Source organism: Tinamus guttatus, unplaced genomic scaffold, assembly GCF_059628265.1.
Source record: "Tinamus guttatus ecotype Peru unplaced genomic scaffold, ASM5962826v1 Tinamus_guttatus_pri_ptg000287l, whole genome shotgun sequence".
Classification (NCBI taxonomy): Eukaryota; Metazoa; Chordata; class Aves; order Tinamiformes; family Tinamidae; genus Tinamus; species Tinamus guttatus.
The window spans coordinates 13,380,606-13,523,513 of record NW_028288821.1 but is presented as its reverse complement, the minus strand read 5'-3'; the positions used below and the strand labels follow the sequence as shown (position 1 = coordinate 13,523,513).

At 48.6% G+C, this 142,908-nt stretch overlaps 2 protein-coding genes and 1 long non-coding RNA gene across 3 annotated transcripts; all 3 read right to left on the bottom strand.

The window, feature by feature from the left end:
• Nucleotides 1-19,790: 19,790 nt before the first annotated feature.
• On the bottom strand, nucleotides 19,791-20,360 carry LOC148594203 (uncharacterized). The gene is made up of 2 exons (XR_015913554.1): nucleotides 20,307-20,360; nucleotides 19,791-20,042 (listed from the first exon to the last, which is right to left on the bottom strand). It is a non-coding gene; the product is annotated as an uncharacterized LOC148594203 (long non-coding RNA).
• A 2,941-nt stretch (nucleotides 20,361-23,301) lies between these two features.
• Nucleotides 23,302-48,427, bottom strand: LOC104569795 (gamma-aminobutyric acid type A receptor subunit epsilon). The gene is made up of 8 exons (XM_010216795.2): nucleotides 48,364-48,427; nucleotides 48,066-48,133; nucleotides 30,059-30,279; nucleotides 29,374-29,456; nucleotides 28,099-28,236; nucleotides 27,151-27,303; nucleotides 24,880-25,082; nucleotides 23,302-23,783 (listed from the first exon to the last, which is right to left on the bottom strand). Exons 2-8 carry the CDS (start codon nucleotides 48,066-48,068, stop codon nucleotides 23,490-23,492), a joined length of 1,095 nt encoding a protein of 364 aa, XP_010215097.2. The 5' UTR covers nucleotides 48,069-48,133; nucleotides 48,364-48,427; the 3' UTR covers nucleotides 23,302-23,489.
• Nucleotides 48,428-82,872: 34,445 nt separating this feature from the next.
• Nucleotides 82,873-140,569, bottom strand: GABRA3 (gamma-aminobutyric acid type A receptor subunit alpha3). Its single transcript, XM_010216786.2, has 9 exons — nucleotides 140,460-140,569; nucleotides 137,132-137,253; nucleotides 111,871-111,938; nucleotides 108,057-108,277; nucleotides 100,035-100,117; nucleotides 95,846-95,989; nucleotides 94,039-94,191; nucleotides 91,269-91,480; nucleotides 82,873-83,447 (listed from the first exon to the last, which is right to left on the bottom strand). Exons 1-9 carry the CDS (start codon nucleotides 140,534-140,536, stop codon nucleotides 83,118-83,120), a joined length of 1,410 nt encoding a protein of 469 aa, XP_010215088.1. The 5' UTR covers nucleotides 140,537-140,569; the 3' UTR covers nucleotides 82,873-83,117.
• Between the last annotated feature and the right edge of the window lie 2,339 nt (nucleotides 140,570-142,908).

Sequence of the window (142,908 nt, the reverse complement as noted above, 5' to 3'; positions counted from 1 at the left end):
CAAGTCATTATTAGAAGAGAGATTCCTGGTGAAAAACAGCTCATGAGGCACAAAGCCCAGAGGAAGCCAAGCTCCTCCTGCTCTTGAGTGTTGCAGTTTCCTTCTGCCTAGCAGGCAGGCATCCTGCTCAGGAGAAGCAGGGTGCTGCAGCAGATGCATTTTACCTAGGTGATTTTACTGCCCTCCCTGTAGCCAGGGGTGTGTGGAGCACCTGGCCAGACCACAGATCTCAGCCCACTCTGCAACAAGAGCCCATTCTGCTCTTCTGCCCTTCACTCCTGCCCTGCTTCTCAGCTCCCTCCTTCTGGTTTTAATTCATCTTCTCTACACTAAGTTCTTGCCCCCTCCCTGCTTCCAAACTTAGGGGAGAGACACATTTGCACCCCTTGCTATTCTGCTCCAGCTCCCCAGCTCCTGTCCCCTGACTTTGTGTGTAAGGGAGTGTTTCCTTCTACCACTTCCCTTGGAAAGCTGCAAGGCCAGATACAGTCTGAGCTCCGTACTGCTCTCTTCTGTGCACTGCTGAAGTTATTTCTCTGTTTGTTAGAATTTATCTGCTGTGCAAATCTGCTCCCCTCCCCGAGCTCCTCTGGTGTATCTGTGCCATCAGTCATGACAATGGCTCATCACAGCGCTGCTAATTGCACTGAGTGGCTCATTGTCCCCTGTGCTGGAGCATATGGTTTCCCGCCTTAACGCTGCCCCATGCAAAGGTTTCTGCACCAGGAGCAGCTGTGGAAAGGCTTAGCGGATCTCCCCAGAGGAAGGCAGTATCTGCAAGGCAGTGCACTAGGCAGCTGCGTGAACAGCAGCAGCGGGAGAGCAGGGGTATCACTTTGGAGCTTCCCTGGGATTCCAGAGCATGTCTCATCCTCAGCCCGGTCTGACGGCCACAGTGCTGAAATACAGCTGCCTCTGGGGTGAATGGTTCCAGCAAAATGGCACGAATACATAGCTGAAGGTGGTAAGGGGAGGAGGAAATATTAGCCCCCTAGTACTGGGCTTTCCTTCATGTTTGTATGAAATGAAAGTGCTCCTTTGCTGAGTTCCTTTGGTCCTAGGCAAGATGAATACCCTCAGCTCGCTGGTGCTGCGCAAAGGTAGCACAAGGCTGAGCTAACTGCTCCATCTGAGCCTCATCCCACAAACTCACTGGCAAGCAGGTAGGGAAACAAGGGGGTTATTTGCATTTCAGTCCATGCTCAACAGAAACAAACAGCCTGGGTTTGGGGCAAAGGGGCTGCACAGGACAATCTGCCGTGGCCTTCCTTGGCACAAAACATCCCCCTGCCCCACAATAGTTCTTGGCTGAGGCTTTTTGGTGGTGAAATTGTTGGATCACTACACTGGGATTAGCAGGATCTGAACAGGTGGGATTAATTTGACTCCAGCTGGAAAATCCCCCCTCAGATATTTAATTTCTTTAAATGAGTGAATTCTCTGCCCCTGACTGCACACCGAGCTTGGCTGCCCAGGATGGTGCGGAGTCAGTTATGGCTCATGTCCCAGCACCCTGTCAGGACCACAATGTGTGTCAGGGCCACCCTGGGAAGGGGTGATTAGGGGTATGCTGTGGGTGAAAGACGCCCCTTTGATGGGATGGTGGCCCTCCAGATCTTCACTTTGCTTTCCTTGTTTCTGGCCCGTTGTCTGTGTCCAGAGAGCTTCTGGGGAGTCCTCGTGCTGTCAGTTTGCCAACACAAGCAGAGGCCTTGCTGCATAAGCACAAAATCCTCCTGTAGGAAGGCTGTCACTTGGTGTTGTGTTCATGGTCCATCATTTGATGCTGCCTCCTCCGCATGCAGATGAAAGGCGGGATGGAGATGAGCCTGTGGCTGCCCGCTCCAGCCCTGGCTGCTCTCAGAGCCCTCCTCCGGGGCAGCTGCGCTCCCCAGAGCCTCAGCTTCGAGGGTGGGTGCTGAGCAATGGCAGGGCCCGGCTCCGGCAGCGTGCACCTCCCTGGCCAGTGCCTAGAAGGGTTAGCAGCATCCGTAGGGCATGTTTTGATGCCACTGGAGATCAGGGATGCTACAGAATGAGCCTCTTCTGATTAGCCGTGATGATGGCTTAAGGACTGTGCCTGGCATTTTCAGTGAAAGGTGCACAGGGGGTTGTGTTGTCATTTCTCTTTCAGCTCCATTTTCCCTTGCTGAGAGCCTGCATCCCCTCTCAGATCACAGGGATCCGGCTCTCTGGCCTGCTATGAGTGGGGGTGGAGTGGGTCTGTGTTCTGGGATCAGTAAATACTCAACCGATGACTCCACGGTGCCACTCCAGCACAGCGGGCACGCTAATTCCAACACTAGTGAGCTAGTCTAACATTGTGCTGCTGCTCAGTGTCTGCAGGGAGCAGGCCCAGGTCTGGGTGTGAGATGGAGGGCCGCTTACATGGTGGTGAAGCTGCAGGTGCTGTGGCTCATGGCTAGGTTAGGGTATATACCTGGGATATACAGCGAACTATTTTGCTGCTGGACCCAGGCAAATCACTTAATTCTCCAATTTCTGCATTTGTACAAGTAGTTTTATGAGTAGCTTTATATAGGAAGCATACAGGGATATGCAAGGGGAGCCCAGAGCAGCTGACTGCCAGTGTGGCTGCACTGTCCTGCTCTTTACAGAGTGAGGAAAGTGAGGTGGGCTGATGCTGATGGGGAAGGGGCCAGCAAATGCCAGAGGGGAGGAAAAGCTCCTACCTCCTCTCCTGGGAGGAAATCCCCAAGGAAAATGGGTGGTCTGGAAAAAGAGCAAGCTGACTGTGGTCCTGACACTGAGTGGTGAGTTCTGGTCTCTGAGCAAGCAGAGGGGAGGGACGTGCTTACAGCCCAGTCCTTGCTGGGTCAACTGCTGCCATTCTTTGTCCTTGTGCCTGGAACAGTTGTTCTTGTGGGAGAAGGGCTCTAGTCTGCATGAGCTCGCAAGTACTGTGTAGGAATCAGTAGATGAAATTCCCGGGAGGAGCAAGGGTGAGAACAAGCTCTCTTGAGCTTTCACCCAGCCTGTCTTAAGGCACAGGGCCAAAGTAGATGGTCTTTCTGTGGTCTTTTCTGCTCTCTTTTCTCCAATTCTTTGCTCTTCTGCTGCTCAGCTACTCCAGGTTCCAGCTGCCAGTCACAGCAAAGAGCCCCAACCCCCCTGGATTTCCCATTGCCACCTGGAGGTGGCTGGGCAGGTCACGGCTGCTGCGTGAAGCTTGCAGTACTTTAACAATACTGCATCTATAACATGACTATATTCAGACTCTTAGGAACTCTAATTAAAGAAGAACAAACCTGATAACATTAAATGATAGACTTGGAGTCCACAAATCCCTTGGGTAGCTCTGAAGGCATCTGCTTTTATGGTCAGTTCGAAGAAGTGTTGCTATGCTGCAACTTCAAAGCAGCAACAGAGAGGTGGCCATGAGATGTCTGGAGAGGAACCCAGCCTTTAAACAGCTGCCAAGGTAGCAAAGTGCTGTGAACTGAGCTCTGCTGCCTCTATATGCAGATCACCATTGAACTAGACACAGACCTGGTTCTTTGCAGGGGTGTAATTTGGAGCGCTAATCATACTAGCTGAGCGCTGGGCCCACTGCATCCCTCTCCCAAGGCTGAGAAAAAATACCTGAACAAAAGGAGGCATGCAGGTGATCTGCAGTCTTCCTGTCCTGAGGGTGGTGGTGGATTTGTTTTGTTTTGTTTTGGTTTCATTCTGTTTTTTTTTTTTTTGCTAGTGCATGCTGAAGGGATTTGGATGGCTGACTCCCTCCCCGGCCTGCTGGCCTTGGCAAAAGGCTTTAACTTCTCAGCACTGAATAAGAGAGCTGTGCAAGCTGGAGTGTTTCAGCCAGCTTGGCTGCGGAGCTGATTTATTGCTCAATAGAGCCATTGAGGAGCTGGAAATTGGATGCGATTTGTACTCAGGGCCAGTACTTTCTTGCTGGGATGAATTCTGTTCAGGGAGCCACCTGCGACTGCAGCCTTCCCGCCACTGCTGTGCAGAGCAGCAATAGCAGCGCCTTTCCAGTGGCTCCCTCTCCATAGTGGGCTCAGGCAGTGGTGGAATCCCTGCTGCTGCTCTCCCTGTTTCTTCTCCCTGCCTGCACAGGATTAGCCAGTCCAGATATAATGTCTTCAACCTCATTGAACTGCTGAGAGATCCTGCACTGGCTGCTCTGGGGCAAAGAATGCTCTTTTCAAATTCACAAATCTGAGGGGGAAAAAAAAAAAAAAGGAAACTAGAGAGAATAATTGTGCAATTCCTGGCATCCTCAATGGTTGCTCTTTAGCAATTATGGGGACCCAGCAACACCCTTATCACAGCACATTCTCAGAGATTAACCATCTGCTCAGCTGGCAATTAGAGCTGGTTAAATGGAAAGCTAACACTTTGATTTGACTTTGTAGTGGCTGTTTTCACTTCCCCAAGTCAAGCTCCAAGCTCTGAAGGGAGGAGTGTGAATATGTGTGGAGAAGATTAAGCGAGTCCTTCCTACGCTAGGAGAGAGAGGCCTCTGAATGGTGTAAGGGTGATGGCTGCGAGAGAATTCAAGCAATATGTTTCTTCTTTGTGACCCCTCTTCTCAGTCAACATGGAAAGCACAATGTGCTCCCCATGTTCCCTCCGGCTTTAGTTTTCCCTCCATATTTGCTGGCAACCTTGGAAAACTATTTAGCTTGCTGATGCCATCTGTGAAAATTCCAGTGCTCAGTGTCCAGTGCTCAGTGTCCATGTGAAGGCCTCATCTGCAGAGAAAAAGCACTGAGCTGAGAGGTGTATTCAGCTTTCTGGCCTTACCACAGACCTCCTGGGTCATTAGGGTGGATTGATGTGACTTCTCTGGTGCTGAGGCTTACAACAGTTCCTGCCTTTTGTTCTGTGATGCATGAGAGGATCTGAATAATAAAAAATTCTTTAGCCTGAATAGCTTGTCTATGGCTGGGCTATCTCTTTAGGGTTTAGCGTAGCTTTGATGACAAAGCCTCAGCTCTTGCCTTGTTGTGATGACTGTGTTAAGACAGTACTAATACTCTTGCCCTCGGTCCTTTGGTGGGGTTTAGTGTCTATTCAAGACATTATTCAAATGACAGCATTAAAAAACACCTAGAGTACAATGGGCAAGCCAAGGCCCTTCAGTTTTTTCAGCCCTGCTTGCAAGCAGCCAGGGGTGCAGAGGCTCTGCACAGCTCAGCTCTGGGTTTGCACTGCTAGCCTGGTGCCTTGAATGCTGGCCAGCCTCCCCATCACGCAGATCCGGTGTCCTGCTCACAGGGAAAGCCGTGTTCCTGCTTTTCCTTGGCTCTGAACCATGCTGACATGAAGGGCTTTGGCAGCTGCCAACCATGGCCAGGTGCTGGCCACCACTCCTGCTCACGAGCAAGGCGTCACGAGTTGCTGGATCAGATGGGAGCTGGCACTATGCAGTGCTGCTCCTGTGGGCTCAGCAGGAACCGCACGCTTTGGAATTAGCTTCATTTTTTCTTGCCGATTAATCTTCACATTTTCTAGGCCAACTGTCCTCCTTTATTATCCTCACACTACCTATTCATCTCATCTGCCCCTTCTTCCCGCTTTCCTCTCTCCAGTTGCCTCTCCATTGCTGAGCTCCTGCCCTCCAGCAAAAGCAAGGCACAGCAGTGGAGCGTGACAGACCCCACTGAAGAGACATCAGGCCAGACAGCCAGGGCCAAGTCAGCAAAGCCTCCATGCGAGGCACCCTGCCTGCAAGAGGGAGGAAATTCCTGAGGTGCCTGGCCACACTGACTGCTTCAGCCTCCCTCCCGCACTGCTCCTGCCCCCAAGGACACTGACGTGCTCATAGGTCACTGGTAAGAAGACAGTTGCCATGAACTCCATGACTGCTCAGGACAGCTTCTTTCCTGCTCCTTCCCCTTGCCTGAACTGCCCAGGCTCCCTGCTCCCAGCTGACTGAAGGAATGAGGAGTGGATCTTAGGCAGGATCTGCTGTGTTGCAGATCATCTTTCCTGGAAGTCTTTGCTTATGGCCATGGGCCTCTGGATGTGGCCTCTTTGTTGACATTACAGCCTCCTTTGCACACGAATAATAATGGTTTGCATTTTTATCTTTGGTTTTGGTAGAAAGGACTATTGTCAGAGACTGGTTGGGGAGCTGGAATTGTGTATCGACCCATGCAAGTGAAATAATCTTGGAATGTCCATAGATGCAAAGCAGCAACCAGGGACCTATCACACGGCCAGTCAAAACCTATAGAAACAGCTATTGTAAATATAGCCTGGGCAGCACGCTGCTTTAGCCTGCCCCTTGCTTCTATTTCTACCAAATTCCATCTGCCTTGCACAACCATGAGGAAGAAGGAATCTTTAATTCAAAGGAGGCCCATGGAGGCAGATGTACGAAACCCTGTCCCCAAACCTGTTGCATATATTTTTGCTCCCTCTTATCCCAAATGTTAGGTATAGCCCACAACAGAGCTCTTTAAGGCAAAGATGCTGATCAGAAGGAGGCTGGTTCTTTAAAAAAGTAATTTCATTGAGACAGGAAAGGAAACCAGCTCTTCATGCCTATAGCTGCAGGACACAGATGTGTTGAAAATCTGTCCCTTTCCAAATACATATTGTACCTGTTAGAGCAGTGTTTGGGGAAGCTTGGAGCTTGTGTGTATATTGACTGCCAAGAAAAACCTCAGTACCTGCAGTATCCCAGGAGAGGACCAGAGGGCTGACTCAGCTGAGACCTTGTATTGCTGCTGGTTTACAAGATCCAACCCTCTGGGGCAAGGGCTGTGCAAGCCAGTAACCACAACTGTGCCTCTGGATGCGCAGCACATCATCAACTCCTCTGGCGAGGAGAACAAGAATGAAACTGAGATTGAAATGAACTTTTCCAGTCACATTCTCTCCTTTTTCATCTGTGGCACTGTCAAACTTTGTCAAGAATCTCCTGACAAAGTATTGGGGCGAAGGGAAGAGGCACAAGTAGTCACATTCCTTTTAGCTCCTGGAAGCAACAGGAAGGCAGCAAAACCTTAGATAATAAAACCTTAGTTCCCACCCAGGCTGCCTGAATTTACCACCGTCTGCCCAGGGATGTTCTGTGAAGGAGCTACGCTCTTTATCTTCTTCATAAGATAAAGACACAAACTCAACATAACCAGAATACAGGTGAGGCTAGGGATATAGCCTAGGGTGCTTCTTTGCAGTGATAGTGGTCAAGCTTAGTTTTGTGGAAGTTGATTACCAAAAAGTTCTTAGCTAAAACTGTGCAACTAAACTGCACTAGGGAAATCATGTGGTGATCTCCTGGTATCTGCTCTTACCTGGAGGACAGCACAACTTGAAGTACAAAAGATCAGAGGAAGAAAGTCAAAAAATTGTCTGATTCTATATAAAAGACTGGAGCTGGATCTTTCTACTGATGGACAAGGTGGTCTCCATCCTCAGTGCTTAGTGCCATTACCAGTACATGGTCCATGCACACCAATGCAATTACCTTTTTGTAGACCACTTAAACATGATGGACTGGGTCACCTGAGTATTAGCTTTTAAGGCAGCCAAGGTTTGGCAAAGTGGAGGGCAGATCCTATTTCAGCAGAGTACTGTGGAGGCTCATCTGGTCTCCTCAGTCCTCTTGCCCTGGGTTCAGGGTGGTATAGTAAGCAGCAACAAAATTAGAAAGTGCATGGGAAGGAAAGCCCTAGTTTTGGATTAAAGATGTTTGAAAGTCCCTTGTATTGGCAAGCCTTTTCTTTTGGAGAGATTAGGAGCGCAGTTTCTCTCGGCCACGCTGTTAATATGGTCTCCATGGAAACAGGATAATGCTTGTAGTGACGCACACCTCTATATTGCTGCTCAGCAGCTGGGTTGGTGGGGGGGCGGGTCTGGCCTTACTTTATCACCCAAACTTGGTTAGCTTGTCCCTCTTTGGTCCCTGATAGTGGGTGGTACTGGCACCAGTGTTGTGTTGCAGGGGTGTTTTGCTAGAGAGCTTTGCAGATATGTGTCTTCATATTTCATGCAGTCCCAAAACAGATGCAGATTTTAATGTGATCCCAATTTTACTGGTGCTTCTGAATGGGAATGACTCTGTCTCCCTTGAAAATGTGGGAGAGCTGTATGTCTATCACCCTCCTGCATTTCCCTGGAGATCGAGGTACCTCCTCATCCTAGGCCATATTCAGGAGACCTCTTGCGTCTGCTGCAGTGACCACTCAGGTCTGGTTATTGCAGCCTATGGACAAGGTGATGGGCAGAATCAGGAAACTTACCTCATTCACAGACAAATCTAGCTTGGCAATATCCAGCCAACAGTAGCCAGAGCTAGCGTGGCTTTGTTTGTGCCTTGACACTGTGGCACTGTGGCAGAGAAAATGCTTCTCTGAGTGATGAATCCCAAATCCTGGCCACCCCCTAAATGCAAAGCATACGTGCTAATGTGGCCATGAAGGTTAAGGGTGAAATGGTGGGCAGCTTGTAAATATTCCTTGCGTCTCTCTCTGAAGCCTGAATTCCTTTTCGTCCTAAACCATTCGTCAAAAGAGTGTGGGTGAGTATGAGTAGGCAGAGAAGGAGGGATGGGAGGTCTGCATAAATTTGGATAATGAGCATAAGCTATTGAACATAGAGCAAAATTGCTGTTGAAGCAAGGGAAAAAAACTTTCCAACCAGAAGTATTAGTCTTGGTACCAAGTCTCACATCACAGGGTTCAGACTCTGCTACCCCTTTCTGTGTTAGTGGAATTAAACTGGGACTTGCTTAATGAGCTAAGCAAAGGCTCTTCAGCATCTCACATCTCCTTGTCCTACCCCTTTGCGCTTTCTTCTTTTCTCTGCTGCTTGTTCATTTCTTTTTCTGTGATGCCCAGTCGTGTTTCCTAGTGGATCACATCCAGGCAGCTGGAATTGTTGCTGCCTCTGGTCCTTTCAGATGAGTCATGATTTTGAGCATCAAAAATTGAAAAAAGTCAAATGAGACATAGACTATTTTTCTTCCTACCTTTCTCAGTCTCCCTCTTCCATAACATTCCACACTGTTAGCTAATTCACTGAAGGTAGCTTTCAAGGCAGTGCCGGGCTATAGTAACAGGCACCAGCTAAGTCTTGTAGGGCAAGAGAACTAGAACCTGTATGTTTGTTGGGGACAGTACTCAGATGGTGCTGGAGGCACTGCTGGTTGTTGGCGTGTCTTGCATCCTCTGCCTGCCTCTGATACACCAGTCTGGTGCAGCTGATGGCAAGTCATGTAGTCATTTTGTGCATCCTTATAGCCAGGATAACAACACCTTGTGGCAGCGAGTAGATGGTCACCGGCATTGGTTACCTGTTCAGCTGTCAGTGCCCTGGGGTGGCCTGTGAATAAGTGAGGGGCTGTGATTCAGCAACCACCAGAGCAACAGCTGACACTGTGTCTGTTTTATGGTCACTTCAAAGACTAAGCTCTCGTTTTGTTTTGTTTTTGTTTCATTAAATTTGCAAGGACCCCCTCCATGAGTGGGGCAGAGGAGGGTGGTTTCCTGTGACTCTGGGAAGGGTGGTTGCCTGCTTTCATGTTTCTTTCTTCTTCAGTTTGTTAGTGGATTTTTCTGCTGGACAAGTCATTGCTGGACAGAGAGAGGGGTCTAAAAGAAATTGTTTAGATTGGGCTTATGGAGATGCATCCAAGTATCTGAATCTGTTTTGAGGGTAGTAGCACTTTGCATCTGCAAAGACAGCAATGATGGGACTAATATGAGACGAGCAACTCGAGCAAAAAGCACAACTGTGTACACTTGGAGGCTATGGGCAGCCAAATGGCAACTTTGTTTTGGTTCAGGTTACCCAGGTCGACCTTGCTCACCTGATTCACACTGCGCTTTGGGACATTATTCCCTGTTGTGGTCTTGTAAGGTTGCATGGTCCTGCTTCTGCTGAGATGTACTAAAGATTGTTTTCTGTGTTCTCCTGGCCGGGGGGGGCAGTGGGAGGGGGAAGAGCTTCTGGTATGTAGGAACTTCTGCCAGCTACAGCACTGAAGCAGCTCTGCTCTTGGTGGCATTTTACAAGATGAAATAATCCTTGACTTTGTCTCTATTCGGTAAGGAGGAGATATGTCCCTTCCTTGTATCAGGGTGTAAATGTCTGCAGAATGTGATGGGGTAAACCTTGTCGAGCAGAGTTGTCCATCTTCCCGATGATGAGATTATGAAGGTGTCTGATGGGCCTGTGGGGAGTAGAAGAGTGAAGCATGAAAGGAGGTTGGCCGAGACAGATGTGATCAGTACCTGTGAGAGCGGGAATGAGACCTATGATGCTGTGGGAGGTGCCAGTCACTCAATAAGGCCGCAACCACAGCAGCAGCAAGCTCCAACACCTGCTCAAAACATCAAATTCAGTCCCCTGATATGTCAAAGTGAGTTTGCACCTTGGTGAATGAGGACATGCTCCCTTCCCTGGAAGAGAATGTGGGGAAGCAGCCATGGAGGCATCACACAGACTTCTCTGCCTGTGTGGAGGGAAACGCTCTCATCCAGGCCCCTCTGTGGCTCTCAGCATTGCTGTCAAAGCCATATTCCTGGGGGGCAGTCCTTACCATTCAGGTCTTCTGCTTTATCTTTAAAAAGATAAAAGAATAAAGAAGAAGAGAGACAGACAGTATGGTATATTTTTGTGCATGCTCTCTCCCTCTCCTTGTTCATTCTTTTGAGCCATTTTTAACCCAAGTTAATTCAGCTGGAAATATTAATAACCCTATAAGGATGCCACCTCCTTGTAATGAAGTGTAAAGGTCATTTCTGCTCAAATCACACAATTCTTTCATTTTGTTCTCGGCAAGGAACAGCTCCTCTCTTTAATTATTCAGTTTGCTTTTATTCCGTAGTCGCTGCTCTCTTGTCTCTAATGTGTGACACTTCTCCATTATGCAAACCCCGGGGAGGCTGGGCAACATAGCCTGCTAGGTGACTCCAAGTGCTGGGCTCCTGAGTCAGGATCTGGCCAGGCAGCAATCAGGACTTGCCCAGGGCAGGAAGGAGAGGCTAGATGCAGAGAGGGAGAGCCAATCCTGAGCTTTCAGAAGGGGTTCCCTGATGCTGTGGGGTCCACCAGCTTTTCTTCAGTGTGTGGGCATTGTAAAAACTATTAATTCTTGGATGAGTTAAATCCTTGGTCATGAGGTACCACTTGATGTAATGGGAAGGAGGGAAACTACATTTCTGCCCTCTGGCATGAACCTCACACGTCAGAGAGAGCAGGAGGAGAAATCACACCAGTGTGCTCTAAGCATGAGTACTTTTGGGTTGGGCCATGGGTAACTCCAGCACAAAAATGGGTGATGGATTTGAGGAGAGCGGTGCTCTGGAGATGATTTGGGAATCACCTCCAGTTCTTCTTGGACAGATGCTCAAAAGAGGCCAGTGAGATCAGGCCATAACTCCCTGTTGCACCAAGAGAAGCTTTGGCTCAGCAGGTCCTCGTGGTCTTTCCCTGCTGATGCTGGCTGGCACGGACTACCAGGAAAGCTCCTGGCATCAGAGCAACCTGCTCCTTTCTTCCTCCCCATGCTGAAATATCTCCCACAGCCCTCGACCCCAGTTCACACATCTGGTAGGTGGTTGGACCTCGTCCGACACGGTCCCATCTGCTCTATCACCAGCCTTAGCTTTCCCAAAGGTGCATTAGGGAGACTAAGTCCACATGTAATGAGGGGAAGGGACTGACTGGGAATCTGTGAGGTCCTGTAAGATCCTCAGGGACTAGACAGAGCAATTGCAGTAGCTGAGATGATTATTTAGGACTAATTATCACCATAGCATCCTAAATAATTAATAATTATAATTAATCTGATGGACTCAAGAGAGGCAGAAGCAGTGGCCATAACCCTTCCCTCCCCTGAGCACTGCTCCTTCCAGAACTTCCCTGCTGTATTTTATCTCCCTGAATGTTTAAATGACTTGAGTGATGGTGGGGTTTCCCCTGTTTCCCTGTGGGACTCTTAGTTCTCTGCTCTAATTAGAACACCACAGCTACTATTAATGCCCACAAACAAGCACAGGCCTGCGGTTGCTTGGATGAGCTAAGGTTTATATAATCATGTGAAGATTTGAGAATAGAAAAGCTTTCCACTGTGCACTGCATTAATCATTTAAAAAGAGCCTGACTGATGGGTTTTGCATGCATGTATGGTTGTTTTCTTTTCCTCCCACTCCCCATGGAGTCCAGCTGTTGTTGGCTGAGTGTGGTGCACTCAGCAGCAGCCAAACCATTGCTAAAGCCAAAGTGATTTCTGCAAACCTGTGTTCACGTTAACCTGGTGAGTGCTGGCCAGTGTGACAAGTCATGGACTGTGCTGATCATAAAGGAGCACATCAGGGCCTCTGATGAGAACATGCAAGGGTTTTGCTTGCTCATTTGAGGTGTATTTGAAGCCCTTAGAAGTCTGCCATGGAAATGACAGAACTGATATGGACATTTCCAATTTATAGCACACAGCCTAGGTATAGAGTGATGAAGCAACACTGTCACATCCACATGGGAAATCTAATGAGGAACATAGCACTGACCAGCTCTTTGGCTGAGGTTGGAGTTGTCCTCTTCCAAACTATGCTCATGGCAGGGGGTTGTTCTCTCATTGCCCCTGTTGGACATGGTGTGAGAGCCACAGCATCCTGGATTACTCAAGCTGCCAGTTAAAACTTTGAAGTTATATTGTTTGCCATGAGGATTCAACAGCACCAACCTTGGCACAACTAGTGGCAGAGATAAGTGTAGTCCATAGCATTCTCGCTTCCTTTTTTTCTAAGATTGCTTCAGCAAACTGCTAGCAGCATGGCAATATGTAGGGGTACAGACAGTAGCAGGTCACAGTTTGCTTGCTGTGAAATCCTAATGAAGCAGCTTGGTACTAGCTGACAGGCTTAGATGACCTGGAAGTACCTCTATAAAACCTGATGTTAAATGCACGCCATTTGTAATCATTCTGTAAACCTAATCACAGCTAGAGCCTGAAACTATGGTGAACAGTCCCTTTCACTTCCTGCCTCAGTCAAACTGATGACCCTCACATCCAAAGCTCAACAAAGACATAAAATCCACAGGTCAAAAGCTGTAACTGTCCAGAGGTAGGAGAAGGAAAAATAGCTGTGAGTTTTTAGTTGAAAATCCAGAACCATTTGACTGTGGTTTGGTGGGAGTGATTCCCAGGAAGAGTTTGAAGGGTACAATGTGAGATCTGCTGACTCTGCTCCTGCCATTCCCAATCTAAGTGCATAAGCAGAGCTCATGCTTACACTTAACATGATTTTAGGACGGCACAACTTTGAGAAGAGTTAAGGGTAAATTATCAGGAAGAATGTGCTGACAGTGAGGGGAATGAGTCTGAAAGTGGGGCAGGGGGAGGCTGGTGTGGCAGAAATGTCAGTTTCCAGAGTCATAATGAAGTCAAATCCAGCCTCTGGTTGAAGATGTGGACTGTTTTAATACTGCAGACACTGTGAGAAGAAAGAGACACTAAGAAAACAAGGGTTAGGACTGCAGGTAGGAATGCTCTGGGTAATGCACGTACTAAACCTGTTTGTTTGAAAGCATCTCTACTGAAACTCATGTGGCAGGTATTCCTACAGTCACCATATGTTATGGTGCCTTCTGGCCCTAGCCAGAAGCATTACAATTAAGGAAACAAATGGCAGTGCTTACTTCTGGTCTTGTTTAATACCCCAGATGTCTAGTACAGTAGTATCTTGCTCTTTGGTGGATGGTTCAGGCTACAGAGTGACAGCCCTCACCTTTGTGGCAAGGCTAAACTCTGGCGTGCAGAGGCTAGTTTAGCTGGAGGGAACAGATGGTACCGCTAGACAAATACAAACTGCTCCCCTTCCCTCCGTACTCTCCCTTCCCTGCTCCTTTCTGCTGCAAATGGATGCCTTAAAAAGGATTGATGGGGCTAGCAACTGCGTCATCTAGAACGACGCTTTGGGGGATTAATGACCAGTTGTGGGGCGAAAAATTTAATGATCCAAGGAAATCAGCAGTCTCAAGACGGTTTATTAATCAGCTGGGGCTAAGGCTATTATAGCTCGGCTGCTCAGCTTGGTTGGGGTGGAGGAGATGAGAGCTGGCAGTGATCTGTCCCTGCACAGAGACAAACCAAACTGAGCAAGGAGATCCCTGGAACCCGGTACAGAAACTCACTGATGTGAGGGACAAAGATCTAGCAGAGAAATGCAAAGAGAAAGGGAGCAATGTACTTGTTTCATTTTTTCCTGCAATCCACTACAGCTTCAGAACAAGCCCAGGGGCCAAGCAGTGGCAACTGGCTCGGCCCCTGGGCTAACCCCCTGCTATGGACATTTGGGGACTGTTATTAGGAAAGGAAATTTCTTCCCAGGACCTTGTTCAGAGATCCTGTTTCTGCCCTGGCACATGAGAGCTGAAGCTGAAGTCCTTAATATTTTTATCACAGCACGTTGAAGTGCAGAAGCTATTCTTATTCATACGAATGTCTAATCCTACTATCATTCCTCCTGAGCTACTGCATTTGCTTTGATTACATTTCCAAGCTGTAGCTAAAATAAATTCTGCAATACGAAAATCTCCCTTTCCAATGCAGCAGGCGCTGGAATGAGGAGAGGAGACATTAAGCAGGTCCTGTTAGGGACAATGTCCCACCTTGAGCTCAAGGAAGGCTTGGCTGTGACCTGACTGCCTAACTTAGTTGATATGGACTGGCTGCCTGCTGCTCATATGGAAGAGGGGTAACCATGGTGTCTAGACTGTCTGTGCCCCAACAGATGTGTCCCCTAAGAAAGATATTCTGGACGTACATCGCTTTCCTACCTCTTACCTGCTTTTTTTTTGCACCAAAGTGCACATCAGAGTTCCTCAGAGCTGGCTTTAGTGGCTGGCCCAACAGTGTAATTTCTCATGAGCAGAGCAGAAGACGTTTGGGTATTCTTTCATTTGACTTCATGTATATGTAGTCACCTTGGCCTTTTTTAATTTTTCACTAATTGGAACTGCTCTTGCCTTCTTTTTGTTGTACTCACTTTTGTTTTTCTTTTTTTTTTTTCATATGTGGCGTGATGGTGAGTGTTTTGGGGCAGGGATAGTTGTTTTATTTCATGTACATGGCATAATAGGGCCATCAAACTCTGTTGAGCATGTACGAAGTGCATTAGTGGAGAGAAACTGAAGATGCATCTGCTGTTTCCTTCCATTACCTATGTAAAATGAAAATAAAGTCTAGCCTTGTTTAAAAATTCTCTTCTTTCCTCTAGAGTAAAGCAGTTTATGCCTGCAGCAGAACTAGGTGCCTTCTGGTTCCAGACTGCATGGAACAATCCTGGGGCTATCAAAAATGTTGGAAAGGGAGAGGAAAAGCAGAGCAGATGATGACTCACGAGAAGTTTCCCTGTCTGTTATGATTTTGCTTTACTGTGTTGTGCTCTCTGGATGGCTTAGGGAGAGATGCTTTTTCCTCAGCTGTAATTTGCTACTATATGAATATATTGAGAAGCAGAATATTGAAAAATCTTGAGAAGTTAATGAGAAATGTCTCAATACACTCAGGATATTTCTACTCTGAGTTTTTTTAGGATTTGGTGGTCCAGTGGTATTACTCAGTAGGGGCACATAAGGGGCTTTTAAATCATTCCACAAGAGTGATGACATTCCTTCTGCTTTTTAGTTTAATAGTGGCCAAGGCACCAACTTCTAAGCTCACTTGCAGACCTTGTCACCTGATATTGTGCATCTTTCTTTTATTAAAGCGTGAAATTTCTAGCTGAATAAATTCTTCCTACAGCTTTTCAATCTTATGCTTTGCTTTGACTTTCTCCCCTGACCTGTTGATCTCTGTTGGACACTACCTGGAGTTGAGTTGGCTGACACTCTGACACTCTATAAAAGAAAGGTTGATTGGTGAAGAATACTTACGCAAGACGGGCAATGTTAGACCTTCAATAAGGCAAGGAGCACAGCTTGTACCTGTCATCGTTGAGATGTTCACTGAACATCTGTGCAGGGTTTCTTTTTTTTTTTTTTTTTTTTTTTTTTTTTGTGACGTGGCAAGTTACTGCTATCATATATCCTCTTTCAGGCCATGGGATTTCAGTGCTTAAAATGGGAGAAGGGTGAGGGTTCAGATTCTGCCTTAGAAATGACTTCTTCCAGTTTTTAATATGGCATAAGAGCTTTCACTTTATACTAGGCAAAGTTGAAAGCATGGTTGCCATCAGCCCTGAGCTGTATGGTCTTGAAACAGAGATTCCAGTCTGGATGCCTGAAGTGTTGCTATGGGTATTTCTTTGACCAGACTTAATATATTTCTCTAGGAAGAGCAACATGTATGCAAGGGAACTAGCACTCCACTCCCAGTTGTGAAGGTTCATCTCAAACTCAGCTCTGACTCAGACAGTATTTTCCCCTGAAGGGATAAAAACCAAGAAACCAAGAAAAGCAGACTAATGTGAAGGAAAGGACTGTGCTTCACCTCACATTTGGAAAGAGGCGGTGTCTGAAAAGATTGCCTTGGGAGGTTTGTCAGGGTCAGTAACACCAGAGGTACAAATCAGCCCAATAACAGTCTTGAGATGGTTTTCATCAGCCTCTCCCCGCAGCCTATTGTTCCTATGTGTGGACAAAAGCTATTGTTAAGATGGCTTTCTGTGTTACTGTCACACACCAGGGACAAGGTATCCTCCATGAGCCTCTTATGCTGGATACTGATGAAAGACAGGAAGCTTATAGCATTAGAATAAAAGTCATATTCCAACAATCACAAAACACAAGCTACTATCTATCTATCTTGTTTGTCCCTGTGTTTTGTGACTGGTCTTGAGACCACTCTCTGACATCTACAGTCTCCATCTCTCATCGATGGCAGTAACTTGCTCTTGGAGCCCTACAGACTGCCTACAGAATAGGCATCATCTACAAATATCACTCAGGTGAACCCATTGTATGCCCAAAGGACTTCACATCCCTTGCAACTTGTATGGGTAAGATGGTCCCGTGCCTTCTTCTACACCCCAGGCATCTGGTTGGTACACCTTTGATCTGCCCAACATCCAACACCAGCAAAGGGTGAGCTGATCACAGGAGAGATGCTGCAGGGTTGTGCAGCTGGCAGGATAAGAGCCTTCCCTCAGGTGCTTCTGACATCCAACTCCAAAACCATCTGCCTTTTAAGTGTGGTGTCCTGCACTTTGGGTAGTCAGGAAGCCTGCATTGTCTTAGATAAATGGCTCAGCTTGCAGCAGTGTGGCTCGATGTTCCTGGAGATGCTAATCCTAATTAACAGCTTTTTCTGAGTTCATTTTAAAGCACTCTAGCAGCCCAAGTGGACTTTAAAGTGAATGGAAATGACCCCATGGAGAGCTCTCTGGAGATGTTGCTATGCCGACCTGCTTAGAGCAACTATTAAGGTTTCAGCTGCTCTCTTCCATTCTCCAGTGTTGTTGTTATCATACTGGCTGAGATGGTGCTGGAAGTATAGCTGGAATGGATGACGCCTGCCTTTACTTATTTTGCTTCTTGGAAAGATGTGGGAAGAGGGTGAAGAAACAGGGAGACAGAGGTAAAATCATGCTGGGCAAAAATTCAAAGAATCAGCAATAGCAACAGGAATAAAGGAATAACTGTATAGACACTAGTTTCCTCTGGCAAAATAAAATAAAATAAAATATAATATAAAATAAAATAAAATAAAATAAAATAAAATAAAATAAAATAAAATAAAATAAAATAAAATAAAATAAAATAAAATGTCTATTTTCTCTTGTACAATCCTTAGAAAACAGATTTTCTTTTCCCAAGCACATCTCCTTGCTGAAGGTCTGCAGGCAATAGATCATTACCCTGGTTTCTTCACCCAGCCTAATGGGAATGGTGTAATTGCAGCTATGCCGTGCCCCGGACGCTTCCCAGCACATCCAGCTGCCTGCCTCCTGACCCGAACGGGCTGACAGAGGTCGTGCTGTGCTGTCAGGTAACTGATGCTGTTTCTCCATGAGCAGGTTCTGCTGCTGGGGTGAAAAGCTTGGGTCAACTTTCTCCAATAACACAGAGCCAGAGCAACGGAGACAAGGAAGGTGATGATGATGTAGCAGTCACACACACAAGGCCTGGGATGGCAGCACCCAATTTGAATGATGCTATGACTGTGATGGCAAAAGCCTCTATGTCACTCATGCCTTGTGGAGAAAAGAGCTTAAAATGGCTAGCCAAGTCTGTTCTCTTTAAATTCAATCTTCCCAAAGCCCATAAATCCAAGGCATTAAGAGAGAGACAAATCACAATGAATATATTTTAGGAATGTAGAAAGTAACATCTTAATATAGTTTTCTTTTCCTTCTTCCCGATTTCCCCCCCGCCTTCCCCCTCCCCACTTACACACTCTTTCCAGTCACTTTTGCAGGTTTTTCACATTTTGGGAACTGTCAAAGCTTGAAGTGATATAATTTGTGCCAGAGAGAGAAGAACAGCTTCTCCCTTGTGAGGGCTGAGGACTCAGCTCCTGGGAGTTAAGTCGGCAGAGTTTCTCCCTCTCTTGTTGGTCCTGCTGGAGCAGAAGCAGCTGGATCTAGACCTGCTGGGGACTGATGAGATGAACCTCACTGTGGTTTGGACAGAGAAAATGCCAGTTTCAGAAGGAGGAAGAACACCTTCTTCAGGATTTGTTTTATAAATGGTCTCTGAAGACTCTCAGGTAGAGAGATTCAATAGTGGAAAAAGGCCCTGGAGGCCATATATGAAGGCTGAATCCATCTGGGCCCAGGTGCAACCTCTGGGGCTGCAGCACCATGCTAGTCCCAAGGTCTGGCTGCAGAGAGCACCTGGCTACAACCTCCCTGGGACTGGGCCTGCAAAGCAGTCCTCCTAGATGAGTCTTTTGTGCTTGACTTATTCTTTGGGTCCTGGCCCAAGGCCCAGCCTTGCTTGCAGCCCCTCCAGCACCAGGACAGGTCTCTTGGCAGGCCCTTGTGCCCAGCACGGGGACTGTACAGCCAGCTCTTCCAGAGGGGCCAAGTGGCTGAGGCCGCGTGCCAGGCTGTATGAGGGCTGAGGGGGCCCGACACACTGCGCTCATGCTCTCAGTAACCAGCCCTGTGGCCGCTGTGAGCCAGCTTGCTCGTCACTCTGCAAGTAAACATAGCTACATGGCCTCATAGCACTTGTGGCAGAGGGGAACAATCCCGTTAAAAACCCCAGGATTTGGTAGTTGGAGCAGAGGTGGCTGTCCAGGCCTCACGGTGTCCATGGCGATGGGAGCTGCAGGGCAGCAATGGCGCCTTGGGCAAGGCCGAGGGGCTCACAAGCAGCGTGTGGACAGGAAGGGCAGGGGCTGCTGGGAAAGCTGGGATTTTCCTTTTGGACAGCCTGAGTATCCCCAACCTCACTGTCATTCTGAGGGAGAGCAAAAAGGCCCAAATTAACATTCTTCCCCATTCCCCCTGCCTTGCCAGTTTGCAACTGCAGCATCTTCATTGCAAGGGAAAGGAGCATCATCATTGTGGGGGCCAGGTGCAGGGCTTGCGTGGTTTTGAAACACTGATTGGAAGTGGCAGAGGCCGTGTTTGGGGGGCTTTTGACTGGAGATACCTTTTGTCTTTCTTTCTTACAGAATAAAAAAAATTAAAAAAAATCATGAAAAATCTCCCCGACTCCAAAAATATGAAACCAACATTTCTTTCGCTTGTGAAATTAATATGCTGAGAACATTACATCTTCTGATCATAACTGTTTCTCCGGGGAAATAAAAATACCGCCTAGCTTCAGTAATCACAATGTGAAGGGAGTAGGGGACAGTTTTTTGCCTGTGCACATGAAGGGGACACACAGAGTTCTTGGAGCCATACAGTCCATATTGTTGTTTATTATCTATAGTAAGTAGCATCTGGAAGTTTCAGCTAAGGATCAAGCCTTAGTGTATTGGCCCTGTACAAACACCTAGTAAGAATGTCCCTACCCTGACACAAGCTTACAGTCTAAAAATGGTCCCTTAGATGGTATCACTCAGAGGGGAAGGTTAGGAATAGGATGGGACAGTGAAATGAGAAATGAACCTTGTGACTTCCTTTCATTGTCTAAACAAGAGCCATACAACATCAACGCTGATACCATCGTGTCCATCCCGTCATTAGCCAGATGTTTTAGGGCTGTGGTCCCTGGAGCGAGCTAGTCAGACAGTGGTAAGAAGGCAGCAGCTGTCCCAGTATGAAAGCACCTGCAGTGCTGCAACCCATGCTGGGGCCACAGAAACCACGTCATGCAGGGACAGGCACGTGGTTTGACACTGTCCTGGGCAGGAGAGTGGGGCTGGGCTACACTGCCTTGCTCAGCAGAACAGCGCATGGCTGCCAAACGTGCAGGGAAACCTCTTTTCAGAAAAACTGACCTTTGCAAAGTAATTTCAAAACAAACTGTGGATTTTTTTTGTGAAGTTTTTTGCTTTTCTTTTCTGAGATATTGTAGAGACTTAAAAACATGACTGAATTCGTGCATGCCATTATTTATTGAGCTATTTATGATGGGCATAGATTTCCCTAAGCCTCTAAAGACCCCTCCCTCCCCACTTCCCCAGCTTTAGTAATCAGTTCCCTTGTGCTACAACCCACGCTAGACTATTTTCTTCTGTCAAGTCACTCTCAAATTTTCCATCATTGGTTAAATTACTCAGGTGTATGTTAGTTTTATCTTCTTTTTTTGGTGAAATAATCTTTCAAGTCTATTTTGCCTGAGTCCCTATCATCCTTTTAGGTCTCCTGTATACCTTGTTGCTCTCCTAGCTCGCTCTTTAAAAGGCCCAGATTCAAAATACTGCTGCTACAGTGCTCAGTGCTTTACTTTGATGCCTACGATAATCAGTTGTGTCCATCAGAGCTTCCTGATGCTCTGAGGTCTCAGTGAATTGGAGCGGTTTGGACCCTTTTTGCACACAAACTTTTCTTTTTTTTTTTCCCTTTTTTTTTTTTTTTCCACTTACTAACCTTTTCTCAGAAGCTCCCCTCTGGATTTTGCTGCCTGTGTTCATCACAGCCTACACACCTTTTATGACCATGCTTGGCATGGGCCCTGGTTTGCCATCAGGGTGCCCCCACCTATGCATAAAGTGGCAGTTGCTTTCTGACATGGGAAGACACACTTCACTCAGTCTGTCACGTGAGCCAGCTTTAATCTAGTCTTTCCTTTTGGCTCCCTGCAGAGATCACAGATCCCTGTCTAATCCAGCTCCCTATCAACATATAGTTGAGTCATAGGAGCCTTTTCTATTGCTACATGTGATAGCGTTTTGCCATCAGAAGCAGAGCATCAGCCTGCTTGGCTGGGCGTCAGCACTGCCACCCAGCAGCTCCCCTTGTCTAGAAGTTGTTTTGATTCTTTTCTTAGACTTCTCCCTCTGTGTGTCTCACTCTAAAACATTAATTTCCTCTAATTAGAGCCTCCTTAACAATTCTTTTTTCCCCCCTCTCCTCTATTAATTTCCTCTAATTAGAACCTCCTTAATAATTCTTTCACTAAATCAATTTCCTCAGTTAGAACCACCCGCCATAATTTCTTTCCATCCTTTCAAAACCTGTCGGAGTAGCTAAGCAAATTATGCTTCTGAGTAATCTTTATCTCTTACTTGGTATTTTAAAAGAAGAACTGTAACAGGTTAGACAGGCACAATTTCCCCTGGCAGAGCTACACTGGTCTGACCCCATTAGGGTGTACTTAGCTAAGTGTTATACTATTGTGTACTTAATTAGGCGCTCTAGCTCTTCCTCTGGAACCAAGGTAGGGTTGTATTTATGAATGAATTAAACATGACACTTCATTACTCAGATCAGATTTACATGTCAAAATCCATCTTTAAAACAGATCAAATTGCTGTCTAAGAATATATAAAATGGCCTGGTCCTGTTAGTTCTCCTGTGAGGCAGCCATTCCTAACAACTTCTCTGCAGCCATGCCAGCTTTCTTCTTGTGACAAGCCTTTAAAGTAACAACTGCTTCTAAAACATGCTGTTTGCAAAAGTCTTCTTTGTTTTTAATTTAGGCAGTAAGTAAATATTCATGGTACACTGCTTTTCATGACCACTCATGCTGTGGGCCGAATCAGCAGTTAGTGAAAATGGGGAAGCAGCTGATTTACATCTTATGAACCATGGGTCTTAGTTTCCACTTCTACATTATACGATTTCTTCCTAGTTCAGATTGTAATTCACTTTTCTCTAATCCTTTTCTTTAGGCATAGATGGTTCTTGCCATAGCTGACAGAGAGCTGGCAGGAGAGCACAAAAAAGAGGAACCATTTCTGCCCAAACTTTCTGAGAGCACTGAGGAGGGCAGATGGGGAACGCCATGCATCGCTTGTTCCCCTTCCTGATTCTGGGAAGAAAAGGGGCATAGGTTGGTGGCAATTTGGAATGGGTGTGCAGTTCTCGCAAAGTCTGTTTTTTAATATAAATATTAGAAAGAAGAAAGTAAGGAAACCATCTGAGCTGCAGGAACTCTTCTCCACCACTAGTAGGTGCAGGGATAGCTGCTAGTGTTCCTTTTCCTAGTACCCATTTCTCAGGTTAGCACCTACTACACTGTTCACAGATCTGAGGATTTAAACACTTGTCCTTGTGAAGACAAGGACTGTCTCAGCTGAGACAGGCTGAAGACAGCTACCTTACAACAGGCATATGAGACACCTTCTAGTCTTCATTACATTACAGCTTTCTCCCCCTTTTGGCTATGTAAGCTGCATACTCTGGTCAAAGTCCTAAACCACGTGTCAGGATGCATTCATGGGCTCTTAGAGGGTAAGAGCCGGCCATTTAGACTCATGAAATGCTTTTCATCATCTAATGAAGATCAGCCAAGTCTCAATGAGTGGATGCCTCGGGGGCCATGTCATTCAACAAGCAGAGCAACCCATGTGGAATGCTCCCCAGATATCCTACAGTATACGCCATCTGTGCCACAACTCGCCTTCTAGGCAGGAACAAAGCATTTAGGCCAATCCCAGATACCAGCAGAAAGAAAGCTGTACTGCCATCCTCTCTGGCCTCTCTTTCTTTCTGACCTGTTCATGTCTCTAGCACTCCCACGAAGTCTATATTGATGAGGTGGTGTCGAAGTTGTAAAACCTACATTATTTCCTCTGCAGGCTTAAAACTATGCAGAAAACTCGATTTGCCATCACTTCCCATAGAATTTTGGACTGGGGTTGGATGGGAAAATGAAGCACATTCAGGTTTTTGTTTTTGACAAAATGCCTAACTTTTTGATAGGAATAGGACTTCTCTGGGCCATCTTATAAGAAGTCAAATGCTGGTGGAGTTGGAGAAAGGGTTGTTTGGGATGGGACGATTCTCTAAAAAAACAGGTTTGGGAGAAAAAAAAATGCTGTCTAGTTCTTCTCAGAAGAGATGAGATGAGAGCAGGAAAAAGGAATCAGCAAACTGGACTGTTCAGACTGATGATTAACTATAACAGGAAGAGACGTTGTTTGCTATGCTCCTTGAAGAGCCCATTTTGCCCATTTTGCTGGCTTCCAGTCCATTCCAGTTGAGCACAAAGAACAGCTAGAGATACAGATAGGCAATCCAGTAGACAATGTTGAAGAGCAGGAAGGCGGTGGGAAAGAACACACGAGAGTAGGAGTCCAGGCGGGAGATATGAATGCGGACCCTTCCCTCCCGCCACATCCCTGTCTGACAGTCCTCAATGCAGCAGAAGAATCTCTCACATTCCTTCCCTTCCAGGCATGGGGAGCCAGGGTCTTCATCCTCATCCTCCTCTATCTCTGGGGGCCAGTGCATGATGTTGTTGATGTTGATGGTGGTGAAGGATGGCACCACCTGGACACCAGCAGATGGCTGTAACAAGGAGGTAGAAATGGATTATAAGGAAAGAAAAGGCAAGAAAGAGTGTTCTAGACACAAAAACCCATGATATTAGCAATTAGACAGTTCGTAGCATAGGCACAACTGCCCATGGAAAGGGTTGACTGATCACTCCCTGTCTCTGCACCTGGTTTTAAATCACAACCATGGCATATTGCAGGGATTAACCACTCCCTACAGGACTTCAAGTTACCTCCCTAGCATCTTATGCCACAGCTTTAGACAGGAAGATCTAAATGCTCTGTTTTCCTATCTCTAACACTAATACTCAATGCATCAAACTGGGACTCTTCGGTTTCAGCTCTGCCAGCCTCTTTCCTCATTCCCCTGAGCTCAGCTATCTCTGGAGACACAGCACGTAGCCCAGACATGTCCTCTGGTTGCTGTCACCTGCAAAAGGAAAGCCGGGGGAAGGCTGTGACTCATAAGCTCTTGCTCCAGGAGATGGAGCATATCATCAGTTTTATGGAAGAACTCCCTCCACCCTTTCTGGGAAATGAGGCTGCCCAGGAAGAGATCTGGCTTTTTTGTTTTCAATTTGGACCTAATTCAGAGCCCTGTTTCAGCAGGAGTACCTGCCATGAGCTTGAATAGGTCTAAATGGCATAAAGGCCACTTTGGGTTTAATATCCCCACACTTCATTAAAGACACTACATTTCTTGATCTCTGCCATCTAAGATGCCTTCGGAGTCCATGTAGATCAAATTAGTCCAGGTTGGAGAGCCTAGATGTGGACTGCCTCATCTTAAAGCAGACGTTTGCATTTGGTCATGAGTCACCCTAAACTGTACTGATAAGCTCTGCAGTGACTGTGAAAAGAGACTGGGTACCTGGCACTGTACGGGATGACCTTATTGTAGGGGAGCTTCAGTCAATTTTTTTGGTTGTGTCTCACCTTTCGAGTCCTCAGACCCAACACAAAACATGGTTTGAAGGCCTCATGTACACAGGATTAGCGTGTTAAACAACTAAACAACTTCAGCAGTTTCCAGTGTAGGAGCAGGAGGAGTAATCCTAAATGGCTTGGGATTCTAAGAGCATCCACCTCCACTTGCCCCTTACACCTACCAGCCTGGTTTTCCTGCTGTTGTGCTCCAGTGGTTTCTTGTTTCCCACCAGGTAGTTGAGTGTGGCATACTCCATGAGAGCTGCGAAGACGAAGATGAAGCACACAGAGACAAAGAGGTCCATGGCTGTGATATAAGAAACACGGGGAAGGTGCTTGCGGGAGATGGTGCTCAGGGTGGTCATTGTTAGCACAGTGGTGATACCTAAGAGGGAAAAGAGTTGGTTCAGGTAATGAAGAGTACCACTTCTGTCTTCTGCATGCTCTGGATTGCCAAATCCCTGTTTTTCATCTCTGAAGGACCTGCCTGAACAGTGCAGGGGTGGGAGTCTCCCCTCCTACTGAAAGGAAGGTATGAGGGAGCAGAATGTCAGAAAAGGATCTGTACAGCACTCTTTTGGAAGCAGCCCTGTTGGACTCCACAAAGGACAGCATCGCTCTGTTCAGCCAGACTGTGGTCCTGCAATGTCCCATAACAATGCTCCATGGAATCAGATCTGTCTGAAATCAGGTCACACAGGTCATCAGTGTGGGCTGGTAAAAGAGTAGGGAGCTCAGCCCCTGTTTAAAGCTGCACATGATGAACAGCTGCTTGGATGACAAGAGGAGAATCCATGGGAAGGACATGCTAACATAAGCTATAACAGTGACAGATGGTTTTGGACAGTCAATGGATGAGTTGGGATTCAGTGACTGATGTCCAGCTGAGCCAGCAACAAGTGTGACAATATGACAGACATCATAGAACTGCTATTTCTGGATGATATGAAGCATGGTCCATGTGAACCATGCAAACGGCCCAGTGTGTATCCTCCCTTTATCTTTGAACATTTTCTCCCAGGATCAATTTGGCATAATGCAAGGCTCATTGAATGGGCAGAAATGGTAAGGAAATTATTTTGATATGAATAGGACTTGGAATAGCTTTTGAAACAGCAGCAATGCTCATAGATGTCTTTCTAGAGACCAAGTATCAGAGGACAATGCAAGTCAGCCCCAAGAGTTAACATTGTTGGATTTCATCCACCACTTTTAAGATGCAGAGAATGAGCAGAAACTCTTATGGCTCCTTTTTCTCAGTACTGATCTAAATATGCCTGCATGTCACTCTCTCCTTGGCTCACCCCAATCGCCCTGGGTGTATTTTCCTGCTGTATTTGCAGCTGTGATGTGACTTCCTATATATTTGAAATGCTGATGGAAGTGTCAGGGCTTATATCTCTCTAGTGTAGCCTGATGGGCTTGAATTGGTCTGGGGATCATTTGTATGAAGTACATCAGGGGCTGTTGAGAGAATACACTATTCTTGATGTGCTGAGGTCCCTTCCCACAGACAGACAGCCCCTCTCCTGGTGGAACCTGCCTGTGCTTTTCGAGGCAGCAAACAGAATGGTGTCAACTGTGTAGAATATTTTGCCCTTTGCTGCTTATTCCTTCTCCAGTCATGGACTATGGCATAACCTCACCTCCATTGGAAATGAAACCCAACTCCTCCTCCTGTTTTTCTCTGGGGGCGCCAAAGAAATTGATTTTGAGAGGAAGGTGGGGAGAGATGTTTAGAACAGAAGAACTCAGATTAGCCCTGCCTAATGCTGACAGCCCCTCGCCTCTCCCTCCCTCCTGGCAGAGGCTGGCATTTAAGGAGGGCTAAGGCAGGCTAGGAAGCAGAGCTTGCTGCAAAATACAGATATAGCCAAAGTGTGTTGAAATGTGTGAAGAACTCTCTCCTGCTCCTATAAGAGCAGGATTAGATCAACATGAGATTTATCCTGCTTTGAAGAGCCACTCCAGATTACTCAACAATAAGCTGTTGTCACATCCTGAATTCCCACTGTGGTGTGAATTGCAAAGAAAACTTGCATCTACTAGGCTTCCACCTTCTGCCAGTGCCCAGGACTGTATAATATGGCTCAGCATCTTTGTTCTTTGACCTTCATGTTGTTGAACCCACCTTGAGCCCTTGAGAAATCATGAGGAAATGCAGAATTGCATTTGTGGCAGGAGACCTTTGAACAGTATTGCAATGTTACATCATACCCCTTCCCTCTCACTTCAGAGTGTAAGAATACTACATGGTCAGCCTGGAGGAGGCTATCACAACCTGAGGAGGGAGTGTCACAAACAGGAAGATACAGAAGAGAATATCTTCCAGGTAGACGAGTAACATCCAAAAAAATGTGAAGTGCTTTAGGAACTTTCCCTTTTCAACACTGCCAGCCTGCTACTCTTGCAGAGTTCACAAATCACCAGACATGCAACAACAACTCTCTTACCCAGAGATGTCCGGGCTGGTGTGGAATCCCTCTTGATCCAGAAGGAAACCCAGGACAGAACAACAGTCAGGATGCAGGGAATATAGGTTTGAATGGCAAAATAACCCATACGTCTACTCAGATCAAAAGAAACTGTCATCACCATGTACTCCCCTAGGAAAGAACAACAGAGACATTGGAATTATAATGTGGCTTCCTAGAAAAGTAAAATTTGAGAATTTTGAGTGTTTCTATTGAGGTTTTCTTGTTTGAAGTGTATGGCTGGCTGGTTTTGCGGCTGGCCTGGCTAGTTACATTCATTAATAGCTGTGAGACTAGTTATAGCTTTCTATAGAAAGCTATTTAGGTGTAACAGGATACATGACCCACTGACCAGTTCTCCAACTAACTCTCTGAGCCGTGGCAAAGAGGTCCTTCAAAAACTTTTGCTGATTCTCTGGTTCTATCCCTGAAAATGTCCATGTGGCGCTGCACGTTCTCATTGCTCACTTGACAACTTATATCCCAAGTTCTTCTGTTTCAGAGGCTTACAGAGTTAAGGTTGAGATGGAGCTTGTACACAATTACTGAAAAAAGAATAACAAACATCAGCCAACCACTGGTTCCGCAAGAGGGGGTCTGAGCTCCATCTCCTCTCCCACCTGAACCCTTTGATTAAGGGCAGGTTAATTCATAGTAGCATTGTCCCTCCACAGCCCACAGATATCAGCAGTTATGACCCGCCCTATACTCTGCTTTCCCTCATCCTTCATCTCCATCACCTCTGTTGCCTCTAGCAAAGGCCCATTTTCTCAGTCTGAGGTTCTTCACATCAAGTCTAACTCCCCTTGACTCTGTCCTGTTGCGGCCTCTTTTCCCCACCATCACAGAGTTGCCCGATAACTCCGGTATCATCCACAAGGTATCTGACATGCTGGCCTTTCCATAATCTGTCTCTCTCTGGCTCACCTGCCCCAGTCCTGAGGACCTCTGAGGTGTTCCTCAGCCCTGTGAAGTCAAATTGGTAAAGTCTCCAGGTGCGCTGGTCAGAGACCTCAATGGAATAGCGCCTCCAGCGATAGACAATCTCCTCTCGTGGATAGCCATCTGGGAAAAAAGGCAGGGACATGACGGGGAGAGGGTACATGATGCGGCTGTACCCTGTCCCCCGTCTGGATTGCAATAGCTTTGGCATCTTACTGTAGATGCTTTGTAAACACATCTGAAGCCTTTGGGCAAGTATTTTGATGCCCTTGGGTTAGATTCCCCCAGACATCATCCCTGTTCAATATGAGTAGGGCCCTAATCTCCCTTTGTGTGCAGATTATGAATCCAAGGGATATGAAAAGCAATGCTAGAAAGAGAGCCTTTCTAAGCACAGGGACCTGGCTCCTGCAGGAAGGAGTGGGGCTTCTCCTGGCTCTGCTTTCTTGGCAAAGATATAAACCTAGTGTGAAGCAGGGACCTCAACACCTACCAGGGAGCTCCTCAGGGGAGGGAAAGAGTGAGAGTTTGACAGCTAACTAAAACTGTGCTTCTAATTATCAAGCAGGTATGGTATGTAGTGTTAATTAGCAAAGAATGAGGGACATCAGGAGACTAGTGGACCTTATCTCCTCAGCAAGCTGCCTTCCCCCAAAGCACCTCTAAGCCATGTGAGCTGCATCACTTCAGTGGCAGGTGTGACTGACTGGCCCCAATGCATGGGGCTGGGATTCTCTTGGTGCAGGCGGGATCTGGGCTAACTTACCCGTAGAGATGTGCCAGCATCAGTAGCCTTCTCAGCTGAAGAGAACAGATAAACAGGGATGGAGTTGGGAGATGTGATTATGGCCTTGGGAAAAGAAAGAAGGCCTCCTTTGGCCTAGAAAGTTGAAACAGCCCCTCACGGAGCAGGAGATGGAGGGAAGATGCTAAGCAGGACTGATGCCAGCTGAATGGATTTATTTAGGTCAGTAAGTCAGAGTGACAGAAAGTCAGTGAAAGTCCATGAAATAATCACCTGCAACTGTCTGTCCAAATTAAGGAGGAACTCAGATGCTATGAATCTTGTCCTGAATTCCTTCCTAGTGCAGGAATGGGAGGATGCTCCAGGGCATGGTGGACATTGACCCACGAAGAGGGTTATAGAGACTAGGTGAAAATACAGGTAAAAGGGACGATGGGGTCTCTCAGGGAGCATCTTACTGTGCTGAGGCTTCACTACTTGCCTTCTAAAACTATTTTTAAGATATGGATACTCACAACTGGAGAAAACCAGAGGGCACGAGTGAGTGTCCATTGGGAAATTCTGCAGCTGGAGCAGACATTCAGCCTCAATAGTCAGTCTGGGAGAGACAGAAAGAGAGAGAGGGAGCCTGAGTTTTTCTGTTGGGGAAAGTGGCTTGATTCCAACACCACAGTGTCACTAACAGAGGGATTTTCTTCCTTGCTCCTTTCTTGAGACTAATTTGTTGAAGCTGAGTTTGCAAAACCTTTCAAAACAGTAGCAAAACAAAACATACATTTGTACATTTTCAAAGTGAGGAAAAAGATGTAATTTTCACAATAAAAAGAGCTTTTTGTTTAGTGAGCTTACCAAATTAATTTATAGGAATAGAAATTTATGGGGACAAAAGCCAAATGTTTAGTATCAGAATAAAATAGCTGAACTAACCAAAGCAAATATTTAAAAGACTTTGGTCTGGGAAAGCCTTTATACTTCTGACTGCTGGGTACAGTTTGGAAAAATGCTTTGATTTTTCAGGAGCCTTCATCTCAGGAAACCCAAGTCTGTTTTGCAACAAGTGCTAGATATGTGGCAACATCAACACCACCAGACACCTACATCTTCACTATTATGTTTCAGGGCATCTGAAAACCTCCTCTGCCTCGATCTGCTCCTTCTTCCCTCTTCTCATCAGCCAGCTACAGTGACTGCTGCGCATACCTGAGCGTATAGAGAACTTTGCCATCATTCCAGATGCGGAGGAGTTGATTAGGGGTGGTTATCCAGTGGGAGTCAGCCCGCTTGGAATTCCTGAAAAAGGTGTCAGGGATCCAGATGCGGCTCACCATGTTGGTGTTCAGTGTGAGGGCCTTGAGAGTACTGTTGAAACGAAGACGCCGGTCATACCACGTTTGAGCAAAGAAGATGTCGATGGTGTATTCCTGTCAAAGATAAGAAAGAAATATCTTTCTGAGAGGGATTCAGGTAAGGCAAAATCCTGCCTGCCAGCTATGAGGCTACTGCTTTGAAGCTACAGCCAGAATGTTTGCCTCTCAAGCTTGGGTGCAGCTGTTGGTGATCACAGATACCTTCCCTAGCTGGTGGATCATCTCTAGCTCAGGGTCAGGACGTCCACAGGGCACATAAGGAGAGCTGAGGAACACTGTGTGTTGGCTGGTCGCCTCAGCTGCAGTATGTTTGGCCAGACCCTTACCCAGAAATCCAAGATGGCTTTTCTGATGAACAACGACTTGGGCTTCTTCTTGCCAGACACCTCACGCTGAACACACTTTTTGGCACAGATATGTTAAGCACGGGCACTGGATGAATCTAATCCTAAATTCCTCCCCTCACTCCCCTAGGTTCAGCTACACCTTTCAAACACAGGCAAGGAAGTCTGCTTGCCAATTTACCAGGGAAAACAAAGAGGCAACTCTTTCTATAACATACAGTCCAGCAGTGATCCATACTCATTTTTACAAATAGCAGTAGCAGCACTGCGTATAAACCTGGTGAGAACTCAACCTTAACATGCAAGGTTTAGACCATAAACGGATCAGCTAGCCCAGAGGACAGTGTTATCCCTAGTATTATATGGAAAACTCGGGCATTAACCATACCAAGGCAGATACCTCTTGCTGAGGATTAGAAAAGGAAACCAACCAGGGCACGGTCTGCTCAGGGCTTGTCTCGGTGCAGCCATCTCAAACTTTGCTTGAGCCTTTTGCAGTCAGAAAAAAAAAAAAGTTTGCACCATAACAAGGAGTTTTGATTTTGGTGTGAGACAGGGTGTCTTAGCTCACCCATAAGCAGCACTTCTGGGAGGCTGCTCCCAACTGGACTGGGCTGGCATTGGTCCACATCATTAGCCCACTCTTCAGCCACTTGCTGCTCCAGTGAGGCAACTTGCTCCTTACCCTTTTTCTCAGGCTGCCTGCAGAGATGCTGATGAGTGCCATGCAGCAGTGTGCCCAGCACTCAATAGCTGTCTGAACCCACAGCCCCAAATTCAGCGCCAGCAGCTCATACGAAAGGCCTTCACCTGTTCCTGGCAGCTCTGCTGACTTCTGCTCGTTTTCATTCCTGTTAAACCCCCAAGACAACGGGGCCACTGCTTCCCTTGCTCATGGGCAGAGATGAACAGCGTCTGACTTTGCCATCTCTTCCTCCAACTGTCTTCCCCATCTATTGATTTCTTGAATTTTATGAATGCAGCACGTCCTCCCTCTGCTGCCCTCACTGCTGGTTCGGAGCTGACTTCCTCAACCATGCCATTAAAACAGATGCGCTGCTCTTGGAGTACTCCCTTGGACGTTGTGTCCCACCTGAAGGAGGCAGAGCAAAGCTGTGTAGGACTCCCTGCTTCATTTTCCTTGCCCTCGCTCCACGGTCAGGCAAGTGGTAATGAAAGAGATTGGTACTGAAATCATTCCTTGCATAGGAATGAGGTCACGAGAGAAGAGCACTTGCTGACAGGCCGTCAGTTCACTCCCTGGGCTGTGCCTCCACCCTGCTCAGAGGCAGGGATGAGCCAAGGTGACACAGATGAGCTCCTAACACAGCCCGACCAGGGACATATGCTGCACTTCAGCTAGAGCAGGTTCAAAGTGAGGCCATCACCTCCATAGCTTATTCAAAACACCCATGAGGAGGCACTAATCTCCCTTTGGAGGAAGACAGGTAGGATAACAGCAGCATTCAAAGCCAGGCCCACAGCACATCTGCGGCTCAGAAAGATGAAACTGGGAAAGCTCACCCCAGCGCTCGGCGCCCTGGATCACCCTTGGTGCTGCTCAGAGATGTAGTGTGTGGGCAGTGGAGACATGGCTGAGGTGGGGAAGCAGCCAGACAGAGCCCACAGGCAGGCAAAAAAGCCCTGGCACAACACAAACAAGACAGGGCAGTGGGAACCCAAGAGAAGAATGATGGTGGGGAGGGAGACTTCCTGCCGCTCGAGACTATTTTTCTTTTCCTTGCAAGCATCAAAGCCAAAAGAATACGACCTTTGGCTCCCTCTTTCCCCCAACCCGCTCTCCAAAACCCTCTGCAAATCCCTATTTGAGCTGCTATGAGCTGCCAACACATATGGCATAGGAGGAAGCAAGCAAAAATGCAATGATAAACCCATGTTAGATGCCATCATCAACTTCCCCTCTTAATTGTGAGCACCTGTGAGAACTCACTTCTGACCTGGCAACAGATGCCCTCTTGTAAATTTTAGCATTCAGGTCTTAGATAACCAATGCTGAAGTTTCTGGAGAGTTCAGGGTCAGATGTCCCAAGTCAGCACTTGCTGCCAAGGCCAAAATTTCAGAAGGGACCAGCATTAAAGATCTCCCCTGGTGCCATTCATATCCAACCTTTGCAATGCCTGCAGCACACAAGCCACTAAGCTTTTCTGAAAGTCTGAGAGGTTATTGTCCCCGTCCTGCGGTTTGATCTAATTTCAGCAGCTATTATAAGCACAGCTATTCATGGGGAAGAACTTATTAGCTGAGTTCTTTCCCTCTAGATAGGAAAACCATTGGGAAATGTTGGTATTTACAAATGTATTTTCATTCAGAATTATCTGAAGCAAGATTTATACAGAAATGCCCTGGCCTTCAGTCATTTCTCCAATAATTCTTTCTGGCTATTACTATTCACAATTCACTGCTTTCTCTGCACGGCCAGCAGATACTGTACTCTTAAAATTTTTCTTTCTTCCAAGGGCAACAAAAGCAGTCTAGAGTGATTTTTTTTTTTCTTTCCAGAGATCTTGCCTCAGAAATCTCAGGCTGCAAATCTCATTCCTCCAGCATTTTGGTGTGATCCATTCCTCCAGGCTGGACTCTGCTCCTCTCCCAGGGAGCTCAGACACAGCCACCTCCACTCTAGCACCAAGGGGATAAACCCTTTTTGCTGTCGACTTTTCACCTTAACCCATGCTTTGGGCCCAAACTTGGACACCTCCCAGCTTTGCATCGTTCCTGGAGACTTGAGAAGCTCTGCCCACCCGCAGCCGAGATACCGTCTGCGTTGCTGGTGAAACACCTCGCACAACTATGACTCTGCACTGAACAGCCTCTGGCCAGTGCTCAGACCCGTCTCTGAGCACTGATCAGATTATCACAGATCTGTCCAGCTTAGCTGTAGGCATCTGCCTGAGTTGATCAGACCAGGAGGCCCCTGACTGTGAGCAGGATGAGAAGGGGTAGGCATTTTTGGAGGGAGATGCCAACTTGAAGTAGTGCAAAAGTGCAAGTCCTCTTCTGGGGATGTCTTACATTCTTACTGGCCTTAAAATGAGTGCAGTCTGACCTAGGTGGAATATCTAAAGTTTTGCAGGAAGTCTTGCAAGTCTCACTCTCTCAGTGAGACCTATGGAAGTGCTTCTGCTTGAATTCCTGCACCCCTAGTTCCTCTCTGCCACTGATTAATTCTTTGGCAACAGGAAGAGATTTCTTCATACCTCAATATCCTCCCGTGGAAAAAGGTTATTATAAAATACACCTCCAACATTACTGCACCATCTGCTGTGCAGCACGCGGAGGTTGTTAACTTGTCGCTAAAAGCATGGGCTTTTTAGCTTCCTCAACAGAAGGAGCTGAAGAAATAAGCTCCAAGAGTTAGCTGTGCCATTTGGAGTACATTTGGAGCAGCACGCACATGTTGACATGCAAACAATATCACACCAAACTTCAGTCGTAAAATAACAAAGCAAACTACAAGTGAGGCAAATACTGAAGACAGCCTACCCCACATACTCCCACGTGTGTATCCAAAGCCAAGGCATGCCCTGCAGCATCTCTGCAATGAGCTGTGTCCACTCAGACCCACCTCAGCCTTCCAGCCTGTCCCCAGCGGTCGCTCGTCACCCTGATCATCTGGCAAAGCTCCACATCACTGATCAGTCCTCTCTCATATCAACAGCCTAGACACTGGTGGGATCTTGTTTACAAAAAAATGGTGACATTTCAAAACAATTAATTAATCTGTCTCATTAAAGAGCGTTTGTGGAAATATGTGGATGTGGAGTTGGCAGGATAATTTCATCTTGGAAGAAAAAATAAGAAAAGCTAACAATAACAAAAACATTTTAATCCACTTTCAAAGCCTTCCATTAAAAAAAAAAAGTTTGAATAAAAAGCTCTGGAATTTTGTTGGGAAGAGTTGTTTCAGCGAAAACCCCCCAAATTTTAATTGCCAAAAAAAAAAAAAATCAGAAATCAACCCACCCCCAGCACAGGACAAGTGGGAGCTGGTCACCGTTGTCACTATGGGACACCAAGCAGTGATACCCCAACCCCTGTTCCTGGCATGATCCCAACCCAGCTGCTCTGCCTTAAGCTTCATGGTCCTGGAGTTCCTCACATCTCAACCATCCCATTCCAAACACACACGTGAAGTCCAGACCCCAGATCCTGCACCAAAGCCCTGAGACAACGAGGGCTTCCAGTTTGGGTTAGCTCCTTCCTGTGCCTTTTCTCTGCCTCTTCTGTGGTCCCACGTGCACATATGGGGAACCAGATAAAATTTCCACCTCAGTTTGGGCCCAGGAAGCTACCCCAGATTAATTTCAGCCTGTGTTCAGAGTTGTTATGGGTTTGGATCACCTAAGTGCAGATTAATGGCTTAAACTCACAGGGTTAGCGTGACACAACCTGCAACCAACGGGATGTGTTTTCATGTTATCTTGTACATCAAACGCACATAGCTCTGCAGGGCGAGAAGATCCTTATGATGGGTAATTTTTAAATGGCTCCAAGTGAGTTTGTGCAATGCGGCTGACTCCACCACTAGAGTGAGTTTAATGGGGCGCTGAGAAATCAGCATTCCATGGTTCCTCTCTGTTCATCAACAAGATTCTTTCTCAGCTTTCTTTAACAGCTCAGTTTTCTGACAAATGCCACAGAGAGATACGCAATGCCACAAGATAAAGTTGTCTTCCTAAATTAGGTTAAAACCAGGAAACAGATTCCTCCATTTTTCTTTGAAGGAGAGATACCTTGCAAAAAATCCTCAGTAACAGTTGGGATGAGAGATTAATACACCGGGCAGTCTCATGCTAGGTTTCGCTGTATGATATCATTCTTTATGCACAGAGCCTCATTCCCTTTGCAGGTCCAGGAGAGGTCCCTCACAGTGGTGCAATCAGGCTGCCTTCCTGGGAAGCGTGGCTTGCACTTTATGTAGACTGATGTGAATCTGACAGGTCTGCGCTTAACTACAGAGCTGAACGAAGTGAGCATTAAGGGCAAACGCTTCGAGGTGCTGCAATTCCAGGATATCCGTGCTGGGGGTTATCAGGGAAGCCTCAGGGTGCATTTCTTTCAAGGCCTGGCCAGGCGCCCCTGTACAGCTCACTGCAAGCCAGGAAGCTTCTCTTCCAGGCTCCCTCTTTTCCTGCAAAGCAGGAGTTGGTCCAAGCGTTTTCCCTCCTGGCAACACCATACTGAACAACTTGCCCTGAGCAGGCAAGGATTTCCCGGCCACAGACATCCCCTCCCCTTCCCTCCAAGCCTGCAAACAGACCTGGCAAAATCACAGGCCCGGGCAGCTGGGAGGAGCTGGTTCCGTGGCCCAAGGCACGTGCTTGGTAACAGCAAAACGTCCAGAGACACTCTCTGCACTCTGGTAAGCCAGCAGAATAACCTCATTTTAAAATAATCTTCAAAGCTGATTTACACCTTACTGTCCCCACAGTTTGCAGGCAGGAATATGCTTTTGGCCAGAAATGTGTGAGAACTTCTGAAAAGCAGCAAGCAGCGAGGTTGTCTATTAGCTGCGGAAGCTCTTGCCTGACACCAGCCGCCTTAATGAGTGGCAGGCAGCGACTCCAGAGTGGCTGGAGGCTGAGTTTTATCTCCAAAGCACAAAGAGCAAAAGAGAGAGATCACAAGTTCCCATTTGGCTTCTGAGGTCCTTCCCCCTGCAAACTGGAGCCCCGAGAGCTTTCTGCCAGTGACGCTGGCATGATGAGGGCAGCCTGGGAGGACAGTGCGGGCACAGCTCTGAGGATCTGCGTTTTGAAGGTGACACACTGAACTTCCCATCTGTTTCACTTCTGCAGCAACACTGGCAGCACTGTCCTTGTCGGAATGCCTTTCACCTCTGTCCAGGGAAACTCAGCAGAGACAGTGTTCTTTTTATAATACAAAATTCACTGTTAAAAATCATCTCTCTTGCCAGGAGCCTTCACACGGGACAAGCTGTACACACTACTCTGCCAGCTGCTAACCCCCAGTCATGGCTTGCTCACCCTTGGAGTCTCTCTAAGTGGGAACTGGACAGGGGAGTAAAAAATAAAAAAATAAAAAAGTGTTGACTTTTGAGATCTCTAGCTGCATGATCCTACACACCCCTCCTCACACCTGCTCCCACACACATGCGACCAGGGCCACCTTCCCTGCTCACAACTGGATGCAGAGACATGCACTTCCCAGGACAGCCACTGCACTGTTGAAGCTTCCCTCACACGGAACTGGCACCAAAGATGAGGATAAACCAGAGAGGTACAAACTCAGAAATGGGTAGCTGGAGTGCTGGCATCCTCCAGGACCTTGGCTGCAGACCAGCCAGGTGCTGGGCAGATTAACTGCTTTGAAGCTGAAGTGCTCTGTGTATGTTCAAACGTCAGCTGCTTTCTCTCCATTCTGCTTTGGAATAACCCAACACTAGCTTCCTCCTAACCAGGAAAAGGCAGCTCTTATGACCACAGCATCTAACAACCTGAGCCTATTTCTCCTCCAAGACCTTCATTTCGAGCTGTTCCCTTGCTATGCCACTCACTGTCCTTCAATGATGTTACTGTCTCATGTGAAACCCCAAGATAGCTCGCGATTTCCGTGGTGTCTGTTCCTCTTTCCATGGGAATGTAGCCCGGCACACAGGGTCTGTCACTGTGAGTCCCAGGGGCATGTGACCTAGATGTGTGTGTTTTAGCATCTGATTAACAGTTATTACCCAAAGGATCAAGGAAAGTCCTTGAGTCGAGACATGACATCAGCCAGACTCTGGTTTATAGAGGCACACTCTGTCTGTGCTCTCCCTGCTGAGGTTATTACTGCAAAGGCAGTGGCGTGGACACGGGGCGCCATATGCAGGTGGGGCAGCATAATTCAGTGGGAGGACACTAAATACTTCAACAAAATATTGTGCAGAGTAGCACATGAAAGGAGCTGCCTGTTTTTAGTCTGTCTTTTTTTTCCATCACTCCCAGGACAGGACACGCACTGGGTGGAAAGTCATGTGTAAGCACCTTCCAATGCAAGCAAGGATGCAGCTCAGTTACTGCAATCTCTAGGAACTGCCTGGGCTGCTTGCAAAGCAAAGCCACGCGTGTCAGAAGTCTTGTTTGCATGTCAAGCCTTACTGCTGAATGCTTAAAAGCTCCCCAGGGTGCTGGGCGTGAAGCAATTCTGTGCAGGAAGGCAAAGGAGATGGAGGGGAGAGAAGAGGTGAAGACTGAGGCACATCAGATAACTGGAAGTGAATATTTAGCACTTTGGGCAAGTGCTCTTCTTTCTTTGTCCTTTCAGCTGATGAGGTGTTTGACAAGACGAAAGGAAATCTCCTTTGAAAGGGCTGAAAGAGGACGGAGCAGTCTCACTGCACACAGTTACCTCCTCAAGGTAAGATGAGAAGCTGGTATTTCTTCAGTTACACCTCACTGTGATTGAAATGAGACACCAGAGTGGGCAGCATGATGCCACACGAGATGAGGGAGCAATGGCTGCAGTCACGGTACCATGCACTATGTGCCACTGCACCATGTACAAGGTGAGGGTGGATAGAAGGACCCTGTGGGTCTCTTGAGGAGTCCAGTCCTAAATGCTGGGCATTTCTCCCCCTCTCCAATCTGGCACCTGATACGGAAGGGACCTGCAGTCTGGCAGCACTGCTGGGCTTTTCAGACCCAGCACAGCCTAATTCTGCTGCTGGATGATGGCCAAAATCAACTATCCCTCTGAGATTTAAGGTCTGATTCTCATTTACCCCCAGTCCCCTTTGCACTGCCTGGGTAGGCAGGCCGTGTGTGGTTCAGCTGTGCAAGCACCAGGGAGACAGGACGATACCCGAGGTACCGACCCAGCTCCCGAGCCCCTGTGTTCCACAGTCCTCCTCTCCCAAGAGCAGGTGAGACTGCGCAAAAACCCTTGCACTGCCCAGGAAGGAAGACAGGATTTGCTTGTATAAATCCCTTTCTAGCCCTCACTCTCAAGGGGGAAAAAAAAAGCAAATGAGAAAAATCTGAGATAGTTCAGCTTTTGCCAAGGGGGGCGGGTTTTGTGCCCTCTGCAGAAATCCTCATTCCTGACACTGTTCTCTCCTGGCCAAAATGAAGAGGAAAGAGGCCGGGAGCATATTGTGCTCCGCTGACTCTTTCAAGGAACCCTCTTTCATGTTGTTTCTCATGACCACTTGCTGTGCTTCCAGCTTTCTCTTTCTGCCCTGCCAGTTTCTCAATTTAGCTTTGTTTTTTTTCTCAGCCCTTCTTTTCATGACACCATAAAAATCACAGTCCAGCCCTAATGAGATTTCAGAAAGCACCAGGCTGAGGAAAATAGCCGGAAGAAAAGAATCAGGCCACAAAAAGAAAAAGGGGCAGCATCTTAGCAGACCTCAGCACCACAAAGAGGACGGAAGCTCAAGGGCAACTCTGCAGGAACCCAAATGCAAAGCTCATGTGCAAACAGCCATGAGCGCTGGGAAGGGCGCTTCACACAACAGTTTGCTCCTCATGGTGCAAACTGAGGGCCTGACATTCCCATTCCCAGCTCCCTCCTCACCTCCTGGCAAGATTTATCCCTCAGATCCCCTGTGAAAGCTCTGTGAGCAGCTGCACTGCAGTTCAGGGCTATCAGGTCACCCTGGACTTTTGGGATTCCTTCCCAAAAGGGGGTTCACGCATGGTGGGCCACATGATAGAGCAAAGTTTCTGTCCGCAAGAAGAGTAATTGCAGTACCGGGACCGTCGCCGAAGTTTCTGCATCACCACTATGTGACTGCATCTGGCAGCAAGTAGTGCCCCAGCAGACACACTGCTGCCAGCCCCATCACCACCCCATCACACATGTGCAGCCAGAGGCTGTTTGGCCTTCACACGCAGTACAGATTCACAACAAAAATGAAGGCTGCAGCCTCGAGACACGTCCGCAATCCACCACTGCAAGACCGTGGAAGGAAATTATCAGCTTAATCATTGGCGTTGCCTTTGCCTTCAACTACTCTAAGGAGCGAACAAAGAGAAGTTCATGCAGTTACGTTCCTTGTCCTCCTACCTTGCTGTGATGACAAAAGCAACCACCTAAATCCCACAAACATTTCCCATTTCTCTGTCTCATGTCTCCATGGAACATCTTGTCTCCTTGTCCCTGCTATGCTACTAAGAAAACACCAGTGTCTCTACTGAGGAGTGTGAAAGATCATTCAGAGGACGCAGGTCTGGCATGGGAGATACAGATAAATGAGCAAAGATAAGGGAGAAGACAGGTAAATCAGGAGAGGAGGTGTGAGAAACAAAGTGAACACCATTAGCAAAGTCCTGCTGTGACCTTCCCTGCTCCCCATGCACATGGGGATGGGGTGCTCCCTGACACGCACACCTGGGTGCTTTGATTCACCAGTCGAGAGCTCTGCCTGTTCTGGTGGGCAGCCCCGGGGAGGTGAGCAGGCCCCCTGTGATGGGAGCAAATCCCGCTTCTGACCTAGCACCCAGCTACCAAGCGGGTTCATCACCTCCACCGCTCAGAGCGGCCAGAAGAGGAGGACTTGGCTGGAGACTGGCACCTCTTTCCATTCTTCCCTTTCAAGCTGGTCTGAAAATAGCTCTTCCTTTGCACCGGCATGGGCTGCAGCACACTGAATATTTGGCCTCAAAGATCAAGGCATAAAAAGGCCCTTGATGTGCATTGCCTCTGGTCATCCATGAGCACTGAATGCTGAGGAACTGCTGAGGAATAGACTCTGTTTTGGAAGAGTTTAGAGCAGCTTTTCAGGGAGAGGCAGGACTGCTTCACTTGAGGGTGTGAGAAACAGAACCCATTTCCATTTAAAAAGAGAGCTTTTGTTGAATATAAACTAAAAGTGTTACAACCTAAGATTAATTACCTCAACTTCATTGTTTCATTCAGAATACTTTCCCCCCTCCATAACAAAATATTACATTTCACCATCATCTATTTTATGCATTTCACTTCAATTTTTACACACAAATGCTTATTTTGATGCTGGAGTTACAGGACAGAATTTGCCACCACATGAAAATCAAATAAAAACAATCTGTTCTTATTGCCCATAAAGTCCTTTTCTCCCAGAGAAGCTTTATAGCTCATCTCAGAACTTTGGCTGTTTGTCTCACAAGGGGGCTGACAGAGATAGAAAGCCCCTTGGCAGGGGTCCTGGCTGTCCGGACTGAAAACCCTCATTTCTGACCAGTTCTTGGACTTTTCCCTCACGTACCTTAAATATCTTGAACTCTCCCATGTCAAGATCTAAAGTCTTCAGCTCAGATAAATCAACTTTGCCTTAAAATCATTCGGCCCATCAAGTGACAACTACTGGTACAGCTCAGAGCCTGTATCTTTCAGAGGGGCAGCACTTTCCCTTTGACTTGGAAGGATCAATTTAATGAGGTTCAGAGCACAGATTAGTACCAGAACCAACCACATGCTTCCTGGCCGCTCCACAAACACGCGTCTCTGTACGACGAAGTGACAGGCCTGCACGTAAGCTAAGAGCAGCTCCATTGGCCAACACGTTTGTGAGAAAAGCGGCCCCATCAGCACTTTGCTCAGTGATGTGCAGCTGTCCGCAGCGGCCCCAAGCCCCCATGCATGGCCGCTATGGGCAAGGTGCCTTCCCTCCACTCCTCGGCCTGGGCGTCGTGACAAAAATCTTTCCTTTACCATCCTAGCAGGGGTTGCCAGGATGGGAGGATATTGTCCCAGCTGCCTCCCTGGGTGCAAGGGAGGGTGCAAGGAAAGCAGTCCCCATGGTGCCCTAAGATGCAGAAACACACGGCTGGGCAGATGCACCTGCAGACGTGGCCGCAGCGGTCACGAACTACAACGGAAGATTCTGTATGGGTGGCAGTGGGGAATTACAAGTGACAGCCACTCACCCATGTGCACAGCCAGGACACAGGCTGATCTGGAAGCGCCCGTCTGCAACTGCCTGCGAGGGTTCAGAGCAATCACAAACTCACACAAAGACCAGTGAGGAAACGGGAGTTTGCTCTGAAGACTGGCATGACATGAATGCAGATCAGAGCTGCTCCTGCCAGCAGAAGGCCAGAAATTGTGTCCATGAAGGAATTTACAAGAGCCACTTAATTATGAGTGCTGACTTTCCCGTCTTGCCTGCTGTCCGGAGTCCTGCTGGAGCTGCGGGTTACACGAAGGCACCCGTTTGCCAGCACTGATAGTGCAACAGCCAGTTTAAGAAACCTGAGCAAATCCAGCTATTCCCCATTCACCAGCTGGCGGGAGAGCACAGATATTAATTAACTTCGGGGCTTTGCTCTCCAGAAATACCTCTGAAGAAAAGCACTTTTCCCTCCAGGAGGCAGCTGTCCAGACTTTCATATTTTATTTAGCACCGATTTTAGAGGCAGAAGCCCAGCTTTCTGTTCATCTCTGCTGATAACAGAGTCCTGTTTTCTGCACAGTAAACAGCCTATAAATAAAATACCGACACGGATGTCACACTGAAAATATCTGGAGGGGATTAGTATATGTTCTGGATAATAAATGGAGCTGGTTGAATTATTCACAGTGAATAAATCAGCCCTTTTCTGGTTTGGGAACAGACCCTGAATCTTGGAAAGCTCTTGGGATATGTTCCGGACAGGAATAACTCATTTATTTCATTAGGGCCGCTTCTGTGCGGTTCGTGATTTGTGATACTCATCTTTATCAGGGACCAAATCCTGCCCTAGCACATTAGGTTGGTGTGTGCCCTGTGGCTCTTGAAGAGATTTATACTGAAGCCCGACTTGCTGCCCACAGGCCAGGTCCTGCCGAACACCGTTGGATGCTTCAGCATCGCGTTGCGCCCAAGACGCGGATGCACCAGGGCTATGAGCTTCCAGGGCCACCCCTGTGCTTCCTAGGGAGATGATTCATGAAGCTTTTAAAGTCCTTCCCGTGGAGAAGTGCTGTGTGACTGCTGAAGTCTATTATCATTGGGAAAGTGGAGGGAGGGGGAAGAGAGAGGGGAGGCGCAACGAATTCCCTTTACCTATAGGCTTATCTCGTGCTCACATATTCAAGAATCTTAAGAAATATGCCATTTCCATTTCATTTCCTCCCTACTTATTCCAAAGCAGCCAAAGCCAAGTATAATCAAGACTTAAGTGTTCCTCAGAGCCAGACAATTATTACTGGCCTTGCTTCCCCTGTCTATTAAGGAGAAACGAGGATATTAACCCAAGCCTCGCAGCAGGACAGCCCGGCTGCAACCTAGGGCTTCCCGCAGCAGCTTGCGTGGTTACTGCTTCCAGCGGAGCGCCGGCTCCGCTCCTCGGCACGGGGCTTCGGCACGGACACCCAAGGGCTCCAGCAAGGCTGCTGAGCCCCACGGGGCTGCGATTCAGCAGCTCTGAAAGGCCTTGCAAACAGGGCAGCTACCCCTGAAGGGAGGTCGAGCTGAAGCCTTTCTGCACGAAAGCCCCTTTCTCCCAGCTCTCCCTCTGCCAAACCCACACCCTCTTCCCTGGCTACTCGGGATTTACATGGGAGCAGTCAGTGGGGAGCTCTATTCACTCATGCTGTGCTTATACTTCTAAATTATAAAGTGTGTCAAATGAGAATTTAATTTATATTTAATAAGACAAGTTTTGTAAATCAATTATTCATCAACTGATAACACATAAACATTTTCCCCCGTTTTCTCTCCCCCCACCAAATGCACCACACATGCAAATCTACTAAATCTATTTTGCAATGCTTCAGACATGGGAGAGTATGTTTTTCATCCTCAATTTCGTTAGTGTGTTGCATAGTAACTACTGCTTAGGCAGAGCATTATAAATTTAATGGCATACAGCATCTCTTAAAGAGGGAAGAGGGGAATAATGAACATGGGTATTGGGACACACCACCACTTTGGATAGGAGGCTACTGCAGCATCGTGCTCACTTGGAGCGCTCAACTACAAGGCTTGCATTTTGCTCTGCAAATGAGAAAGGCAGCAAAGGACATAGCAGCTCAGGTCTTTAGGAGGGAGCTTGGAGCAGGACTTGCTCTGTCCCCAAACCGGGATTAGAAGAACTTTTTCACTCCCACCCATGCGGATTCTCACGGACACTTCACGGACATCCTCAGGTCTGAAACACATTTGGCCCCAATATTTGGCAACCACTCTGCTTCTACAGCATCATTTTCTGAGAGTTAAACAGCCCTAAAGGAAGGTGATCCAGAACTCAAGGTGCCCTTGACACCAGTTAAAGCTATAATCCACAGCAATAGAGCCATTTAAAAACAAAACCAGGAGCAAATCCCTCCAGCAAACAACCAGTCAGCAGAAAATTTCAACTCAAAGTCTCCTACCTTAGCCCCCACAGCTGCAGCCCTCCCTGGCACCTCTTCCACAAACATGCATGGAGAACCAAGGTTGTTTTTCATCACCGTATCAAAGCACCAGGCTCGGATTTGTCCGTGCCAAGGAGACTGGGACGCCCGAACGCTGTCTGTGTGATGGTACCTAAACAGGCATCCAACACGCGCATCTCGCAGAGCTGAGCTCCTCCTGCCCGGCCTGCCCCCATAGGCAGCCTCGCAGGGAGCATCGCCCCGCTCCACGGGCGGCTTTGCTGCCAGCCCCGGCCTGGTCTCATGGCTGCAGCCCCAAGCAGATGCAGCACCAAGCAGCCTCCTGGCTGAGAGGCAGAGCAGAGGGATGGCGCAGGGGGACACAAGAGCTCGGGTCCTCATGTGTGTTGCTGCTGTGTTTTCATTCTCTCTTGGGATGCCAGAGCCAGCTCCTTCTCACAGGGAAAAGAGAATTTCAAATTTGTCTGAACACCTAGATAGGAAACAAGATAGCCATTTCAGTCTACAAAAGATACCGGGAAATCACTTTGTGTTTCTTCCCTCTCCAAACCTGCCTGCTTTCTGCTGACTCCTGAATATTAATGTTATTTATGACAAGTGATCGATGAGGGGGATGCAGAATTCACACCCAACGCAGGGCATTTTCAAATCACCTTTTCATTTCTAAGGACCTGAATCAGTTTTGTGTCCTGACATGATTTATCACTTTGAGGTTGAGCAACGGCTACACAGGACCAGCCTCCAGGCACTGACAGGGTATTGCCAGGCTGAAGGCAGCAGAGAGCACTTAACTCTTTGAGAGGAGGGCAAGAGACCACAGGACACCCAATACTTGACTATATTGCTTAAATTGGAGTTTTCAGTTCCACCAGCCTGTCAGACTCCTGCAGCTTTTGGCTTCAGATGCACAGACAACACGGGGCTGTGCTAAAAGCCATGGTAATGGTGGTATATCCTCTAAAAGCAGAGCCAGGTTATCACCTGCTACCAGGCCTGCCGTGCAAGGGACAAACGCCTACCTAGAACACTGCCCCTGCAAATGCACCTAGAAGAGCTAAGTGACACCTCCCCTCCAGGGGGGCCTCCAGCTCATACGAGGCTCTGTGTGTGCAGCAGGGACTAAAGCTGCTCTGACAGAGCATCCCCGGAATCTCACTGGGGCTCAGGAGAGATTCCAAGTTGAATCCTTGTTCTCTTCCCTCAGAAATATGCATTACCTCAGGCTGTGTATGGGAAAAGGGAGAGATCTGACATCCAAGACAGATCTGGAATCCAAGAGGAAGCAGAGCTTCCCAGGTTAAAAGAAGCCCTGCAGGAAAGGAGAAAAGTGCTGGCAGTGGCAAGTGGTAAATCTCCCCCAGGAAGGGCAATCTGCATGGTAACTTTGACACCAGAAGGACCCACAGAGTGGCTGCATTTGTTTCACAAGTAGGAAGTAAAAAGCAAAACAAGAGTGGGCAAAGCAGCCAACCGAGCAGTGGCACCATAGCTTTATTGCAACCCTTTTCTTATTTCTTTAGGAGAAGCCATAGCAGGATGCAACTTCTCATGAGCAAGGGGAACCATTCGGCCACACTGATGGCAGAAATTTGCCATCAGTGTTGTAAGATTTGGGCACAGCCTTCTTCAGTATCTTCATTATCCACCAAAGATCTTGAGGAGAAAGGCTTTCAAGCTCAAGGGCATCACAGATTTAGACGTTAGTAAAGGGATAGTGAGAGAACAAGAATGTAGAGTCTGCTTAGGGGTTCCGGTGCAGATATACCCTTAAATCATTGGCCACAGCTGGCAGATTTGCCTTTCAATGGGATGAGACCAAGCAGGGACCCCCACTCTGGCAGCACCCAGGCACCTTGGGCAGACTGTGCAGCCAGTTGTGATTGACACAGCAAAATACCACCAGTCTAAGAGCCCTCAGCTCTCTGGGCTGAGCAGCTTCCTCCCTGGCAGAGCAGCTTCTCCCCATGGCATTCACATTAACAGCAACTATCCAGCGCATCGATATCCTCCTCAGCTGGGAAGGCTCCAGCCAGGCAGACCAGCTCCTAGGCAGCAGCTTCTCCAGCAGAGCCCTGCAGATGTAGGCGACCTCACACTCCCAGCTCACATTATGTGCACTGGGACTCTGCCGGGGATGCCATGCACTCACAGAGCCCCATTTCACACCACGTAAAAGCTCCTGCTGACTCTAGGAAAGAGCCAAAGCACCTTGGTTCAGCTGCTCTAGGAACAGGCAAGCCTGTCCTCAGCAGCATTCTGGATCCTCTGGTGTCTAGGAAGGGCTGAGCTCACACAATAGCTTTTCCCACATTAGGGATGGCTATTAACCATCCCATGAGATGGCTATTTTCTCTTCCTGGCATCCTGTTTTCACAAAAACTGCAGGGATTGAATCCATACAATGCCCATATGCTGCCAAACATAGTTGGTATTAGGCCTGTGGATCAAAAGTCATCGAAGCGCTGGGATGGACGAAAAATACGTTTGTTCTCACGTACACATCGCCGCTGCACAAGCTTCGTTTCTTAGGAAACCACTCTAGCAGCAATGCCTGGTATCTCGTTTTGGGAGAGGAGGTGAATGCACGACTGGGTTTGCAAGCCATTCTTTGCTCCTTCAAGCTGCATGGTCATGCAGCAATGCTATAGCAGGGAGGAGAACAAGGCATCCAAGGGGGATGGAACAAAACAGGTGAAGAGGAAAGAAGTAGGTATTAAGTAGTGCACAGTGGTTTTCTTCTGTATTTTGCCTGGCACATCCTAGGACAGTGTAAACCTGACAGGACAGCCACCTATAACATTTCTGCCCCAGTCTGCATTATCAGTCAGCAAGAGGATGCATCATCCAAAGGCTTCCCCAGTGATCCAGCCCCTTTCACGAGGGACTGCTCCCCACTCCCTCCACATTGCTGGTCCCGTTCAGGTAGCCACAGCAGAATGGAGCTCAGCAACACGATGGCGCTTTCCCCACCTTCTTGCTCCTCTCTTCCTTCACAGGGCTCAGTCAAGTAACTTCAGCCCACACAAAGCCACATCTCCAGGAAACACCCACAAAAACAACCAGAGGAAATTTTTTTTGACTTGAGGACTTTCCTGCTGGGCAACCTGATGGTGCCTTCACATGCTCAGTCACAAAGGTTGTGATGAAATGCTTTTCAGAGGGAAAGCAGTACTACCTCTACAATGCCATTCTCCTCTCCACCAAATGGGTTTGTTTAGCAGAAGTTTTCTACTTTATAAAAACATCCCTGTTCTGGAAATACTCTCTTTTCAGGTTTGATGGAGGCTGCTTTTGCTTCTGCTCAGTTTTGCATTAAGAAAGAAAGGAAGAATCAAACTGCCCTGGCAACCACTCTCTGTGACCACACTGCCCTATGGCCAAAAATGTTTTTCAAAGTGTGACAGCATTTTCGATGAAAGGGAAGATGAGACGGGGAGAGAAGGCAGAAAAATAGAGATTTCCCATGAAAAGCAATGCAAAGTTGCCTGGAAGTTCTTCACAGCAAAAAGAGCATCTCTACTGAACATTTCCACAAGTCCTGGTGCAGGGAGGCCTGAGCCGTGAGCGGAAGCTGCTGAAGTCGCGATGACGCCAATCCAAGACAGCAACGTATGGAAATGCAGCCTTTTGATCCAAGCCACCCCGCCTGCCTCTCGCCAGCACGACAGGCACAGGCCTAGGCACCCAAGTTTCACACCATCAGACCATCGTCATGGCAACCATCTCCAGATACCTATTTCAGTCCTCCTGAGGACTGCACTGCTCCCCCTCTCAGCCAGCACGGCCTCAGCAGGGGCAGTGAATTCGCCCTGAGCATCCCAGCTCCCTCGTGCTTGTGCTCCCACGGGACTGGGCAAGGCAGAGGCTCCGCACTGAGATTCCTGTCTGCACATCACAGGCAGAGAACAGAGAGCATCAGCATCACTGCCCTGAGGATAGCTGGTCACTGATCCTCCCTAAAACATATGGGGACCTTGCTCCTAACCAGGGATAGCAGCAAAACTTCCCTAGCTCCAGCAATCAGCAGTTGAGAGCACATCTTCCCAAAGAAAGGGTACAAATCCACCTCTTCCTGTGATGAGATCTCCTTCATGCCACATTGAGCAAGCAGGATGCAACCCACCAGGCAGCAGAGCTACACCCCACATTCTCACGTTTTTACACATGACATTCTAGCAACAATGTCCACTCACCATTTGGATTACAGATACTGGCCCAATGCTGTTCACGTAGATATCCACGTCGATAAATGTGGGCTTGACTGTAAAGGAAATAAAAGGGGCATGTGAGCAGGAGGCTGAGGTCATCAGCAAAGGACAGAGGACTGGGGCTGAAGAAGAAGTTGGGGAGCATTCACAAGCATTGTGGCTTAATCTGACTAGAAACCCCAACTACAGAAGCTACAAAGCCACATGGAGAACATGGGACACCCCTGGGCAGGTCACTACCCATTGCCCTGCTGCCCAAAGGGTGGCTCTGAGGGACACTTACTGCCAATGTCAGGCCTCAACTTGTTGTCATAGTTCTTCAGCAGTGAGTTGAGGATTTGCGTGGCATCAGTCTCCTGCGCCCTGGGGGTGAGGACCCAGGTTTTATTGATGCTGAGGTAATCGTAGTCATACTCCTCTGTGCTTTCACACCTGGAGCAGAGAGACAAAAGAGAGACACTGTGATAGCATTTCTCAGGGGCGCTGGATTTCAGAGGCCAGAGGGTCCAGGGTTGGTCAAAGGACCAGGGATCTCTCAGCGTTGCTCCTAAGGTGACAACTTACCTGGCACCCTTGCTCACTTCAGGGTCTCCAAGAGTACAGGGTCCCTCCCACTAGCTGTCAGGACAGGGGCACTTCACATCCTCCTCAGATTCCCTCCAGGAACACAGGGCTCATCCCCAGACCCGGGGGCCTCCCTGCCCCCCTCCACCAGCGCGGCCGCTTCTGGGGCTGCCCTGCCAACCTTGACCACCTCAGCTGCTCCCGCCATCTGCACACCTGAAGTTTGCCTCCTCCATGGAAGATTGCAGTGACCAGACAGCATTTAGGAGCAGTTCTAATAAAAGCATTTCAGAGAAAAAGAAGTCCTAATACTACCAAGCACACAGCACACACATGTGATGGACCAGGAACGTGGCCATCTGCCCTGCATGGACCCTGGGAAAGGCCAGCCTTATGCCAACTCCTCTGCCCTGTGGCCAGGAGCTGACACAACCTATTCCCCGTACTCATCAGCCACTTCACCCCAACCTTGGCTCGAGCTCCCATTTAAAGCCACACATTTTTTTTTGGTCTTTCAGTTCCCAGGCAGGCTGGCGAAGCTCAACTCCTCCTCAGAACATGAGCCTTTGAGCTAACCACTTATCTCACCATCTTTCAAGAATGCCCTTCTCTAAACCTTCTGCTCTTCCCTCTTTTCCTGAAGGAACTTTCCTAAACCCTCTAATTAAATTAGGACCACATGGTCACACGGGAAATTCTAACCACCTGTCACTGCTCTGGGCAGGTCATTCACAATATTATCACCAGAGCGACAGAGCCACACGCATGAGAGGATGCTGAGCTGTCCTACAGCCGGTGCATCCCCCTCAGCATTTGCCCTGTCAATGTGTCACCTGCTCCAGCGTCAGAAAGGGTCTCACAGCATGAGCTGCCGCTGTGTTGACGCATCCCAGCTGGAGACTCGCAGCTCCAAGGTGTAATCAGGCACCACTGATACACATCTCCCTTCAGCACCAGGGGAGGCAGAGCCTGACAAAGGTACTTGGAGAGGAAAAAAGCATTAAATTGACATGTTGCAGTTAATTTATCAGAAGCTCCTTTAAAAACCCCAGATGAAACTTGCTTTCACAGTCACTTTAGAGCTCTTTGCATCTCCCCAGCTTGCAGGCGTGGAGACGTGTCCCCCGACAAAGGATCAGATCCGTGCAGCCGGCCGCCTGCCGCTGCACGTTAAGTGTTGGCACCTCAGCTTGTTGTTGCCTGTCTGATTGCACTGCACTTTCTAACGATGTTTAGGGAGTCTTAGGCAAAGCCGGCAGGACGCGATTCCCCATCCGCGCAGACACGGCACGGGGCTTGCTTGGCCAGTGTGCCTTGGAAAGCAGCCAAGTGGACAACCCCATGTCGCCCACCCCAAACTCGGCTATAAGTGGTTGGACTGGAGTCCTCAACACCCCTAACCGGGCTGGTTACTCTGATCTCAGCCTTAGGTCAAGCTTAGCTGGCTTCGCCCTGTCTGGTGTTAATACCCTAAGCTTTGGGGTAGCGTTTCCAGAGTCACATCCCTCTTACAGAAGCAGAGGCTCTGACAGAAAAATGCTTTCTGCTAAGGCAGTTAATCCTGGGCCACTCAACCAGAGTAAGTCATTTTAGTATATGCCAGTTTTTAAGTCAGATTTTTCTTGGTGAAAATGCACTTTTCCTGCACGCATGCGCACCCCTCCCCATTCCAGCTGTCACTAGCTGGGAGGGAAGCCCCAGTCTTCCCAGTCCTCCCCAGTCTCTTCCCAGTGGCCCCACTTTAAACCAAGAAGAGCCCAGAAGTGCCCACCACTGCCAAGGGAAGTGCCACGCAGCAACCTGTCCCGCTTGTGAACATGCAGTGGATGTGTCCTGCCCGCGCAGCACAGGCTGGGGAGCCAGGGGACAGCGGCAGCGCCGGATGCTCCTTGCAGCTCTGCGCTACCCTGCACAGGCACCTAGGCCTCTTACCTAACCCTGCTGTGCCTCAGGTTCTTGCAAGATGAGGATAGCGCTGCTACTGTGCCCAGCTAAGAGGCTCTGTTGCTCGTTGCCACACACAGCAATGCACCATAGCCCAGCCAGCAGACTGGTCCTCTCCCCCAGTTTTCAAGTTGTCCTAAGACGTTTGCCCTTGGCATGGGGATGGGGGGAGCAACTGTGCCAGGGAATGGCGCTTGACTGGGATGCGTATCCACTCCTCTGTGCAACCTGGTGCATCAGCAAAGAACAAGACTAATCCAGTTTTACACCAATGTCCGCACCAGCTGGGTGAAAAGTGACATGTGTCCTCTCAGCCATCACTAGTGCAGGAGCAGGGACATCCAGGACGAGTGTCACATCTCCTGGGGAATCTTCCTGCTAGCTAATGCTCTGCAAACACAGCTCCAAGCCCCCAGGCCCTACACAACTCTCGCTCACCAGCACCAGGGGAGCAGACAGCAACGTGATGCAAGGACAACATTTCACTTAGTTAAAAAGCCTTCTCGTCAACCCTAATTACTGCATACTAACGTATCCTTCTTGCCACTCATACCAATGCCTCCAAGGGCTTGTAGACTCAGCAACATCCAAGCAAATTAATCTAAATTAAAAGCAGGCAAAGGATTTAAGGACAGGGGGCTCGTTAACCCGCATCCACCTATTTCACACATCTCTGTACGCGCCCTCGTCACAGCACGCTTGGTGTTGGTCAGGTCTGTGTAGTTTTAGGCTTGCATCAAGCTGGCTTTATAGGTGGTGCAGTGCTATGCGCGGACCCTGACACCAGCGCTGAGCGCAGGGACCTCGGCAGGGTGGTGGCAGTGCCCTGGCCACTGCCTGGGGGGTGAGAAGTCACCTCGGCACAAAGAACCTCCGGCACCGGCTTTGGAGGGACGGGCTCACACGAGGCAGGGGAACCGCGTCCAGGCAAGCTGCAGTCAGGACGAGGCAGGGAATGCACGAGACCCCGTGATAACTTGCTGCTTTTCCCCCTTCCTTCCTCATCTACAGGCTTCCCCTCCTGCTTCCAGGAGCCTCAGCTTCCAGCAAAGTCTCAGTGAAGAGGCTGAGATAGGGGACAAGGGAGACGGACAGTCACGTTGGCTGTGGGGTAAAGCTTCTCAGCAGCAGGCAAATAAAAGACTTAATTGCTCTTCCGCAGGATCTTGTGGTTAGTTTATGACTCCCAATCCCAAAACACGGTGCTCACGGCAGCGCGCTGCGGAGCCGCGGGCACAGGAGCCCGGAGCAGCCCCAATCCCCCAGCTGACTCTCCAGCGCCCAGGCACTGGCCAGGCCGGGTGTCAGCACCAGCCCCGGGCAGGTCCCGCTGCCCTGACCCAGGGACAGCCACGTCCCAGAGGATGGCAGGGATGAGAGGGATGGCACGGACAGTCCTCCCGCCAGAGTCCAGGAAGCCTTGGCAGACCAGACCTTTAGTAGCAGGATTCCTGGTCCCCATCCCTGCCTGCATTTGCAATGGGATTTGATCAGCTTTAAGGCAGCTTATTCTGCCAATTAGCTTCAGCCAGTAAAAATCCCTCTTCCTCCGAGCCCTACGGGCAACAATCTGCTGACAACATGTTCCTTCCCCGATCCAGTCATTAAACTCAGTAGCAGGGCTAGAAACTGTTATTAAAAAAAGTGACAGGAAAAAAAGAAAAAAAAAGAAAAAAAAAGAAATAGAAAAATGGGGAAAAGGGGAGAAAGAGGGAGAAAAAGGGGAAGAAAAAGGAAAAAAAATGAAAAAAGGGGAGGAGGAAAAAAGGAAAAAAAGGGGGAGAAAGGGGAAAAAAAGGAAAAAAGGGGAGAAGAAAAAAGGAAAAAAGGGGGGAAAAGAAAAAAGGGAAAAAAGGGGGGAAGGAAAAAAGGGGGGAAGGAAAAAAGGGGGGAAGGAAAAAAGGGGGGAAGGAAAAAAGGGGGGAAGGAAAAAGGGGGGAAAGGAAAAAAAGGGGGGAAGGAAAAAAGGGGGAACGAAAAAGGGGGGAAAGGAAAAAAAGGGGGAAAGGAAAAAAGGGGGGAAAGGAAAAAAGGGGGGAAAGGAAAAAAGGGGGGAAAGGAAAAAAGGGGGGAAAGGAAAAAAGGGGGGAAAGGAAAAAAGGAAAAAAGGGGGAAAGGAAAAAAGGAAAAAAGGAAAAAAGGAGGGGAAAGGAAAAAAGGGGATGAAAAGGAAAAAAAGAAAAAGGGGGGGAAAGGAAAAAAGGGGGGAAGGAAAAAATGAGAAGGGGAAGGAAAAAAGGGAGGGGAAGAAAAATGAAAAAAGAGGGGAGAAGGAAAAAAGGAAAAAGAAGGAAGGAAAAAAGCGGGAAGGGGGAAGAGAAAAAGGGGGAAGGAAAAGAAAGAAGGAAAGGGGGGAAAAGGGAAAGAAAAAAAAAAGGAAAAAAAAAAACTCGGGGAAAAAAAACCACGCTCGTGCGCGGGGCTCTTCATCGCTGTTTACAGCGGGGCGCTGGGAACTGCCGGCGCCCCGGAGCCGCCGAGCGCGGAGCTGCCGCGCTCCGTCCCCGCGCGCTCCCGGACGGCCGCGGAGCTGCCGCGCTCCGTCCCCGCGCGCTCCCGGGCAGCCGCCGCCAACCTGTGGCGCGGGGGACGCCGCCGCCCTCGCCCCTCGCCCGTCGCGGCGCGTCCCGCGGGTCTCACCTGGCGGCGCGCAGCGCGGGGCCCAGCGCCGCGCACAGCAGCGGCAGCAGCAGCGGCGGCGGCGGCGTCCCGGGCATGTCGGCGAGGCGGGGGCCGGGGCGGCGGCGGGACCCCCCGCTGCCGCCGCGCTGCCGCCCCGCCGCCGCCCGGCCGGCTCCGCGCTCCGCTCCGCGCCGCCGCCAGGAGCGGCCGAACTTGGGCATTTCCCCGCGCGCTCCGCGGAGGGAGGCGGCGGGGAGGAAGGAGGGGCTCCGCCCGCCGCGGGGGCGCTTAACCCCTTTGTGTCCCCCGCGCCGCGGGCTCCAGCAGCCCCCGGGGTTCCAGAAGTGGCGTAACCGTCCCCTGCTGCGGCGCTGGGCAAGGTCCTCACTCACTAATCGAGTCCTGCGTTTACAAACGCCCGCTGTTGTGATAGAGACAAAGGAGCAGGCGCTGCTTTGAATACCCGATATTCAAGGGACCGGTCCGTGCCGAGCAGAGCTGCGAGGAGCGCAGCTTTGGCCTCCGGGAGAGGGTGAGGTCCTTTGGAACCTGTTAGGGCTGCTGTCCCATGGAAAATGCTGGAGGATGCACGGGGTGCAAGGTAGCAGCGATGAAGGGAGGGCACGGTGCTGGGGATGGGTTGTGCACCTTCAGCCTCTGAGCCCCCTCTCTGCTCCTCTCCACTGTGGCCTTGAGCATTTCTTTTCATTGCTGGCACTCACCTTGTAAATAGGAATAAACTCCTTTCCTGGGGAGTTTTGGATAGGAATTAGTGGCAAACTAGTTGGTTTTGGCTACACAGTATACAAATAATTATCCTTCATCATCTGGTTAATGCTGCGTGAGTTGCAAGAGCCTGTCACCAAAGGGGTCTGGTGCTATCTCTCCCTGGGGGAACTTGGTGACACTGAACACAAATGGAGATTTGGTGCCATCCTTTTGGTACCAAACTGGGACCACATGTAACTGGCTCTGTCTCTGCCACAGCCTTCCTCACATGAGGTGGGCAAATCACTTCTTTGCTCTGATTTGCAGCATGCTGGCAGCCATCATCTCATTTACTCAGCTTGCAGCACGAGGAGCTGCTGTGTCGCGATGCATCTCCAGTAGCCGACACCCAGGATGGATCTCAGTGGGATCTAGGAAAGTGACAGGAGGCACCTGGGACTCCTGGGACACCTGGAGAGATTTTCAAGGCTATTCCTATGCAGGGCCTCCCTTGCAGATTCTCGCAGTGATCACCCTACACCCTCAAGCAGGAGATTTGCGCAGTGTGTGAACTGTAGGAGTCCAGCTGCAGGCACTGCAGCTCCGAGATGGAATTTCCTTGTATGAAGCAGCTGCAGATTTTGTTTTGTTTGCATGCACAGAAGCCAGCCCTAGGATGAGAGGGCTTGCAGGAAGCATGTGTCAGAAAGAGTAAATAATGAGAATCAAAGCATCAGTGAAGGTGGAGAGAACCTATAGGCTTCAGAGAAAACCTTTAGCCTCTGGATGGCCTCAGAAGCTCTCCAGGGAATTGGAGTTGGGAAAGGTGCAACAACAGCCACAGGGAGGATGTAGCTTACTTCACAGAAAACACAAGGTTTGTGCAAGGGTTTGTACACGTGGTCTTGGCTCCCCCTCAAGACATAGGATGTCGTTGGTGCCTAAGGAAACTAATGGGACTGATTTCTTTGGACCCACTCTGCTAGCTGAGAACTGAGGGATCTGAGGTACAAGTGGTATTTGGACAGCTGGAGCTGGAGCAGTGTTTGGGAGTCACAGCATCATAAAAGCTGCTGTTTTGGGGCACCTTCCAGGCAGCTGTACCCACCATAGGCAGTTGTCTGTGATCTCTTCTTTCATTTAAAGTTGTTCCTTGTTGCAGCTTGTTCCGAGGCTTTTGCTTGAAGCAAGGGCAGGGACGAAGCATGCCTCTGGTGTGTAGGAGAGTGAGGGTAGAGCACTGCTTTCCGGTCACACATCCTCAATGTTGGAAGAGATGCTCTTTTTGAGGTCTACTGTTGGGGAATTCTCCAAACTTCAACAGGAGATGAAATATTTCAGTTAAAATGCTTCTTCTCCCTCTTGGTATTCCAGTTCAACCAGCAAACTGATAAGATCAATTATTTACAGAGTTCTCATGAGCACAGAGCCTGCAAGACATTGCTGCCACGATATATGAGGGTTCACTCAAGCAGTCCATACTGCTGGCTTGCATAAGGGCTGCAGAATTTCACCCTGGGAAAAGAAGAGACTATTCCAGCCTTGGCCCAGGATCCCTCAAACCTCGTAAGGTTGACAGTGCTTTCAAACGGAACTATCCCATAGAGTCCTGAGTAAGCCTGGGCACATCTGCAGCCCACTCTGATCTTGCTGTATTCTCTCAAAAGCTCTTTTGTGGTGTCAGTCATGAAATCTATGCTGGCCATTTCAATAGTGGTGTTCAGAGCAGAAGGTGAAGGCAACAATGCTCTGACCTCCTCTTCCTTGTGCAAGGACCTGGTCACTCCTTGTCTTAAGCAGTGCCAAAGCAACCACAAGGGCATGGCCATTGCTCTAACGTGATGGCTCTTCTCCTGGGCTGAGTCAGGAATGCTAAATTGAGGGGGAAAAATGGTGCAAGTGGAGAAAATTAACACCACAAAGGCGTTAGGAGCTCGGTTCTGAGGAAGCCCAGGTTTCTGACCTTTTCGGAGAGGTCTTTCAGAGGCAGAGGCCTCTCTAGGGCAGGAGAAAGGCCCCCAGGCAGAGGCAGCCCCCCAGGGCCCTGCGGGTGCTGCTCTGCCCTGCTCCAAGCACTAGCAGGACAGCCAGGGCGCTGGGCCAGGGTAATGGGACTATTTGCAGAAGAGCCGCTACCGGAGCCGTGGCAGGCGGCTCACAAGGGCTGCACGGAGGTGAGCGTACAGGGCAGCAGTCAGCTGCCTTCCCCTCCTCCTGTCGCTGCTCCACGTCATCTCTGTCTGAGGACACAGCACGGTGAGAGCTGCTGTCCTTGGTGCTTGCTCTCCTCTCGGTGACGAAGCAGTGCTCGTGCTGTTGCCGAGCCAGTGTCCTCTGGGAGCGACGTGGGTCTCCATGCCAAGGTTTCACCTGCATTTCTTCTTGCACCAAAAGCTGGCTCTGATGGAGGGAGCAGCCGGCCAGAGCACAGGTCCCCCATGGCTGCATCTATCGGGGCTGAGCACACTGATGTGACTGAAATAGGAACAGTGAAGGACAACTAAGGAGAAGCAGTTTCCAGAGTCCCTTTGGAAAACTCTGAGGATGAGAAACCCTGCAGGAGTCTGAACACTCTTCTCCACGGTTGAGCATGTCCTCTAGAGTAGAAACATTTGTTTTTTTCTACCAGGGCACTTGTTCGACATAGCTGGGGTTTTGTCTTTTCAGGCTCACCGGACAGGCCGGGCGCAGCAGCAGATGCTGCATCTGTGCTCACACGACATCAATAATTGCTCCAGCTGGGCTCTGGCATCCCACCATCACGGACAGCAATGATACATGAAGCAGACAGGACACGGTTTGATTTTTAGGTGCTGGGTTGAGCTCACAGTGCTGACAGATAGAAAAAATGTGTTTGGAGCCTGGACAAATGTGATGTGAACATTTTCCAAGGAGAGTGAAGGGTGTGGGAGGACAGCCTGGGACGTAGCAAGAGCTGGTGCAACTTGTCCCAGAGGGTGGCAAGAGCATTAACAGATGCAAGACCTTTACTTTCAGCATCTGCTACTACATCAAAGCAGGATTGAAGGAGTCTCCACATCCTCTTTCACTGGGGACAGTCCCTCATTAAAATTAGTTTATTAGTGGGAGAACTGATAAGTAATCTTGGATATCAAATTGGTTCTTGTTATTGTTCTGAGGATGGCAAAGACACCATTTCCTGTTTCCTTTTTTTTTCCCAGTTCTGTTTTTCTGCTTTCCGCAAAGCTCAGTGCTTAAAAGGTAACATTTCTCCTAGAGAAAAACACTTGAAAAAAGTACATGGGAAAGCATGGGGAGGGGAAGAAAACTGGCAGAGATTTGGGGGAAAATTCCAAGCAAACTGAGCACCAGGTGTTTCAGAGATTTTTTTTTTTTCCAAATGGATTTTGCAGCTATGCCATCCATACATCTGATGTCCTATGTCCAGTATGGGACCACTCAGAAAACCTCCAGAGTGGTAAGCCCTTATGCTAAATACAGTCTGACTGTTGACACAAAGTTTTGGGACATGCAAGCTGCAGGAACAGGAGCAATTGCTCCCGTTTACTACAGAAATGCAAATGCCTCTGGATTGAAACACACTATTTTATTATCAACCTGTCCCACAATTGTTCAGGATAAGGAAAAGGAACCAAGAGGCTTAAGGAGACAGCAAGCTGGCACAGCGCTGTGATACGTATTTGACACCAATTCCCACCAAGATTCTTTAATAGCTGGGAAAAGTCTTTGGGCTTTCCACAGGACACAACAGGACTCCGATCAGGGCCTGCACACACAGAAGATGATGGTGCTCATGACCAAAAACCATGGAGAGATGTTGGCAGCACTAACCCTGCCTGGCTCTTTCAATTCTGCTGCCCTGAGAGAGGCGCTGAGGGCACCATCCTCCCTTACCTGCACTGGCAGAATTTAGGACAGGGAGGAAGGGCGGCACAGTTACCTCTTATTGTTAATAATACCCTAAAGCATTTATGTCCAGACACATGGGAATTTTGATGACTTCTCTATATGCTGGCTTGGGAACGTTTGTTGAGTACTAAGTAACGTTAACTGCTCACCTGTGGCCGAGTTTGGCAGCTGCAATTGCAGCCATCACTAGGAGCTGAGCCCCATGCTGCGCTTTCCCTCGCGCCCCGGCTTGGAGCAGGGTGCTCTCCTGCAAAGAGTCTGGTGGGACTTGACGTGCACCAGCCTGAGGTTTACATCCTTCATCTCCTCTTGGTCCATATGGGACACAACAGGACAACCACCCTTAGGAGCCCCTCTTCGTATTGCCACCAGGTTGCCTTTGAATCCATGACACAGCTGCGCTGTGCTCCCTTTCCAGGCTCTCATCCTCCACTCCAGCATTTCCCATGAAACACTGACCTAGATCAGCACTGCCAGCACGCGAGCTCAGCTCGCGCTGACAGGGCTGCCAGGTACATCAGGCCCGTTCGCCTACCCCCACTTTCGCTGGGTTTTACTCTCCCACCGAAAGGTCCTCACAGCTCATCGGGAGGGAGGCAGGACGCTGCTGGGCCAGCACGTGGGACTTGCGCCCATGGCACTGCTCCAGCCCCTGCGGCTGCGGGGATGACCTGCCTCAGCTGACACACAAAGGAGGCGACACCGTGAGCCACGGCTCTTGCACACAGTGCCCTCCAGCCTCTGGGCTCCCAAACTAACCAAAGCAGAAACATCTGCACATGCAGAGCCTCCCCAAAAGAGAGTGCTGCCACGAGGACCGACTAATTGCCAATGCATCAGGAAGGAGAGATTGTCTTCTAATACTGGCTAAGCTCCAATCTTAATCTTGTTCGTTGCTGTTAAGTCTCAGAAAAATCGGGCCAATGTGTTGAAAGGAGGTAAAATAAAAAGATTCAAGTGGTGACTGAAGTCTCTTCAGGAAACTGAAGAGAAATAATCTTCAAAGGTTCCCACGAGCCTGCATGCCGGGCCTGGAAGAGCTGAGCAGATAAACAGTGTGAGCGGCACTGCGGCTTTGCAGGGCTTGTTTTCCAGCCTGGTATTTCGTGGGAGGAGACAGAGGATTTGAGGCTGCAATTTTAAAAAGCACTTGTGGGGCTGGGTCATGGGCGATTGGGCCCCTGCCTGCAGCTCCCAGCACTTGGGCCCAGGGCCGGCTCCGAGGCAGGCTGGCGGAGGCGCCATGGTGGGTGCCACCTCACAGGAAACTGCAGAGCTCCTTAGACTTGTTCCTTGAGGGGGGTCCCCAGGGAGCTGCCTGGTCCCTCCTGCCCGGGCGCCTGCGAGGAGCAGGGCAGGACGTTGGGCACGGGGAGGGCCACAAGGGCATGGCATGGGAGGTGTTGAGGGCAGAGCTCTGCCTACGTCCAGGCTCTTGGGCCAAGGCGCCAGCACAGCCCTTGTTCCCACCACCCTGCCTGGGGGTTGCCACAGCCCTCAAGAGCACTGCACGTTTCCTCTCTCCTGTTCCCCCTTTCCTCCCACTCGACCCTGGCACAAAGGTGACAGCAGCAGCCAGGAGAGTGGGACATGTTGGGCCCCTGTGGACGTGGCCCTGGGGTCCCTACGCAGGTTTGGGGCCAAGGATGGGTAACACCCTAACCTGCTTGGCCGCCCTGGCAGCTGTTCAGAACGGGGCTGCATCTCTCCAGCAAGAGACAACGTCAGCATGGTCCCAGCAGGCCCCTGGCAGCAGGTTTGGGGTAGCTGAAGGCACAGAGGAGAAACACTAGCTCTACAAGGGGATTTGCTACACTTGACTTGAGCCTTAGCAGCACGTTGTCCCTCCTCACTACCCATGTGCTCGGTGGACAGGAGTCCCCATTTTCCAGGCGTCTCTTAGCGAATGCCTTTCAACAGCAGTCAAATTCACGCACACACACACAAAAAAAGGCAAGCCATAATTACACCCACACAGCTCTCCACAGTGCGTACTGAGCTTCACCCCCCGTCAGAAATGCACCCGTACTGACAGAGTAGATCTGTTGATTAAAAATCCCCCAAAATGAATAGCTCCAGAGAAATCTGCCATACCCCTGCCGCAAGGGTGAAGTGCCTTTTTAATTAAGGACAAAGAGATGCAAATGTCCTGAATCATCACAAGCAAATAGCAAAATAGCACCTGTCAGAATATTAAAAAACAAGCACTCAGCGTTCCCTTGTGATCAGTTCGAAGGAGGCCTTGGGTTTTTAAAAAAAAAAAAAAAAAACGAGAGCTGAGCAAATGTAGTAGGCTTGGAGAGAGGGAAGGAAACAGAGCAATCAAAACAAGTAGGCATTGCTGGTGCTGCTGCAGCTGCCAGACAGCCCCAACGTGTCCCTGAGCATAAGCAGCTGGCACAAGGTCTTACTGCCAGGGCAGCAGTGGCTCCCCTTCCTGGACTGCGAGCGGGCTCCTTCCCACCACCACACAGTAGGGCTGGGCCCTGGGAACTAACAGCCCTTGGATCCTCTCCCTGCCATATCTGGTCCCCTACTTCAGTGGAGAGAAGTCTTTCCAGGCAACAAATTCCACAGCGCTGCATTTAATGGTGCCTCCTTGCTGCAGCTTTGCTGGCAACACAGCTGGGGAGCTGCGGGGAGTCTCCTAGAGGGGGCCTTCTCTGTTAGTACCAGTATTAGAGGGGAAAAAGGCTGCTGAGGAGGCCTGGTTGATGCTGTCCAGGGAGGGACATCAGCAGGGGACAGGCAGGAGGTCTCAGCTTCACAAAGGCAGCTTGCAACACTACTGAGAACACAGAAATATATTTTTCTGCCATCAAGGAGTTAAATGGAGACGTTTGGTGAATTCTTTTGCATTTTGGAAATTTTTATCACTAGCACTGCTTGCCTTTGCCTAAAGAAGCTTGAATTTGGGTGTAGAGCACTGCAAAGGCAAGGGAGGCCATGGTGCTGTTAGGAAAGTGCCCCATTCCCGGCCTATCCCGCAGCCTTGGGGGCAGGCGAGGCCCTGCCGCTGCCTGGGAGATTGCAGCCCTGCACATGTCCAGGGCTGGAGCTGCCCTTCCCACATGGGCACAGACGGAGGCAGTGAAAGGAGTTAGTGCTGGGAAGCGCGTCCGAGGCAAGTGGCAGAGAGCCCCGGCTGCGAGAGGCAGGCAGGGCGAAAGGCAAATGCCTGGAATAATAAGTGACGGACGGATGCCTTTGAAGGGGACTCAAATATCTTAGGTCTCCAGCCTGACCTACTTAAAACTGTTGTAATCTGATGAAGGAACATCCTCCGGCTCTAAATATTAACCGCGTTCCTCTTGATTGAGTTTCCTCACCACTGCTGCCACGGGGCACAACCGGCACTGGCAGCAAGGCACAAGGTGCTGTAGTTGTGCCAGGCAAGGCCAGGGAGCCCACTGAGGCTCCCGGCTCCTTTCCTTCATGGGAAAGGGCTGTGACGGGGCTGGCGTTGGCTTTGCAGGATGTTAGCCCCCAAAGTGAGGGGACTCCCCTTAGCTCCTTGAATGGCTATTAATAGCCCAACTTTTCTTATTTCCAAGGAACCACAGATCTGGTGCACAGCAGAGACTCAAAGAATCCAAGCAATTTGCAAATTTAGGAAGAATTTGGCAATTAGTTTAAGCTAGAAGAAAAACAAACAAAGCCACAATTCAAGAAAGAGCAGGAACAATCAAAACACTATTTTCAACTTGTTTTGAAATGAAATGTTTTGCTTAAAAATGCCAAAATGTTTCATCAATCTCTTTTCTAAATTAAATGCTTTGAGTTTTCTCCACTTCAACACACCATTGTTCCTTTAAAATCTGACCTTCCTTAGACAAAGAGGGTAGGAAAAGAACCACTGTTTTGGTTTGAGAAAATACTGAAATGACAAGATGAATTTTTTTCATTTTTTCCTTTTCTCTGGGAAGCCTGAAAACAGAAAAAGATGTTATGATTCAATCTGAACTGAATTTAATCCATTCTTCACTCTACCCTAGTGCAATTTCCATGTCTGCAATGTGTATTCCCTGGGGAGCTGGGTCTTGCCCTAGACACAGCTCGGTGCTTGTGCTCTCAGAGCAAACGGTTGGAGCCAGAATTTCAAGCAACACTTGGGTGGTTTTGCTCGAACGACTACCTGCCATGAGGGTGGCTTTGCGCAAGAAATAGCAATGGGCCATGGTGAGGCTGCAGGGAACAATTCCAAAATAGCAAAGAGGCTGAGGACAGAGAGAAAGGACCCAGAGGAGCAAACCAAGAGGCTGGGGACCATGATCTCACTGGCAGCACTGAGCTCTCGGACACGAACAGGAGATGTAACACTGCAGAGCAGAGCACATTGCACCTTGCACCTTCCTGCCTGTCGAGGGTATCATCTAGCTCATGATTTCCAGCTCACAGATGCCGTCACTGCACAAACCATTAAGAAACTTCCCTAGGCTTTATCCAACTCACTTCCTTTGCCGTGAGAATGTATGGGGGATTAAAGTGGAAAAATAATTAAATTTAAAAAAGTCATTACAGAAAGCTAGCAAGCTGCACATCTCTCAGTACCACCAACCGAATGAGATGAGTTTCTTTCCTTTATGGAGATAGGTCCCATTAATTTTCTTGGCAGGATCTCTCATGTTAAAATAACAATGCAAATGTTTGCTTCCACTTTGCAACAGAGTTTTTGAACCATTCCACCCCTAGGTGCGGGGAGAGAAAGCTGAGAAATTCTTCTCAATCTGAAATGCTGTACATGTAATTTTTGCAAAGCTCAAATATAGGGTTAAATTTGAAGTGACAGATTCTCCTTGAAGGAAAGGGCGGGACAGAAGATAGTGTTTAGTGAAGGAAAAGATCAGACACTGAAAGTGGATTTTTTTTAAGCTTGCAGGGACATACTAAGCTCAATAATCAGAGGAGAAAGGCAACGAGTAGCTATCAAAGCAACAGCCGTTTTAAGAGCTGCACTCATCTGAAAGCGACTTTTAGTTCTTGTGAAAACTGCCGCCTTAACAGCTGTCCCAATTAGCGCCAGCCGGAAATTTCCCAATAACCCAACATTTTGTCAGAAAATAATTCGCTGAGTCTGAAATGCTCCAAGTTGGCTGAACTTTTGCTGAATCCGAAAGCGGAGCTCCAACTGGGTCCGGCACTCAGCTGGCAGCTTTGCGCAAGGAGCTGGAGCACTGACGAAAAAGTCAATTTTGCTGAGCAGCTGTGGGCTCCAGGAAGCGCCTGGTTCACATAATTTATGTTCAAGACTGTTACTTTGGGGAAAGATGAAAAGGCAAACAGGTTTCTTATAAACCTGAACTCCAGCCAGGCAAATTCCCTCATGGCAGGGTCCCATATGCCTGGCTTGTTTTAGGACCTGGTGGCTGGATCCGCCTGAAAGAAGCTGAGGTGCCAAGAGGAGCTGCTGTTGAAGAGCCAAATCCGACAGAAAAGAGTGCTGGCAGGGCCCGAGCAACAAAGATGGTGGAGGCTGCAGGGCAAGAGGTGCCCTCCTTACCACTCTTTTGGTTATTTTTAACACAACAAAAGCAAAACCTTCAGCTATTAACCATTCTGGCTACAGTTTTGCAGACTGATATGTTACCGCTGGACATGATACTGGGCTTGTTCCAGCTGCATAACTGGTTGAGAAACTCATTCGGAGACGGACAAGTTCACCAAGACTTGGCCCAGGAGACCCTGCACAAAGCTTTGCATGAATGTGGAGGTATTTTAACCAGCAGTGAATATTTACATCCGAAAAAAGTTCTCGTCTAGCACAGACCAGACTCCCACTGCGTGGCCTCCAAGGACACATGTAGGTGCTGGTGCTCCTTCTCTGAAGTATATGCTCAGCTCCGGGGCCAGAGAGGTGCCATGAAAAAGGGATAAGGCTGCTCATGCTCAGTGCAACTCCTGGAAAAAGCCCTTCTTGAGCAATGATGCTTAGTTACTAATGAAAACTAACCTATACAACAGCTCTGTCCTCAGACGTGAGCCGAGGCGCATGGCCCATCACGTGCAGCTCTCAGCGAGTCCCTGCCCCAAAGGGATTTCTTTTTAAAAGTGCTTGGCAGTGATTGCTGCCGACACAACTGGAGCTGTTCCCAACGCAAGCTCTCCCCAGGAGAGGGAAAGAAGAGTCCCCTCCTCTTCTTCAGCGCGAGGGGACAGCTCCTCGCAGCTGCACCCTGTTCTTCTGGCAGCATTTGTGCCCACGCGCAGGTGGCCATTTCCTCCCCGTGCCGCCTCGCAGGCCGCAAGGAGCGGGGCTGCCATCCCGCCACCTCATGGCTTGCCGGGCAGCTGGGGGGCTGCAAGGGCATGGCTCCAGCCTCTGCAGTGCCGAGTTGTGCGGACGAGGACAAGGCGTTTCTCTGCCTGTCTGGTGCCGAGCTTCTCCTGCCCACGTTTCCTCCCATGGACCCTTCCTGCCCTGCACTGAGGGCAGTGCCAACGCTGCTGTTCATCAAACGGCCACTTATAGCAACAGAAACATAGGGGTAGGGCCTTGAAACGCTCCCAGTTTGGCTCATCAAAGAGCTGCTAAGGGCTTTTTGGACTTACCCTATTAAAGCAAACACCCTCTCTGAAGCTAGGGTGAAAAAAAAAAAAAACCCACACATCCACCACCACCTTCATTTCATCTCTCAAGCTGCGAGATCCCACCCCTTTCACCGCCTATCCCTGCTGACAGCCCTGCTTCCTACAGAGCAAATGGGCTTGAAATGCTGCGATCAAAGTCATTTGCATTGATTTCCATGGCCTGGTTTCTCGCCTAGGTTCTCCCTATCACTGCAACTGTGCTGCCCCTTCTGTCCTGGATCACCACAGTCCAGGGTGTTTGGGGTTTTGCCATGTTCTTATTTGCTTCTAGCACCTGGAAATAAATTCATGCTGGACCCCATCTCTCTGCTAAACATGCTTGTTTAGCAGAACAAATACAGAGCTCCTTTGCCTTGACCCACTTGTTGAGATGGAGGCAGATATTTCTACGTATGTCACTTCCTGGCCAGCATTCCCAGGCTGTCTGCTTCCACCCAGATCAACCTCATCTCCCATTTGTAGGATCCCCGTCTCCTGCACACTGCCTCCCAGGTCAGCATCCTGCCCTGGGGAAGCCTCTCCAACACCAACCTTAGCTCTAAGCAAGTTTCCTGAAAGGACCTGCTCAGAAATGAACCAAAACAGCATCTGCCACTGTCAGAGAAGAGCAGATCTCTGAGGCAGCCACGAAGAGCACCAGCACAGCAGCATATCCGCGCAAGAGACATTTGATTTTTATTTTGTTAAAAAAAACACTTCTATTTCTGACAAAAAGCCTTTTTGAGGTATGAAACCTCTTATGAAACTTCTCCCACATCAGTGCTTTGCATAAACTGTTTTGCTATAGTTGTTTTATTCATTGCACGTATTTTACACTGTTAGCATAAATTTGCCTATCTCAGGAGGATGACAATCAGAGCCTGGCTGCTGGGCAGTACACCTTGTAAGCCATATCCTCAGCTGGTCGCCTCCACTCTCATCAGGAAGGTTTCAAAGGTGCTGACCATGAAGAAAGGGGCTGCCTGCAAGCTCTGCCTACTGCTCATAGCACATCAGCTTGGCGCACCTCCTCCGGACAGATCTGGATGGTGCTATGGAGCAAGAGAAGGGGCTTGCCAGACATCACCTTCAACCTCACAGGAGCAGCGTGTGAATGGAGCAGGAAACATCACATAGAGGCACCCTGGGTCACAATCCCTGCCCGGGAAGCTGCGAACATGGGCACCTTTACACTGGCTTGCTCCTGAAGAGCCCATGGCGCCAAAGCACATGGAGAAGACAGCCAGCTCCATCCTCAGAGGAGTTACTACAGGGTGGGTGGCCATCATTACGTTAGCATCACAACCTTGTTTTTCCTCTGGGCCTGAGTTGTCAAAGCTGATAGCAGCATAGTTCATTGCACACCTGATGTACAGTGATAGGTCAGGGGAACAACTGAAAATGCCACCTCTGAGGGCGAATTAGATCATTAAAATGTCACAGTAGTCTCCTGGGAAGCCAACCTGAGACTTCAGCCAGAGCTTCTTTCTCCGTTTGCTAGGAGATAAAGCTGCCAAGCAAGTCCAGATTTTTTTTTTTAATCACTATTTTCTAATTTACCATTGTTTCACCCAACTCTGCAACAGAAGAATCATGATCTTACTTTCCATTACCACAAAGTATAATTTTCGGGGAATAAAATCTCTCCTCCAAGCCTAGACTGGAGGATAAAAGACTGTTCATTGGGGAGAAACAGACAGAAGGGAAAGCTGCATGCAGTTCCGCCTGCCATCACATCTAATGAAGATTAAATTAAGAGCAGTGCTGCTATAGGATTGTTCACTTCTCAGGCTTTTCACCTGCACTGCATTTTTTCCAGCAATCTGGCTCCGTGAGGCTTTGTTTCTGGTCCTTCAATCCCACTGCTCTACAGTGGCTCTACATTGCTTGCCATCCAAATATGCATGAGTTGTTACACCCTCATCCCATCACATGAGGTAGCATCATTCATTAAAAACATCCTGGTCAAGGCCCTTTGCAGCTCTGAGGCTGACTTGCGAGGAGCCTGCAGGAGACAGTTGGTGCCCAGGTTCCCCAGCTGTGTAATGGAAGAAGCAATCCTGATCTTTACCACTTGCTTCAAGCACTGCAGAACACCAGCTTTCTGCTGTTCGTAACTGCCAATGTTAGCTCAGAAGATTCCTTTCCAATTCCAGGGAATTTCTTTCCCCTGCTCAGATCCCGCAGGATGGCACGGGGATGCAGGAACCAAGCACAGCACATGCATGGCAGTCCCAGGGCTACAGCTCGGATTTTGGCTGCTGTCAGGCCACCTTGGCTCCCAGGCTGCTCACAGGACAGGACAGGGGAGGGCGGCAGTTGCCACCACTCCAGGCTTTTCTCCCTGTTTCCCTCTTTTGCTTCCTCTCCAGGAGCCCATGCGAACCTTGCCAAAATTCAGGCTCTTGGACCCTCAAAAGAGTGACCCCTCCACTCTTCTCTATTGCTGTAACTCAGTGCCTAATTGTCCTAATAGTTTTCCAAGGACTCCATTCATCCTCTGCCATAATTCAGGTCTTTGTTCCAAGATATGGCACAGAGGGACTAAAGCAGTGTGAGGACAATGAAAAAACAGACATTGAAGGGCAGACAACTCCTTCCATTTGACCATGCACACAAATTAAAATCACAGCTACCTGAGTTTTTGTTTGTCAACACCTATCTGCTCCAGGCGAGATAATAACCATGAATGTACAGGGCTGGGGTGCAAAGAATAGGAAGGGAGTACACTATTGTGGCTACCTGAATGGTGTGACTGCTGGCTGACTGAAGCCTTTTGTCCACTGCCTTTTTCCCCTCTTCTTGCAGATTATTTTATTGGTTGCCTTTTGCATTCCCCTCTTTCCTGGCATCTTACTTCTTAATTTGGGGAATACTTCAAGAAGTTTGAAAGTGGGCAGAAGAAGAAAACTCTTAGCCAAGGTTTTCTTAATACCAAACCACACTTCTAAGGCAGCATTAACTCCATGCTGGAGTTGGGCAGCATCAGTTTAATTCGGCAAATTTTTAACTCTTTGCCCGCTTCTTTTGATAAGCGATTTTCAGCAGCCAGCCAGATTAACCATTTGGCTCGTTTGTCTGCAACAGGAGCTCTGTGCTGCAGGATCAGCCAGCCAAACCCCAGCTAGTCCTTTCCTGTCCTTGATTGAATGATGGCATGATTCTCAATCAGGAGAGTCACAGATGGCAAATAAATACAGCATCGCAAAAAGAGTCAGATTAATATTTATACTAAAATTCACCATCACTTTTATTTTCAAAATATTTATGCCTCAGAGGAACTGTGATTATTATTAACTTTTGACTAGCTCTAGCCCTTGAAGGAAACAAAGTAAAAGATTTGGAAATATGCCATATAAGCAGGTTCAAGGCAGGGAGACTCCTTAAAAGCCAGAATATGTTCACATCTGGGGCTCTGATTGCCCAATCCTCCCCCCCAGCATATACAAGAAGAGGAGAGGGAATGTTTAACTTTGAAACTCAAAAATGGTCTTGGTGCCCACAGAGGTTTTGGACAGTGCTTGCAACACAGCAAGAGCCAGGGATTAAGCTCTAAATCCATGTTTTGTCCCCCAAAAGCTGTCCTGATCACTAATAAGGCAAGCTCTGTGCTCTCAAAAAATATTTATCTACATCATTAAAGCTCCCTGCTATTGTTGGGCATGACTGGCAGTCAGCAGCCAGGAGCAAAACTCTAAAAGCCCTTCAGTTTGAGACTGAAGTGCCCCCACTGTGTGGAGCAAGGGCAAAGAGAGGACTGAAGTCACTGGGGGTGCCAGGAAGGACAGAGGTGCCTCGTCAGAAGCAGTGACAGCATCATTAGCAGCCCAAATGAGGACAGCAAGGGAGCAAGGTCAGGGCACAGGTCCGCTGTGGAGCCACAGAGGGGAATACATCTCCCTGGCCACCACTGCCCCATGTAGCGCTCATCACCCCACGCTTATGTAAGCCTCATTTACCTCCAATACTGCAAACAGTAGAAAACTGCAGTGTGACTGGGCTCACTCTGTTGCATGGTGGAAAAAGCACCACCTTGCAAAACAGGCGCTGCTCTTCCTCTGTACTTCCTTCCCAGGCAAAAAGAGCAAAGTGCAACAGGTTGTGCTTCTCTCTACTGGGTGAGAGCAGGGAGAGGCAAGACCTTGGAGGAAAGGCTGTTGTTGACACCTGAATCAAAATTCAGGGGGGCCCAGGCCAGTGCAAACACATTATTGGAAATGCTGACCTAGGGCACACAAAAAAAAACAGTACCGTAGTGTCCTTCAGCAGGAGCTTTGCACACTTCACTCACAAACCTTGAATGCTCCATTTGGAGAATACCCCAGCCAAAGGGACTCCAGGAAGCCCAGCATTATGCCAGACTCAAGCACCAGACCCCTAGCTCAGTAATGCTGGACAGGTATCGCATTAGCTCTGCCTCTGTGTGCATTGGCCACCCCCACCCCATGCTGCAGCTCCCTGGCCGTCAGCCTTTGCTCAGACACAGCTTTGCTCAGAGTTGGGAGGAAGGGAAATCCACCTTGCTCCATGCGCCTTGCTCAGACTGGTCTGTCCATGCTGGACTGCATCCCACAGCCATGCAGACTCCCTGCCTCCGTGAGCCCAGTTAGCCCCAAGCTGCAACTCTTCCAGCTGGAAGAGGGAGTCCGATGGGAATACAGTACATTAAGCCCAAATGTATAAACGCATGAGGAGCAGCGAGAGAATGCATAGAGATCAGGGGCTCACTTTCTAATGCAAGTAGCAGGGGACATTCAACAACAGGAGAAAAACATAATTCAGAAGACCTAAACAAACTGGTTCCCCATACAGTAATTTAGCTGGGTAACTCCCTTCTGCAGGGTGTGGTGGACACGAAGTTGGTATGAGTTCAAGAAGCAACTGGACAACATCAGGACCAACAATAGCACTACCATGACCACCACTGCAAGCTATTAAACATGAGGATGTGGCTTTCACTGGCAATTCCCCGAGCCACAGATAGCTGAAGGTTGGGTAAGTGCTCTGGGGAAGTATTGCAAGATGCTTCCCATAACCTTACAAGATGCTTTTCTCAGGCATCTGCTGTTTGGCTGCTCGCACAAATGGGGCGCCATTTAGACAAGCCTTTTATGGATCTTCCAGTATAGCTGTTTCATTTGCTTTAAATAAATGCAACTTCCAGACATCCAAAGTGATGTGAAAATTCAGGTCAAATTCCCCAAATAGCTTCTGCCACCAAAAAAAGCAACAAACGCTCTAAAGGGTTGAGCAAGTCACATGGAGAAGGGTTGGAGTCCTTCTGAAATGCTCCTTTTCCACGATTTCCAACATGTTTCTATTTCAGGCGCTTCCTATGCTCTCCAGCGACTCGCTCCCTGCAGGCGCGAGAGGCACAGACCCAGCTCCTCGCCCGCACCTGGCTTGTGCCCCACGAGCTCCCTTGCCAGCACCACGCTTCATCCTGCTGTGGGAACTGCTCTTCTCTCGCCAGGCCAGCACAGGCAGCAGGAGGTACTTGCGAGACCCCTGCCCTGCGTCTGTCCCCATACCAGCTCCCACCCTCACAACCTCCTGCCTTGGCTTCAGCCATCAGCTAACTGGTCTGTGTGGTGCCTTTGCTTCCCGGGCAAACCTGGTTACAGGGCTCAAGAAGCTGCCGCTCAGGTGTTTTGTTTTCACAGGCTTACCTGCTTTTCTTTTTCCTTCCCCCCATCCCTCTCCTACAATAATTGCTGCTTCCCAGTCCCACCAGTTTCAGCTGAGCCAGGACAGCTTTCTTTCCAGTGTGCCTTGAAGGAACGGGTATTTTTTACTCATCAACTGAAGTGCCACATGGTTCTTTTAACTTTGGAGGGAGGTTCATGAAGACAGCCACCACATTTCAGGGAGATATTGCTCACACGAAGAGCCTTTGGGTAAATCCTGGAGCCCATACCCTGCTAGTATTAATGCACCCGCATCTCCTTAGGCACCATGACTGGTCCAGACATCTCCCTTGCAGACCCCTGCACATCCTCTTGGAAAGCCCACCAGGTCACAGATTCAGAGACCTCTCCCGATCCAAATGATACCTGGAACCAGATGCTAGCTAGCTGGCAGTATTTACATTTTGTGGCACACATTTGGTTTCATCCAATTTCTATTTTAAAGTGAGGACAGCACTACACAACCTTCCTCTGGTTTCTCCAAGCTGAGAACCTCCATTCATAAACCCAAAGGTTTCCAGTTGGAAACATCTCCTGGCAAAATCCTATTCCTGTCTGGGCTAATACTACCCAGGCTTGACTCTCACAGAAACCACGTTTGCCTGATCAGCTACTCAGCTCTCCAAATGGGTACACAGACATCTAACCCCAATGGAGCTGTCTGAAGTATTTTCGCTAATGTAATATACAGAAACCCAGTTTGGGGGAAGAGACAGTTTCTTTGACCCAGTCTAGGCACAGCACATTGTGGGGAGATGCTTGAAAGGTATTAGAGAAAGGAGTTAGAGATCACCAGACCTGCTTCCCCCTTCTCTATACTGAGCTTTTTGAGGGTCAGCCAAGCCTGGTGCTGGGAACAGTCCCCTCTCCCAGACCACCTACAAAGGCTGCCAGGCCAAGCCCCACAGAAAAAGGGACAGGACGTCACTTTAGGAAGGAAGCAGCACTATCACAGTTCTAGTACATTCAACTCCCATTATTTTGCAGAGCACTTCATGAAACTTTAGCTCCTTAAGCACTTTCTCCAGTGAACTTCCATCCCATTTCCTGCAGGCAACAAACTAGTTTTGCTTACGAAGTATTTCCACAAGACTTCAAAAAAATATCCTTACCAAAATATATCCTTAGACTGCCCAGGCATTTGAAATCATGCTGAAATATGGCAATTACAAGCACTTACCTGTCTCCTTCCCACAAGTCTCTGACTCAATGCTGCCATGGCAACAAAGCCCACTCTCCAACTGGCCAAAAGGATTGTTTTTAAGTGACATCATTATTAGCCAGGTCCCAACAAAATTACTCAAAAGAGCTCCTCAGACAGCCGGACAACAAAAAACTCCAACAAGCATCCCCACTTGCATTACACTCTAAACTTGACCAAGGAGGAAAAAACACCACCCAAATTCCCATCACCCTTTTCTTTAAGGCAAACTCCCATCACCCTTTCAAAAAGGGCAGGTTCCTCTAAGCACCCTGCAGGGGTACAGGAGGGAGCATCCCCACCAGACCAGCCTGCAACCTCCCCCACTCACCCTAAGCCAGCTGCCTGGAGAGACTTCCCTCTATAAGAACAGGCAAGTGACCCCAATCCCATCCTCCCATTAGTCTGGCCAAGGAATGAGGTCCTGGCTGAGGCCACCTGTGCCTTGAGGATTCACACTGAAATGGGGTATTTTCTGGCAGCAGCTGTTTTCCAGAGATGGGAGAGGGGCTCGGTGCTCCATTCTCAGAGACGCTCATTCAGGTTTAATAAATCCTTATCACCCATGTCTCACTGCCCCTCATAATTTAAGCTGGCTTTAATAAGGTTTACAGTCAAACTGGGGATTACAGGCTGGTGCAGGTATCTATTCACAACAGCAAAAATAAATTAAAAGGAGCCCAGGCATCTTCCCTCAAGTGCAGGAGGTGGGCCAGTGAGTTATGGTCATTTCCAGCACTGACCTGGGCTTACATATAAAAGGGCTGGGTCTGAACTGGAGATTTACAGGTCCCAGGTCTCTGTGTGAAAGTACAACTTGCATTTGCTGAAAAATTACAGTGGTTTTCAACAGGGTCCCTGCCTGTGTTATATGCCTTGTTATTGCTTTTATAATCATGGTTGCTGTGTGTTTTCCATTCTTTCTGGAAATAAAAGTCAGGCATGTTATTTTGTCTCCTGTTCTCTCCCTTTTTTCATCAAAGACTAAGAAGTACCTTTACCCTTAGAAGCAACTTGCCTCACTGCACAGGAGCTGGGCACCTCATCCCCCCATTGCTTCCCTAATGAAGCTAGCCCAAGTCATTCCTTCTCAAGCCTCGGCCTGGAGTTTATGGTATCAGATCCAAAGAAGTGTGTGTAGGCTTGAGCATGTGGCTTCTTTTCCCGGCTATACTATCACTGTAATAAAAAAAAAAAAAAAAATTGCTTCTTCCAGCCAGCCTTGCCTCACTCATATCCTTATACTGTCACAGCTGCAATGCCGCCTGTACTGGAACTGCTACTGTGAGTTCCTAGATTGCTATTTATCAGGGACCCCGAAGTGCTTTTATAAAATGCCTAATACTCAGCTAGCTCTTACACGCCTCCCCCTTTCACAGGGGGAGGCGTGTAAGAGGCCTTTCCCTCATCACAGGCCCTGGTTCTGCTGTCATGTCCACAGAGCTGGGGGGAAGGAGCTTCCTGTGGCTGAAACCCACTTCTCCATCACCCGCTTCTCCCTTGGGATCACATCTTTGTCCACAGGAAGAAAAATGGGCATCCGAGGGACCTGGGAGAGCCTATGCCAGGCGGCAATCCCTCATTCCAGCACTTCTGGGGCAGTTAATGCACAAAGGATAGTCAGGGCAGGCCCAAGAAAAGTCACAGCCATGTTTCTGCCACCTCTGGTCTCAGTGAGCGTGTGCTGCTGGTGCAGCAGCCTAGGATCCCCCTGTGCCCTGCTAGTGCATGAAATCCTGAGGAAATTAAAGGAGAGGGAAACCCAGTGGGCTGTGGCTGTGCTATTTCACTTAAAACCTCTGGAGTGACCTCTCCTCCTTCACCCTGTCACTTATACAGCACTGCGTCTTTGCTTGATCACTCATATGGACACCTGACGGGAGCACCAAAGAGGTGTGGGGCTGGGGTCAGCAGCAGCGCATCACACTGGTGCCCCTGGTCCTGAGCTTCTGCTCTGGACCATGGCACTGCACCAGCCCCAGGGCCATGAGGCACTCAGCACAGGGGTACATCCATCTGCTCCCAAGAGACCCACACCGAGCACTGCTGCTGGGTAAGCACCTAGTAATAAAACCTGGCCATTGCTTTCCTGAGACACCTGTCAGGCTGAGCGCTAAGTGCCAGGGTAATGCACGCCTACTCTGCTATGCCTCCTCTTCATGAATTCTCCTGGCTCTGCCTGCTTTCATTAGCATTTATTTTCTGTGGACACTGCAATTACACTCTGTTCTTCTTCAGGGCCTTTGTTCCAGGTTCAAACAGAGACGTGATAATGCAGGGAAGCTTTATACATTGCTGTTTATTTTTGTACTCTGAGTTGGGAAGAGCTTTTTGGGATAGACCTAGTCCTGTGTGGTTTTGACTAAGGAAGGCTGCAGGGTAGGGAAGAGAGAGTGAAAACTTCTGTTTCTAGCTTTTGTCATACGAAACATGGTCGGTTCCTCTCTAGGCTGTTCTTGGCGAGGTCACAGACCTTCCTCGGTAAGACATAAGTATGCAGCCTGTAACTCTAAGACCCATGGTACCTATCCATCTGCCACAGCAGATGTGAGCCCCGGCACTACCGAGCCTCTTCTGTCATCTGAATCTCTGAGCAAAATGGAGGATTCGGCTGAATACAGCAAATTTAAATGTGTAACTTTTCTGTTCAAGGTTGCAATATGTTTGGAAATATTGTCCTGCCAGACAGTCCCTGGTGCAGCATCCAGATGGTGTTCAGGGGATCCAGGGAAGGAGGGAGGGAGCTTCACTCCTCCTTCTGGAGTGGAAAACAACTGCTGATATCCCTGGAATTATTTATTTCTCCTGCTATTTCCTAAAGGTAATTGGAAAAAAAAAATCCCTATTGAAAAGGTGGGATTTAAGTAAGTGATAAACATTTCTAGGAAAAAAATAGCCCCAAAGTGTGGAAAAACATCAAAGAGTGGGACATGGATGTTTTCAAACATTCTGAAATAGGAAGGCCTTCAGAATTTCTTGCAAATGTTTTTTCTTCTTTTGCATTTGTAGAGATGTATTCCACTCCAGACCCTCTTATCCAGGAAGGAAAAAAAAATAAAGCTCTTCATTTTAGTGGCTAATAATAGAGATTGAAAAGTCCAAAGGAAGCCCAAGCTCCTTGACCGTCCGTGCCAGCAGACACCACAATCACCTGGACCTTCATAGCCACTGGCTGAGCAACGCAGCAAGGCCACCTGTGTGCTGTTAAATCTCCAAAACCAGGATGGCCACAGTCAACACAACTACCAGTTCGGCTTCTGGGCCATGGTAGATCCTGGATCATGCCTGGAGGCTATTTAGGAAGGTCTTAAGTTTTGTGGACCAAAATGAAGCTAAAGGTCATTGTAACAGCTGGACAATGCAGCAGGGTGGGTGGAATTGCCCATACCCTTTCCTTGGTTTGATTTACCTCATGTCAAAGACATGAGGGCCTCAATGTGCTTCTGCCCACCCAGCACGCCTTTAAGGCTGGGCGTCATTCAGCTGGAAACTTGGTGGGCCTGGCCTGCACGATGGCCTGAGAGGAGGAGGAAGATTCTTGGAAAAAAAACTGCCATAAAGTGGCCCCCATTGCCAGTTTGATCCCAAACATCTGAGATCCCAAAGTCTGAACATTGCAAGAAAAGCAAGTTTTCCTGGAACGGAACAAAATAACCAGGCACTTTCCCCTTCCATCATTTTAAACATGATATGATGGAAGTAAAGGAATAGTTTCAAGCTCTTTTATTTTCCCCGGAATATTTTTCTTTTTTTCTTCATGAGTTGTTTGCTCATCACTGGGACAAACTCCCCAGTTGCACAGATAGCCTGAAGCCCAGAGGGCTGGTTTTCCTGGCTCCCCACCCCTCTGTGTAGTGATGTGCTTTGGTTGTGAGTATAAGATCCTCAAAAATCAATAGTTCAGAGTCTTTTTAAAATATGAATTTTTATTGGTTTTGATCAGAGTTCAAGAGAGTGGGTAGAGTGGAAAAGCAGAGTGATTTACTTCAGTGAAGAGGTCTAATCCCGCCTTATGTGTTAGATCAGAAGGTTAACAGGTGGTTGGAAGAGTCCTCCTTGTCCACTCTGCTTGTTCAGCTCACTTGTGTGAGTCAGTTCTTGTTTCTGATGCTTTCTAATCTCTCTTCAGAACTTCACTGTAATTTTGAGACTTTTTTTCTTGCTTTAACATATTGAAAATGCTAAAAGCTGAAAAAAATTGCAGGACTCAAAATCCTGCCAGTTAGAATGGGCAATTTCTTTTTCCAGCAAAGGTTGAAAAATACGATTCAAAAATACAAACAGGCATTGAACATTGCACCAAAAAGCATTTGAAACACTAATCTCCGAGAGAGAAAGAGTGAGAAAAAGAGAGAGGGAGCAAAAAAGAGAAAGAAATAGAGAGGAGGAGAAAGGTCACAGTTCCCATGAGAAATCCCTTTAGAAAGTGGCTAACAGCTATTCAATAGAGAAAATAAAGTCAACAAAAATTAGAAAATGCAGTTTTCTCTAGTTGTTAATTATTTACAGGTGTAGTAACAGGATTGTCATGCATTAAACTGCTGCCAGCTAGATTCTTTCTTGTAATGGAGTGAAGAGAGTTACACAAGATGGAGAAGAAAACAGAAAACATGGGCACAGATAATGTGGGCACAGATCCAGCCCAAGGCAGTGCAGCGAGCGTGTTCTCTGGCATTTTGTTGCAGTGTGTTCTTCCCTGCGATGGCCTGCCCTAGCGCTTGCTCAAGCAATTTTCCCAGCACAGGACACCAGGGCTGCAGCTAAGAAATGGCTGGTGCCATCATCTTCAGATCAGATATTTGCCTAAGGATATCCCATAGTCAGTCAACTGGGAGAGTCTAATTGATGGAAAGGTATGTGTGGCCCCTCTACAAGATGGCCCAGATACGTTTGGGAGGGTTCAATCTCTCTTGCACCTGAACAGAGGAATCGTTCCACTAAGAGCACAACCTGGCAGAGGGGATGGGGCAATGACTCAAGTTTCAGAACTCTATTCCTACTTTATAGTGTTTGCAAAATCAAATTGTGCAATATATAGTTGCTTCTACAGTTGCTGGGTCCCCTGCAAACAGGCAGGAGGAACTGACAGACATTTAAGAGGAAACACTGCTGCCAGCAGTAGAGAATGAGCCAATGGACTCTTCAAGTTGACAGGACCTTCAAACAGCAGCAAAGAGCCAAGAGCCTTTGAAGACAGTGGGAGCATCCTGGCTCAATTCTGCAAAGCTGGGACCAGGCTTCCCTCCCTAGGCAGGCAGGATCCTTAATTAAGGCTGTACACAGAAGAGATCTGCAACGATGGGGGCTGGGACAGTGTGTTTGGAAAAAAAAAAAAAGATTTTGGCCTAAAAACCAGCGTAACCCAAGTTGTGGTGATAAAGCTTACAGGTCAAATGTTAAGCTAGTCTAAGCCTAAAAAGCTCTGTTTTATAAAGCAGCACAGATGCCCGTGGGGAAGAGGCACATGCAGATCTGGGAAGAAAGACAGTCTCATTTGCTTATGGATGCTGATGTTCTTTGCTGTGATCTGCAGGGCACATGAGACTCAGGAGGTGCTCACCGTTGAATACAACAGCCTTCCCTCCAGCAGGGAGTGAGGACCACAGAAGCTACAAGTGCAAGCGCAGTGCCACTGTCTAAATATTTCCCCAAAGAGGGAGAAGATGAAGAGAAGTTACAGGAGATTGCATGCTCCTCACTGACCGTGGCCCATGTAGACTCCTCGGCATGGCTGTGCAGGTGCTGATGTTTAGCTTTAGCACTGCTTGCACTGAAGTGAGATCAGACTTGGGTCCAGAAGACCCTCCACTTCTCATCTTCTTCCACACAGCCTGCACAGCCCCCTTCTGCCTCCCCATGGAGTAGCCAGTAGCTTGGGTCCATGCAGCTGTAGAGGCACCATCCAGAACAGGGCTGGAAGGGGTCCTGTAAGGTGCCCCATCCCTTTCCCTGGCACTCTCCCTTCCCAGGTGTCTCCTCCTCCCTCATGCCCTGGGCTCACTTGTCTTGAGGGCCTCAGAGAAGCGGTGTCGCAGACCACTACCTGGAGCAGGCCAGGATCTTGCAGGGGCTGTGGTGGGCTGTTACTGAAGTAGAGAAATGATGAAGAAATGGATGCTTGAATTTGGGTATAACAAAGGGCGAAAGGGTGCAGGAACAAGTGGAGGTTAATTGAGGAACAAACAGAGATGGAGGGAAGTCCTGGAGTCTGAAGGCAGCTGGGGGGACAAGGCACACAGTTCTTGGAGCAGAGCAGATTTCAGAAACCTCCCGCCAGCAGAAACAGCCCATGAAGCCAGGGATGAGCAGTGCGGCTCGCGGCCAGCCCAGCACAGCACGGGAGGAATTGCCCTGTGCAGCTTGGGGACCCAAGCGCGGCCACTCAGCCGCATGGGCGGCTCCTGCCGTGCTGCCTGCCCAATCTGAGCACCGGCCCCTTGCTGATCCCCTTCACCACCGGCAGCTGCAGCTCTCCGCGCAGCTCCCCACATATGTGGGAAGCAGAGCACCCTGCAGGTTGGGAGCAGCCCCCTCCGCGGGGCCCCGGTGCTGCTCAGGCCAGAGACGGACCGGCCATGAAGCCACGCGCTGAGGAGACACCACCTGGTGAACGTAGCTACCTCCAGCACGTCACACTTGGAGAGCCAGGAGGAACCGTGCCCACAGAAACGGTGCCAACGCTTCCCTTTCGTGGTCCCCTGTACAGAAGAGCCCAAGCACCAGCCCCGGCCTCAGCTGTGGTGCTCCTCTGGCGACGTGAGGGCTGAAACAGATTCAGTGAGGAGTTCTGTTCTCTCCTGAGTGGGCACAGGCTGCAGACCAGCCTGTCACCATGGGCTAGGAGCCCTTCGCAACACTCATCTGCACACAAGGGCCAGTTACTTACGGCATTCAAGGCATTGGGAACATCCCAGTGTCCAGGCAGGGACAAATGGGCAATGCTGAGAGAAGCTGTGGCACAAGAGCTGCTCAGTAATGCTGCCAGCAGCGACCTTGGTCCCAGGCAGCAAGTCACTGCCAGGTACCACCGCACCTCTTCTTCCTTGCTCTCTTGCTGCCAGTGGCCCCCAATGCAGTTTGAAGACCAGCTCAGACGGAGAGAAGCTGCTAAGCAGGAGACACCTCTTTCCAGAAGATTTAGCAAGGAGAATGAGAGGCAAGTAGAATAATTAAAAGTGACCATTTTCTCTTCAAAAGAGAGAACAGCTTGATTTTTAGATATAAAAGGTTTGTGAGCATAAATACACACACACGTATGTAAAAACCTTGGCTGACTGAACAATAACAAGGTCAAATAGTAAATATTTATACCTTGAAGCCATCAAACTCATCTGTGCAGTGGCCTCTTGCCAAAAACGCCTTCAGGAGCAGTTTAGCTTGATATGGAGAGAAGGCTGGTGAATTGTTGCTCTTTGGATTGTTTTCCTGTACGTCGGCATTAATAGAGCATTTACATTTGCATGAACAAGCCTCTTGCCTTGGCTGAGCTTTCCCCACCCCAGCAACCACCAGGGGGACAGGGAATTGCTGCCTCTGTCCTCCCCAGCCTGAAAAATACCGATCTGGGGCAAGGGGTAAAGCCTGGCCCCAGGCACCAGCTGGTGGGGATTAGGCCTGGGGTGGGATGTTCTGGCCATGACACTTCCTTGTAAACCTCGGTAGTGGCAGAGCTGGCTGGCGAGTGTGGTGAGAGAGGAGGAGAACTGAGCAGCGATGTCTTGAGGAATGCAGTCCTGATCTGTGGCATTCAAGAAACCTCATCAGAGAGGTTGCACAGCCGTGAGGAACCATAACTTAACAAGCCTTTTAGAAAAAAGGGTGGCACTAAGAGACTGCTTCTCTTCTGTCACCCCTTGGAATCATCAGGGCACTAAGGCACTCGTAATCACCATATGCTGCCTTTCCTGCCTGCTAGGAGTGTTTTAGCTGAGCTGTCCCCAGGAGCTACCCAAAGCAAAGCCCTCCATGCCACTGCTCTTGCCAGTGTGCTGTTTCACTGCCAAAGTGGACATTTGACATTTTCAGAAGGAAACAGTTCAACTTTACCTTTCAGCACTATGTACTGTTCCAGGTAATCAAAATGCAACTTACTTTTTGGACTGCACTCACTCAATATAAGCTAAAATATAGGAGTGCAAATTGAAGAGATCTTTTTGACCACCCTTGAAGACTTCTAATTCTTTCCCAGGAGAATCTCACAAAGTCAGGAAGATCTGGGGGCTTGTCAGAAGAACACCAAACTTTAAAGTATCAAGGTTCATGGGGAAATGACATACCCACTCTCTACACAGCCAGCTCTCTGTAGCTTAGGCTATCAACCCTTCTCAACAGCTGTGTACAGATCTGTTCATACATACTACCAGTTGCAAAAATGAAGCCCTTAAATACCACCATAACAAGGCATAAATAGCAATAACCTGTGCTAGGTTATAGGCTAGCTCTGACCTACAGTTCCCTTAGAAAAAAAGAGCCCATCAACAGCCCAGTGTTGGCTGGAAAGGAAATGCCTCAATTTCAGCCTCTATCAGATTAAAAAAAAAAAAAAAACAAACCATTATCTTCTCTGTGATTTCTGCTGGCACGAGATGTTAAACCATTTATTTATAACTATCTTCCCAAAATGCTTCCCTGTTTGGAAGCCAAACTGCAAATCCTGTTTGGTTTGTTGTTTCTAACCAAAGGACGCCAGTATTTCTGCTTCCAGCTGGCAAAAAGGCTCAGAGCCAGTGCCAGGCTTTGGTGGGAATAGACTTGGCTTTCAATTAGTGCTAGTGCAGATCTGGGAAGAGAGCCACACTTAATGGGCAGAGAGCCACATTGTCACAGTCCGAGAGAGTAGAGAAGGGACAGCAGATGGGCATCACCAGTGCTATAGGGAGCAACAACCGACCTGCAGTTTCAAAACACCAGGAGAAAAGGATGCACGTAAGAAACAGGTAGGAAATTCACCTTGACAGCTCCAAGTGGAGGAACAAAGCTCACCCACAGCTAAGGAGATCACTCAAAAGCTATCTTGGGAGTGTGTCCTCACCCTCGCCGAAAGACCCCCGAGACAGGGCTCTCCCATCATTTCCACCTGGAGAAATGGTCCCCACGCAGGCTCTGGCCAGGCAGGGAGCAGCACCAGGAGCGGGATACACTGGGGCTCCCGGGCAACGACTGGGAAGCCCTGCTGTAAGGGGAGCTCTGGCAAGCAGGCATCAAGAGACCCTGCAGTGGGTAGCACTGGTGGTGACGGGCACCATGTGGCGAGGTGACTCGTGGCAGCGACTTGGGGAGTTTTGGGGATGGCCAGGATAACAGAGGAGAGCGCCTCTGCTCCAAGGTCTGTGTGAGTCAGCTGCCACTGGACCCCATCTTCAACCTTGCATTTGATATAATTCTGTTAGTAAACACAATATCCTCTTTGTTACCATTTTATTGTGTTTGTTTTGCCTCGTATAGGGTTTCTATTTCATTCACTTAGGCCTGAGTATTATAGTGACATGAATGTTTTATGAGATACACTTCATCTAGGTTATTTAAGAAAATGACATCCCAGTAGTTTCCGAAAGGAACTGCCTCGTGGCTGGCAAGCAGAGCGGTTACTGCCCACAGAGCCTCGTAGGGGGGCAGCGACAGCACTCACGCCGGGAGGGGATGGTGCCCCTAGACAGCAGCCCCTGGTGAAAGGCACTGCAGAAATGTCTATCATGGGCAGTTTGGGGTGTGGATGCGAGGGGAGGTGATGAGATGGGATGAGGGGAGCTGGTCACTTTAGCTTTTGGGAGCTGCCCCCACTCACCCGATGCTGCCTGCTGGTGCAGACATGCTCTCAGACCAAGCACAGTGCTGGGTCAGAGCTGAGAGTTTCCCAGTCCTGCTCCTCACAGCAGCAAGAGGCAGGAAGGGTGGCTGCACTGCTGCTAGGCCTGCAAGACAGGTAAGAGACAGAAGGACATGCATGAAGATCATCTTCAAGGGAGGACTCAGCACCCGGCCTGTCCTGCACTATCCTGCTGTCCCCATGGATGCTCCAGGTGGGGTGAATCCCAAGGCTTACGCTTCATCCCAGGAAGGGGGGGCTCCATCCCTACAGGAAGGGTGAAACTGAGCTGGGGGCTCACAGCTCTGCCCAGGATACCACCCTGGGCATGCTGGGGTCCCAGGCTGGCTGCAGGCGCTCAAAACATGCTTGGAGAGTTCATGAGGCAGCCTGAGACTTGGAGAGGCGACACGGGAGAACCAGCACTGCCTGCAGGCTGGGACAAGCACTCGCCAGAAGCAGCATGGCAGGACACTGGTCCCTGTGGCAGGACACTGTGTCCCTGCATCCAGGCACCGGGGAGGGAGGCAGGAGGGCAGGCAGCCTGGATCTGCAGTCCCAGTGCTCTGCCTGCAATGGGGCACTGCTGGTTCAAGCCCCAGCAATGCTGTGGCCATGAAGGGAGGAAAAGTCTCTCCCCAAGGTACTGGAAGGCTTTTCTGGGAAGAGTTTTCAGGTTTTACACCTGGGTCTCATCTCATTGGCTTTTTGGGACGGCACCAGGCTTACACAGCTCCAAGGTACAGCAGAATTGCCCTCCTGGTCAAAAGAGTCCCTACTCCTGTCACAACATGGCACGGAAGATGCTCTGCTGCATCAGGTTCACCAGGCACAGGCAGATCCCTTGGGACTGCTCATCCCTCACTGGCAGCACAGCAGCCCCTAGGTTGCCCCTGTGCCCCAGGCTATGAAGAGCATCTCAGAGGCCTGGTGCTTCACTGCCTACACATGTCTGCAAGCTGCGAGATTCGTGTCGAGGACTGCTGAGCAACCACAGGAAGGAAGGTGAATGGGAAGGCAGAAGAGGGGGCTGGCACAGAGAAGAGATGTCAAAAAGGACAAGCAGATATGGCCAAAAGAAAGCGAAAAGCCACCTATCAGAACATGAGCTCTTCCAGCCCTGATGCTCAATGCATTCATTCTCACAGATTATATCCTCTCCTAGGCACAGGAAAGCGCCCATACTGACTTCTATCACTGAGTAACCCTAGAAAAATGTTCCTCTGGTAGAAATCACTCCATTCTCTAACATGATTGCCTCAAGAGCCCACAATGGCAGACAGACATGACCTTCCTTACCTGTTCGTGTTTGGGTAGAGAGATGGAGAAAATGCACAGCTAGGCTTGCTGAAAAGAGAAGGATGCCTACAAGACGCTGCCGTCCTGCTCCACCCTTTCAAGAGCTCCACAGCACCTGACAGTTGCTGGATTGCCCACAGCGGGCATTCAGTGCTGCCAGCAAGTGCAGCACAGCTCCCTAAACACAGCCGAGCTCACCTGCAACCACAGCCGCTGCCCACGGAGCAAAACCCTGCGTAAAGTGCCAGACGCTGAAGACCAACCCAGCCAACGAGTCGACTTTGGAGGCCTCTGCATACTTGAGCTTGAGTCACCAGGAGTGTCCACCACACTAGGACAGTCCATCACAGACGAGGAGGAGGGAGGTAAGCCAAATCACACCAGCGGGCCTCAGCAGAGTGTAGCATGGAATGGGAATGGGTGGCATGCAGGCAGGTTGTATGGCACAAGGTCGAGGAGGAGAGATGGAAGCAAAGGTGACCTGGACAGACAGGGTACATCAGACTCATGAAGTTAGAGGCACAACTTGCTATGATCCTTGTTTTCCTTTCATCATTAGAGACAAAATAAAAAGAAACTGTATGTATACAAGATTAAATTAAAATCACAGTTTTGTTTACATAAAAATGATCTAATAGTAATAATAATAATATCAAATGAACAATAATAAAACAAAATGGGAAAGAAGAAAGCCCTGGAGAATTCCTGCCTGGATGGTACTCACTGATGGAAGGTTTGTGTGACTGGTTTTATTGTTTGGGGATCATTCCCTTGATAGCTGACTCCCGGTTTACGTATGTGGCCCAGTAGACTAAGTTGAAAATGGCAAAGAGGACTGGAAAGACGATGCGAGACATCTTGTCCACCTTGCTGACGCTGTTATATGTCTTCTTACTCTCCGGGAGCTTCTCCTCTATGCGGGGCATCTTGGGGGGTACGTTGGTGGCAGTAGCAGTGGCAGCAGCACTCTTGGAGATGGTGGGCAGGCCAGGGTCTTTAGCAATGTTGAGGGCATACGTGGTACCAACGATGTTGTAGGTGTTGTTGGTTTTCTTTGCTAATGCCACTGGTTCTTTTTTCTAGGGAAGGTGGAAGAAAAAATATAAGAGATGAGGTGACTGCAGAACTGCACTGGAAATGGTTAGTCTTCTGAGTTTACCTGCCTGCCTGGATGAGAAGGTGCAGAAGGGTGCAAGGAACAAAAGCCCAAGAAACCATTGTGGAAGGGAAGAAAGGTGAGGTGAGAAGATGGCCAGAAACTATGACATTGCATGTCAGCTGCTGGAGCAGAGGGATGTGGCAGTTTCCTTAATTACACCAGCTAATACAAATGAGCCTAATAGGCAGCATGTAGCAGATAGGTGCTAGGCTCTGCCACAAGTGAAATAACTGAAGCCAGCCTGCCTTGTTGTGACCCCTTAGGTCAGACCAGTGGTATAAAATGGTGTGTGTTGCTGCATTTGAGGAATAGCTGCCCAAGACGTCTGGCTGCTTGAGTGGCAGTGTGCAGACACAGCACACACCGATGCATCGCCAGGCCAGTGGAAGTGAAAGCAGGCTCAGGAGATATGAGATATACGTGCTCCCTGCTCTCTCCCTGCCTGGACAAAGTTCTGTTCCGTTACACACAGGGATTGGACATGGGGAAGTGGTGCAAGCATGTATTTTTTACAACAGAATGGGACACTGTGGTCAGCCTGGGGGAAGAACTTGATTTTCTGTTTAGCCACCCTACTTCCTGGGTCACATGACAAGGAGAGACATCATAGAGGATTATATTTTCTTTTCTTTTTTTTTTTTTTCCTTCTTTGGTAGGAGGAAAACTGTAGCCTGAAGAATGTGGGTAACAACATCACAACATTTACCTTGCCTTAGTACCCTGAATACCTCACATAGTGATGCACAGTATAACATCACAACAACCAAAATGCCTCTGGGCCCCTTTAGCTTCTCATGACCTACCTAACTTAGATACAGAGCAGACTGAGGGCATTTCCACTAGCTCTGGATTTCACAATTGCTCAACATGGCATTTTAGGAGAGAGGGATGCCTTTCATGTTTTGTATTAAGGGCTTCTTCAAATAAAGGGATGAGTCTTCCCAAAAGGCTCTGGGGACAATTGTGTTGTCCATGCTGAAGGCAAGAGAGCTTGTATAGCAAATGGAAAAGATGTACTAGACATGATGTACTGACAGAAGACAGAGGATGCTTAAGACAGATGGTTCAGGTGTTAATGAAGATGAGAGGTCAGGAAGACGGGCTAGGAAGTCATAAGAGCTGTTGCTTCCACTCCGAGGATCTTTCTGGCACTGTCAGGAACTTGAGAGCAACTGATATACTGTAGAAAGCAATTCAGGGCTACTGAGCAAAGTCCATCAAATCTATTTATAAGCAGACAACAGGCACCCTACACATTCCTGCATCTGTATACTCCAAGATGTGTTCACTGCAATTACCTTGCCCAGAATGAGAGTTAGACACAGTGGTGACTCACAGTGGGAATCTAAAACCTAAATTCAGAACAAGGTGTAACTTTGAATCTCATTTCGATTCAAAAGCAACTGAAACACAAGGTAAGCCAAGCATCCCCCTGGGGTACTTTACATGGTTTTACGTGTATATGAAGGTACAGGGTGAGAGCGCTGCCAGCTCTCTAGGAATGTCTGACCTGGCTTAATTATCAGTGGATGCTCTGGCAAAGGTGGCAGCGCAGTGCAACCTTGGAGGGAGCCATCCTGCTGGCTGGGGCCAGGCTGAAGTCTGCAAGATGAAGCACAGCATAGGACATGTGCAGAGGGAACCACGTGCAAAGTGATGCTTCATCCTGGAGAAGGGTAGAGAGAAGGGCTGCCAGAAGGATCTGCCCATCCAACACCCTCACCTGGGAATTAGATGCAGGAAATATCTTGGAGTAGCACTAGGAGCTGGAAAGCCCAATACAGCCTGTCTGCCCAGCAGATGTACGTCAGGGCTTTAGTCTTCACGCTGTACTTCCAGTTCCAATGTGTTTGCAATCACCATGGATATTTCTGGTTGCCTTAGGAAATGAATTTTCCACAATGATTTTCAGTGGGGCACTAAAAACAACTTTTGTACAATCTTTAAAACCCTGTCCAACAACCTCATTGCTAGGCCTGCAGTCCCATTATAATTCCAGCAATTACAGAAACTAACCTGCTGTTAGAAGGAGGTTGAAGTGTCTTTAAACTCCAGATCAGACTAAACCATTGATCAGACCATATTCACAGTCTTTTATGGGCAAGGCAGGAAGGGTTGTTATGATCTTTAATGATTAACCGAGTGACTGATTTCTGCAATCATTAGAGCCATGTTAACTTGTACCCCCCGCACAGAAGGTGAACTTTTCCTGTTAAATAGCTAACAAGAAGCAAATAAAGGACTTAAAATGTCTCACCTCTTAAAATATTTAAGTATGTTTAAGTATGATTACTTATTAACATAGCTACAGGAGATAATAAAACAATTAATAATCGGTAATGAAATGAAAAACAGACTGTTTGCTGTTTGCAGAATGTAATATGAGTACACTATGATAATTTTGGTATTAATCATGAATAAGATGACTACAAGTGACATGACATTTTCAACCTGGCTAGCTTTTCTGCCCCAGAGCTTGGAATGTGAATCTGTCCTGCTGGGCCAAAGACATTTAAAATGAAATGGGGAGAAGTGAGGCAAATGTGAATGCTGTTCATGGCTACAGCAAGCTACTGTACCTATTAGTGTGATTCAGAGACTGAGCATCAGCTTGGGCTTCTCTGGAAGCAATGCACAGGTTTGGGAGGCTACAGCCATGGGCTTTTTCCAGCTGCCTATCCATGTTTTCTGCTCTATGAAGAGCTGGGAGCCTGTGGAAAGCATCCAGAGGACCCCCAGTCTGCCAAGACACAAACGTGCAAGAAAACAAGCTCCTGAAATGTCGGAAGAAACTGTTTGGCTTGAAGTTTACTGGCCTGTGCTTTATAAATGAAATATTTCAGGAAAGATTGCAGCAGTCAAAGGAAAACACGTTCAACGCTGACAGCTACAAAGTAGCTTTCAGCCTTCCTTCAGTGAGTTTACCTGGGAGGGGCTCCACTCCCTTCTGAAACAGAAAGAAATAGTGGAAAATCAGGAGGCAATCTCGTATTTGTATTCAAAACCTTGTTCCATTTAAAACATGGTTGTATTGAACAACATGTCCTGTGTTTATGGCCCACTTTGGGCCCAGGGAAACCAAGCCACTGGACCAAGCTTCTTCCTGTGCTGTTCTCCAAGGCGGAAAGCTGTGAAAGGTGGTCTAGAGGTGCATATGTTCCCTGGACCATGTGGGACTGAGAAGTCCTTCTGCAAACACACATACTGACATACGGCAGAGTTTTTTTTGATAAATCTCACTGTCTACAAGCTCCACTGCCATGGAGCTAAAGCCCAGATATCTAAAGCTATGGGAACTAATGGTTTGGTTTAGTAACTATTGGAGATTCTCTCTCTGCACCAGTTTCTTGATCAGAAAAGTGTGTTGCAAGCAAATTCCTTTTAACAGGGCACTCTGAGGGTCTCCAACACTAATATCAGTGGGTCATGGGTTGTACTGATAAATTCCAAGGTATCTGCCACTTGTTGTACTGATAAATTCGAAGGTATCTGCCTCTTGCCATTCTCTAAAGTCACCTTAATGTCCTTTAAGCAGATCTATTCTCTGACATACTTTTATCCTTCTATTCAAAACCTCCTTCAAAACCTTCCTCATGCCAACCAAAATTGCCCTCTGCCAGAGCCTTGGTCCTATCAAAGAGAAGCAAAGTGTTTTACACTGAGATGCATGTACCTGGAGCAGAGCCAAAGGCTCAGAGCAATGCAATCTTCCATTAACAAGCTGGCTACATCGATGCCAGATCACTGTCACTGCTAGTGTGACCTCTGGCATCCCGCATCCCTCCCATCTCTTCTTTGTTCTGATTATGTGGGACTCAGCCCAGTGATCTCATGCTGCCTGGATCTCCCCATGAAGACTCAGAGATTTGAAGGAGACAATAAGCCCAGCACCTTGTAACAACAAGAGTTGAAAGAAAGAGGATAAAATGGTGTGAGAAAATGATACAGGAAGACCTTTGAGGATGTTGAGAATATAAATCACTTGTAGTGCTGTGAGAAGCCACAGACAATGGCAAGTACAGTAAGAGGTAGGAGCCATGGGCCTGCAGAGCACGCTCGGCAAGGGAAAGAGTCCCAGCAAACATCTGTTTACCATAATGAGGCAGAAAAAAAATAGGAATTTGTCTGAACCACTCTGTGAGTCTGTAAGACTTCAAACTGGTTGAAAATGGTGAGCTGAGATGGTTGTTTCTAATTCTAATTCTACACTGGCAAGAAGGGGAGAGGAACAAAGATGCGAAACAGATAAAGAAACAAAAGAGAATGATTCCCAAGTCACCTGGGCCAGGGGGCGAACTTCAGAATTACACATGAATGGGAGAAAAGGTTTGGCTTAACACAGTCAGCGGAAAAGGTACATAGCACAAATAATTTCCAGAACAAAAGAAAGCAAACTAAGATGACTGCATCAGTCAAGATGTCTGGAGGATGCCCTTTGGTGACTTCCATTTGGTGAAAACACACGTGAAAACTATATGAAAAGCCTAGATTTAAGGTTTTCACCATGTTTTACAGGACCGTTGTCTTGATAATGAGAAAGCTAAAGACCCAGGACTATTTCTCCATCCAGTATGTTCTTTCTTGTACTCACATATCTGCAGCTACTTTTGTAGCTGTTGCTGTCTCTTATATGTCCCAGGCTTTCAGGGCAATGATATATAAGTGCAGATACTAAGACATTACGAGATAACTCAGATTTGTATGCACAGTCATGACACTGCAAATGGAAGTGGGTTTAGCTTGGCATCTTCTAAGACGAGGATGCCTTCATCTTGATGAACAGACATGGTATGACATTTTTGCATGGAAATTTCCCTGGTAAATGTAATGCCTGAAGGTTTTATGAATTTCCAGTGGGAAACATTCTGTTGCAGGTCATCTATCTTGCTCACATCTGTAACAGCCATCTGGGGAAGCTACCTTCTGACCTCAGAGATGGACAACCCAATGCATGGATGGGATTCAACAGTGCCTCACTCTGATCGTTCTGTCCAGAAGATCTGCATCTGGTAGCGAACCTCTTCTGAGAAGTAATCTGGTAGCTTCTTAGTGGAGGATGCTGGAGATTTATTGGGTACTTAAATCAGTCATCTTTGGTTCACTTTGGCCTCTCAATCCTCCCTCAACTATTTCCATCTCCTACCTGATACTTGATGATGGATTTTTAAAATTATTGCTACTGACAAGTTTTCTGCATTGCACCCAGATACTTCCTTCCAGTTTGATCTGTACTTCTAAATTGGTCACAGCCAGCCATCTCACAAAAACAGAATAAAATCTTTCATCTACACTTAGAATTAGTGACGGAAGACCAGAAAGGTTTAGAAATCCTCCAAGAAGTATTAGTCAGAGCTTATTAGAGTGAGGCTACAAGAACTTAATAGTAAGATGTATGGTGATATCTGCCTAGCTTTCATTAAAGAACTGCAAAGAAGTGCAGAGTAGCTCCCAGGCAGATCTGAGTAGCCAGGACGATCAATTATGATAGAGAGAACTGTGATCCACCACAATCAAGATCAGCCCATCGTGTTAGACTCTACCCCGAAAACAGCTCTGCCCCACAGAACCCTCTAAAAGAACAGATGGATAAAGAGGAGAAGGAAAAGCTGGAACAAGCCCTGATGGAGGGACTGCTGCAGAAACACTGTTCAGTGACAAGCAACTTTTGCCATTTCTTTTAAATGTGATGGGACACATTGCTGCTGCCTACATTTCAAGTGAGGGGATGCCTCATGATGTTTTTCTTGTTCACAAAAGCAAGCAATTAAACCTGTAGTACGTATCCTTGCCACCACATCAACAAGGTGTGTTCTTTTTGGCTCTCCAGAGATTGCTCTCTAGAGACTGGAGCTCAACCTGGGCTTGTTACTGCTACTTTTACTGCTGGAACATACACTTAAAATGCCAACAGTTATTCTTTTACCTCCTCTTCCTTTTGCGGTTTCAACCACCTGGCTTGTCAATTGTTTCAAGAAGAGCTAACTAGAGGCTGAAATGGAGCCAGTGAGGCACCTTCATTATGTAGCAAATTCTCTGCCTGGAAATATTCAGTGGTATAAAAATGAAGGGCAAATATGCTGAGGCATCATATTTGCAAACTCCCTAAAGCCCATCACTCTTCGGGAAGCTCTTCTTCAGTAGGTGCTTGGCAGCAGATATAAAACAGGTGATTGAGAGTATAGGGAACCTGATAAGGTGCCTACAAAGGTGTCCTGACTAATTTTCCAGCCTGAATCCAATTCCAGCATACTCTCACGAGGACTGCTCCCATTTTCATTTCTGTTTTTCTACTTGTTCAATTACCATGAGCACCAAATTTCTGCATGGTCTTACACTGTTGTTTCAGTACTTTTAGTTTTGCAGTACTAGGTCAAGGACTAAATTATGGTGCATGGCTTTTTATTTTTAATGGTAAACTGAAATTTGATCCTTTGTATTTTTTTCAGCTGAGCTCTGTTCACATAAATGTAGAAAGCTAGGTGAATCCCTTGTGCTAATTCGCCCATCACTGAAAAGGACATAGTTGCCTTGAGGACCTGCTCTGATCCTTGGCTCATGCCAACAATCTGAGAAATGGTCCTCCAATCTCTCTAGGGGCCAGATTAGTGCTATTGCTCACGATGGAGGTGGAAGACCATCATCCGGACTCCTCTGGAGCCTTCTGCTGTAAGCCTGGTGGCAAAAGCAAACAGGTGGAGAGAGTCCAAGAAACAAGAGAGAGACGTTCAACACCCGACGATAGTGGTAGTTCTCCATCAGGCCTCTGCTCGCCTGCCGTGACCTCCAAACCAGCGACAAGACTGGGTGTTGTCCTCCCAGAAGTTACTGCAGTTCTGCTAGATATTTGCATACAGCCCCACAACAATTTTAAACAGCACATTAAAATGCAAGGGAGAAAAAATATAAAGGCTCCAGAACCAAGAACAAGGACAAAGCTGATTTTCAAATTGATTCAATAAATATAAACAAGGAGCAGCATGCTACAGTAAGCGCTTTCTTCATGCAGGCTAGATTAAATCAGCTTGGTGGGAGGGGGCATGAGCACGAGGTAGCCGTGGCTGTCAGGAAGGAAGCTGCCAGAATGGCTGATCCCAAGCCAGAAGGGAAAACGTGAGTGATGCCAGGCACTAATTTACTGGCGGTTGCTGTTTCCGATTGCTCACTTCCCACCCTCCCTCTTTGCCCAAGTGCACAAAGCAGCAGTGGCAGCAGCTGTAGGTACCATGGCACAAGCAGTACCCCCTCCTTCACTGTCCCAGACCCAGGGAGACCCGTGCTGGTGGCCGCCAGGACCCAAGCATAGCAGAGCGGGACCGTTTTCACCAGCAAGACTGGCATCCTGCGGCACATCCTGGTTCATGCAGCAGGCTAGCAACGCGGAGCGGAGCACTTACAAGGCAGAGGGAGAAGAAAAGAGAGAGAAGATCACCAACGGGCAAGCCAAAGACAGGCAGAGCTGCATGCACATTTCCACTGGTCAATGGTCATGCAGAATGTCAGAGGTAAAAACAAGCAGTGAGGACTGGACTGCCTTTTTTTTTTTTCCTGCAGCAACCAGCCCTCTTTCCCTGGGCCCTCAAGAACCGCTGCAGTTGAGACCCGAGCTGAGGACCCAGTAAGTAGCATCCAGCCTCTGAAGTGCTGCCGGGCTGCATGTTACCCACTCCTGGTCCCAGAGCAGCTCTCTCGTGCGGCGCTTCTTCACCGCCCCCCCGTCCCTGGCCTCGACCACAGCGCTCACCTTCATCTCTTGGGCTTCCAGCACCTTCTTGCCATCCCAAGCCCAGCTCCGCTTGGTGAAGTAGTTGACAGTGGCAAATTCGATCAGCGCAGAAAACACAAAGGCGTAACAGACGGCTATGAACCAGTCCATGGCCGTCGCGTACGCCACTTTAGGTAACGAGTTTCTTGCGCTGATGCTTAGGGTGGTCATGGTGAGGACAGTGGTGACACCTGTGGAAACAGTGGGAAACAGAGATGCTGATAGATCTCACACACATCATCAACATCTGTCTGCTGCCTTCACTGAGAAAGAGCCAGCAAGCAAATTTGTCATGGTTACACTGGCCTGGTGTACAGCTGTGTCCTCAACAGAGGAGTTGTTGATGCCACCATCAACATGGCCAAAGATGCAAGGAGTACAGGCAGGCTTCCATGCCAGGGACTTCATTGCACATGGACCCCACCTGTCAGAGACGATGTGTCCATGAGTGGGACACAGGAGACAGCAATTACCAAGGATTAGAGGGCAGGACACAGGCCAGGATAAGAACTGAATTCTGCTCCCTTCTCTGTCACTGACACGTGAAGTAGCCTTTGGCAAACAGTTTCACATCCTCTTCACAGAGCAGAAACCCGTGAGACAATGTGGTTCTCAGAACGTTTCGAAAACTATGTTTTGTGAACTACCTAGATGGACAGCAAGACCTTCTGTCTTGCCAGCATGACCAGGTGTGAGTGAGCGGCCCAGGATGAGAGTCAATGATTCCCTAAAAAAAGGATTTGTTGAAGAATGCCTGTTAAAGCTTTTCTGTTAAAGTAAGCAACCGTTACTATCCATTTTCCCTAATAACATAGTTTTCATTTAAAAATGCACTAAAAACATAAAAATATTGACTAATTTTCACTGCCTTCAAGCCATTGAACTGTTTTAGCAATACTGTTGATAATACTTTCTGCGGAGAAAAAATAGAATAAGCAATTACTAATAAAAAAAATAATGAGAACTCCAAAGCAAGGCAATTTGGGAGCTTGCATATTTTTCACAAAGTTAAGTTTTAATTTTTCAATCAGCTTTTTTCTTGCTGAACCTGAGCTGCTACTTGAAAGAACGCGTCTAATTGAAAATATGAGGATAACACAAGAGGTAATCAAATATGCCCGACAAAAGGCTCACTCCAGGTGTCAGCAGTGCATGGACCCGCACACTGGCGCAGTCGCAGGAGCCTGCCCAGGGCTCGGAGAGACAGTGGGGCTGGGGTGTGAGCTGCGTGGGGCGATGCTGCAAAGGATGCGCTGGGAAATGAGCAGGAGAGTTCACTGGTGAGCTGGATGGCCGGGCTAGTCCTATCTGCCCTATGACTCCTGGCTGAGCTCCCCTTTTTCATCCTGCTGGATGAAAGCACCAAAAAGTAGGTGCGAAAGGAGCTGTACCCATCTCTTCTCCACTGTAAACACTGTTCAGTGCAGTTCTCAGGGTCTGGATCATGCAAAGCAGTTTTGGCCACATGGGCCACACTATCCTGCAGCTGGATTTGGCCCTGGGAAAACACATTCCTGCCTGGCATCAGCAGAGCAGAGTACTGGGATGGAGAAACAAAGCCACAGGCAGAACCCTCAGCCATCTGCTGTGGATATGAATCTGCCATGGACATGAGAGGGGAATTAACTGGCTCCTCTGCCTTGGTGTTCCTGACGTGCCGGTCCGCACCATCCCTTTTGCCTACATCGACACTGCATGCGAGCTCTGCCTGTTCCCACAGCAAAGATCCTGAACTCAGGGCCTTGGCAGGACAACACAGAGCAATTCTGGTATCAAACATCTGTTACAGCTATTAATATATATGCAGTGCCAGCCTGACACTTTCCCTCAGAGTGGGATGTGAAGCCAGCTGAAGAAAGCAACACCAATAAATTCACAACGCAGTTGTACTGACTCAATGCAGAAATTTGTTATGAGGAGGTCTGATCAGAGGCGTAGCAGTGGTTTTAAAGGGAGATCCTTAAAAGTTTCCCCACACACCTACCCTCTTCCTAGCTCAAAAGCCAGCAGAGACAAGCAGACATGGCTAACTGCATATAACCAGATGATTGACATCCTGATTACTATTAATATTTATGCTGGAGTTTGTAGAAGGACATGGTGAGAAGCACAGGTGTGCTTCTGCAGCAGCTCACGGGAAGCAGGAGCACGAGGAGGACACAGGGAGCTGCTCCGGGAAGTGGCTGCCAGGGTCACTGATGCCAGCAAGGCCTAGAGACTACCAGCTCTGGTGCCCACTCCTCATCTCACACCTGATCCCACGAGCTGGTCTCTTTTCTCAGCCTCTCCATTCTCACAGGCTCTTCCCCTTTCCATCCCTGCTCCTGCCTATTCAGTCTGCGTTGGAGATCAGGGCTCTTGTACATTTGGCTTTGCTGACAGCTGTACTCACAGAAGGACCAACAGCCCCTGGGAGCACAAGCCAGCAAAGTCACAGCAAGGTGCAGCCCGTCAGCTCCTCACCCCTCCTCACTGCAGCATGCACCCTCAGCACCAACATCATGCCTGGCTGTTGGTGTCCCTGCAGCAAACACCCTGCAAACCACACGGGTGGCCAAGAGGGCTAAGTTGTCTTTGGGGTGAGCTTGCTGATGAGCGCTCAGGTGCCGGCATGGACTGGACAAGGAAGCAGAGCCCACTGCATACACCAAAGTACTCAGTGCTATGATGTGAGGTGAAATGCTTTCCTGTAGTTTGTGGTTCTTTTATTCCCCTACCTGATAGAATGCAACCATGCTCACAGACTCACCAAAAACAGTTCGAGCAGGAACAGACTCCCTGTTAAGCCAGAAGGAGACCTGGGACAGGATGACTGTCATGATGCAGGGCAGGTACGTCTGGATCACAAAGTACCCAATCTTCCTCTTGAGGTGGAAGTGCGTAGTCATGACCACGTATTCCCCTGTGAGACAGTGGGTCATAGCAGCAGGACAGTGGTTATTTCCCACAATGGGGCAAGCTGAACACCAAATCTTCTCCAGAATGCTAAGGTCTGTCTTGAGCAAACCCTGAAACCCTCTGGATACACATGAGATAAAAATGCAGCTTATGCATCACGTTAGCACTGACTGATGTGTCCCAGGACCTTACGGTACTGCTGGCAGCCTGCAGAGCCCTGTGGAAGAGGGATTCGTGCTGCAGCACGTCACTGGGGCTAAACCATATGTGCACGAGGGCTGTGAGCGCTTGGACTGTGCTGGACGAGTTGCTGCCCAGGCATAAGCGCACGGCTGCTTCCACCAGCTGGCAGGGCAGAGCATTCGTCCTCTCGAAGCACTTCTCTGGGCTTCCCTAATGTGCTGCCAGTGGTGGTGGGCGCAGGCAGATCAGGCCTGGGCTTTCCCTCCTCTGCCCTGGGTATGAGATGCACCTCATGGGTTTGCTCTTGATGCAGCTTCCCTCCCTCTTCCCCCAGCCCAGCCAGACACAGCATAGGTGTGTCCTGAAACCTGCAGAGACCTTAACATTCTGTCAGCTGGCTTTCAGGACAAAGGATTTTGTTTTCTCTGACAGTTCTGCAAATATTCCACTTTTCCTCACACTTTAACTGTCACAAAAATCAGGATAAGTTCTGTAAAAAGGGTTTGCGCAGTAAACCAAAGGACCAGCTGTCCCTGTTTTCCTTCACTGTCCTATTCCTACACTCAAAAAGATGCACTGATGCTTTGGATGTTTTGTTGGATTATTGCGCCTTTTTGTTGTGAGCACAGCTCTGCTAAATACTTATGCACAGCAGCCTTTAGCAGCTTTCTTGACATTTCAGGTTATTCATCTGTACATTTTGCTACAACTTAAGTCAGAGATGGGTCAGATATTATGATGGTTAGTTCCCTGGACTTCCCACATTTCCCTAAGGGAGGTGATATGAGTTGTTACAGACAGACATTATTAAAATCAAGTGCACCAGAGAGGAAATATCCTCGAATGAGAGAACTACTGGTGCATACAGAAGAAAAAGAAGGAAAGAAAAAAAGGAAAAAAAAATGATGAGAAATATACAAGATAACAAGCCAGCAATACCTGGATTCAGAAGAAAAGGGAGGAGCAGCAGATGGGAGAGAAACATGATTAATACTGGTTATTAATCAGAAGAAACATTTGTTCGGAAGAAACTTCTATTAGCTATGATAATATTTGTCCAAGAAGATGCAGCGAAAGTCATATTGAACATCATGTTACATTCACCTCCCCTGCTGCAATACTCTCCTGAGGGACTGAGAAGATACAAGACAAATGAATCCATGGTACTGAGAACCAGCTGGGCAAGACGGGGCAATTTTTCCACACCACAAATCATTTTCTGATGTTTGAAACCATAACTTTCCAGAGGGTATAGGCAATAAGGCTCTCTCAGTGGAAGCCATGGAAAACTAAGCACTTTACTGCCTCTTGGTGAATACTCAAGATATGCACAATCAAGAGCATGTGGCTTGGGAAGTATTGCAGTGTTTCACTGCCTGCAGGCACTGCCTCTACATTATGCCAAACTGGGGCTTTAAAAGCCCATGGGTCCATCCTACTTGACAGAGCACTCAGCCCAGGCGTCCTACAAGTACCTGTGCTGGATCGAACCATCTCTGTGCCGACAACATGGCCCAGCAGGTCGTACTGGTTGAGTCGTGATCCGCCTTTTGCTACTTCAACCGATTTATCCTTCCCCAGTGTCCAGGTGTAGATCACCTCTGTCTTCGTGTAGGCATCTGCAGAGCAGAAAGAAGGAAGAGGTTCATGCTTCTGGCTGATCTAAAATATACCAAAATTAGCCTGCAGCCAAATTCATCCCTACTGAGTTTTCCTCAGAGCCACGTGGATGAGCACAGCCAAGCACAGCTAGAGACAAAGGCGGTTTAGAAAATGTTAATCAAATGAGGAAGAGGGAGCTGGAGTTTTCGGAAGGGAGCTGGAAGGAAGAGAAGGGCAGAGCCACGTTGTAGAGAGCAATGTTGTCCCCTGGACAGGCTGACACTGCAAGGGCTGGCTCCAAGCAGAGGCAAAATAGGAAGCTGTCCAGGGCAACAGGCTGCACGCAGCAAGACAGCCCTGCCTGAGCCCAGAAGACCAAAACTAGCAGCTGTTGGTAAGAGAAACATCACAGCAGGGGTAAAAGATGCTCCCTGTAGATTAGTCCTCCCAGCAGAAGCTCGGCTGTCTCCATGCCCTCTAATTCCCCTGGGGCAATGGGATTCTCCCTGCAGCTTCATCTCCCTGCGTGCTGCCTTTCGTATGCACCCAAATGCCCGTGGCGGGTGGCCTCCCTCAGATCCAGCATCCTCCTTTGAGCTTCGGGTGCGACATCGCATGCAGAACACCAGCCAGGTACCAAGATCTCACGGTTTCCCCAAAGAAGAAGCCTGATGATTAGCAACCTGTTTCTGGAGGCTGCAGGCTCCTAATTCCTTTGTCCCTTAGAAAGTCCCACTCCTCATATTGACTAGCTTTTATGGCCAAATTCCTGCTTGTCCCTGCGTCCATTCCTTCTCCCAATGCCACCCGTGTGCTCTCTGCACTGCCAGCCCTACACTGGTCAGGAATAGGGTCTCTTCCTACTCTACTAGGAGCTCTGGGCTCCTCATAAAATCCAAGCCTCATGTGCACTCTGTACCACAATTTTAGGCAGGAACAAAGTTCACTGTTCAAAATTTAAGAGGCTTTTCATTCATTTGTTCCACCAGCTTTTCCTATTAAGACATTAAGGTACTATGTTTCATTCACGAAGAGGTCAGCTCAGCTCAGGAAATCTCTCAGATCCTGCTTTGCGGAAGATTGTTCCTGGGGACAAACATATTTCTCTGAAACTTTTAAAGCAATCTTTGTTATCTCTGCACTGTAGCTTTTGGTAAACCTGTCAAATGCTAAGTGGACACTGTGAGAAGCAGAGTGAGTGGTTTTCATGATCAGCCAATATTTCTGAACATGTCATGGTGCTGCCTATGCTGCAGCTGATGTGATATGCCACACACTTTTTTTCCAGGTCTCCAGATGGCCCTGGAGAACTTTTTCCTTCAGGCTTTGCTTCATACAGCTCTGCCACTGCACCTCCACTCTTGATAGGCAGCATCCTCTGCCATATAATTATGGTTCACCCATGTCCATAGAGGAAATGTGCCCATAGTTTCGCTGCTGGCCACTTTGCTGTCATGTCTGAAAATACTGTAGTCTATTTATCTGGTCTTCTGGGACAGGAGTGTCTCTGAGGTCACATAGTAAAGGCAAGGGAACTTGAATTCAAAGCTATGTGGTTCTGTTTAATTCCTAAGCTTGCAATGCAAGCTGGTATAATCCAAACAGGTACAGTTCCTTGACCTTTGTAAGAGAGAATTCCAGCAACACCATCTGCTTCCCTAGTGCCAGACAGTTGCCGTGTCTATGACTGGCTCAGAAAGAGCCGTGCTCTGCTGTCTACATTGACCAGTTGACCATGAGGCAGCAGTGTGCCCTCGTGGTCAAGAAGGCCAATGGGATCCTGGGGTGCATTAAGAGCATCTCCAGCAGACTGAGGGAGGTGATCCTGCCCCTCTACTCAGCCCTGGTGAGGCCACATCTGGAGAACTGTGTCCCCAGCACAAGAGGGATGTGGAGCTACTGGAGAGTCCAGCGCAGGGCTACGAGGATGATCAGGGGCCTGGAACATCTGCCCTACGAGGAGAGGCTGAGGGAGCTGGGCCTGTTCAGCCTGGAGAGGAGAAGGCTGAGAGGGGACCTGAGTAGTGTCTAGAAGTACCTCAAGGGAGGCAGTGAGGAGGATGGTGCTGGCCTCTTTTCAGTGGTGGCCACCGACAGAACTAGAGGTAATGGCCACAAACTGAAGCACCAAAAGTTCCACAGGAGCTTAAGGAAAAATTTCTTAACAGTGAGGGTGACAGAGCACTGGAACAGGCTGCCCAGAGAGGTTGTGGAGTCTCCTTCTCTGGAGATCTTCCAAACCCGCTTGGACGCAGTCCTGTGCCACGTGCTCTAGGTGACCCTGCGTGTGCAGGGGGGTTGGACTGGATGACCTCTAGAGGTCCCTTCCAACCTTAAGGATTCTCTGATTCTGTGATTCTACATCCACCTCCTAGGGAGCACGGAGGTCAATAAAGCCATAACATCCACTGGACCTCTGCTCCAAGGAACAACGTGAGCGCGAGGCCTGCAAGGGGGCTCCTGAAGCTGTTTGAAGTGCCTGGCCCCTTACGACCCCAGCAAGCTCTCTGCCTGCCCTCTCTGCTTGGCTCCCACCATGGCTCAGGACCAGGAGGCCCATGAGGAGCCATTCAGCTTGTTGGGATGACTGGAAAGCAATCATGGAGGAAAATTCAGCTTTCCTTTGAAGAACACATGGAGTGGAGTAGAAGCACATGGGCACTGCCCTGCTAGGTACAAATTGAACCCACCATACACTTCCCACAAATGAGCAGCTCCTAGTTGTGGAGGACTTTTTAGTGTGTACGCTGTTTTAATTCTGCTCCATTATACCAGAAGCGTGCTCAGATTCTATTCGGATGGGCTCTGTAGAAATACCCATGCAAATATTAATCAAGGGCAGGTCTTGATCTGCTTTTGTCAAAACTTTGATAATTCAGAGGCTGAATCAGTAAAAACACACAGAAAAACCCCAAGGGATGTTCCAGCAGAAATACACATATTAATCTCTTTTCCTCACTAAGAAACATTATAAGCAAGTAGATGTGCAGTAATCTGCCTTCATGAAAGTCTTTGAATAATCCCAGAGTTTATGCCTGAGGTATGAGGTTTAACATCCCTTCTCACAAGGTCAATTAACATTAATAATTCATCCTTCTCTAAGGTTTGCGAATTTACTGGCCTTGGTGATGTCTTATGGCAATAAGTTCCACATTTAATTAGATGCTGCATAAGAAATTACTTCCTTTTAGTAGTTTTGAATAATCCAGCTTCATGGATGCCTTGCGTCATGAGGCAGACAGCAGATGCACATGATAAACATGATCTCTTTTGGTGCCAATCAAACTTTTCTGTTTTCTCCTTCAGGATAGGAAGTATGAGTTTATAAAGGCTATGTCTTGCCTGTTTTCTCACAGTCCAGAAGGCAGATCACTGGTAGGGGCTCATTCAGCTTTTTAGCTGGAATTAGGCAACTCTTTGTCCAACGCAGGTATAGGTGGAGAGTGGCATTTAGTTCAGAGGACCTATCAAGCTGAACTGGGAAATTATTTCCATGTGATGGTGAATTTCAGTAGTTTGGAATTTGGTTCTCCCTCCGTTTGGATCAAAACTGAAAGAAAAGTAATTTGCACACAGGGTAGAGGAGGGAACCTGGTTCCCTGGTAAGATATGAGGAAGCCCAGGCAGGCAAGCAGCAGCAAGTCTGGAAAGCTGGAAGCTGTCTGTAGCTTGCCATGAGCATCTAGCGATGAATGAAAAGCATCTCGGAGTTCTCCACCAATGCAGGTCCTGCTGAGGCAGTGCTGAAAAGGCAGCACTACCTACCAAAGGCAGGAAGGACAATGGGAAGCTGCTCTTCCCACTTACTTTTCTAGTACACTTACAGAAGAAACATAGGTGTGTAATCCATCCTATGAGCCTGAACAATCCATGGATATGCTCTCTATCCATTCCTGATGATGCCAGAATTTGCATGTGTGAAATACTTTGGTCATGTTATCATTAGCAGTAAGGCCACCGTTAGTAATACTGTTAATAAAACGCCAGAAGACACCAGCCACACAAAGGGCTGTTCCTTAGCTCTGTACACACCTCCTCGCAGAGGCTGTTCAGTCTACTTACAGCTCCCAAATTTCAGCGGACAAGCATGCACGTCCATTGGGAAGTCCTCCAGGTGCATGGGGCACTCTGCGTGGATCGTTAGCCTACAACACAAAGAACAGGCATGATCAAAAACACTTGGCCATGGAGACTCCCATCTGGCCCTTCTGCTGTGGCATCTTTGCCGAGCATCCATCAAAGGCGACAAAAGCTTCAACGTGGTCACTAACCGTGGGTCTCTGGGCAGCAGGCCATCAGCTGTGGAGAGAGCAGCGGGCATGCAGATCCGGCCACCTTTCCCGCTTTATAAACTCAACGCTATTGACAGAGTTCATCTTTACTCACTCAGTGCAATCGGAAAATCTGCCAAAGCCCAGGACTTCTGTTTGCTTATGCACTGTGCACAAAGGGCTCATTAATGCCTGGTGCAACCTGTGCCAGGGGATACTCATGGACCACGCTGGAAAGAAAACGGAAAGGGCTTCCAGTGAAACGGAAAGGGCTTCCAGTGACACAGAACATGGCTTTTTTCTTCCAGATAGTTGGAAGGAGCTGAGGGCTGATAGATTATTTAGTCGGGAAACCACTGCTGGGCTTGTGGAGCAAAGCTGACCACTGGAGCAAGAGAGAGGCATGAAGTGCAACATGCACCCCTGAGCAAGGGGCTAGCAGGAGAGAAGCAGCTTCGCCTCCCTCCCTGGCTCTTTCCTTTTGCCCATGGCATTGCAGAGGATGCATACAAAAATGCACTACTGTGAGTCCTGGTGCTATCTGAGGGAGTGTAGGACAGCTCGTGCACGTTGTGCATCCACCAAATCTCTGTGGGACAGCTTGTCATGAAGCTTGAGGGTGGCACAGCTATGATAAGAGCAAGCTAGAGAGCACAGGGCCGCCATAAAAGGATCTGTGTCAAAAGGCTCTAATAAAAAGTAGGTCTAAACTCATGCCCTTTCTTGGAGTACTACAAAAGCTGCATATCTGGAAGGGGAGCAGGACATGTCAAATATGATCTCCTCTAAAGGGTCTGTTTGGTCAGTAATGGAAACCACTTCTGATGGCTCCACAAAGTAACAAATAAAATGTGGCAGGAGCAACAGACAGATGCAAAGGGCAAGCAAACAGAACCAAGGCTGAAGGTGGCTTGTGGAAAAGCCAGGTCAGGACGAAAAGGGGAAAACTTCTATTGAGATATTTTCCTTTAACAGGAAAATAGCCTTTTAGCAAGCTAGAAAGTTTCAGGTAAATTATCCTTCACAGAGAAAAACTCAGGCTTAGGTAAACACAAAAAAAATCCTGCAAAAAAAAAAAAAAAGGGTTAAAGGGTTCAGATTTTGCTTAAGCAGAAAAAAAATGGGGTTTCTTTCATGTGGATAAACCTTAAACGATTTGGGGAAAGACATCTGTTTTTAAAGTGTGTATCGCAAAGCTTTGTTGGACAAAACACTTCCCAAATCACTCTAAAAATCTGTGGGAAAACGGAATGGAAGTGACGTAGCCTGGGGGCCCTGGGGGTCTCTGCGTCCCCCCGGGCCAGGCAGCTGCTCCAGGCTGCCCAGCTCGGCCCTGGGAGGACAGAGGCGGCAGCGATGGTTGTTGCAGGGCAGCAGATGGTGCTGTGACAAGCAGGACCCGCGCTCCGAGCAAGGCAGGAGGAGAGCGGCCGTGCAGCCGCTCGCTGCGAGCGCTCTGAGGAGCTCCCGCCAGACGGGCTTGTTCTGCAAGTGAGGGCACAAACTCGGCCATTTCAGAGCTGGGTACTCACCAACATCCCGCCTGGAGGTCACGGAAGCTTTAACCCCCGGGAATCCTTGTCTTCCCGCAGGGCTAAGAAAGGCTCCTGGAAAGAGCTTGAGAGCATCTCTACTCCTGCCCTTCCCTCGGCTGCTTTCTGGCGGGTCCCAGCAAAGCACACCACACGGGACGCACCACCGCGGCATCCCAATCCCCTCCAGCCCTCCACATGTCTCTCTCAGCTTGTAAGATCTGTAAGACTTGAAGACACACCTGCTTCTTTTAAAGGACCTATGAGACCTGGCATCCCTACAAGGGACAGGCAGAGACATTGCATCAAGAAGCAAAGAAGCAGAGCTGGAAGCTGCTATAACTTCAGTGGGACCAAACCCTCCTGCATGACCAGGAGCATCAACAGCAGGGGGTTAAAATCCAGACAGTGCCTTAGTGAAGTCACCTTTCGCAATGCTGGAGAGCTGATGCATGCCATCCCCTTGCAGCGGCCATGGGGATACCGTGCAGCAGAGCAGATGATACTGTGGGGCAACACAAGACCTGTTCTTGTACAGGCTTGGCAAAGGAAAGTAGTTTCCGACAAGCCTCCTGAAGCTTTCCCTACCGTGCTTCAGTGCTACTTCCCTGTCTCTTAATGCAATGGAGGTAAATGTCCATTTCTGCTCTCTCAGAGCCAGACTCCACTGCCCTGTCTCCACTGGGTACATCCATGCCCAGGAGAAGAGGCACCACGGTGCCACTCCACACAGGAGGGAGCCAGGAAAAAAAAAAACAGCTGTGCAGTCAGGATGGGCTGGGTTCTGTCAAACAGCTCCAAACTATTCAGCAGCAGCAAGACGTGGTCCCACAGTCCCCCCAGGACTCCCCGCTTCAGGTGCACTGAAGCCAAGGGGCTGGCTCTTGGGTGACATTCATTCTTGGGTCCAAAGGGCTCTCAACCAACCCATCCACGGCTGAAGCAGTTCTTCATACCTGGCCAGGGGAATCAGGTGTACACGGCAAGACTCCATGTCCGATGGAGACCCATAGACACTGACAGAGAACTCGAAGAGCCAGGTGCATTCAGGGCAATTCCTTCCTACTCTCCTCTCTGAGAACCCAGTGGCTCCCATTTCCATGATTCAAGACTGCACGCAGTCTATTGAGTGCTCTAGAGACCAAAGGTCTTCTCTTCTCCGAGTCTGACAAATCCTTTCTAAACCCATGCCTGTCCAGTAACCACCCAGCCTTGTGGAAACTGTTCTGCAGACCAAGAGCTGACAACGGATCCCTGCCTGCATTATAGCCTGCCCCAGCTCAGCTTCTCCACCCAGACCCACCATGAGGTCCAAAGTAACTTCTCCTGAAACAAACTGCTCCCTCTGATTTGTGTCATTGCGACTGACTGTACCTGCTTTGCATGACAGAGGAGCAGAGGTGATCAGGATGCCATCCAAAACGCACTGAAGTCATTGGAAAGACTGACAGCGCTTTCCTCAAGTCTACAATTACACTGCTGAAATTATTTTCTCCTGGGGACTCAAATGTCATCACCAGCCAACTGCTCCTTCCACTTGATGCCTCTCTTTTGTAATCTGGATGAAGACTAGGATTTCAAGAAGCAAGTGTGAAAACCTGGCAGCAAAAGCAGACTATGCAGTTTTGCTCCTTCTGTTCTCTTCCTTGCGTGATGCTTCCTTCTGTCAGCTAGAAACTTGGGAACTTCATCGTTTGTAAGCACTTTGAGTGTGTCCTCACGATCTCACCGTTCAATTCTCTCTGCTTCCTTTCCAAGAGCAATGGACTTTTTTGCTTATAATATTTGTCACTGTCATTGGCCATAAAGATAATGTTGCCTTTGCACAAAAATAAATCAGCATTCTCCCTTCCTCCCCCAGGAGGTCACACAAATCTTTCCTTTTAAGATCTCTTTCCTCTCTTTTGCTTCACTGACTGCCTCATTGTTTCAGAAGGGTCTTAGCTGGGTGCCCCCAAAGCGTGCCTCTCCAAAGGACATCTCCTGATCAGCACTTTTCTTCTGACACATTCTGAGATCTCCTCAAAAATAAGGGAGGCCACAGAGCCTTTGGCCTTGCTCTGCCCCCACCAGGGCTGGGACAGCAGCAGAGATCCCCTGGGCACAAGCCAGCCCAGGCTGTGCCCTCCTGCACGCCCTGGGCCAAGAGAAACTGTCAAGGGAAGGGGACAATTTAATAGAGATGTTGGGGGATGCTGGAGATGTGCAGGAAAGTACCAGTCACAATTTTTAAACTAAAGTGTGTTTTGTTAGCTGAGCCAGTAAACAACAACAAAAACACAATAAATCCATCAACAAACCACTGAAAAGGCAACCTAATCTGTCACCTTCTCCACCCACAACTGAAGCAGTTTTTAAGCCTCCCGAAATTAAATAAGAAAGGAGCAGCCAAATCACTCCAGCACAATGAGTGTGTTCAGCAATTTCGGCCAGTCAGAAGTCAGCACGTTTAGAGATAAGTCATGAAAAGAGAGAGCTCTCTTGCCGAAGGAGAAGGCACAGAATCGTCCCCTCTCTGGACATCTCTGGATGTCCTCCCTGGCCCGGGCTCCATTCATGACCCCACGTGTATTGGCTCTCCAAGATGCCCTTCCCATAGCTCCACAGGTGTGTCCTGCTCCTCCTCCAACAGCCCTTCTTGCACGCTCCCAGCTTGCAGAGCACTAATTAGCAGCTATTTACATGGGCTGTGAAATCAGTTGCTGCTTGGGAACGCACAGATCACCCCCCTTCTGCTTTACCCCCAGCCCCGTACTGTTCCTGGCTAAGGAGTCCTCAGCACCACATGCTTTGCCTAACACAATGTCAAATCTCAGCCCAAGAGGAATGTGCCTCCCCTTCCTGGCAATTTGCACAGCCTCTGCAGCATATGGGTAAAAGAGCCTGTTGCAGAGATGCTCTTTAGCTCTGACCCTTTACAAGGGAGCTTATGGCCAGGTAGCCTCAGAGGTTCGCTTCATTGCTCTGATGTGCTGTTCAAGTCCAGACTTTTGAGCTCTGAAATGTCATTTTAAAGCCTAAAAAGCATGTGAAAAATGTCCATGCTACCAGCAATCGCATAATCCAGCTGTTCTGTCCTTTGGCTCATCTGTCCCAGTCACCAGCAATATCTAACTCAGAACTGTCTCAAAATCAGACTGCAAACTCTTTGCTGGTCTTCTTTGCTGGCCCAACAGCACCAAAAGTGGAACATCCAGGAAAGATGCCCTGCTTTTCTCTTTAAAGTCACAATAAGTCCTTTGAACTGCTCAACACCATGGCAAGAAGGATGAATCAGGCTAAACATACCTCTCCCAGGGCTGACGGTACCACAAACCGCTTCAGCTTCGTTCTCATGGTTACCAGGAGCTTAGCAAAGCCTTTGATGTGTCATTAGAGCTGCTGTCGTTACCTGCATCGTGCTGCAGGATGAGCTAGAGTCTCAGTCCAATTTCTGGGACGCAAATGTAATAATCCCCTCGTGTATATGTGGTACAAAAACATGACAGCACCCTGCACAGCAGAGCTGACTTTGTTTATGCCAGGGATATTGCTTGAGTCTTGTCCTGATTTCTCCTGTAGGAGGTTTGTTAATAACCACAGTCAGGCCAAATAGGTAGTGTGTGGTTTAGGCTGCATGCAAATCTAGGCTAGGTTTAATTGCTCCGGTTTGAATTTGAAGCCAAATTGCTTCTAGGATCCTTGCAATGGATCTGACAGTCCTAAATTCTCATTATATTCTTTCCCAGCACCAGGAGACTTCAGCCCATGATGGCAGAAATAAGATGATCTATGAAGATTTCTGCATCTTGAAATGTTTTATTTTCAAGAGGTTGACTGCACAAAAACAAACCTACACAATATGTCACTGTTGCCTCTGGACCCGCTCTGGAAGCTCTATGGCAGAAAAAACTGCAGGTTCAACCCCAATGCAGGCTCCAAGGCAAACCAGTTGCCCGTCCACATTACCGAGGAGCTGGTGAGGGATGTTCAAGCTGGTGTTCCAGCAGGAGCTGGATTATGGTTGCACCTCAGGTTTACAGCCCCCTCCACTGTGTGGATGGGTTTTGCATGCTGCAGCCTCCAGCTACCCCGCGTGACCAGAGAGGAAGACACCAGGTAGCAAAGATAACACAGAGCTTTTGGTAGCACAGACCCTACAAGGCTCTGGGATTTCAGAGAGGAACCTGGAAACCACAAACCTCGAGCATGCTGCGCCGGGCACAGGACTTGCTGCTGGGGATGTAGGGCACCAGGGGGCTGCCCGCGTGATGCTGCTGTGCTAGGCAAGCCCGGGCACTTCTGTGCCAAGCCTTCTCTGCTGTCCTGTCTCCACCCCAGCAAGGCGTTTGCTGACTGCCAAGTCCTGCCACGCTGCTGCTAAGCACTTCACTTGGGCTTTAGCAGCACCAGTTCTTTAGGCATGCAGTTGAATGCATCAACCCAGTGGTCGGAGAAAGCATCCCTCTGAGTGCATAACTTGAGCACATACTGTCTAGGAACTACTCTGACAATAACCTCAAAGCCTCAACATGCCACTCTGACAGTCACTGTGAAGAGCAGAAGAGCTCTTTAAAGCCCAGATTCACAAAGTTGAATCCCACTGGTAGAGCATCAAGCTTCTGCTGTCTTCATGTGTTTCAAGGCCAGGAAGAACCAGGAGATTATGTATGTGCTTCACACAATTTGAGCTAGAGATTTCATCCAGAGATTGCTGCAGCAGCCGAGTGTTTGTCTGTACCTTAAGTAAATCCACAAGCAATTCCCAGTTTGTTGCACTCAGCTCTGACGCCAGAGTGTTGAGGCCCTACCTGGGCTTTTGTGAACTACTCAGACCTTGTAGAACTCCAACAACACAGCTGCAGAGGCAGGGCTACATAATAAAACTGTGCCCTCTTCCTGACGGTCTAAGGCATGCAGAGTAGCCAGGAAGAGGCAGAGGGAACAACAGCCTTGTCCATTACTAAGCAGCTGGAGGGAGTGGAATAGAGAAATAAAATTTTTATACTGCAGTCACAAAGGTCATCCAAGTGCCAAGCCCTGAGCCAGTCATCAGAAGTTTGCATTGCGACATTGCACCAATCCACAAGAAGGCTGTGTTGTGACAAAAAGAGATCCTTGGATGCTCAGCTACAGATGGCTTGTAACTCCTCAAAGCTCAGGTCAGAGATAAAGAGGCTCCCTGTAGGAGCTATAAATATTGTCACACAGGTGCAGTTTTTCTGGATGCCTGTGTCAGAGTTGCTATTTCACTAGAGCAACTTCATCTATAAACACAAGCCTTGACTAAGAGAAGTTGACTTTCACAGCAGGACAAACAGCAAGAGATGTGTCTCTAATTGCTCATCAGCAGAGCTGATCCCTCAAAGGCACTGCCCAGTAGGAGGTAAAAGAGTGGGAAAGGTATTAGGAGTCAAACCGCACCGGTCTGGATTGAACATGCATGGCACAAGTCTGGCAGAGGTCTTGTGATGCTGCCCTCCCAACATCTTCCAGCCCTAAATGCAAGAGCAAACCCAATACTTTCCCAGCCACACAACCTTTGCTGAAGCTAGTGATTGTTTTTTGAATAAAGAACTAGTGAAAGACATAAAGGGTCTAAAACAAAGTCTTTTTTTGCAGCCTTATACTAATGGCTCCTACAAGATTGTCCTCTTGGACACTGATACAGACGGTAGGGAGTTTTAGTCCCAGTTTTTCAGAGCAGGCCAGACAGACAGGAGCAGTACTGAGGCCTCCAGCTATGATGGGTTTCCCTCTTCATTTATCCGCTATGCCTCAGTGCCCTCATCTGTAACGTGAGATCACTGATATTTGGAGACCTAGGCCCGCAGGGTGCTGGCAGGATTAGCTCACATCACAAAACTGCTGCACAAATGCAGAGTTGTTTATCAATGGTAGCTTGTAAAACTTGCTGACAAGATGCAGACTCACAAGACAGCTCCGCTACAAAGACAGGAAATTCTGTCTGGTCCTTAAAAGCAGGTGAATGTGCAGCATCTCAGTATGCCGAAGCCTCAATGAAGTGTGTTATTAGTTAAGATCTGCTTGGAGATGGAGGGACCAAAAATAATTTTTGAAAACAAACATTTACTGCTCTTTATAAAAAAATCAGTATCTTTCTCTTGCATCTATAAATAGCCTGTTGTTTCTTTTATAGGTCTGCTTACTTTGCAAGGTAAATTAGTACATCAACCACAAGTGGCAAATACTAGCTGCATGGGTGGACAGTTTTCAAGCATATAGGAACATCTGAGTAGTGAAGGGGCCAGAAAGATCTGGCCCAGAAGGAAGGAGCTTACCTCATGGTGTACAAGAGGGTGCCGTTGTCCACCAGGCGCAGCAGCTTGTTGGGTGTTGTCATGTTATGTGCAACAGACTTCTTGCCGTTGTGGAAGAAGGTATCAGGAGTCCAGATCTTGCTGGCCAGCAGGTTGTTCAGGGGAAGTATCTTCATGGGCCCATCAAACTTGAGCCTCTCATCTCTCCAGGACTGCCGGAAAAAGACATCAATGGTGTATTCCTTCAAGGAGAGAAGAAGAAAAAAAAACCCTCTTGTTTTACCAAGCTCTTCATTGCAAACAAGGTGGTTGGAGAAATGATAAATGGCTTCAGTCACTGGGTATATGTGTTCAGCACCCTCAGGCTGATAATGAAATGGGATGCAACAAGAACCCAGGATTAACAACCGCAGAGAAAACTGTGGAGGACAAAGGACAAACGCTGTCTTTTGTATAATGACTTTAACATAACACCAAAATTTGCACCTCAGAGTTTCTCACAGACTGCAGGCACCCTTATATCTGAAATATTAAGTTTCGGGATGCTGTTTCATTTATATGCTTCGTTCAGCCACCTCTGCACCCGTGCATTTCAAGCAAAGCCCTCAGTCAAAGCCTTCACAAACTTGATAAACTTGTCATTACAGGATCCTGTGACTTCTTCCTTTTTTTTTTTTTTTTCTCTAAGCTATCATAAGCAAAAAAGCCTATTTATGAGTCCAAACGCCGGTTGGGGTGATTAGATGTCACCTCTTTGCAATCCTGTATTCAGGGCCATCTCTCAGTGCTGTTGACAAAATTGATTTTTACTATCCAAGCAGAAAGGAAAAAACAAATAAAAACAAAACAAAAAAAAAAAAAAAAACAAAAAAAACAGTTCACCCCAACCCAAACCAAAACAAAAGCCACAGACACCTGAACCTGTTGGTTGAGCACATCCCACTGAGCTGCTCACTCCTCTCCTATCCCAGCTACCTCTATCCAAAGGCGAGCTGTGCTGAAGGCCACCCCAAGGCAAAGCTAAGCCAATGGGTGCGGTGTATGGCAGCACCATTCCCACTGTCCCAGCCAGCCTGAACTCACCCAAGGCTGGCATCACATGAGCTGGTTGGCACCAACATCACCACTGTCCAGGCAGGAAGGCAGCCCAGGGCTGCTTGCCCCAGCCATACCTCACCTCAGCTCACTAACGAAGCAAGGCTCATTAGCTCACAAGGCTGGCAGAGAGAGATGGGGGCTTTGGAAAATTCATTCTGGTTCTTGTTGCAGTGCCGATGTAGATTCATAGTTGTTATTTATGGGTTCCCGGAGGCTGTAGGCCTAACTAAACTTATCTCCGTGAATGATTTCTTTCCTGCAGCTCTTCTCGGCAGCATTTAAGAGCTGCAGCACATCAGTCTCCTACAGGTCATAGAAATTTCTGCGAGATTTTGCAGCAGATGGTAGCTAAATGAAAGCATCTAAGTAAAAAAATTAATCCCTGCTCCCTGGCCACACAGGCAGGTGCTCCTGCCCAAACACAAGGTTTCTGGATTCTGGCTTGGGGAAAGCAAAGTAAAGATCCTACTGTCTGACAGACTCTGCCCTGTGCCAGATACTCTGCTCCCTCATGGAAGATCATCAATCCCTTGGGGTCTTAAGCTCAGTAGAGAAACCAAAACAAAAGGCAGTCTGTGCAGGCACAGGAGGCCCTATTAGGAGAAGCCCTTATCAGAACAGCTATTTTACTCAGAACCTTCTGTTCTTATTGAAAGAAAAAATCAGCAAAACAAACAAAAACTCTTTTATAACATCTTCCTAGGTCCTGTTTTTCTTCTTTTATGTTAAGGAATCATTCCCGAAGGAAAGAGAAACCACGCTGAGATATGACCCCTCTTCTCTAGCCTTCTTTCCAGACAGCATCCATTTCAAGTCCAGCTTCCAAGAAACATGCCCAGCTCTAGGTCATGTTCTTCCCTCTATGGAAATAACCAAACCCATCAAGACTTGGCCCTCCTTTTGAGTCTGTCTTCCAAAGTAGCAAAAAAATCTTTTCCCCCTCCCTCCTTTTTTCCTTTTTCTTTCTCCATTTTCTGGGAACTAAGGCAAAACTGGAGCTCACTACTCAGGATTTGGGCATATGTCAGGTTTGATCACACTTGACTTTACAAGCCAAATGGAAAGTGAGATTAGAAGTCCCTTGGAGCACCTTGGGGAAAAGGTCCACATGTTCTGTTGCACGGTTAGTAACCAGCCACTCTCCTCCGCTCTCCCCAGCAGCTTTACCTGCCTGTCCTCCATCACCATAATTACAGTCTCTCTCTGCATCAAGTTGCACGAGAAGGGCTTTCCATCGCAATGAGTAATGGCTGTGGGAGGGATGGGAGCAGGATCATCAGGCAGATGTGAGTGTGGAAGGAGGGACTTTTCCCACTTCCTCAGATAAAAGGAACCACAACAGATGAGTGGGCTCTCCCCACGCTTCCCGAGGAGATGACACTCACATTTCTGTCTGTGTTTAACACCAGGACTGCATGTTAAAACACATTCGCTATGCATTTGTAAAATACACGGAACTAAAGCATGCGAGGGGGGAAATAATTTATTATTCCTTAACTGTCTTCCTAATTTTAAATTCACTTTGTCAAACCACATTGCAGAGAATACCTCCCTCTTTTCAATACCTCATATTTCTTCTTCACAGTTCATTATACACACTCCCTTAATCAAATATGCTCCACCTTGGAAGTAATTATCAGATACTCCCCAAGGGCTGAGATTGCTGAATATATTATGTGCCTCTGCTGTGGTACGAGAGAGAGTGAGATGGAGAGAGAACTCAGATGGGATTAATACTCTTGGCTACAGTGACAGCAGGTTAACTTTTAACCCTGGAGGGAGTGGTCTTTACAAGCCAGTATAGGATTGTGTGATGGAGTTAGCGCTGGCATGAGGGGCATTTAATTCTCTTTCAACGGTCCATGGGGTGGTTGGAGAGATGCTCAAGGCCAAGCAAGCACAGCAAACAAAACCCCGCCGGGCTCCGAGGGGCTGTCGGAGGCTTCGGGACATGGCTCCCCACCTCCGCTGGGCTCCCTCAGGTTCCAACCCTCCTCGGTGCGTCCGCGGGCACCATGTCACCGCCAGGACTGGGCGAGCCGCGGGGCCTCCGCCCCCAGCACGAGACAGGCCGCACGCAGCGGCCTGGAAGCGTAACGCAGAGCGCCCACAACCTGCCAGCTCTCCTGCGAGGCCCTGGGTGCATGTGAAACACAAGCTGCAAGAAACGCTTTTGAGAAAGCTCACTATTAATTATGCTTCACAGTCCTGTTTTAATTAGAAGACAAACTGTTGTGGGAATACAAGCCTAGATTCAGACCTCAGGCCTTTTCATTAATAATCTTCCCTGAACATGTCAAAATATTCCAATCAGCTCAGTCTTTTTCTTTCCTCTGTTTTGCCGCTCTTCTGGTTCAAGAACTCAGGACAGTTTGTGGGTGGGACTGGCTTTCTCTTGGTACTGTCATTAAAACAGGCCACATTCAGACACTTGCCATGAAGCTCCCTCCTTCCTCTATGATTCCAGAGTGACTCAAAGGTGTTGCCTCTTTCCAAGTTTGCACTTGGCATTATCATTTAGTTTTCAAAAGTTAAAACACATCTAAGAAACAATTTGTTTGTATTGCCCATGCCAAGAGTAGTCAACTTGCACGTTCCTACCCATATTGGACGGATGCTTGGTCACGTTCCTGCCTTTAGGAAAGTCTTGGTTCTGTCCAAGAATGGGCCACTGCTGCCGCCCCTACCAGACACACAACCCACCCCCTGGCTCTCCTGCCAGGCCACTAGCACCTACCATATCCGTGTCCGAGACAGGGCCAAAACTCGTCACATAAATGTCTGTCTTGACTTCAGTTACGCTGTCTGAGACATAAAAAAAGAGAGAGAGAAAGAGAGACAGAGAAAGCAATTAGAGAATTGAATGCATTTCTACAGGAAATGGTTTTAGCTTTTTTTTTTTGCATGTTATTTTTTTCTGGTCAGGTGCCTCCCTGGGGAAGCCCCCAGCAAGCTGGTATTGTGCTCAGTAGGGTATCCTAAACAATAGCTGATTTTATCACTCATAGTTGGGCAAATTCATCTTTAATGTAGCTGTGCTTCTTTCCACTATGCCCTGACATAGTCAGACTATGTGTATTTACAAATTACATGCAGTTATACAATACAGAATGTTGTAAAGATCCCCATATCTTTAGTACAGAGGTAAGCCCCGAAATTGTGAAATTCTCTTTAATCCGAAATCCCTTTGTGTCTCCCAGCCTGATAAATAGCCTAGCAGTGTTCCACCAGTTTTCGGAAACCCAGGGTTTTTTTTACAGCTTCAGGCTTATCTGTACATAAAAGAATCAATATTCTGATTGCTTTTTACTCCCATCATGTTTGCTGCTTTCCTAAGTGCCTCGGCTCCTGAAGAGCAGCTGCTCTCACAGAGGTATTTATATGCAGCCTATATGAATCCACAGCCAGGCTAGGCTTCTCTTGCAGACACTGAAAAAATGCCTCCCTCTGGACACTGCCCCGACAAAATCACAACACCTCAATTCCTGCCCCAAGCGCTACAGCTCATGGGTGATTTTAATCCTGTGCCTCCAGGTAAACTGAAGTGTTTTCCAGAACGTGGCTACCACTAGGTGTTTTTCATGCTGAACAGCACACGCAGCTCTCATTACGACTGCCATCGTTACTGTCTCAGCATGCCCCTAAGCGAGATCGCTGCCGTGGCCCTGCTTTGCGAGGTAACCAGGCACAGGAGGATGGGATGACTTGATGTGGTCACCTCTCCAACAGCCCTCTGCCTGCCAGGACATGCTAAAGGAGCCAAACGAGGTGCCTTGAGTTTAGCACTGCGTTACCATAAATCTTCATTACTTTAGGGACAGATCATACAATTGTGCTCTTTTTTATGTCGTTAATTGGCTCAGTGCAGCATTCCCAATGAAAGAGGTCCAATGAAAGAGCTAAACATTACCAATGCTAAGAGCTCCAAAAAAAGCGTTTGTGTTCTTAGCAGTAACATCCCATCTTGGCCTCTGCAACAGCTACCTGAATGGCCCATTGCTCAATTCAGTTATGGAAATTCTGTGTTCTCTGTCAGTTATTTTGCAGTATCACAAAGCTTAGTCTTGTGCTTCAAAGTTCTGTACCCAAAAATAAAATAATGCATTCTGGCAGAGTCTTCTCCTTAATGGCTAAAACGTACATATACATATCTTCAGTTCTTATGGTTGGAGAGCTTCTGACACAGCCTGTGGCTGATATTATTGTGCTATATAAGTAACCCTTGATCTTGTCTTGATGTGATAAAAAGAAGGTTAATGAGAAATATGTATGCAGTACACATATCTGAAACACACAGTAGTCAGTGAGGCAGCTTTTTAAACAACGTGAGATGTTTCTGTAACACTTGAACACTCAGGGTATTCTCTCTATGTCCCTCTAAGCAAGCCCCAAATGAGACATACAGCAGACAACACAATTCTACTAAAGTGAGATTCTTTAATACATGCAGTTAGAGAAAACTAACTGTGTTTTAGAGAAAAAATAATAATCTCTCTCCACTTCCCTCTCCTTCTGCCTTTTTGAGTGCTTAAATTGTCTAGCAAAAATAATATACAGCAATAGATACCAGATTGGGATACGCGGCTACCCATGACCAGTGAAGTCAGTCCTTGTGACATGCAGAATTACCTTGTGAATCCAAGGGGAACTGAGCTGGAAAGGGGGACAGAGGGGTGCACGAAAGGACCTGTGCTATGTGACATGACCTGCAGGATCTGTAGGAGTGAGGAAGCAGTGACCAGGTGGAGAGACAGAACTAATTTTGGGCACCTTTTATATGACACTGCTCTTTTTAGTTGTTAGCTGGCATTTGGCATAAGCTCAAGAAAAGAGAGTGCACAAGCTTGTTTTTTTTTTTTTTAAGGGGAGGGAGGAGTTGATGATGCGTCTTAGAAAAGCAAATGCACTGGGGACAGATTTTGTTTCTGTATGCTTATGAAGCAGAACACCAAGAACGTAGGGGTAGTGAGCTGGTTATGACTTAATCCTGGATGGGTCCGAGCTCATCCTGGCTTCTGCCCCAGCGCAGCACATTGTGAGCTACCAGTCACGCAGCTCCCTGCAACCTACCAGCAAGTCTGATCAAAGACAACAACATTTATCAAGGTGCTGTGTTAGAAAAACTTGGTGGAGCTTCTCCTGGCCTGGTAAATCCCTGCTGACCATTGCTCGGAGACCTGCGACGCAGCATGGACTTGAGCGTCCTGTGACTGTCGCGTTGCTCTAAGGAAGACTAGTGCACTGCTCATGGGCATTTGCTCATGGACACAGGAGAGGAATGACATGCCCTGTCCATGGGAGCATTTCAGGAGCCCAGTAAAGGAGGAACCGAGCCCCCAGGGAAACACTTCATCACCAGCTTTGCAATAAGAGCTGTCAGGAGCGAGAGGTTTTCCTTGTCCTGGACATGCTTCTTCCCATCTGTTAGCACAAACAACGCGTACTAATAGTGCCTGGGGTGATCAATACTCTCACTGCGCCAATCATGGCAAAGCAAATAATAGCAGAGAGAGAATCAACCCTCACCACACGCAGTCATTGCCATCCACCAGCGCAGCCCAGGGACTGCAGAGGACACCCATGTAGTTCCACCTGGGAAACATCATCCAAATGGCATTAGGTAAAGTGCTGTGCAACATCCTCGCCGGGGAATGAGCTGCACTTTGTGCCATCACAGGAGTTAGATGATGGGGTTAAATCTAGCAGAGCCATCTGCAAGCCCACGGGTGGCTGGAACATCAGCCTGGCTACCAAAGCTACTTCCAAAACATCTCCAGTTGTCCCTAACTCTTAGGAGTGGTTTTAATAGGGACCTGGCAGGATACAGGGCCACAGTAGTTATTCAGCCTGTTTCCCTGAGACATCTCTATCCAAATCCCTTTTAATCCGTCATGGCACCAGTGTTCGCCTATCTTTCAGCATGGAGGACCACCAAACAGCATTTCCTACGCTCGACCAGCCACGGAGAACAAGCTCAGGAGGAACATCCTCCTCCAGCTACCGTTCGTTATGGAAGTCAGAGAAACACAGGTCAGATCTGCTCTTCCCACTTCGCAGAAGGAAACCCACCCTATTTCTCACCTCTTCATCTTAACGTCCCACTCGGGAGAGGCCACACTGATGCACTGGAGTCAGCAGGACCCCTCACACGAGCCAGCTCCAGCTGGGGATGAGCACCACGGGGCTGGCTGAGATCCTCTCCCAGGCCACTTTTTCTACCCCTGCTTCGGAGCTCAGCATTAAGGCAGACAGGTTCCTCATGTTCTTGATGCCCAAAGCGAGAATGAGCCTTCCCAGTGAGTTCATGCTCCCAAGGCAGGCCAGGATCTGGAGGGATTTCTGCAATTAAATCATTGCTGTGCGAGCACGGAATCCAGCAGAACAGGGAAATCCAACAAGCAGTAAAGCACAAGCAGAACAGAGCGAGCTGCGGCCTCAGAGATGGAATCCCACGTGATCTTGAGCCCCAGCATCCACGTTGCTCATGACACCGCAGGAGCCCACTGGCTCCGTGGCAGAGATGCTCCTCGGGAGAGAAGCCATGGGCAGCTTCTCCCCTTCTTACCACGTACATACCCACACTTAGCCCAAAGAGGAAGAAACTGCATCTATTTCTGCAGCACAGAAAAACCAAGAGAGAAATCTTTCTTGCCCAAACACAGGGAACAAGGTAGAGAAGTCCTCATCTCCTTCCTCATCTGCAGACCCCAACACCCGTGTGCTGCTGCCTGGCCTTCTTGCCCAGTTCTCACTGAATATTTTCTAGCTGAAGACTGTACTGCAGAGGGCTGGGCATCTCCCCTAGACCTGTCACAGGACATTAAACAGCACTTTTCCTTCTCAAGCACCTTCCTTCTCTGCATCTTTAAGATTTTTTCCACACACAAGTGAACTGACCAGCGCGCTGGGGGACAGATGCATGTGGCAGCTCCTGTTATACAGGCAGGAGAGACCTGCGTGGGGCAGGAGGCTGGAGCTGAGGAAGGAGATGAGCCCAGCCCTAAAGATACAGCCAGGCTGGTTCACAGGGGCCGGGTGGAGGAGCCCATGTTGCTCTAGGCAGATTGCACCAGCACCTCCAGCCGGGCTGTGGAGACTCCCCCCTGCACCCACTGCTGGGGACCGGGAAAGAGAAAAGACCATGAGGCCCTTAATGAAACCAAGAGATCAAGGGATTTTCAGGATCAACATTTACATATAGAGGGGATTTAGACATCTAAATGCTGTGTTATGGTCCTAGATCACTTGTGCAAGGGTGATTCCCATCCCACTTATCATCACCGGCTCAGTCTCAAGCCTCGGGACACCCTCTGTAGCTGGCCTGTGCGCAGAGGCAAGGCGCTGCACATTGAGCAGAGCTGCCCCTTCTCCCCCATGGCACGGAGAGCTCTCTGCCAGCCTGTCCCTGCAAGCCAGGCAAGGCTGCTTTGCTGCTGCCTGCAGAAATCCCCCTCCGCTGGGCATATCTGCAATGCAAATGTATAACAAAAGCTGCAACATCCACTCCCCCCGTGTTACCATGGCACTCCCTACACCTGCCTGCTTTTTAAAAGCTACCCTTCTCCAAGAATTTGCTCTGCCAGATCCTGCTGCTCGTACAGGCAACAAACATCCCCACCAGCGCTGTGTGGAGGGCCAGATTCTGCTGCCCCAGCTCCCAAGTGGAGCCGTTGCCTCCCTTCCTCATGCCTCCCTCCTGCTTGCGGGAGCGGCAAAGCAGCAGCTGCCAGGGTGCTTTGAGGGCTCCTCCTCATCACCCTGCCTAGGAAGCGCCTCTCCAAGAGGTGCCCCTGCCCCCAGGTGCCGTGGCAGCCTGCAGCCCCGGGCACGGCGGCGAGGCAGACGTGCCCCCCGCTCCCCGCAGCCTCCCTTGTAAGTGCTCCTGCCTCCGCGGGCCAGCGAGGAGATAGTTATTATTTACAAAATGACTGAGTGCTATTTTTACTTGCTTCTTGGAAGCACTAGGAGCAGCGGCAGAGCTGGAATACAAATTACCCTGCTGCTCTCCTCTCCCCGCGCTGGCTGCCGATTGCAGGGCTGCCTCTACGAGTGATCAAAGGAGGTGGGGGGCACGGGAGGATGGGAAGGCTCTTATTAAACATCCCGCTGCACTCATCAAGTGCTGTTTATTTAAGCATCTCAGCCATAATATAATCGACGCAGCTGGTTGTGTTTCAGTTCGTGAGGTTTGTGGATGGGCTGAACACAGTCACGTTTCCCAGATGGGGTTCCCAGAGGCTATGCCGTAAACGAGCAGAGAGGACGTGCCTGCATCCAGGCGCTGGAGGCTCCCAAATGATGCATGCTATTAAAATAGGGCTAAACCAGGGGATTCCTGGTGACTGTGCTGACGTCGCAGAGGCTCCGTGGGCTTCTCCCATGGATAAGCTGGATGCGCTAGCGAACAGGGATCTGCGCTGCGGGTAGCTGGGACCCACGGGGTCTCAGCCAGCCTTGTCACCGGGCCAGCACTGCTGGGTCCTGCTGAGGATGGCGGAGACTAGAAAGGACTATGATGCTGTTCAGGCTGCCACAACTAGATACAAGCCCTGAGTCTGTGCCAGCGTTATTCTCTGGAGATAAACATTTCTGTTCTACAGGTTCACCAGCTCACCCAGCATCACGTCTCCAACCACGCCCACATCTCCAGCTGGGATTAGCCTCAGCCCAACTGTTGCTTGGTTTGATGGGATCCTTCTGCTCTCACTGATCCTCTTCCAAGTACCTGTCCAGTCTGTCCCCAAGCACACGAGCATCCTCCAGGAAGGACACCCACCTGGGACCTCTTACTGGTGCCGGAGGAGGGTCCAATGGTATGGGGAATGGCCTGATGCAGCATCCCCAAGAGCCACCACAGCGGCTCTCGCTGCATCAGCACAAGCCCGTGGAGCAGGGTGCTGCTTTAAAACGAACCGAGTGTCCCCAGGAGGAGGAACGCCAGGTTTGTGTTACCAGCTTCTAGCTCCTGCCTTCTTCCAAGCCCATGTACCATGCTAATTAATAAGCAGTAGAAGGTAATTTTTGCAGCTGCACACAGAAGCTTTCTGGCTGTCTCATTCTTCATTTTCTCATCCTCTCACTGTGTGGATTTAATTTTCTTCCAATTTTAGCCGCTGGAACAAAAGAAGAGCAGAAATATCTCTTCCTTCCGCACCCTTTGCTGCAGCCCCAGGAGAACAGTCCCCGGCGAGTGTGTTGGAGCCTTCTGGGAGCCGAGATGGCACTAGAGCGCCCACGGGAATCACGGGGCTCTTCCTTCGGAGGCGGCGCTGAGGCCCCCAGCCTGGAAACTCCACCCTCGCATCCCTCCTCTCTCGCTCTAAGTACATCCCATTGCACCCAGGCTGCTCTTTTACCATCTCCTACCTTTCCTTTCATCTGTAGCCTATCACAGTACCAGCAAGATGGGAGCTACAGCCCAGGCAGTCAAGCCAACCACTGTGCAAAGGCCAATCTGGAAATCTCCTTTCAATAATCAGCAAGCAAACTACCACTGCCAGAGGCACTGGAGAAGAGAGGACATGTGCCCAGGTGTTTTTTAGCTAGAGAGCTCAGGAATAGCAGCCAGAGGATAGCACTGACCCTAGAGGACATGGACGTGGGGAGCTCCAGACAGCCAAGCCCATGAACCGTCCTGCTCATGACAGGGGCATCCCGACTGCACCGGGGGTAACTTTTCCACCAAGCATCCTGGGAACAGAGGACACAGAGAGAGTGGGGAAAAAAAAAAAAGAAAAGAAAGAAAAAAAAAGACAAGCCTAAATGGTTTTCCTATGGCATCAAACCAGCATTTGGAAAAGGGAAAGAAGAGCTGGAGCTCAGAGATCTGGACAAGCCCTCAGGGCTGCACCTTCCTTCTCCTCAACCAGTTCTGACTTGGGGATCTCTTCGGCTCTTGCCCTGCCCATGTGTAACAATCTCAGTATGTTTCAGTGCTCCTCTCTTTCCAACTCACACTGTGAGAGGGAGGACATAGATTAACAAGCAGGCAAGGACACAGGGGAACAGCATTCAGATCAGCCATAAGACCCTGCAAGGAAAGGTCTCTGGGAGCTAATTCAGCACCATAAGTCACTGGAATCTGTGGGCCGTTTCCTCCGTGTGTGTTAGAGCACCCTTGGCTTCAGCTCACCCTACTTGGTCTCTTTGTTTAGCAGACAAACACTGGGCACCAAAACAGCTTCCTAACCCCTCAAAGCAGCAGAGCTGGAAGGCAGTCTGGAGGCAATGCCACCTAACAGGCCGGTCTGTAGGATGCAACGGCACAAGTCATATCAGATGGGCACAGCTGCGTGTCCATCCTTGCCTGCAGCCTCGGCCCACCAGGCACGGCAGGACAGCGACCCACGAACACAGCCCGCTAATTAAACAAAGAAGTAATTGCTTAACAGGAGCTTTCATGGCCAGAACTGAACCCCCTCTGGTCACACCTCACTCTGAGTGTACCTGGAGTCACACGTCACTCTGAGTGTCCTCTGGGTGGAGGACGACCACGGCCCCAAAGACGAGGCTGGTCTTGGCCTGCCAGCTCTCACCTGTAAAGGGCAAGCAGGACAGCAGGGCTGGAGGTGACAGGACGCGCACGCACAAGGAGGGTCAGCTGAGGACTGTGCACTGGGAAATTCACAGCCTGCAGAATTAACCACGCGGCAAGCAAGGAAACAATATAAATGTCTCAAATAAACGCCTTGTCTCAGCAAAAGCAAGGGTGAGTAAAAGCCTCCAGGGGATTAGCAATGAGACCTTTGGAGCGCATCTAGCTCTGCCTGTGTACCATGGACTGTCTGTCCAAAGCAGTTTTGCTTGGTGGCTATTTGCTAATTTCCAGAAGTCAACCCGTGTCACTAATAGGGCTGGAACAACTTAGTCTGTATAATGGATCTGACCCTCTCACCCAGTTACACTTCCAGTGACTTCTGGCAAGTTCCACTCAAAAAGGCATCACATCTACATAGGAAACAAGGCTACCTGCTGCTCATAAAGGAAAAAAAAATCAGACCTGTCCCTCTGATCTTGGGGTGTCAGGCATCTTTTCACAGAAGTTAGCTTATCACCCACAGCTGCTGGAAGAATCCCCTTGGACTGCCAACACCGTAACAGTACAGCCAGTTCCCAAGAAGTGGTGCCGTGAGCTGCAGAGATTAATCACTGCCTTCGCCCCGGTGCGATGGCACACCAGTGTCTGGAAGCACATGTCCTCCAGCCAGGCTGGAGAGAACAACCACGTCTGCACACACAGATGTGTTGCGGCTTCCAGCTGTGCGCTCTCGCTCCTCTCTCCCCCTAGCTTTGCTCTTTCAGCAGAACAAAGGCAAGGAGTTAAAAAGAATTTCAGGAGGTGCCTCAAGAGATGACCGACAACAAAATCAGTTACACACGATGAGAGATATCAGCATGTTCTACAATTACATGTCATAATTTTTCAGCCCAGATTAAGTGAAATGGTGTCTGTCAAATCCCTCAAAGAGACAGCCTGCTGCCCTGGCTCTCGTGCTTAGCAGGGCCACGGAAGAGCTGATGCAGTGAAGAGATTTATTCTCTGTCATATACAGAATGCAGCATACAGAGCTCTCGAACTGCACCGTATCCAGTGTCCTGCACCAAAACTAGAGGCAGGGCCAAGAATTTCCCAGCTAGTGCTTGGACATGGCCAGTCTAGGATTTACAGTATGCCGCAGCTCCTGGATGAATGTGTAATGCCCAGGTGGTCCCTACTGCTGCGTGGGGCACAAGCTCCTCAAGTTAAGCAGGGGAAGATGGACTCCTTAGATGGGAAATCACTAAACAGACTCCAAACACACTGTGCATGGACTTGCGGCCCTGACCCAGCTCACAGTGCTCTCCACGTCAAAGTTATGTTTGGATCAAAGCCTAACGATGGGTGAAAGCAGATGAGTCAAGTGACCCCTTACTCACGTGAGCAGTCCCAGCACAGCATTAACACGGGCACAGGGCACCTGCTCATCCATTTTGGGTGAGAAACAGCGCTCTCTCCCTAGGTGTTTCACACCAACAGTGGCAAAGAGTAGCCCGGATTCCTGACCTGAGCTTCCTGCACAGCCATGCAGAGCACCTTGCACTGCCCCTTTGTCTCTCCAGAAGCAACGGAAATGGGATTGCAGACTTATTAGGTCCTGTTCATAGGTCCACATGCTTCTGTAGAGGTGCTATGGGGGTTTCACACCCTCCCACATTTGAGAAGGGCTTTTTTCAAGGTTTATGAAGAGTGGGGGATGCTGGCAAGACAGAGGCTCTGCTCTGTGGACCTCAGTCTAGGTGAAGTGTCTCTCCATCGCAGCAGAGCCAGTGAAGCCGGCCTTCCTGCAGATTGGAACCTCTTGCGTGGTTGCTCTGATGTCTAAAACTGGTTGATCCCGTACTGCAACCTCGCTCCACTCTGGGTCTTTTCTTACTCAGCTGCATAATTTCATAAATCTTGCAAGGACTTAAAATCTTTGAGAAGAGGAAAGGCAGAAAGAAAGATGTGGTAAGCCTCACTCCTTCAGGAAACCAGGAAAAAAAATGCCATGAGACTCATACAGCTCAAATAGTCAAACTCAGCTTTCTCTCCTGGCTCCATGCAGACATGCACACACACATGTTCTAATTACTGCATTAAACTAAATGAATGACATTAAATACATATCCAGAGGTTAAAATCATAATGTGGTGAAGACCATTGATAAACATAAAGCTCACGTGGAACAGAAGAGAGAGGCAAGAGGAGCAAGCACGAGAAGATGTGCAGTCACGGAGCCAGCACTCACACCTCTCACTCTCACATGTACTGACTACAAACAGAGACTACAAATTAGCTGAGCTATTTTCGTTACTGACAGAAAAGGAAGAATGAACAAAGCTACTGTAGTTACTATTTTAAGGACTTAGGACACCCTTAGACGCTATGAAGACAGAAGAGGAATATGTATGCGTGAGCACACGTTTTGAGCTTCTGCAGTGCAAAGGAGATGCTACATAAACGTGTTCATTATATATTATAAATACAATGAGAAAATGTGTGAATATAAATTAGCATACATAATTTAGCATGTTTGGTATTAAAGTCTGTCCTCGATCGCTAAGCTGGCGACACCTGGGGAAGGGAATCCCTGCCAATCCCAGTGGGCTGGGAAGTGCGCGCAGACAATGCGGCATTGCCAGCTGCGCAAACGGCTGCGGCCCTAACGGAGCCAGGGCGTTTTTGCTGGACACAGTCCTGCAGGATGCCTACCTGCACAGGGGGAGTAGAGAAGTGTGGGCAAAAAGCCAGACTGATGCTTCAGCATTAGGCAAACTGTACCTAAAATCTTCTGCATCACATTCTGTGCCTTAGTTTGCGGCTGCTTTCCTGGTGCCAGGTTAATTTTATTTCTCTCAATGAAAGTTAGTGGTGATATTCCTGGTGACCACATCATAGGACCTCAGTAAAGAGCACCTTCAAGGAAGAACATACCCCAGCACTATAGGTGGAATCACATATACAGAGGAGAGATATGACACCAATACAAACCAGACTTTGCTGTATACCTTCATCTCATATAAACCTCAGCTGAGAGTCAATGACTAGACTGTGCTTATTCAAAACCTGCATAATCACCACACATTTCTGAAACACCTCCATCAAGGACCAGGTACCCTGCTCCAAGCAGGTTAGCACACAATCCCTTTTCTGAAAAAGACTGAGGCTTTCTTAACCAATTCTCAGGAAGTCTTTCTGCAGCATAAAACATCATTTCTGAGTCCCCATAGGCCACTCACCTGCTTAAATAGGAGCTGCAACAGCTTCAGATCACTGGCACTAAAATCCTTAGCATTTGTAAAGCAATTACTGTGCTCTGCAATTCATCAGAACTCAACACAGATCCCCAGGAAGATAAGAGCCGATACAAAACTTGTATTTCTAACCTAAGAATTGCTGATACAATGGAAACAACAGGAAAGCTGGAAAAGAAGCAAGGAAGGCAAGAGAAGTGAAATAGAGAGACACACTGCATTGCATTTATTATGTGTCATCACAGGGGAGGGAGAATAAACAAAAGTGCTAGGGTGTGCGGATTGCAGGCTGTGCTCTGGACTTCAGCCTCACCATCAGCGCTGATCCACTCTATGGTACCGTGTGTGCAAGGTGGTGCCACCAAACACCAGTTTCCTCACATGCCTTTTGGGCCTCCATCCTGCTTTCCCACAGGTGCCGGGCTGCTCTGCAGGCTGGGGATTGCCAAGCCGCACAGCCAACAGGCATGAGAAAAACAACAACAACAAAAAAACCCAAACCAGAAAAACCTCATGGGTCTTGTGGGTCTTGCTGCAAAGCTGAGAGCAGAAGCCTGTCTACTTCCCAAGCCTGTCTGCTGAGACCAATGACAGGGACTGAGATGAAGACACAAGAAAACCATTGCTGGGAGCATTGTGGTAATTTGCACTGCAGTTCCCTTATCGCCTCCGTTAGCTCCTGGCTGGCACTTCCTTCAGCAGGGGAACTTAATCAGCTCTGGAAAAAGTGCGCCACTGGTGACACTTTTGGCATCCTTCATCCCCCCTCTGGGCAATGGCAGATAGATGCTTTCCCTTCCTCATGCACCCCAGGGTTTTCTTTGCCTTTTGGCTGCTGGGCTGTGCACAGAGCCAAGGTTTCCACCGAACCGCCTCTCCCCTGTGCTACACGGGTCATTGGCTTGCATGGTCACTGCTCATTTAGTTTTCAGCAGAGCCAACGCATTGTACAAAAACTCCTCCAACTCGCATGGCCTCACAATGGCCACTTCAGCACTTCCTCTGGTGCTGGGGTCCTGCCGGGCAGTAGGGCAGGTTCTTGGGCACTCCTCACAGCCCTGACCAGCACCTAGCCTCACCTCCGCATACGCACCGGGTAATTCATCCTTTGGTGTCTGCCCTAGAGCCGCAAGAATAAACAGAGAGTCCCCAGAACTCAAGATCAATCCCTGGGCGTGCACCATGTCCTTCCGTTGTGCTCGTCCCTGTCCCTCCGTGGAACGTCCTTGGCTAGCAAGCAGGGCAGGGCACCTGCATGTGCTCAACCCGGCTGGGTAATCCAAGTGACACAAGGCTTATTTGTGTGCTTGGAAAGTTGTTTTATTCCCCAAGCGAGCAGAAATCCTTTCAGAGGAAATTCTGCAATGATTCTAAATCTTCCTCTACACAGCAGCTTCCCAACAGCAGCCTCATCTGTCCTGCGGCCAGTGAGGCTCTCCGTTTCTTGCTGTTACACAGGGCAACAAACACCCAATTTCCAGTTCTGCCAGTGAACGATGACACGCTGCATACTGCCCCGATACTCCCATCGGGGATGAGCGGGGGGCAGATACCTCCTGATGCAATTTTTAATTTCCTCTGCCAGAGATGTTTTCTTGCCTCAGAGACATGCATTCAAAGCGTTCCAGTTCCCATGGCAACTCTCTGCTTCCCTTCCATTTGGGATGTCATTTTCCATCCCGTCCCTTCAGAATTAGATATCTCCTAGCAGAAGTTTTCAAGAAATCTCTCTCTCTCTCTCTTAAATATATATTTATTAGAGAAAGCAAATGCAAGTGTGCTTTATTGACAGGCTTCTTAACCGATCCACAGCCTGCTGAGAAGAAAGCTGTCTCCAGAAATATGCTGGCTGCCAAGCTGCCTTTTCTCAGCCTCTGTTTTAAATCAGACCTCTCTATTTTCTTCTACCATGTAAATATTGGCCAGCACCTGCTCTTTTCCCCCTCCCTTTCTGTTCCTATTGCTCCATATCCAGCCTCAGCGCAGCCCCTCCACATGCAAGGGCAGTGAGGGAAGCGCCATGCGACTCCGCGCACTCCCCACCCACATGGACGCCACGAGGGGAAGGCCGCGAACGATGGGACCCCACACAGGCCTTGTCTCCTTCCTACCCCACCGAGGAGCACTAAGGGGGTTTTGTCCTGGCTGGCGAGGGGTTCCTAGGCTCAGCTGTGGACGTCAGGGCCCTGAGTACTGTGACTGCTCCTCTGACCCTTGGCTGTGCCACGCTCAGCTCCCGCCTGAGCTCCCAGGCAGCTCGTGGCAGGGACACAGCCTCAGCCGGAGGGAAACCACACAACAGCCTTTTAATAGAGCCGTGACACAGGTGTTTCAAAGTGTCTTCCTTCAGGAGACACATCCAAGCAGGCAAATCACTGGGAACCCAGTGAATCCAGAGGCTGATGGAGCTAATCCTAGGGGCATTTCACCGCAAAGGCACAGAGAGCCTCAGGCAAAGCCTCACCACCACTAGAGCTGCCTGCTTGGCTCAGCTCACAGGTGTGGCCTGTGAGGCATAAGTGAAAAAACACCGCAAAGGCAGAGAAACAGCACCAAAAAAAGTCACACCAGCAGCAAGGCCAGGCCGGGACCTCACCTCAGCCCTCCGTTCTTGATGAAACCATACAGCAGCCAAAGAGCAAGGCAGCAGTTCACGTTCACCCTGCCAGGGAAACACTGTGGATGAACATTGCTGCTATACTTCAGCAAAAGCCTCTCAACGCTTTCTTAGCCCAGCCTGCAGCAGCAACAGTGAGCTCAGGGGACGCTTCTTGCTGACTCCAGATTTCATGTTAATTGTGCCGTCCCACCAGCCATTAATCAAATGTCTTCCACAGGCATTTTTATTGAAAATCAATTTAATAAAGTAGGTGGGAGTCCAACATGCTTCCATAACATCAGATAAATATTCATGGGAGCTTGTGCTGCTTTAGCTAAATGAGCTTTTTTAAATTTAACTTGCGTGATTTCCTTGTTCCTTAATATATAGCTTGGCTTGCCCTTGTTCAATGAATACAGACTAGGCAGGACACAGCCCAGCATTGGCTGGCGCTCAAGTGTCCCAAGGAACAATTCTTTGCTGTCAGGCCAACAGCTTTTTGCAAGAATGTTGTCATCCGTAATAGGAACATGAGTTTGCTTGGGTCAGGGTCATCCAGCGTAAATCCACAGAGCCAAGGCTGACTTCAGAAGGGGCATCTGGAGTTCAAAACTCATTTACCCTCCTAGAAATGTGGCCACCATCCCTGCCACTGGGGGGAATGCCATTTGATTTCATCTTACCCTTCCGTGCTTAAGACCATGTTGCAGTTCAACAGGAAAAACAAATGAAGGTTATTGAAAACTCTTCCCCCTTTCCTGGATGCTTATTCCAGCAACCAAACCATTTAACACACTGCAGAAAGACTCACTCAAAGCTTCAAAATTTGTCAGAAATTCTTGTCCTAGGAGAACAGGCAAGCCTACTCTCGCTACAGAAGAGCAAAGGTACCTCTGAGACATAGGAGCTGCTTTTTGCAGCCCTGGCTTTGACCGCATGCCTTGCAGGAGGGATAACAGGGGCACAGGTTAACCCCTGCTCTTGGATGAGAGTGCCAAGGAGCAGCAATTATGACTCCTCACTCAAATACTTCTTCTCAAAGGCAGTTATTAGTGTTCAGATGGCATAAAGTAAAATCTGACACAATGATCAAATTTAGTGGAAAGGCAGAATTCAGACAGCTCTTATCAGTGAGAGATTTTAGAGTGTCTAACAGCTTCTTTGTTAACTGGAGCACTGAGAATCTGCAGCTTCCAGAAAAGCAGCAGCACAGGGCAATTTAACCACTGCCAGGACTCTTGTCATGTTAGTCTAGTGATACCCTTTCTCTCGAAAGGCAGCGCTTTAGAAATCAAGCGCATCATCATTTTGCCTTTGTTATTAACGCAAACTGACTTGTTTTCATCTTTAAAGCCTTGACCTAATTCCCCATGCACACGCTCCTTAGAGCAGCTCAGATCTCTGGACAGGATTTGCTTTCCCTGTGCTTTGTAGTGCTTTAATGATGTCAAGGTTGTGACCAGCCCCGCAGATGCATGCAGAGAGGGTGGGCCCAGGAAAAAGGTGCAAAGAGGACTTTGCCCCATGCGTCTATCCACATGAACTAGTGACAAGTCACGTTTCTTGAGCCCAATCTCAGGATGCAGATAGTGCAAAGAGCAGGGCCCATGAAAGATCATGGCTCCTGCTGCTAACGATGCAGCAGAAATGGGAGACGCTCATCTGGCCACAACCAGGAGATAGTCTAATCACTTGGTTCCTCTAAAGACATAGAACGGGCATCTCCTGTTGGGACAGTCCTCCGGCAAACGTATGAGCCTCCTGAAACTGGACACAATTAGGTGCAGAACTTGACCTTACCGCAATTTTTCATTTTAGGATTTGAGGTCTGACACAGCTACAAATAACAGATCGATGGGGCAAACAGATTTTCTCTGACATCTAGAAGTTAGGCAAGAACATGCACGCATCTGTGCATGTGTGCACATATTCTCTACATTTTCTAGCTTAGATATGGCTTATCCTCTTTTAAAACAGCATTAAACAGCATCTCTGCTTCTGAGAGATGGTCTTTGCTGGAGACAAACAGCATTAAATATATGGACATCACACTGGACAGATAATGCTTTTAGTTTATTCTATCTTGGATGCAGGTCGCACAACTAATGTCATCTCTAAACACTGAAATCCTAAATGTGAAAAGGTAAAGCTTAATTGCCTTGAACAGCAACTCTTGTATTGACTCCAAGAGAAGGTCCATTAATATTAATACAGCTATATTTAGCTACTTTCAATTATACATACAAAATTAAACATCTTTCTGGGAACAAATCAGTCAGGATAAGGTTTAGCCTTTTTTCCTTTTTTAATGTATTTTGCATCAAAACAATAGCAACTGTAACGGAGGTATGGTTTTAGAAAAGAACAGTGGATGGAAGCAGAGGCTTAAAAATACTTCTGCCTGGCTAAACCAACTTGCTTTGCATCTATTAAGAGGCACTTGCATTCATATTCCTAACCTCACACATGCCCCAATTTCTGGCTGGCAGCAACTTGGGACATGCACCTCTTGCTCTGTGCCAAATACAAGGGAACTGGTCCCAGCAAGGGAAGGAACCACTAAAGGATGACAACCTCCTTACCCTTCTGCTCCTGCCTACCCAGAGAAGAGGAGCTCCCATTGCTGCCATGCCAGAGCATTAGCTTCTGTAGCTAAAAGCATTTTTTGTATAAAAATCACGTCCACTTTCCCGATTTTCAAATTAATTATACGTAACTTTCCTTGCCAAAGTAGACTTAATGGTATTAACGTTATATGACATAAAAAGAAGTGATCAGAACGCTTCTCTCATAACACCAGGGAGATTGATGAGGGAAAAAGAGACAAGATTTCATGCTTTTGTTCTTTAACCCTTCCACATGCAAGGAGACAAGATCTTGGTCTAGGAAAAGGCTTCTCCAAATTCTCAATGCTGAGATCAAGTGCATCTCCTCAAAGGCCAAAGCTCTGATCTTTCAGACACAAGTGCTTGTGCACTTCAGTTCCCACATATACACAGTCCCTTTGCAGGGAACAGGACACCTCCTCGAAAGTATTTTTCAAACACAAGGCAGTGGCCTTCACTGGCTAAAGCGACATTCATGGCTGTACCAGAAGCATGTGTTTGGTGAGTAAACAGGAATGCACAACTGCAAAAATCTAATCTGTTCTGTATAGAACTTCCTCAACAAGGGTTCAGGCGACAGCAGCAAACCTTGTGCAGAGCCTTTGCCAATTTCCCTTTGCAAATTGCCAGGGTTTTATTTTTATGGTCATCAAATCCTTTCCTTCACACTTTCTCATATCAGAATTGCAACTGATGCTTTCAACAAAGAGACATCTGAAACGGCACTTACCCGTTGAACAGCAGGTTGAAACAGCATCTCTTAATTTTCAAACGCAATCTACTTTGCTCCGATCGTGAATCATCCCAACAATTGATTCAGTTTGAACTTTTTCATCAGTTTCCGGCAGGTTAGTAGAAAAAAAACAACAATAAACAAACCACACACAAAACCCAAACACTTTTTCCAAGTCTGTGTTCTCATCACTTTGATTTGCATTATGCCATCCCAGAAGGTAAAGTGAACAGGGTGTCCTTTTCTCACAATGCAAATTGCACATTAAAATCTCTCCCCGGGCTGTGCTCTGTGCTTGCCTTTCACAGCACTCCACAGCAACACTACCTTTTTTCAAACATTAGCCGTGTGTCCTTCAAAAGGCACATTTTTTCAAGTTGATAGCTTAGTATACACAGACAAATCAATCATTAGAGCAAATTCTTGGCCCCAGATTCTATGAGCATTTTGCCAATGACCTTAACAGGGTGATAATTTCACTCTTACTTTTAACAGTATTACTTCATGGGATCCTGAAGGAGTGCACAGTCCTGAAACAGTTCCCTCCCCAAAGCCCTACGCATCTTCTAGAGCCTCACTAAAATTCCAACACTTCTAGTTAATCAAACAATAAACTTTAACTGCATGAAACAACATTAACACTCTTAACAGGTCTGGATCAGCAGCATTAATTCCCCCACAGTGAGGAACCAGCTAGATGTGATTTGATCTCTCCTTCCAGACAGGATAGGTCTAAAAATCACCAACGCAATCAGTGACTTTGCCTCAGCAGACATGATCAGTGCACCTATCTGGATCCCTGAACTGCTGCAAACATTTCATGGTCTTGCTCAATGGATAGAGTAACTGCTGTTTCCTCACTATTTGACCAGTTATTCCTCTATTAGCTCCCCAGAATGAGCTAAAGCCATTCTTAAATTCAGTAATACCTAATAAAACAATTGGAAAAAAGAAAGTCTTTCTTCACAGCATGTATTAAAGACACATTATAAATCCTTTACACAGGACTAAATGAAGGGAAATTCTAATAAATGGATAGTTGCCATAGTCCAACAGATCAATAAAGACATCCTTGCAAGCAGTTTATAGCCATCTAAGACACCATCTGCTGATGTTCTTATGACTAACACATGCTCAACATGGTTAAGCATCAGCTAGTCCCTTCTGAACTCTTTATAAACAAATGCTGTCACCTTGCCTCTAGCCCATGCCCACCGTGGCCCCCTTGGAGTGGGCATGAGCTGCACAACACTGTGCACAGGTCCAGCACAGGTCTCTGGTTGAGGATTAAAGCTCTGAGATGCTACAAATTACTCACAGAAAACATCCTCTGAATCAGATCACTTTCCTTGAACAATTTCTCACTTAGGGGGAAAATCTTGTTTCTTATGTATATACACAGATGTAAGGGGGGGGTTAGAGGCTTAGCACGGGTTCCTCTGACTGGTTCACTGGAGACACATACAGCAAATTAAGTACTATAGAAAAAGAAGTATCCAAAGTAGTGCAGGAAACACCTTCTCCTTCCCAGTCCCCGCGGCCCTGGGGGCTTGGATATGGCCCCTCGGTAGGCCCCCAGAGAGCAGAGTCCAGGGGCAGCTTTGTCTTTGGTGACCTGCCTGGTTTGCACTACCACCTCCCGAAGGCGGCTGCTGGGCTCGGACCCGCCATAGCGCTCACGGCTGCCCCACACCTTGTTGGTGTACAGACTCACGTGGCGGTGCCGCAGCCCCCGAGGGATATCGCGGGGACCCAAGGTCTGGCTGCTGCAACACGCCGAAAGCGATGAATCTCTTCCACGATGTTTCTGACCCCTCCGGAGCGCTTGTGATATCCCCGAAGCTTTCATATAAGCTTGTTGCCCTAAGCAAATTCATAACTTATTTAAGAGAAGATTTCCACCCTTAGGCATAGCTGTCAAGCCTGCATTGCTCACATGCCTTCTGATGTGTACATGTCTTTTCACACAAAACTCCCTCACCCCTACAATGTGGGTTTTAAGCAGAAGCACAACTGGGATTTCCATACAGGAGGAGGGGAGCATCAGGGTCCATGCAGTGCCATGGCAAAGCTGCCGTCAGAGAGCTGTGCCGCAGGGGAAGACAGCCTTTTCCTATTTGTTCATAGATCTTAACTTCAGCATTTTGACAAGATAGAGAAGGGTCCCTATTGCCCTGAAATGTAAATAGAAAAAAAAACGCTGTTCAGACAATGCCTCAGTTTCAAATTAAAACTCATCAAGGAATCTCACAAATATAAAAATCTTAGATACGACACAAATTTTCTCTAAGAAAGAGGCAAATTCCTCCTGGAGTAATCAATACAAGGCATGAAGTCAGATCAGAAAGTAAAGATGAAAAGTTAGGAAAGGTGGAACATTAAGCCTGAAAAATGGTTAAAACACACAGTCCTGAAAGCTGGGAAGCCATAACAAAACACAAGGGACAACTAGGTTTGTTAGCCACTGTTTCTAGTGCACCCATAATAGAGTTAGGTAACACTTATGACACAGACCATGGGTAGCTTCATGATGCACAGGTGAAAAGCTGCGTTTTTGTGAGGTCTCTTGTGGGCTCCTGAAGTGAACCGAAGCAGAAAGTGCCTGATGCTTCTCCTGAGGAACCAGCAGCCGCTCTACCCCTGCACTCAGTCCACCACGGCCACCACAGAGGCGGCCCACTGCACCCCACTGCCTTCAGCTCCTATAGAGAACTCGCAAGCATCTGTCCCACAGGGAACTCCAGCACTTGGTAAGCCATCCTAACTATTGCCAGGATGTAAGACATTCTGACCATTTCAACTCTTCCGTCCTGACGGTCACAAAACAACCAACAAGCCCTTAACTGCAGGACATAGGATGAGACAACAGATACACTAAGGTGGGGCACCCTGAGCACCAAGCATCTGAGGGGAGCATCAACATAAAGGGAGCTGCTGTGAACCAAGACCAAAACCCAAACTTTGGACATCAGCAGGAATCAGTGAAACATAAATGGCAAGGCAGCAATAAAGAACCTCTACTTGCTTAGAAGCCATCCTGCCAAACTACAGCATCATTAAAAAAACAGGTAGAAACACTGTACCTTGGAAAGAAGAGACAAGAAAAACTCCAACTGAGGTGCACTTCACTTAAAAAAGAACAGAGGGAATATATCAACAGGATAAATATTAACAAGTGGCTACAGATCAAAACCATTAGCTGGGCAGAGCTGACATAGCAAGGCCAGATAAAAGGCACCTGTGCCTTGCACCCCACATTTCAGCCCTCTCTCTATAATGTCTGAACGCTGGTCTGCAAGAGGCAGCCCCAGCCAGTAGCACTGCAGCCCGCCCTGCTCGAGGGGTGTCTGCAAAGAGGAATGGGGCTGCAGGACACTAGCACCAAGACGTGAAGAGAGGTCCCAAAGGAGCCTCCTGGTGCTGACCCCGAGGAGCAGGAAGGGCTGCCATGCCAAGTCCCTAATGGGGAAGAGGCCGAAGGGCCAAGTGCCATGTTTTGCTTAGCAATTGCACTTATTTAATCTAGTTGTAGCCATTTACTGACCCCCCAAATCCCTGCTCTGAAGACATCCAAATGCTTCTAACCCTCCTCTGCCCAAAAAGAAACACATTACGTGGACACTGAAGTGCAGGATACTTGTCCAGTGACCCCTACACCAGTCAGGGCAGAGTCAGCCATTCAGAGACTCTAGGGAGACACTTCAAGAAAATACTATGAGTTACCTTGTAAGCAATGCTGCATCCAGAAGTGAACACGAAAATCAATACTGACCTATCTGCTTAACATGGTATAAATTACTTTTAAATTGCAATTAGAGAAATCAGCTCATTTAGAAAGTTTAAAGCCCATCCTCATTTAACTGCAAGCAGCCTACTCTCTCCTCTTTCTAGTGGCAAAATCTTTTCCCCCTTGGCAGCCCTGGCAGGGGGAGTGGTGTGCAGATTTTGTCCAGCACATCTCCAGCTGCTCTCTGGACACATCATCCTCATACCAAATTGCATCTCAGAGCACTTCAAAGCAGACAGCAGGCTGAGGTGGAAGAACCCCCTATCTATTATGCAAAGAAGAGATACAGACTCTGGATGCCTTCTCACAGGTAAGTCGTTCCCTGTTTGCAAAGGGAAGAGAATGTCTCAACACTTCTTCTCTTCTGAAGCCCTCAACAGCTTTGCATCTCCAAGATGAGTTAAAAAGATTCTCCAGTCCATAAATAAGGCTAAGATGGGCAGAAGATCTGCATGATCTCACAGTCCCAGACTAGGAGAAGAGACCAGGACTATCCATAAAAATGTTCTCAGTAGGAGACTTTTTATTCTGCAAGGTTGGCCATTACAACAGATGTCTCCATTCCCTCAGGGTCCATTTCTGTTCCTCTTCTGACTTAAAAGCCAATCTGCATCGTGCTTTCCCAGGGGAAATAGGTTATCCACTGACAGCTCCTTCCTCTCCTCCCCACTCCATCTGAGTCCCATAACACGATCTATTTATTCAGTTACCTCTTTCTAAGCCCAAGCTACATTTCAGCAGACATGGGGCCCTCTCACCATAGCAGAAGACCCAACTTTGTTCCTCAGAGCTAACCAGCTCCCTTTTGACCTGGCAAAGACAGGAGAGACACCTGCAGAGACAATGGCAGAGAAAAAGCCTTAGACCAAACACCAAAAAAAACTTCTCCTAAATGACATAAAGTTACGTCCCTTGCTGACGCAGAGCACCCTCTGCACTGGGTAGCATGGAAAAGTGCTCTATAGCAAGCACATGACCCAGGAGCTGGAGCACTGTATGACTTCCCACAGGAAAGGCTCATCTCAGCCCACATAGCAACTTCTCCTCATACCCAGGTCTTATTCTTCCACAGGAGGTTCTCCCACAGCCCCAAAACATGGCCATTCCCTTGTCATTGGGTCCCACGGGCAACAATGGCCAGCAAGGCCCCTGAGCTTGGGCAGCAAGGGCTCCAAGGAGGAAAAAGGTTTGGCAGCGTCATTTCCCTGCTGTGCCAGCCCCAGTGAGATGTGCTCACGTGGTGAGGGCCTGTCCTCCACAGGAAGGACAACACTGCTGCTCAGGCACCACTCCAGGTGCCGAGATGGCTGCCATGGGCTGTGCAGCTCCATCCTCCTCTGCCCTGCAGAAGAAGGGGGCTGGCAAACGCTCTCCTGCTCTCTGCCAGGAACCCTCCTTTCCTTTCCGTCAGTCAACACCAAGCACACTCCCACATCTCCACAAGCTGTAGAGACCACAGAGGCGTGGCGGCCATGAGCCCTCATGGGTTCTGGAGAGGAGGCCAGGGCGGCCCCTGTGGGAGAAGCGGCAGCCAGGCACCCAGCTGCCATCCCGGAGTGGGCACCTGCGAGCCACCTCGGCACCGGGTTGCTTCAGCTCCCTCCGGTGGCATCCCGGTAGGAAGAGGAGCTCTGGCATGGGAGCTATTGGAGTGGGTGGCAGCAGATGGTGAGAACAGAGAGGATGAGGAAATAAATACAGAGAGGCTATCTTGAGGGGAGAAGTCACCACATCAACACTCTGTTGCTTACACGGAGCCTCTCCTCAAAGCCTAAACAAACATTGCTCTGTTCCAGGCAGGCAAACCAAAGCTCTGCCAAACGCAGAGGTGGGTACCCAGGCACATAAGGTACCACGCGCAGGGAGAGGTGGCCTGCCGACTCACATGGCGCTTGCTGACTTGCGTACTGACCAAGTGTTTTTCCAAATGGACCTCAGCATCTCTGCAGGGAGCCTGCAAACATTTCAGCTGTGCTGAACATCAGACAGAAGTGCCACCGCCCTTCCCTCCTCTGGCTCCTGCTCTGCTGGAGCCACAGGCAGGCCCCACGCTGCCTTCCTGCTGGTTTTGCTACCCAGGCATCGCTCTGGAGCTGGGGCCGAGCCCCGTGGGCGCTGGGCCAGCTCCCTGCCCCGATCCCTCTGGGCTGTCACCCTGCACACCATGTCCCAGTCGCCAGTTGCTGCCGCATCGTGCCACAGTTGTGAACTCAGGGCTCTGGAGGCCTTTCTAGAAAGGTTGACTTGTGCATAGGCACTGTAATGAAATTTTTATTAATGGGCCACTGCGTACTTTCAAAATAGCTTTTCAGAGGCCAAAGCTTGGAGATTCGCCCATATGTCCATTTATGTTTCTATACTGCTCTTTACTGTTTTATTGACTTTCTTGGGAGGATTTTTAAATTCTCAGCACACAGTAGTTGGACATCACCATGACCAACGGGACTGGCACTGATTTCTTTCCATTTATAAAACTGGGAAACCAAGGCTAAAGACTGAGCCTGCACCTCCTGCCGCCCTGTGAGCCACTGTTTCTTTCAGGCCATCTTCCAATCAGGCAGTAGCACAGTAACACCATGACATCTGCCCTTTCCACAAACACCAGTGACCGCTTCCTCCTGGCATCCGAGAAAGGCAAGCGAGGAGAGGAGATCCTGAGGGAATGTGGGTGGAGCCCGTGCCAGGTCTGCAGGGTCTGCACGTTGCCATCTCACTAGTAAACCACAGAACCTTGCAAGTCACCAAAGCAGCTAGAAGTTGCTAACAAACAGAAATAAACTCATTTCTTTCATAGTGCTCAAATAACGTGGGACAACGCGAGCCCATCTTTTCTGACTGTTAGCCCAAAATATTCAATTAACCATTAGGTCTCCCTGTACATCTTTGATAGGATCATTTCTGCCTCACAGAATCCACCAGAGGCAGTGTGAGAGGTCTCTCTGGCACCTGCCCCGACAGCATTGGCAGCGCTCCCTGACAGACCTCCAAGGAACGAGCCCAGAAGCAGGGAGGGAGCAGATCCAGCTAAGGGTGGAGGAAGCTGAGCTGCCCCATCTCCTCATGCACGCTTGCACACTGAGGGCAACTTGTGGCCAGCCCAGAGTCCTCCCAACCTCTGTGCATCCCCCCTGCCTGCTGCTGCTGCTGCAGAAGTCCTCCCTCCCCTCGTGGGAAAGCCATCTTCGACTGAACACAGGAGGCCTGGCTCAGGCAAAGGCAATTTATTATGTTAAGAACACCATTAAAGGAGCTAAAGCATCAGAGCAGAGATATTCCAAGGAAGGTTTAACTTCCCCAGCAAGGGGGCTCCTGGGAGTCCTCCTGTTAATACTTTGCATGGGGGAGGGGTCTTGTCTGCAGTTGAGCCTAGGGCGAACATAAATGCCCCTCAGTCCCCTTTCAGCACTCGTTTCAGTTAAATCAATACAGCCATGGGGAGACTTAAGGAAGCAAAGCTATTAGTAGGGCTGCAGTTAGTTCTGGGGGAAAGAAACAAGCAACAAAAGCAATAAACCTGATGGATGGTCCATGCAGATGCAGTAACCCCCTCCCTGCCAGGCCCGCAGCCTGGCAGGCTGAGAGCAGGAGCGATGCTCACCAGAGGAGCCCTCCTCGCCTAGATCTGCACGGGGCCTGCTTGGGGCTAGAGCATTGCCAGGCACACAGGCAGCCAGCCACAGCACGCGATGGGGGCAAGGAGCTGGGAAGAGAGAAGGGCATCTTAGGGCAGTGCCCTGGGGAAAAAAAAAACATCGAGATAACTGAGGATGTCTAAGCCTCACTGAGTAATTCACTCATCTCACCAATAAAGCTCATGTGCATCTTCCTCACACATCCCCCTGTTGTTTCCACTTCTTGTCTCATGCTCTGCACATCACAAGCACTGGAAGGAATGAAAGGAAGGTGACTGCTATGGTTTTGCCTTTCTGAAACACTGCACACATCAGTAGGTGCTTGCAGAGAAATTTAACAGCAGTAGCAGTGAGGACGTTAAAGCCCCCTCAGGACACACAGGAGTCAGACCCACGCCCACACAGAGAACAACTTCCTAGGTAACTGCGAAATAAGAAATAGCGACACAGACATTAAGAGAAAAGCTCTACAGCAAACCCTATTGATGTCCTTAGTAAAAGCAACATCAACCTGCAAACCAGAGTCCTGCAAACCTCAAATATCCTGCAAACCGGAAGCGTCATAATTTATGAATGCTAAACCCCATAAAAGTAGTGGAAATAAATATTACATTTGCTCCATCTACAAGCCTATCATCACAGAAGGCCATGACAGTTGTAGAGACTTACACCTTTCATCTCAAAATATCAATGTGGGAGATGGCGTGGCCTGGAAATGGGAAACCAGCAAGTGACCGGTTGGGGCATGGAAACAGCCTCTCCTGCCTGCAGGATCTGGCTCATTAAAAACGCCTCCAAGTCTTCCCTGTGTAGACAGCAGTTTCAAAAGCCTAGCAGCAGAATACATCGTCCCCTCCATTCAACTGACCTCCGAGTCCAGGCCTGAGGCGATTGTCGTATCCATCCAGCAACCTGTCCAGGATGCGGGTGAAAATAGTGATGTTATCTTTGCTGTCATCGACGACGTCTGAAACATGTTTCTGCGAAAGCCTGGCAACACGGAGGAAAAATAGAAAGAAAAAACACAATCAGAGGGAAAACCTATTCTTCACACACTGTGGCACTTAAGTGAAAATAAGAGGAGGCCTGCTCATGCCACGGCACGTCCAAGGCTCGAGGCTTGCTGCAGGCAGCCTCAAACCCACTCCTATCCCCCCTCGGCCACCCTGAGATGGTAGAAGGGTCCTGCAGCTCCCCTCACTGAGCTCCTGCAGGCAGCATGAGCAGCCCCATGGGGAACGGTCTTGGAACCCAATTTTTAAGGATGCCTTTTCCCTGCCCCAGCACCCCTCAGCCAGCACCCTAACAGGGGAAGTTTTAGGAACCAGAGGCTTTGCAAACCTCAGATTTATTCCAGGGACAGCTTCTCTGTGTAGAAGACACGGCATAAATGACGCCAGTCATTTGCCAGGCCGGTTATTTGCCATATCGAGTAATTTTCAAGTACCCTTCTCCTGGGAGAATGGAAGGCAGGAAGAAAAATAGGAATTAAGTAAAGCAGGCTGGGAGCTTGAATCCATCATTAAAACTCCCTGTGAACCATTTCTGTAGTTTGGTGAACCTTTGCTGTTTATAAAATCAAATGAGTTTTCATGTTCCTATTTCTGTTCAATGCAAGAAGCCTGGAAGCCCCCAAATAAGATGATTTCCACAGAGTATTTTCTGCCCCAGGTGGAACAAAATAAGTAGCAAATTTCTCAAACAAAACTCATCTCACCAAACAAAATTTCCAATGCAATTTTGCAAGCCCAAGAGCTTCAAATAACACATTTGCATTTTGCATCTCCCTTTCAATCAATGAGACAGGAGCCCACAAATCCTGTGGAAACCAGCTGGCTCTAAGAGAAGAGGCTAGGAGAATTTTGACAGCCCAGAGTCCCCACACTGCGCAGTTATAAAGCCTCTTGAAAAGTCCTGCGGCTCTAAACCCAGCTTTCCCCAGCAGAAATAGCCATTAGGACCAAACCAAATGGAAAGGACAGCACATTAAGTAGCAGGAAAAAAAAAAAAAAAAAAAAACAGAAGAAAAATATCTAGAGAAACTGCAGGAAAGGCAGAAAAGGGAAGAGACAAATGCTGCTGGGGTGCCAGCCACAGCTCAGGAAACGTACTGGGTCAGGGCGACAGGGCTAACTACCTGCACCGTGCTGCTACTAGGGACATAAATGACAGCGGAGCATTGCCTTGATTAACACAAGCAAACACAGCAAAAAACAGAGCACCACTAGTGCCAGCATGAGAAGCGTATGAGTAAATATATACATAAATATAAATATATATATTTAAATGGCACAGGGCTTTACTATGGCCTGTCATGTCCCACTCTGACAGATCCGCTGAGCACACTGAACAAGCCACTGGGGCAGGGAAATGACTTCTTGTCCAGCAAAATCCCTAGTGCCACTGCTCAGAACAGGCCAAGGGGCTCGTGAGGATGCGAGCACGTTTCCAGGAAGCAAAGGTCTCTCTAAACCTCTGGGTTGCCACAAATTGCAGCTGAGAGCTGTGTGATCCAGAACGTTCCCAGGAAATGCTTCAGGATTATGAACTGAATTGCAGTTTTTCAGACTATCCGTTCAAAACAAAACAGTAATTTTGGCCTTCCTTCCAGCATGGACTGCACGACAAACGGGAGATAGCTCTCTGGGGAGAAGAACAATTTTGAGGAATCCCAGCAAATGCTGACTGGAGCTGGTAAAGTTTGCACTGCACTGGTGTTCAACACACCATGGTTAAAAGCGATCTCTGTCAGTGTCTGCTGATAGGCATGCAACAGTCTATAACTTATGAATAACTAGCTTGCTCGTGAAAGCTTCCTTGTTAATGTTTCATAAGCTATCTACAGAAATTTCCTGTAATATGAAGAGCATTAGGGCAGATTTTTGTGCAGGATTTCCTCATGGAGGCTCAGCAGCAGTGGGGGAAACACGTTTCCACGTTTCAAAACTGTTTTACTTCGCCCCACCTCGAGATTGACTTCAGCGTGAACTCTGTGGGACCACAGAAAAGCAGGGCAGGCAGAGAGGGAACAGAGATGATGGGGAACAGGCAGCAGCATCTCCACCTGCACTGATTTATGGCCCTTCCTTGGTCCAGCTGAAGTGTGGAGGGCCTCACCTCATCTTAACAAAGCTCTAGTTGCCCTTTAGAGAGGGGCAAAGTGGCTCTCATTTATCCCTGGCAAAGGAACTGCAAAGCTACATGTAGTTATATGTGAGTAGTGGCTTTAAAATAATTAAAAGACCTTAGGCTTTTAATTTCAGCTAAGAAAGAGGTTTACAGGGAATTTAATTAGCAGAAGTTCAGGTAGAAGCCATTACCTCTCCATCGCCCCCTGTGCACACTCATCGGGGAGCTGACTCCCGCAGTGGCACATTACCTTGCGAGCTGGGGTCTCCCCATATTCAATTAAGCAAAAATTCCAGAGCTGACTGGAGCTTTCCCCATGCAAGGAGAGACGGGAGCTGTCGGAGCCGTGATGGGCTGGCAGGAGCGGCGGCTGCCCGGTGCCCAGGACGGGACACATGGCCGCACGCACTGCCACCCCTGACACCAGCGCGGAGGGAGCTGGACCACATAGGGCAGCCAGGACCGCAGTCCCTGAGCGCGCACAGGGAAGGTTGAAGCCAAGCACGAGTGCAAAGCAGAACATGCTTGCTTGTGCAAAATGCTTGCTTGGGCGCAAGCAGGGAACAGGGTCCAGTGAGACCCAGCCGGAGGGCGCACCAGGATAGACGGCCACACATGCGAGGCTGCAGGGTGAAGGGAGAGCAGCAGCACAGGCACTTTTCTTACAGTTAAAAACCCCAATTGCTGCTGGATGCACGCTTGGCAGACAGCATCTGCACCTGGCACACTCGAGGCTTTTATTTTTTTTTAATAGAAGTCATGCATTATTTGCATGTCTCCCTCAGCACCTCAAGTAACACTAACACACATCCATGTCGAGGGAGCGCGCGGTCCCACGAGGCACAGGGACAGGGAGGAGGCCACGTGCACGCTTCAGGCACCACAGAGGGAGCTCCAGCAGCAGGAGCCGTGGCCAGGGCTCCAGCCGCTCAAACGGCCCCCGGCTGAGGCGGCGCACAGCAGGCCTCAGAGGCACCGGGGACCGCGTCCGTACCCGGCCCTGCTTGGAGCAGGCCGGGCCGGGGGATGCCAGCCCCAGGGGAGAGCACAGGCTTTGGCTACCTTACCCGGCGTCAGTGGGGAGGGCAGCGAGCAGGAGCAGGAGGCCCAGGCTGAGCAGCGGTCGCAGGCGCTGCGGTGCCATGGCCTCCACAGGGCGGTGGGGCGGCAGCTCCTCCAGCACCTGCTGGGGCAAAGGAGAGAAGAGGTTTTATTTATCAGGAGGAGAGCAACCATCTTATTCCATCTTTTCTCCAGCAGGTCACTCCGAACGCTGTTCTGTTCAGGCAGTCAGAAGGCAGCGTTGCTGGAGTCGTGTTCAATGTCTCAGAGTCCCATGTGTCCCTGATAAATGACCTTTCCCTCTGCCTTATCTTCTTCATGTACATGGATCTGGACCTTCTCTCCCACTTTTAAGCCTGTGGCTGGCTAAGTCCCGCAGGGATGCCCCAAATGGCACTCCCAGCCACGCTGCTGCGGCAGGACCTGCCCGACACTGCTATGGACCAAACCGGGAAGGTTGCGTGGCATGGGCACACACGTGGCCCCACCACATCCAGCAGCACCCAAGGGCCTTCAGCACCTTCCAGCAACAGCAAAAATCCACTTCCAAAGAGACCACATCTTCCCAGGCTGCCCTCGCCTCACAGGGACCTCCAGACGCATGCTGCAGGCAGCCTCAAGCCCACTCCTGTGCCCAGCTGCCCCCTTGCCCGCGCTGGCCTGGGGACAAGCACCTAGCAGCGGCTTCCTCAAGTCTCAAATGCACATTTTCCAAGAGTCTTTTCCAGACAGTTAGGCCCTCACTTCATCCCAGTGATGACACTGCCAGAAATTACCATCAGTTTTTCACACTGTGGCCCACGGTAGTGGGAGTGTTTGACTGCACTGCGTTTATAGTATGTTCAGATTTTTCATTAATGCTCAGTTTTACTTTTATCGTGATGTTATTGCACACTTAACTGCCTTTTCTCTTTTATGCATCTCATTATGCTGATGCACCTTGGAGCAGCGCTGCCAAGCAGAGATACAAGCACAGCCCAGTGTGCCATGTTCCGTCCAAACACCTCACGTCGGTCACCCTTGGGCAGCAATGCCAGGGGGCTTACTCCGCAGCTGCTGATTGTGGAGGGCCAAAAAGGAGCTGCCAAAAATCTTCCTCTTCCTCCCTTCAGCATGCCAAGAGGTGCAAAGAGCCCCAGCACAAGCATACTTGAGATAAAGTGAGAATAAAGCCCTCTGCCATGGGGAGACTTTGGCACAGCAGGTCAGGAGGCCGCCGTGCTGAACACACTGCTACCCAGATTGCAATCGTTGCAGAGACAGAGCCATCTCGCCAGCCAAGCCTCTGAAAACTCATTCGGGACTAAACAGCAATCCCTGCTGCACCTGTCCTGCCAGCAGAAACTTGCCAGAGCGAAGGGAACCAGGAAGCATCTTCCCCGTCTCTTAAACCTCACCGTGCACTGATCAACTTTCCTGCATTACCCAGGTGCTACACTGCAATTCTGCTTTTACCTATCCCGTGGTCACCCTGCAATGCTCTGACCTTACAGCTCTCCTGGATGTGGTACATAATCCTGCTGCTCAGCTCAGTATGGCTCTAAGAGCACATATGTCAGCTGCCATGCAAGCAGAAAATAAAAGCCAGACACTGCAAGCTCTTACTCACCCACCCCAGGTTTTTTTCCTGGCAAGTTATTCACTAGTGGCAGGCACAGGAAAAAAATGTGTTGGGCCCTAGCATTGCCTCTGCATAGAACATATTTCAGAGGAGTACATTGCCTTTATTTTCCTCCCCGTTACTCACTTAAAACCTCACCAAATATCAGGGCATGGATTAATTTAATGCGCGTGAGCATTTATCAGGGGATTCAGGGGCTTATTTAATCAGGATGCTACCTAAGGAAGCATGGGGAGAGGCGAGCCCTGACTCACCACGGCTTCGCCAGCTCTTCCAGCTGAGGAGGGACACAGCCTCGGAGATTGAAGTATTTGCTGATAAAGCACAAATTAGAAACTGAACATCTGCTCTGTGGGAAACTCCAACAGTTAAGGGAGACTCATTCGATATCAAAACAAGCAGAACTAAAATGTTGATGTTTCTTACAAGGCAAATTCAAAACTCCTTCAATTAGCAGCTCCCTCAACAGATTTCCTTTCAACTTTATCCTTTCAATTCACTTTAACACACATATTGTACAATACGATTTAATTAAAATATTTTTCTAATGCAATTTCAAATGCTGGTCTAAAGCAAAAACCACGGCTGCTCTCCCTCTCCTCTCTCCTCCCCTGCATTGAAGAATTTCATCAAAATCAACACTTTCTCGTTCAACTGTGATTTCACGAATTTGTCTGTTTGGGCAGAATTTGCCCTGACAGCAGTTTTTGACTAGTGATACGCACACAAAACAGCACCCTCCTGCTCTGCCACAGAGGCCTCCTGGCTCTGCAGAAGCTCTTCTGTCCTCTGGGACATCTTGGATCATCTTCCACAGATTTAATACCAGGACA

Coding starts and splice junctions, on each gene's coding strand:
- LOC104569795 (XM_010216795.2), bottom strand. Junction 27,304..28,098: donor GGTCCTCAGGACTGGGGCAG/GTGAGCCAGAGA, acceptor GTTCTTTCCTAG/GGGAGTACATGGTGATGACA. Junction 25,083..27,150: donor ACCAGCCCGGACATCTCTGG/GTAAGAGAGTTG, acceptor TTTCCCTCTTAG/GTATCACCACTGTGCTAACA.
- GABRA3 (XM_010216786.2), bottom strand. CDS start 140,536: ATGGCACCGCAGCGCCTGCGACCGCTGCTCAGCCTGGGCCTCCTGCTC. Junction 137,254..140,459: donor GCCCTCCCCACTGACGCCGG/GTAAGGTAGCCA, acceptor CCGTGTTGCCAG/GCTTTCGCAGAAACATGTTT. Junction 108,278..111,870: donor CTGTCTCGGACACGGATATG/GTAGGTGCTAGT, acceptor CTCTCCTTGAAG/GAATACACCATTGATGTCTT.